Source organism: Anastrepha obliqua, chromosome 1, assembly GCF_027943255.1.
Source record: "Anastrepha obliqua isolate idAnaObli1 chromosome 1, idAnaObli1_1.0, whole genome shotgun sequence".
Classification (NCBI taxonomy): domain Eukaryota; kingdom Metazoa; phylum Arthropoda; class Insecta; order Diptera; family Tephritidae; genus Anastrepha; species Anastrepha obliqua.
The window spans coordinates 344941-489119 of NC_072892.1; the positions used below are offsets into that span (position 1 = coordinate 344941).

A 144179-nucleotide genomic window follows, 5' to 3' on the forward strand; every position below is an offset into this window, starting at 1 on the left:
CCATGCGGCAGTAAACCAAACATGACACTTCTTGGTTATTATCGAATCTTTTCTCTAATTTCACAGAAATTTCAATATACTTGTTTATTTTGCTATTGCCTTTGTTGGAGTAGAAACTTTTTGAGTAAATAGTAAATTGAGCAACGGCGTGATATCAGTTTCGGTATTTATTATACTTCAGGGTTTTAGCAATGCTATAACAACCGCAGTTAATGTGTTTAGTGCATTAGTATTCCGACAGTTGAATTCATTTTTTGTTAATAATGGTGCAGTAATACTAAAAATCTTTTGCGCAAATAGCATTTACGAGTAGTTGCAGTTTGCTGTAGGACGAGTGCAAACGTGATCTCAATAACGTTCGGTCGTGTTCGATATAAAAGCAGAAAAAATATAAAAAGTTATTTTTTGGCTTGTAAAATTTAAAGCTTGCGGCTCACACCTCGATTTTAGTCAATTGTTTCCGTTCCCCCTATACCCTTTTGACCACCCTGTGTTTTTATAAATTTCCTTGAATTCCAGGAGTGTTCTTGCCAGTGTTTTATTTGGTTCATTCGTGGAACGGCTTTGCGGAATTTGCTTTTTGTTGTTCATTCGTCGGGCATGCAGCAGAGAACGTTCTCTGCGAAGTGTAAATGACAGTTCTATTTCTGGCAAAGTTTTTCATACGAGAACAAAGAATTACTTTAAACGTGGAAAAGTACAAGTTACAAAATAACAAATCGCTAACAAAAGTCTGTGATTGAGAAGAATGTTGGAATAGCTGCAGATTAAAGACGGCAGAAACAAAGAATAAGGGCGGAAAATAAATTGTCTTCCTGTTTTGCGTTGCCTGTGGGTTTTGTTGTTTTTCTCCGTGGTTCTCTGCAAGCGCCAACGTCTACGTCAGCGGGAAACTGCAAAAGTTTTTCATTAGTGCTTGAAAATAAAAAGAAAAATCGTGAAAAAATTGTGCAATTGTGACAAAAACAATTTGAAACGCTTTCAATTAGCCCTAGAATAATTAGGCGATAAAAGATAAAGTACCAAAAGAAACGACATAAATACGAACAAGTAAGAAGATAAATAGAAGTTTCTGATCGGGGTTGTAGCTTTCAACAAATTTCGAAAGCCGTGCAAAACAATTCTTGAATTTGATTTGTTTGATTAAAGGGGTTTTATGTCTGAGTTCTACGTTGGCTATGGATTGTAAATTTATTGTTTATAATGCGGCTCGAGACAACAACTTAGCGCAATTGAAGGTAAGTGGACGGAGTTTACCTCAAAGAGATCTTGCTATTGATTTTAATACACATATGAATAACTAATGAAAACATATACATATATTTTGTACACCTTTGTTTAATTTTAAAGGATATTTGGCGAATAATGTATACTCGAAACGAAGTTACACCTCTCTTGTATAACCGATAAGTCCACAGCCCCGGTCGAATTATTACTAAAAAGTTCAAAATTCCCAAGCCTATGCAAGTGGCCGCGGTCCTAATAACAATGAGACTGCAGCCGATATGAGCCGGAAGTTATTGTTCATCCCTAGCAGAATCGATTTCTTTTGTTTTTAGTATGATCCTGAATTTCTTTTCAAATTTAGTGACCTTAGTGATATCATCCCTGGGTAGCTTGGCAAGTGGAAGCTGCAGGTTGAAATATTCCATTTTCTTGGAAGAGGTAATTTTTCCTTTACCAAAACCTTCCCTAGTCGAGCGCCACGTCCGCAGCTGTAGAGCAGCTGTAGCTCAACTCTAAGCGAGAGTCCAAATCATTAATTTTGCAGAAATTATTCTAAAATAATGATAAGAGTATTTAAAATCATAGTCCTAACCGTTAAGCATATTAAGTCTTTAACTGGATGAATTTCATAGGCACTAATTCCGAGATGTAGTAGGAGCTGCACCACAGCACTCCTAAAAGTGTCTGATGACATAAGGCTCAACATTGACAAAAAGCATGTGACCTTTCTAACTCTACTTGACCATTCAAAGGCATTTGACTCCGTAGACCATAAGCTCTTAATTTTGAAGCTTTAAAACTTATTTAGCTTTTCAACGTCGGCCTTGACTCTTATAGAAACGTATCTTAGTGACCGATCACAAGCCGAATGTAGTTATAATACCATGTCAAACTTTCTCCCTGCAACCAGAGGTGTACCTCAAGGCTCTATCCTTGGCCCTCTTTTATTTGTCTTGTACATTAACGATTTGCTCGGTGTGATTAAATATAGTGATGTCCATGTATATGCTGATGACGTTCAATTATATGTTAGTTGTCCCATTAGCTGTATTGATATTTGCATAAGGGGGGAAGCTGGTCTAGAATTTTGAAAAAATCGAAAAATTTTTTTTTGTCTTAAAAGGTGCTTTAGGGTCTTAGAAATAATATACCAAATGAGGGATGCCAGCAAAAATGTCTAAATGCCCAAATTTTTCATTCGACGGCAGTGCCTCGCAGGTATGCCCCGAACGCTACTTACAACTTTAAACGCGTTTTTCTCGAAATCACTTTTTTTAAACTGGCCGAAGACATAACTCGAACAAATCTTTACCGATTCTTACGAAATTTTGACAATACATTCGAAATACCTTTCTCCGGAGACGTACGTAGGATTTTTTATTTATATTACATAGTTTTTTTTTTAATCAACAATTTTATGTCGTTCTTTATAGTGAAAATTGTAACTTTTTGTTCAAACGTGCACCATTTCGCGAAAAAACAAAATATCGAAAAAATCCTACGTACGTCTCTTTCTGTTGTTATATAGAAACTAAAAAAATTTTATTTTTTGATCCAGGACAAAAATTAAGGAGTTTACGTCTTCGGCAATGGACCCACTAGAAAAAAAGGCGCCTTAGGAGAACTGCTGGACAGCGGCCATTTTGAAATTAATTCAGACGAAAAATTTTGTATTTGTACCATGAAAGCTATATTATTAAACCTATTTCACAGATTTTCGATTGATTCCTTTGTTGAGTCAAAATAAATTCATAAAATATGCCCATTTTTTGCGCTCTAGACCAGCTTCCCCCCATAAGTAATATGAATTCTGACTTGAGCCTCACAAGCAAGTGGGCTTCTGAAAATGGGTTAATTCTTAATCCTGATAAGTCCCAATGTATCGTTATTTACAAAAAATATATCAAGCTCGATGGCTATACACAAGTCAAACTAAATGGCGCTGTGATTAAATATGTGGACAATGTTAAAAATCTAGGGTTTACATTTAATAGAACTTTGACATGGAGCAACCACATCTTTACTGTCATAGGCAAAGTTTATGGTATGCTAAGAAATGTATGGACAACTCAATATTTTACACCAGTAAACACTCGACTACTACTAGCTAAAACGTATTTGTTACCAACGTTACTGTATGGTTGTGAGTTATATACTCCTTGTGATAGTGTGTGTCGTAGTCAGCTTAATGTTTTGTATAACAACATTGCAAGATACGTGTACTGTAAAAAACGTTATGACCATATTTCAGTATTTGCGAAAAAAATTGCTTCCGTATCCTTTTACGACTTGCTTAGGTTTAAATGTTTAGTTTTACTCCACAAGATCATAAACACTCAGAAACCCAGATACTTCAAAGATCGACTTATGCCTTCAAAGTCCTGCCGTTCGTTAAACTTAGTCCCAAAGAAATACAGTTGTTTGGTGACTGAACGTCAATACTTTGTGTTCTCTGTCCGTCTTTGGAATACCTTACCTTACAAAATTAAACGTATAAAAGAAAGCTCGTGTTTCAAAAATAAATTGCTTCGCTATCTTGCCGAAAATTGCTGAATGTACTTTAAATCTCTTCCTATTAATCGCTACTCCTACTGCTACTATTTTTACCTTACTTTCCTTTTAATACTTTCTCCAACTTATACTTCTTTACTACTATCTGTAATTTTAATTTTAATTTTGATTTTACTGTTAATCCTTTTATGTAAACTATTCTTAAGGTCAATCATTGTAAAAATAACCTATGGTTGTATGTTTTGACTTTAATAATAAATAATAAAATAATAAATAATATAATTGGCGCTTACATATGTACATATATTAGTCTATGAAAATTGCACCAAAGTATATGTATGTATGCATGTTTATATATGTATGTACATATATTAGTATACAACATAACTTATAAGGTATCTGGTAAATATTATATTACCATTCATTTTTTCCTTCATATACATATATATTCCGTTTTGTGGTCTAACGTTCGGCCTTCGGTCAAATTTTTAAGTACTTTTGCGGTCTTTTGTTCCCTTTGTTTACTAAGTATACAATTTTTATAAATTTACAAAGGTAATTGAGTGTTACTTTTGTAGTCCTGCAACCATATCCCATATAATTAAATGTAAATTTATTCTGGATGTGGAATGCCAAATCCAAATATTGTTTCTTATTTCTTTATTATTTGTAAAAACACGATTTTAGGTAAATTCATGTATTTCTGTAAAAATATGTGCGAATTTGACATCTTTGATATTGTGACGTAGATGACTAGAACACTAATATTTGGTATTCATCATCATTCTTGTATGTAGATACCTAATACCTTTCAGGTTTTTGTTTCCATGATAACCACGCCAACGTTGCCAATACGACTCGGAATTATATTCAACTTAGGACTCCTTCCAGTGGCATTTCTCGAAAATGTATGTTGTTAAAACAACAGCAAATGATATTAAAATTAAATTGCATTTAGTTACCTTGAGAATGAGCAAGTCAATATGAGCTGTAATATCTTTATTATTTTCAAAAGATTTTTAGCGGGATAATTTCTCTGTACCGAAGTAATATTCAGATACATATGCATACTCAAAAAGATCTGAATGAATGCAACGAATACATATAAACTAATATTTTTTAATATTTTTAGTTTTCGTATCTTTCTTCTTTCGTATAGCATTGGATTGATTTTCCGTAAATATTTTTTTAAGTTTTGCTGCCGCTTCCATTCGTAAAGGTCAGCATCTGGTTGTGTATCTGGTTTGCTTTGACTCCAATTCTCCGATAAGATCTTTCTGTTAGTTTCTGTGAATTGCCAACAAGTACGTGAACGAGGAAGGGCAAATTGACAGTCAAAAGAACATCAGTCACTGACTCAAATGCTAAACGAATCAGAAATGAAAAGCAATAACCGTACGGTCAAAAAACTCAGACCACTCTTGAGTTTCTGAACGGTTAAATTTCTTGTTTTGGTTTATGCTGATATTTTTGTTTTTCTTTTTTTCAACAACGCTCTAGCTCAATCAACTATTGCAGCTTCATGGTGTTTCAAGCTTTGGTTTATACAGATTGATGGTGCTTGTAGCCAATATCTTAAACCAGAAGGCTAATGTTCGCCAGTTTGCTATTATATGTATATACAAATGTGTATAATCAGACTAGTTTGTGTTCATGTGTGAATGCAGGTAACTAAGCGGAGTTAAAACTAGCTTTACAATCGAGTAATCGAATAAGATCAATGCGATTATTTCCATTCCAAAGAGTAGGAGGCAGCACTTTCGCAAATAAAAATAATGTATTCGCAATCAATAGTTTCGATTCCGATCACATTTGTCAAAAACTTGTAATAGGGGTTTCATGCAACTGGCAATACAAAATTCAATTTTAATACACATAAAAACTGATTCTATTTGGCTCTCAATATCTAATGGAAACTGGAAAGTTTTGGTGTAGGCGACACTAATATTTTCTAAATAAGGCAGATCAGATATGGAATTTCTGGGAAGATAATGCCTGTAACGATTGGATCAAGTACATAACTAGTATCTATACCACGAAAAACTGCACAAATCGAATAATTGCAAGATGTTTTTCTAAATCGTACACGTGTTTTTGTGCATATAAACAATGACTCATGCCGAAAGTGCAATTCCGTAATTGTTTCTTGTTTTTAAGACTCTCATCATAGATGTTTTGTGTATACAATGAAAAAAATAGACTTATGATGTTTGAACAAACGGAATATAATATTTTGAAAAAAAATGAAGCAATTTTCATTATTATTTTACTGTGCTTTCATTATTGTGTTTTCAGTAAGTTTAAAAGGCTACCTTCGTATTATGATTATTTCTATTAAAACTTGATGCGCGACTACCATTCGGAAGAACATAGATTCGAATCTCCTGCTCGACAGACAATGGCAAGCGTGCGAGTGCATTTCTGTCATGAAAAATCTCGTCATAAAAAACCATTTGCCGTTCAGAGGCGGCGTAAAACATTGGGCCCCTCTATTTTGTGGAAAACATCAATACTATATTTTACAAATAAATTTGCAAAATACTGTAAGTAGATGGTGCCGGGCGCCGATGCTATTTTGTACCGATGTTGGTTAGTTGTGGTCATGTATTGAGTAACATTTCGTGGAAAATTCTCATGATTTCTATTATGTTTTTAGCGTAATCTGGAGTTTCTTGTATTTGTTGCTCCTCTTGGAGATGGGGCAGTGCAACACAATGTTCAATGTCAATGTCGTCGAGTAGAATGAACAGGATAGCGGTTCGTGTTTAGTGTACAGATGTTTGTTAGAAAAGAGTGTTGTTTCCAGTCTCACTCTGAGGAATGATATGCAGTCCTACCGATAATGTACAATACGATGTTGTATTTTGGTCTAATGGATGGATTGTTGTGTAAGGAATAAGCTTGAGCAATTCCAAGACTTCAATTTAATTTCGGAATATACTCTGAGAATTAAGATGTGATTAGTGAGTCAAAGCATGGGTAATCATATGCTAGCGGCAGAGTGAGAGCACTTTTTGCTGCTCTGTTGTTGTTGTTTTTGTAGCAGTAACTCTGCCCTGTCAGTGCAGTGTAATCACCAGTCGTCTTCATCTAGCTCATCTAACGGTAGGCCCAGGAAACTTGCTGTTTCGACAGGTTGGGCCAGATGGAGAGGGGTGTTAGGTGGGTGGGTTTGAGAGGGCATGTGAATAGGTGGTTAGTATCGCGTGGTGTGCCTTCACATGCCGGAAATATATTGAGTATAATGGTGTCTATTCTGGTTAGGAAGAAGTTTAACCTACTTCAATATACAGAACGTATATTCATTCCCATGGCAGCTGGTTCTACGTTACCGGAATGACTCGAGTTTTTCCCGATCAAGGGCTGCTACCCCAGTAAACTAGCCCTGTCTAGTGTACCGTATCCTACCCCCAATCTTTCGCCACAGGAGCAACTCATTGCAGCAAGTTTGCTCCAAATACTTCTCTTCCGGGTTGGCGTCGAACCCAACCCCGGACCAGAAGTATTTTACTGCTGCATTTGTCACAAACGGCTCCACCCGAACTCCACCTCGGTTAGGTGTAGTAAGTGCAACGGATGGTGACATCTTAAGACCTGCTCAGGCTTTAAGACTCACAGGGAGTGGTCCACAAGGTTTGTGGCCACGTGTTGCTCCCGCCCACAGGCGGCCCCTGCCTCAACGGCGATACTGCCCTCAGTGACGGCACGTCACTCTGCTGCCACCAACAACACCTCAACGGTAAGGAGCCCCCACGAGCAACACAACTCCCTCTCTGACCCACAACCCTCCAGCTCCTACCCCAGTGCGGGGACAAACCAGCAGCTCTTGGTCCCCCGCACAGTCTGCTCCGTGTGTCAGACCGTAGTTCCTCGGAACTTGACAACTGTCCAATGCAATTCTTGCAGTGGCTAGTGCCATTTTCGACTTCGTTGCCCCCTGCTGCAGAGCTCTGCACCCGCAACCGCCCCCAGTGGCTAGGCCGCCAGTCAACATCAGACCACTACCAATTTTGCGGAACGCACAGCAGGACCAACGTAAACAACATCACGCATCCCTCACCCCCGAGTTACGACCATACTCCCGCGAAGCTTCAAGCTATTGCAACTGAACTGCAACAGACTCACGAGCAAGATTGACGAAATAGTGGACTTCATGAGCCGGTATGATATCAAGATAGCTTCGGTCCAGATTACCAGGGACGGCTACAACGTGCATAGAAAGGACCACGAGCGAGACAACGGTGGTGGCCTAGCGTTTATAGTCCACCATTCAGTGCAGTATCGTCTCATCGATGAAGGCATCGACCGCAGGGAAAGCACCTTAGAATGTCAAGGTATAGCTGTCCGGTCAGGCGATGCCGAGCTCGAAATTTATAATATCTATATACCCCCTGTCACCTGCTGCCCGGCAAGATATCTCCCTGATATTGGTGCGCTCATCAGGGGAGAAAACCGATTGGTAGTAGGTGACTTTAACGCGCATCACGATCTTTGGCATTCAAGCCTGCCAAATGATCGTAGGGGACAGCTATTGACAGATTCGCGGAATTTACTGAGGACATCTTCGCAGCCCTATACATTCCCACCGATGTGCGCGCAGGCGAATGCGCATTCCGCAAGGTGATCACAGCCGCCGCGGCCCGCCTCATACCCGCTGAACGGATCCGGACAGCCGAAGCAGCCGTTCTGGCGAATGAGCATGATCGCCTACGCCAGGCCGATCCCGGGGATCCTCGAAAAAAGGATCTCAATTCAGAGATCCGGCAACTGGTAACCCGACATAAGCGGACCAAATGCGTAGAGCATCTGAAGTCCTGCAACTTCATCTCTGGTGTGAGCAAGCTCTGATCCACCGTAAGGTCCCTGTGGATCCCGATGAAGCAGAACGACAAGGTGGATATCACCTTCAAAGGTCGTACTTCGTCGGATCCGCAGAGATGCGCGAGCTACTTTAGCCGGCAATTTATACTGTATCCTCCGGTCGACAGATCCAAACGTTGTGCACAAACTGACATACAACAGTGCACCGCTTGCTTTTTCCAGCGACGAGGTTCAGGGGGCCATCAAACATATGAAACCATCTAAAGCCATTGGCCCTGACGGACTAAACATGCTGATGTTGAAAAAGCTAGGTCCACTGGGAGTAGAATTTCTCACCAAGGTCTTCAACCTGCCTATGGCCACTCTCGTCATTCCTGATAAGTGGAAATTAGGGAGAGTGGTCCCACTACTGAAGCCACGGAAACCCGCCAGGGGAGTCCTATCGTCCGATAACTCTCCTTTCCCCAGTACTGAAGACGCTTGAAGCCCTTCTACTCCCACTCCTTACAGAACACCTGACTCCAGCCTCACACCAGCATGGTTTCCGAAGAGTGCACAGCACCACCACGGCACTCACCGTCATAAACACCCAGGTAAACCGCGGACTAAACCAAAACCGCCCTGCGAGAGGACTGTCCTAGTAGCGTTGGATTTCCAAAAGGCTTTCGATGCAGTCAGCCACGCCACGCTACTAGATGATATTTTACAGTCGACACTCCCGACAGGGCTGAAGAGGTGGACCGCGAACTACCTGAGTGGTCGTCACGTCGGTGATATTTCGAGACCAAACGTCAAAACAGAGAAAAATAAACCAGGGAGTACCGCAGGGTGGTGTCCTTTCACCCTTGCTTTTTAATTTCTACATTTCGAAACTCCCCTAGCCACCAGAGGGAGTCTCACTGGTCTCATACGCCGACGACTGCACGATAATTGCGTCGGGCAATGACATTGATGGCCTATGCACAAAAGTAAATGACTACCTCCCCGCCTTTCTCGCTTCTTCACTGCGAGAAACCTAAAAATTTCTCCCACTAAATCCACGGCGACCCTTTTTACCACCTGGACAAAGGAGGTCAAGCTGCAACTTCAGATACACGTCGATGATACCCCAATACCGACGGTAAACAACCCCAGAATATTGGGAGTCACCTTTGACAGCTTGCTCTCCTTCTCAGCGCACACAACCGCTATTGCAACGAGAGTACAAAATCGCAACAAGGTCCTCAAGTCGCTTGCCGGTAGCACTTGTGGCAAAGACAAAGAAATGTTGCTGTCGACTTTCAAAGCAATAGGCCGACCGGTTCTTAACTATGCTGCGCCTGTCTGGTCGCCCGGAACCAGTGATACGCAGTGGACGAAGCTCCAGACCTGCCAAAATACTGCAATTAGGACCGCGACAGGATGTCTTCTGATGACCCCAATACAACACCTGCATGACGAGGCTGACATGCTTCCTGTGAAGGAGCATAACAAACTGCTCAGCAAGCAGTTTCTGCTAGGGTGTCACCGTAGGCCTCACCCATGCAGACACCTGCTTGAGCCTGAACCACCTCCCAGGCACATCAGGAGGCACTTTCTCAACTACGTGGACGAGATCCTGGACAAAACAGACAGACCACTCCAGGATCAGACAGTGTACAGACAGGCCATAAACGACATTCATCGGGAAACCCTTACCACCTTCTTAAGCTCCCGACCGCCGAATGCCGTTATAGGAGACCAACCACCACCTATTGCAGACGAAGAGCTCCAGCTTCCCCGAGAGTTCCGCGTAACCTTGGCACAATTACGTCCTGGATACTGTAGCAGGTTAAACTCCTACTTATCCAGAATCGACCCCGACATACTAAACATATGTCCGGCATGTGAAGGCACCCCGCACGACACTAAGCACCTTTTCACATGCCCCATCAAACCCACTCATCTAACATCTCTCTCCCTCTGGACCCAACCCGTCGAAACAGCTAGTTTCCTGGGCCTACCGTTAGATGAGCTAGACGAAGACGACCGGTGATTACACTACACTGACAGGACGAAGATACTGCTACAACAACAACAGAACTTACTTGAGTCAATGTCCAATAATTTAGTCCAATAACGGCATTTGAGGATTGGGAGAAGGTGGTAAGGGTCTCCCGATGAATGTCGTTTGACATCTGCCTGTATACTGTCCGGTCCAGTAGTTGTAGTTGTGTTTTCTCCTGGACCTTGCTTGGGAGTCGGCTCAGGCTCTAGCATGTGTCCGCAGTTATAATTCCCTTGGCTGTCCTGATTCCAGTGTTTTCACAGGTCTGGAGCTTTTTCAGAAGAAGGTGGTGCATATGAAAGTTATCTACATCCAATCGGTTTTCACCTCTATGAGCACACACAGGGTGATATACAGCCGGACAGCAGGAGACAGGGGTATGTAGACGTTAATTATTTCGATCTCGGCATCACCTGGCCGGATAGCTTGACATTCTGAGGTGCTGTCCCTGCGGTCGATGCCTTCGTTATTGAGACTATACTGCACAGTGTGGTGGACTATAAACGCTAAGTTTTGGAATGCAGCTATTAAGATTCTATATCGACTCACAAAGTCGATTATCTCATCAATCTTTACTCGTGAGTCCGTTGCAGTTCAGTTGTAGGAGCTTAAAACTCCTCGGGATGAGAGTCGCGAATCGAGGTGTGAGTGGCGCGTGGGGTTGCATACGGTAGCCCTGCTGTGCATTCCTCTGTTGTTGTTGTGGCCTAAGGGTAATAGTCGGTCGCGCCACAATGGGTGGTGCTGTTACTCGGATGAACTTCGTGGAAACGTTTGGATCCTAGTTGGGGTGCTGGCCGATTGCACCAACACATTGCGTCAGGTAGCGCCCGTGGGGGCTAAGGGCACCAGATGGCGGGATCGACATGTGGCCACATACCGTGTGGTCCACGAATGGGTAGCTTTAGATCGTGCAAAATCTTGAAATATATTTCTTATACTTCAGGTTGCAGCTTGTAATTTCGTTTTAGAGAGATTGATATGTTTCTAAAATACTCATGAAGGCTTGCTTGTGTTGAGGTTATTGATTTGGCTCTTAGTTTGACGGAGCTCTCATTGCACGTGTCTGTGAAGTCCTGGTAACGTGCTTCAACTCTCAGTGTATCCAATGGGGTGGAAGGAAGAGCGCCAATAGTTGAACTGAAGCATTTGTTAAGACGATGTTGATTTTTCTTAAATTTGTTGCTTATGTCCATCCGTAGGATCTATGTTGTAGGATGCCATTTGATAGTGTTCACAACATGTTTTGTATGTTCATTCCATAGTAGCATTATCGTAAATATTGGACTTAGTATTCTAATAATCTTTCGAATCATCGCTGCGCATTTATGCTTACCACACACATATAGGGTTTGAATTTTATCAATAGGAACATTTGGTCGTCTGCTGTTCGCCCAAAGGTTGATTTGCTCTCTTCGATACGGTCAAAGGTCTACTTGCAAAAAAAATTAAAGAATGAAATACCAAAACAATTTTTTTTGCTCCATTTCAACAGCGCCATTATCGCGAACTAGATCATAGATCGTAAAGTTAGCTTAAAAAGCTTTCACATCTTATTTGAAAGAAACATATGTAGAAATACTAAAAGAGAAGAAAACAAGCGGAAACTTTCTAGTTTCGCAGACAACTGATATTTTATTTAAATTTGAAATACGAAAAATTGGACCTAGTGTGTTCTCCAGACACATGAGTAAGGTCCAAAGTAGATTTATTTTCTTCATTCCTATCTGTATTCTTTATATTTCCTACGCTAAATTTAATTTTGTGATTTGCACAAATTGTAAGTAGCCGTGTTGGATCAGCTGTTTTTCCCTGCTGGTGAAAATGTTTCCAAAAATGAAATATCGCATTCTTCTAAATTTTCCCTATAAAATAAAATATGATCTTCGCGAACACAATCTACAGAAAGTATTGTCTATGTAACAGTGATGCTAAACGCATGCTGCTATAACGGAGTTTTGTGTCCCACGGCACACCTCTAGACAATTCGTACATAGTTCGATAGGATGAGGTTAGATTCCAACTACGTTAAGTGAATGTAATGAAATAAACTGCCGAATTTGACATTGAGGAATCTAACATTTAACGGAAATCATAGTTGTATAAACTTCTAAATCAAGCAGGTGTAACGCGTTATTCATACTTGAATGTTTTCATTAATACTGAACACGCGGTAGAGTTATTTATACATAAAAACAAGTTCTTTGCAAGTGTGCACGCCAATATTAATAGTCTTATTTGGCAGAACCAGTATAACATTGCTTTATATTTTTACTCTTTCCATTGCTCGAACTCAAAATTATTAAATTTTCCGCAGAAAATTAACTTTTACTTTAGTTTACTTGAAGCTTATCCAGTTCGCTACTACTCGAAATGGAAAATCTTAATGTATGGAAATTAAAAACCACTTTTGCGTTTGCACGTACAAATAAATTTAATTGCGGAAAAATGAATTTTAGTGTTCCTGTGATTCTTTGTGGTTTTCTTCTTCAGAATTAAGAATTCACTTTGAAATGAAAGAAACACCAATTCTGGTCCAGTTGCTCTACTTTATCTAAACTTAATATTCCTTTATGGCTTCGACACCAATCTTGCTTTCGTTGCTGTCCCATAAATTCGTTTTTTATGAACGTGCGAGCACGTGTAACTCAGCCGCTTTATTTTAGCGCCAGTGCTGTGGTAAATAAATATTCACGTGAGTTGTTTTTTGTTAATTTATAAATTTAAATAGCTTTTACTTAGCTTAAAGATGTCATTCATTGATAATTTTATTTTTATGTTGATTTCGGAACCTTTTTCTTGCCATTAGTCTCACCTAATTATCTTACAACAATCCCATTTTACATAAAAACGTATTCTCCCACTAATAAGTGTTACTATTAATTAGTATCGCAGTCATAAACGTATTGTAATATTTTTTAACCCTCTGTTGGGCACCCGGGACTTTTTCGGCTTTGGACGTAAATTTAAAATATTTCTGTTATAGCTAACGACTTGAGTTTCGAAGTAGCTTCCTAAAATTTAATTTTCTATCGATTTACGGACGTAAACTTTTAAAAAGGATCTTTGAAAAGGACGAAAAAAGGTCAAATCCGGGTGCTCAACCGGTTTTAAAAAAGGAGGGTTAACAGAATTGCTTTAGTTTTGGAAGTTAAATTTTGTGGTGGGAAATGCTGTTTTGTCAATTGTCTAAACAAATGTTTGGAAAAGTGAAAATAGCCCATTATATAGTTATAGTATCGAATTCGCAAACAAATTTACAAAGTTTATGAAAAAAAAAATGTTAAGTGAGTGCCAAAGTTTTAGCCAATACTGTAAGTGCTGCATTTTGGATATTGCATTGATATTAATCGTAATCCAGCTCATATCCGTATGTAATAATGTATCAGATACCTCCTTTGTTTCTACGCATAAATTATTTTTATTTGACATTGAACTCACACAATGTCGGTGCATTACGAGTTTGAGATACCACTACACCAGCATGATCTTGCAAAGATCACTGCTAAGCTAATCGAAGGCATGCACACGCACACACATTTATGTACCTATGCACGAATGAACTATTTGTTTTTATACATCGAAAATTCGTGTGGTATAATATTATATATGTGTGTATGTAAATACACTTAATGTAGGCGGAACACAATGGTGGCAATGACTGCAGCGACAGTAAAAGCAACGGCGTATGCGAAAAATATATTCATACACAACATGCCAATGCATAGTGGGACCCTGACTTGGGGATACATCTCCATAGGCAAAACTTCAGATTTTTGGCGAACTTGCGCCTGTTGCGACTGCTCAAAGATCAGCTGTTCTTTTGTGTTTATGAATCTGTTTTTTGTACTTTTGTGCTGTTTTTTACTAAGTTTCAGCAGGGGAATTTGTGAGAATTTGACAGTTTACGCTCTCAAAACCACGTTCATACAAGGAAACATTTACTTCAAGCGTCATCAATTTACTTATTTTTATATTTTCAACTTTAATTTGATTTTCGCATTAATCTAAATTGAAACTCAGCAGGGTTTAAATACTGCTGTAATGGTTTTTACTGAAATGCTCCCAATAATAATTTTGTTTTAATCAATTTAAATTTTTTTGTTTATTCTTATTCTGTAGCATACTCTTGCCAACAGATCAGAGTCGGAAGTGATGATGCTTATATCTGCGAAAGTAAATGGTGCCACACCGTTGGTGATTGCCTGCCGAAATGGCCATTACAATATAGTAGAGTATTTGCTAAAGCGACATGCCAATGTTGAGCAAGTAGGATCAGTGAGTTTCGATGGAGAACCAATTGAAGACGCGCCACCGCTATGGTGTGCCGCAGCTGCGGGTCATTATGGTATCGTGAAACTGCTGGTACATCATGGGGCTAATGTAAATAGCACGACACGCACAAAATCAACGCCACTGCGAGCAGCTTGTTTCGATGGGCACTTCGACATCGTCAAGTTTCTTGTGAACAACGGTGCAGGTGTGTTTTTTGTTTTGTGAGAAGGAAGATTATTTTATATACTTTAAACTGGGTTTTTATACTTTTCAGATTTTGAAGTGGCCAACCGACACGGACATACATGTCTAATGATAGCTTGCTACAAGGGCCACTATAAGATCGCGCAGTATCTACTATCACTGAATGCCGATGTGAATCGGTGCAGTATAAAGGGGAATACGGCCTTGCATGACTGCGCGGAATCTGGTTCGCTGGAGATTTTGCAACTGTTGCTGAAGCATGGTGCAACAATGGATGTCGATTATTATGGTATGACACCTCTGTTGGCTGCCAGCGTGACTGGGCATTTGCCAATTGTGGAACACCTTATTACTTTACGCTGTGTCAGTCGAAAAAGTAGAATCGATGCCTTGGAACTTTTAGGTGCAACTTATGTGGATAAAAAACGTGATATGATCAGTGCTTTGTCACTGTGGCGGCGCGCAATGGAAGACCGAAATCAGGAACCAAAAATTCCAAAAGTTATCGGTGAACCCATTGCTGCTTACGAATATGTATCGGAAGTGGCAACAATAGAAGCGCTGGAAGAGTTGGTTTTGGATCCCGATGAAATGCGAATGCAAGCTTTGGTTATACGACAAAGGATCTTGGGGCCAACTCATCCTGACACCAGCTACTACATACGATTCAGGTACCTTAGGAATATTCTATTTATTACCATGATGATTTATTTACATATTTTCGTGTCATGTAGAGGTGCGCATTATGCGGATGCCGGACGTTTTGATCGTTGCATTGAATTATGGACTTATGCGCTGACGATGCAGCAGAAAATTCTTCAACCTCTTAGTCCAATGACTCAATCGTCTTTGCTATCATTTGCTGAGCTGTTTAGTTTTATGTTAGTCGAAGCTGGGCGTTTGTTACCCCGTGGCCGCATTGTACCACCAATCGAAGCTGCAGATATGTTGATGATATTTAATAAGGCTGTTTTAGAAGTCGAACGAGGTAATCAAATTGCTTGAATAAAATAGGTTTATTTTCGTGTGAAGTATTTAGACTTAGCACTTTCAGGCCTTGAATGGAGCCTAGAACACGAAAAAAATCCCGTTGCACCACCAACTATGCATGATTGCAATCACGATCCGAATGCTTTAAGCCGCGCCTTAGTAAGCGCTTTACATATTGGATGTTTATTGGCATCACTTGAGGAAGACGAAAACTTCTGCCCAAATATGCGCAAACAAATTTTATATTCTTTATATAAGTTGAATCGGCTTAAAGTGTCTGTTCGATCAGGACGAACTGCCTTGCACTACGCCTGTTATCGAGAAGGCACCCTTGTTGGTCGCTATCCTGCTTGCCAGTTTCCTTCACCAGCACTAGCGAAAGCTCTACTCGAAGTCGGAGCCAACCCGAATGCTAGAGATGACGCTGGAAACACGCCATTACATTTGGCTGCAACAGCGCAACCATGTCCACGAGCATTAACGAAAGTGCTTTTAAAATATGGGGTACATCTGGTAAGTTAAGATTATTCACAGATTAATCATTTAACAATAATAATATTTTTATTCCAGGATGCTAAAAACGATGCTGGTGAAACCTTCGAGTCACTGTTGAATCCTACGAAAATACATGAAATTGTAAATCCACTGAAATTCACTACTCTGGCATGTTTAGCTGCGCGAACAATACAAAAACATCGAATTAAGTATGTTAATATCGTCCCTCCATCGCTGTACACATTTATTGAAATTCACTAAATGCTGAGTGAGAGCTGTCAAATATGCCAGAATGCTCATAACGTGTTCAACTGTTCAGCGCAGGGCAGAGCAGAGTAAATGATCGCAGTTGTAAATACTTTTGTGATCGACGCGTGTTTTAATATTCTATTGAATTTTATTTTTACGTGTATATTACTTATCAAAACCTGTACGCGGAGATATTGAAGTTATTAATGCTAATATTGATGCCCTTTCTTCCTGTTTGGCATTTGCACTGATATATGTAATGTAAAACAATAGCCTGCAACTCATCCAATGTCAAGCTTTAGTAAACCAGAAATGAATGAAATTTAATATACAATATTGTACTGATATTCTATGACAAACAGAACAAATTCTGTGCATTGACCAGATTTTTCGTTTTACCTAGAGGCGTTTGAGTAAAACAGTGATGCAAAAAGTAAGACATTCAGCTTTAGTGAATGAAATAAAGATGTTTGAGGATAAAAGTAAGCATATATACCATACATAGGCATATAGTAAATAAAAGAAAAGGAAACGACTAAGCAAATAAGTGTAACAAAATAAAATGCATAATCAGTAATACAATTCTTGATATACATGTATAGTAGCTTAGTTCATTCGTATATATTTTCAATGCACTCATAAATACCAAACAGCTGCAAAATAATTAATTTTATATTAATCGCTCAGAGTGTATGTACATCAAATCGAAAATTTCAGTGAATGTAGAACTCTACAATTACATACATACATATATCCTATAGATTATCGATCTTAAAAAATATACTTTTGTTTAACGACTAATAAGAAGCGGGTTCTTTGTCGACTGTCTTTGCTGGCAACATAGACGAAAATGAATTGAAAATCATTTGCAATTCTTATTAGTTATAAATGTTGGAGACTCAAACGTGTGAATAGCTTGGCCCATAAATGTCATGCTAACAAAAATAAATCAGAATTAAGCAATGCGATAAATAAATATGTAGCATAAAATATAAGTAAGTTTGTAAAAAAGTCGACTTTGGCTCCTTAAAGGGAGAGCAGGCTTTTGTAAGACGCGTGGAGAAATACTTAAAAGTTGATATAAATACCTTAAATACAAATATTAAGTAGAGTAATTTAATACAAACACAAACATTTTAAAATCATGAATTGTGTGTTTTACTTAATTAACCAAGCCGTATTTCACTTACGTAGTGTAGTGGATAAGTAAAAAGAACTTGCAAGTATTCCATCTATCGCTTGTAATTAGCATTGAATTCCGGCGTTGTGATAAAGTAGTTGTATGCTAATGAAACGGGACGGTATATAAAGGAATATCGCTGTGCAAAGTAAGTTTCATAAATTCTAGCAATTTGAGGGAATGCATCGTCGTAAGTATTGTATCCTCGTTAGTACACAAATTTTATTGCTAACTGTGCAATGGGCTTCCACGAAACCGATGCCTTATGGAAAACGCGCCATAGAAAACTTCGAGAACTATTTCAATGAAATAAATGTAGATGATGAAGAAGCAGAAGACAGAACTCGCAACGCGGTAAATTCTCCATTACAACGATGGCCAAGCAACTTACTGCTCTACAAAATCTCACCTGATTACAGCAAGGTGGAAGAGGAAAATGTTCACGTGGCACTGAAGGTATTCAATGAGAGCACTTGTTTAAAATTCAAGGAATATGACGAACGTCGAGATGGGAACTTGAGGTATATTAACTACAAGAAATCTTCGAATATGTGTGGTACAAGAGTTGGGTTTAATGCACTAACACCGACTGGGCCACACGATGTGGTATTAAATCCGTATTGCTTAAGCGAACGCGGCGTAATACAGCATGAGACGATGCATGTGCTCGGTCTCTATCATGAACAGAGTCGCCCCGACCGCAATAAGTACGTGCAAATCGAATATACGAACATTCCACAAAAGTACTGGCCGCAATTCATTGCATATCCCGAAATTTATACCACCACATATAACGTGGAGTATGACTACGAGAGCCTTATGCACTACTCACAGTTTGCTTTCGCAAAGGATCAGACCAAACCATCCATGCGTGCAAAGATTGGAAACACGGTGATGGATCGTGACATGGGCCAAATTGTCGGACCTTCGAAAGGAGACCTGATGAAAATCAAAATGATGTACAAATGTGGACTAACGAAATAAACAGTAACTGGTGCAAAAAAGAGAATTTTTCATGTATTGACTCGTCATTTAATAAGTAAATAATAAAAGTTGCACGCCTTTTCTGATTATTTGATTGTTTTGTTTAGATATGGAGTTACCCGTTTGCTTTGTCCGAGGAAGAGAAGGAAAACACAGTTTAAATATTGGTATTGTTTTAACTTAAGTTTTAACCTGTCATACTAGCGACCACATTCCTCGACAAAGTTTTATACTCGTCTATTTACATGTAAGCAGTGTCTAATAAAACTCTTAACACGCGTTATGCATTCCAGGGCTCGCGAACAAAACTTAGTACATACAAAAATACGTATTAAGATGCGCTTTGCGGTATATTCGCAAGTCGTGTGCATTAATATTTTAGAACTGAGCTATTTCTTCTACCTGAGAATTGAAAGCTTCTCACGGAAGTGATGATGCTTATATCTGCGAAAGTAAATGGTGCCACACCGTTGGTGATTGCCTGCCGAAATGGCCATTACAATATAGTAGAGTATTTGCTAAAGCAGCATGCCAATGTTGAGCAAGTAGGATCAGTGAGTTTCGATGGAGAACCAATTGAAGACGCGCCACCGCTATGGTGTGCCGCAGCTGCGGGTCATTATGGTATCGTGAAACTGCTGGTACATCATGGGGCTAATGTAAATAGCACGACACGCACAAAATCAACGCCACTGCGAGCAGCTTGTTTCGATGGGCACTTCGACATCGTCAAGTTTCTTGTGAACAACGGTGCAGGTGTGTTTTTTGTTTTGTGAGAAGGAAGATTATTTTATATACTTTAAACTGGGTTTTTATACTTTTCAGATTTTGAAGTGGCCAACCGACACGGACATACATGTCTAATGATAGCTTGCTACAAGGGCCACTATAAGATCGCGCAGTATCTACTATCACTGAATGCCGATGTGAATCGGTGCAGTATAAAGGGGAATACGGCCTTGCATGACTGCGCGGAATCTGGTTCGCTGGAGATTTTGCAACTGTTGCTGAAGCATGGTGCAACAATGGATGTCGATTATTATGGTATGACACCTCTGTTGGCTGCCAGCGTGACTGGGCATTTGCCAATTGTGGAACACCTTATTACTTTACGCTGTGTCAGTCGAAAAAGTAGAATCGATGCCTTGGAACTTTTAGGTGCAACTTATGTGGATAAAAAACGTGATATGATCAGTGCTTTGTCACTGTGGCGGCGCGCAATGGAAGACCGAAATCAGGAACCAAAAATTCCAAAAGTTATCGGTGAACCCATTGCTGCTTACGAATATGTATCGGAAGTGGCAACAATAGAAGCGCTGGAAGAGTTGGTTTTGGATCCCGATGAAATGCGAATGCAAGCTTTGGTTATACGACAAAGGATCTTGGGGCCAACTCATCCTGACACCAGCTACTACATACGATTCAGGTACCTTAGGAATATTCTATTTATTACCATGATGATTTATTTACATATTTTCGTGTCATGTAGAGGTGCGCATTATGCGGATGCCGGACGTTTTGATCGTTGCATTGAATTATGGACTTATGCGCTGACGATGCAGCAGAAAATTCTTCAACCTCTTAGTCCAATGACTCAATCGTCTTTGCTATCATTTGCTGAGCTGTTTAGTTTTATGTTAGTCGAAGCGGGCGTTTGTTACCCCGTGGCCGCATTGTACCACCAATCGAAGCTGCAGATATGTTGATGATATTTAATAAGGCTGTTTTAGAAGTCGAACGAGGTAATCAAATTGCTTGAATAAAATAGGTTTATTTTCGTGTGAAGTATTTAGACTTAGCACTTTCAGGCCTTGAATGGAGCCTAGAACACGAAAAAAATCCCGTTGCACCACCAACTATGCATGATTGCAATCACGATCCGAATGCTTTAAGCCGCGCCTTAGTAAGCGCTTTACATATTGGATGTTTATTGGCATCACTTGAGGAAGACGAAAACTTCTGCCCAAATATGCGCAAACAAATTTTATATTCTTTATATAAGTTGAATCGGCTTAAAGTGTCTGTTCGATCAGGACGAACTGCCTTGCACTACGCCTGTTATCGAGAAGGCACCCTTGTTGGTCGCTATCCTGCTTGCCAGTTTCCTTCACCAGCACTAGCGAAAGCTCTACTCGAAGTCGGAGCCAACCCGAATGCTAGAGATGACGCTGGAAACACGCCATTACATTTGGCTGCAACAGCGCAACCATGTCCACGAGCATTAACGAAAGTGCTTTTAAAATATGGGGTACATCTGGTAAGTTAAGATTATTCACAGATTAATCATTTAACAATAATAATATTTTTATTCCAGGATGCAAAAAACGATGCTGGTGAAACCTTCGAGTCACTGTTGAATCCTACGAAAATACATGAAATTGTAAATCCACTGAAATTCACTACTCTGGCATGTTTAGCTGCGCGAACAATACAAAAACATCGAATTAAGTATGTTAATATCGTCCCTCCATCGCTGTACACATTTATTGAAATTCACTAAATGCTGAGTGAGAGCTGTCAAATATGCCAGAATGCTCATAACGTGTTCAACTGTTCAGCGCAGGGCAGAGCAGAGTAAATGATCGCAGTTGTAAATACTTTTGTGATCGACGCGTGTTTTAATATTCTATTGAATTTTATTTTTACGTGTATATTACTTATCAAAACCTGTACGCGGAGATATTGAAGTTATTAATGCTAATATTGATGCCCTTTCTTCCTGTTTGGCATTTGCACTGATATATGTAATGTAAAACAATAGCCTGCAACTCATCCAATGTCAAGCTTTAGTAAACCAGAAATGAATGAAATTTAATATACAATATTGTACTGATATTCTATGACAAACAGAACAAATTCTGTGCATTGACCAGATTTTTCGTTTTACCTAGAGGCGTTTGAGTAAAACAGTGATGCAAAAAGTAAGACATTCAGCTTTAGTGAATGAAATAAAGATGTTTGAGGATAAAAGCAAGCATATATACCATACATAGGCATATAGTAAATAAAAGAAAAGGAAACGACTAAGCAAATAAGTGTAACAAAATAAAATGCATAATCAGTAATACAATTCTTGATATACATGTATAGTAGCTTAGTTCATTCGTATATATTTTCAATGCACTCATAAATACCAAACAGCTGCAAAATAATTAATTTTATATTAATCGCTCAGAGTGTATGTACATCAAATCGAAAATTTCAGTGAATGTAGAACTCTACAATTACATACATACATATATCCTATAGATTATCGATCTTAAAAAATATACTTTTGTTTAACGACTAATAAGAAGCGGGTTCTTTGTCGACTGTCTTTGCTGGCAACATAGACGAAAATGAATTGAAAATCATTTGCAATTCTTATTAGTTATAAATGTTGGAGACTCAAACGTGTGAATAGCTTGGCCCATAAATGTCATGCTAACAAAAATAAATCAGAATTAAGCAATGCGATAAATAAATATGTAGCATAAAATATAAGTAAGTTTGTAAAAAAGTCGACTTTGGCTCCTTTTTTAGTATAAAGGGAGAGCAGGCTTTTGTAAGACGCGTGGAGAAATACTTAAAAGTTGATATAAATACCTTAAATACAAATATTAAGTAGAGTAATTTAATACAAACACAAACATTTTAAAATCATGAATTGTGTGTTTTACTTAATTAACCAAGCCGTACTTCACTTAGGTAGTGTAGTGGATAAGTAAAAAGAACTTGCAAGTATTCCATCTATCGCTTGTAATTAGCATTGAATTCCGGCGTTGTGATAAAGTAGTTGTATGCTAATGAAACGGGACGGTATATAAAGGAATATCGCTGTGCAAAGTAAGTTTCATAAATTCTAATATAGCAATTTGAGGGAATGCATCGTCGTAAGTATTGTATCCTCGTTAGTACACAAATTTTATTGCTAACTGTGCAATGGGCTTCCACGAAACCGATGCCTTATGGAAAACGCGCCATAGAAAACTTCGAGAACTATTTCAATGAAATAAATGTAGATGATGAAGAAGCAGAAGACAAAACTCGCAACGCGGTAAATTCTCCATTACAACGATGGCCAAGCAACTTACTGCTCTACAAAATCTCACCTGATTACAGCAAGGTGGAAGAGGAAAATGTTCACGTGGCACTGAAGGTATTCAATGAGAGCACTTGTTTAAAATTCAAGGAATATGACGAACGTCGAGATGGGAACTTGAGGTATATTAACTACAAGAAATCTTCGAATATGTGTGGTACAAGAGTTGGGTTTAATCCACTAACACCGACTGGGCCACACGATGTGGTATTAAATCCGTATTGCTTAAGCGAACGCGGCGTAATACAGCATGAGACGATGCATGTGCTCGGTCTCTATCATGAACAGAGTCGCCCCGACCGCAATAAGTACGTGCAAATCGAATATACGAACATTCCACAAAAGTACTGGCCGCAATTCATTGCATATCCCGAAATTTATACCACCACATATAACGTGGAGTATGACTACGAGAGCCTTATGCACTACTCACAGTTTGCTTTCGCAAAGGATCAGACCAAACCATCCATGCGTGCAAAGATTGGAAACACGGTGATGGATCGTGACATGGGCCAAATTGTCGGACCTTCGAAAGGAGACCTGATGAAAATCAAAATGATGTACAAATGTGGACTAACGAAATAAACAGTAACTGGTGCAAAAAAGAGAATTTTTCATGTATTGACTCGTCATTTAATAAGTAAATAATAAAAGTTGCACGCCTTTTCTGATTATTTGATTGTTTTGTTTAGATATGGAGTTACCCGTTTGCTTTGTCCGAGGAAGAGAAGGAAAACACAGTTTAAATATTGGTATTGTTTTAACTTAAGTTTTAACCTGTCATACTAGCGACCACATTCCTCGACAAAGTTTTATACTCGTCTATTTACATGTAAGCAGTGTCTAATAAAACTCTTAACACGCGTTATGCATTCCAGGGCTCGCGAACAAAACTTAGTACATACAAAAATACGTATTAAGATGCGCTTTGCGGTATATTCGCAAGTCGTGTGCATTAATATTTTAGAACTGAGCTATTTCTTCTACCTGAGAATTGAAAGCTTCTCACGGAAGTGATGATGCTTATATCTGCGAAAGTAAATGGTGCCACACCGTTGGTGATTGCCTGCCGAAATGGCCATTACAATATAGTAGAGTATTTGCTAAAGCGACATGCCAATGTTGAGCAAGTAGGATCAGTGAGTTTCGATGGAGAACCAATTGAAGACGCGCCACCGCTATGGTGTGCCGCAGCTGCGGGTCATTATGGTATCGTGAAACTGCTGGTACATCATGGGGCTAATGTAAATAGCACGACACGCACAAAATCAACGCCACTGCGAGCAGCTTGTTTCGATGGGCACTTCGACATCGTCAAGTTTCTTGTGAACAACGGTGCAGGTGTGTTTTTTGTTTTGTGAGAAGGAAGATTATTTTATATACTTTAAACTGGGTTTTTATACTTTTCAGATTTTGAAGTGGCCAACCGACACGGACATACATGTCTAATGATAGCTTGCTACAAGGGCCACTATAAGATCGCGCAGTATCTACTATCACTGAATGCCGATGTGAATCGGTGCAGTATAAAGGGGAATACGGCCTTGCATGACTGCGTGGAATCTGGTTCGCTGGAGATTTTGCAACTGTTGCTGAAGCATGGTGCAACAATGGATGTCGATTATTATGGTATGACACCTCTGTTGGCTGCCAGCGTGACTGGGCATTTGCCAATTGTGGAACACCTTATTACTTTACGCTGTGTCAGTCGAAAAAGTAGAATCGATGCCTTGGAACTTTTAGGTGCAACTTATGTGGATAAAAAACGTGATATGATCAGTGCTTTGTCACTGTGGCGGCGCGCAATGGAAGACCGAAATCAGGAACCAAAAATTCCAAAAGTTATCGGTGAACCCATTGCTGCTTACGAATATGTATCGGAAGTGGCAACAATAGAAGCGCTGGAAGAGTTGGTTTTGGATCCCGATGAAATGCGAATGCAAGCTTTGGTTATACGACAAAGGATCTTGGGGCCAACTCATCCTGACACCAGCTACTACATACGATTCAGGTACCTTAGGAATATTCTATTTATTACCATGATGATTTATTTACATATTTTCGTGTCATGTAGAGGTGCGCATTATGCGGATGCCGGACGTTTTGATCGTTGCATTGAATTATGGACTTATGCGCTGACGATGCAGCAGAAAATTCTTCAACCTCTTAGTCCAATGACTCAATCGTCTTTGCTATCATTTGCTGAGCTGTTTAGTTTTATGTTAGTCGAAGCTGGGCGTTTGTTACCCCGTGGCCGCATTGTACCACCAATCGAAGCTGCAGATATGTTGATGATATTTAATAAGGCTGTTTTAGAAGTCGAACGAGGTAATTAAATTGCTTGAATAAAATAGGTTTATTTTCGTGTGAAGTATTTAGACTTAGCACTTTCAGGCCTTGAATGGAGCCTAGAACACGAAAAAAATCCCGTTGCACCACCAACTATGCATGATTGCAATCACGATCCGAATGCTTTAAGCCGCGCCTTAGTAAGCGCTTTACATATTGGATGTTTATTGGCATCACTTGAGGAAGACGAAAACTTCTGCCCAAATATGCGCAAACAAATTTTATATTCTTTATATAAGTTGAATCGGCTTAAAGTGTCTGTTCGATCAGGACGAACTGCCTTGCACTACGCCTGTTATCGAGAAGGCACCCTTGTTGGTCGCTATCCTGCTTGCCAGTTTCCTTCACCAGCACTAGCGAAAGCTCTACTCGAAGTCGGAGCCAACCCGAATGCTAGAGATGACGCTGGAAACACGCCATTACATTTGGCTGCAACAGCGCAACCATGTCCACGAGCATTAACGAAAGTGCTTTTAAAATATGGGGTACATCTGGTAAGTTAAGATTATTCACAGATTAGTCATTTAACAATAATAATATTTTTATTCCAGGATGCTAAAAACGATGCTGGTGAAACCTTCGAGTCACTGTTGAATCCTACGAAAATACATGAAATTGTAAATCCACTGAAATTCACTACTCTGGCATGTTTAGCTGCGCGAACAATACAAAAACATCGAATTAAGTATGTTAATATCGTCCCTCCATCGCTGTACACATTTATTGAAATTCACTAAATGCTGAGTGAGAGCTGTCAAATATGCCAGAATGCTCATAACGTGTTCAACTGTTCAGCGCAGGGCAGAGCAGAGTAAATGATCGCAGTTGTAAATACTTTTGTGATCGACGCGTGTTTTAATATTCTATTGAATTTTATTTTTACGTGTATATTACTTATCAAAACCTGTACGCGGAGATATTGAAGTTATTAATGCTAATATTGATGCCCTTTCTTCCTGTTTGGCATTTGCACTGATATATGTAATGTAAAACAATAGCCTGCAACTCATCCAATGTCAAGCTTTAGTAAACCAGAAATGAATGAAATTTAATATACAATATTGTACTGATATTCTATGACAAACAGAACAAATTCTGTGCATTGACCAGATTTTTCGTTTTACCTAGAGGCGTTTGAGTAAAACAGTGATGCAAAAAGTAAGACATTCAGCTTTAGTGAATGAAATAAAGATGTTTGAGGATAAAAGTAAGCATATATACCATACATAGGCATATAGTAAATAAAAGAAAAGGAAACACCTAAGCAAATAAGTGTAACAAAATAAAATGCATAATCAGTAATACAATTCTTGATATACATGTATAGTAGCTTAGTTCATTCGTATATATTTTCAATGCACTCATAAATACCAAACAGCTGCAAAATAATTAATTTTATATTAATCGCTCAGAGTGTATGTACATCAAATCGAAAATTTCAGTGAATGTAGAACTCTACAATTACATACATATATCCTATAGATTATCGATCTTAAAAAATATACTTTTGTTTAACGACTAATAAGAAGCGGGTTCTTTGTCGACTGTCTTTGCTGGCAACATAGACGAAAATGAATTGAAAATCATTTGCAATTCTTATTAGTTATAAATGTTGGAGACTCAAACGTGTGAATAGCTTGGCCCATAAATGTCATGCTAACAAAAATAAATCAGAATTAAGCAATGCGATAAATAAATATGTAGCATAAAATATAAGTAAGTTTGTAAAAAAGTCGACTTTGGCTCCTTTTTTAGTATAAAGGGAGAGCAGGCTTTTGTAAGACGCGTGGAGAAATACTTAAAAGTTGATATAAATACCTTAAATACAAATATTAAGTAGAGTAATTTAATACAAACACAAACATTTTAAAATCATGAATTGTGTGTTTTACTTAATTAACCAAGCCGTACTTCACTTACGTAGTGTAGTGGATAAGTAAAAAGAACTTGCAAGTATTCCATCTATCGCTTGTAATTAGCATTGAATTCCGGCGTTGTGATAAAGTAGTTGTATGCTAATGAAACGGGACGGTATATAAAGGAATATCGCTGTGCAAAGTAAGTTTCATAAATTCTAGCAATTTGAGGGAATGCATCGTCGTAAGTATTGTATCCTCGTTAGTACACAAATTTTATTGCTAACTGTGCAATGGGCTTCCACGAAACCGATGCCTTATGGAAAACGCGCCATAGAAAACTTCGAGAACTATTTCAATGAAATAAATGTAGATGATGAAGAAGCAGAAGACAAAACTCGCAACGCGGTAAATTCTCCATTACAACGATGGCCAAGCAACTTACTGCTCTACAAAATCTCACCTGATTACAGCAAGGTGGAAGAGGAAAATGTTCACGTGGCACTGAAGGTATTCAATGAGAGCACTTGTTTAAAATTCAAGGAATATGACGAACGTCGAGATGGGAACTTGAGGTATATTAACTACAAGAAATCTTCGAATATGTGTGGTACAAGAGTTGGGTTTAATCCACTAACACCGACTGGGCCACACGATGTGGTATTAAATCCGTATTGCTTAAGCGAACGCGGCGTAATACAGCATGAGACGATGCATGTGCTCGGTCTCTATCATGAACAGAGTCGCCCCGACCGCAATAAGTATGTGCAAATCGAATATACGAACATTCCACAAAAGTACTGGCCGCAATTCATTGCATATCCCGAAATTTATACCACCACATATAACGTGGAGTATGACTACGAGAGCCTTATGCACTACTCACAGTTTGCTTTCGCAAAGGATCAGACCAAACCATCCATGCGTGCAAAGATTGGAAACACGGTGATGGATCGTGACATGGGCCAAATTGTCGGACCTTCGAAAGGAGACCTGATGAAAATCAAAATGATGTACAAATGTGGACTAACGAAATAAACAGTAACTGGTGCAAAAAAGAGAATTTTTCATGTATTGACTCGTCATTTAATAAGTAAATAATAAAAGTTGCACGCCTTTTCTGATTATTTGATTGTTTTGTTTAGATATGGAGTTACCCGTTTGCTTTGTCCGAGGAAGAGAAGGAAAACACAGTTTAAATATTGGTATTGTTTTAACTTAAGTTTTAACCTGTCATACTAGCGACCACATTCCTCGACAAAGTTTTATACACGTCTACTTTCATGTAATATAAGCAGTGTCTAATAAAACTCTTAACACGCGTTATGCATTCCAGGGCTCGCGAACAAAACTTAGTACATACAAAAATACGTATTAAGATGCGCTTTGCGGTATATTCGCAAGTCGTGTGCATTAATATAAGGTTGGCCAAAAAGTCTTGCGGTATTTCCGCAAGCTTGTCTTTGCAAGCGCGTAGATCTAGTTGTATTCGTCGAAAGCTTTTTTCACGTGCTAACACGTGTTTGATTAATTGTTGTTTGCTTTTAGTCGTTCGTGAGTTATAGCGTCGCAAACATGGAGCAAAATAAAGAGAAAATACGGCATATTTTAGAGTACTACTACGATAAAGGCAAAAATGCATCTCATGCCGCCAATAAAATTTGTGCAGTTTATGGACCCGATACAGTTTCCATTTCCACCGCACAACGATGGTTTCAATGTTTTCGTTCTGGTGCAGAGGTGATCGAAGATGCGCCACGGTCCGGAAGGCCTGTCGTCGAAAATTGCGATAAAATCGCTGAATTGATCGAAAGAGACCGGCATAGTAGCATCCGTAGCATCGGCCAAGAGCTGGGCATGAGTCATCAAACCGTTATAAACCATTTGAAGAAGCTGGGATTCAAAAAGAAGCTTGATGTATGGGTGCCACACGACTTGACGCAAAAAAACATTTTTGCCCGTATGGATGCATGAGAATCGCTTCTGAATCGCAACAAAATCGACCCGTTTTTGAATCGGATGGTGACTGGCGATGAAAAGTGGGTCACTTACGACAACGTGAAGCGCAAGCGGTCGTGGTCGAAAAGCGGTGAAGCTGCCCAGATGGTGGCCAAGCCTGGATTGACGGCCAGGAAGGTTCTTCTGTGTGTTTGGTGGGATTGGCAGGGAATCATCCACTATGAGCTGTTCCCCTATAGCCAAACGCTCAATTCGGACCTGTACTGCCAACAACTGGACCGCTTAAATGCAGCACTCATGCAGAAGAGGCCATCTTTGATCAACAGAGGCCGAATTGTCTTCCATCAGGACAACGCCGGGCCACACACATCTTTGGTGACGCGCTAGAAGCTCCGGGAGCTCGGATGGGAGGTTTTTTTGCATCCACCGTAATGTCCGGATCTCGCACCAAGTGATTACCACCTATTTCTGTCCATGGCGAACGAGCTTGGTAGTCGGAAGTTGTCCACAAGAGAGTCCTGTGAAAATTGGCTCTCCGAGTTTTTTGACAATAGGGAAGCGAGCTTCTATAAGAGGGGCATTATGAAGTTGGCATCTCCTTGGGAACTCGTCATCGAACAAAACGGCGCATATTTGACTTAAATCGCATTATTCTAACCAATTTATGAACAATTGAAAATTCAATAAAAATACCGCAAGACTTTTTTGACAACCTTATATTTTAGAACTGAGCTATTTCTTCTACCTGAGAATTGAAAGCTTCTCACGGCATGTAAGTATTCTGTTTCTGTTGTCTCTTTGTCTCTCATTGCTCTGTGCATATGTATATGTATACATAAGCATGTATGACATGCCTACGCATAATATTTGCTTGAGTGTTTGTGTCCGACAATGATTTATTTGTTGGTAAGTAGTGTAAGACCATTAAATTGAGAAATTACTAATTTTCTTATAGTTTAGTGTTCACGTTTTATTCATAAGCAATTTACAGTTTGTATGTATTTAAAAACATCTACATAAACTCTTTGATTAACGTAAAAAATTTGAGGCATTGTTGAAGTCTCTAGGTTTTGATATTAATGTTATGTTGGACATACATAAATATGTTTATACTTTCGACAATAACAGCAGTGTCTTCGTCATTCACACGTGTTGAAATTATTAAAAAACAATAACGAATTTCATGCTCCGATCGATTCTTGAGGTACTGCCAGCGCATGAATGTAGTTTCAAAAAAATGATAAAATCAATTTGATATCTCACACCGTTGTACCATTTAAAATTCCTATCTTTCTTATCTCGTCCCCCTAATATAATACTATATTCTTACTTTTTATTTGTATTCAGCGTAACTTTAATTATTATTATTACCATCTTGAAATGCGTCTTTATTCGGATGCATGCGTACCGTCGAGATCGAGTGGGCTGATTCGTGACTTACACTCGGTTGGTCCGGGCGGCATATAATTGAGGGCATTCCATTTTTAGGACATCATCGTCTAGCTACAGACAGATCTTTTTTTAATCGAACTTTTAAGAAGGTATTAAAGTATAAAAGCTGAAAAGAAAAAGTCTAATGTAAGTCGTATTTTAATGTAAGGCTTATGGCTTTTGTCTTCGAATCGGTGAAGGTTTTTTTCCTTTTGAAATTGAAAAACGTCTAAAATAATAAATATTATGTTTGCAGTTTGGAAAATGTGAAGTGTTAATGAATCAGCAAAAAATTCCCTGTTAATTTGTGGGAATCCTGCTAAATGGCAAATTTTGTGGGTCGTTCTAGTAACGTAAAATGTTGAAATGCTATCTTAACACTTTGGTTTTTGCAGAAAACTGCAAAAAAAACCAAAAAAAAAAACTTTTTTTATCTACCAATTTTATTTAAAAATTTTATTTTTTATTTTATTATCATGTGAATGCCTTCCTATGAGTATAAAATTTCAGCATCGTATAGTATTTCTAATACACACTGAAGCAAAATAAAAATTAATATGATTGCTATTAAATGGGCGCTCGAGTTTGACTCTCCTTTCCTTCTTTTCGTTATGGAACGATACACAGAATGCAAGCTTAAAGCCTTTGAGATTGGTAGTAAAACCCCCTGTATAAATATGTTAGCCAACACAAAATTAAAAAAAAAAACTTGAGCAGTTACTGACGCCTTTGCTTAGCCAAATACATTTTTACTCATCCTAAGCACATTGCATATATTCGATATGTGTATATGTATGAATGTACGTAAATGTAAGTGCATGCATAAAGAAGTTGTATTGACGTTGCTTGAACTTTGGATGATTATTTCGGATACAATCCACAAATAGCGCCAGTATCGTCCAAGCTGATAAAGTTGAATTAGAAGAGAAAGACCAACTGAGATTGTGAGCAGTAATGAGTAGATAATATCGCGTATGCGCAATGTTGGAGCTGTTAAGGCCCAGAATGTATAACATTAAATGCACTTCCATTGAACTGGAGAGGCTTTGAGGAAATTGGTAGCAAACTTAGTTGGAATTAGCAAAATTCCACTGGAATGAACTCATTTACGAGCGTTACGCTCCCACATTTCTCAGGTTATTTCGCATTTGTAGCTTTATGACTCCGTGTAACTGCTAGCCAAAACACGCAGTCGTATCGCGTGCAGGAATATTTCATTTTGTGCGCCTCAAAGTCGGCACTTTTTTCATCTCTCTTAGCAGTTCTCTCTGTGCAATCGTAGTGTAAGGACGTTCGACCGGGCAAAACTACGAAAACGGTGCGGACGGCAGATTTCATATCTAATAGTGTAGTACAAGTCTCAGCTGTAGGTGGCATTAGCCTTGATGATGTGTATAGTGTAAGTGCTATTGCAAGTGTTGGTGTTAATATTGGGCGTTTTAGTCCCCGATGTATGCACTCAGTAATAAATAAACCACCGGAATCTGTTAATAATGCGACACCAACGCCACGATGTGTTTTTTGTAGGTCCCTCAGTTCGCTTTATATCCGCATATCGCTGACAACGGACTTATTGCAAAAACACGATTGGGGACCCTGTGAGTGCAAAACAACGGCTGGCAAAAGGGGAAACGCAATACGGGATGTTTCGGATAGCCGAAAACGAGCAAACACTTGCAACGGAACGCGACCGACGTAAAACGTAGAACACATTCCCCCCAGCCGTGCAAATATAAATGTTAATAAATAATTCAAAATATGCGAAAGTGTGTGTTGGCCTTTCGGTATGCAGAGGTGTTTGTCAAAGTCCCCACCACACCCCGATACAGTCCTCTCATACGTATGCCTGGCTGATCTACTGGCTTTGGCCTAGGAGAATAAAGTTGTGAAGTGATTGTGTGAAGAGCTAAGGAATTTACATGAGTCAAGGACGGTTCATTCGTTTTCGTGCCACTGCCTCTCCGTCTCTGTGCGCATCTTTCGTCATGGAAAGCAACGAGTAAATGAGCCATTTCAGCTTATGCTTGAATAGAAAACACAGTTCGAAATTATATCTGTATATGCCAAATAAGAAGTGGAAAACAACAAATAAATAAAATTTAGTTGGTGCAGTGGCCAAAACTTAAAAGTTATTACTGCGCACGAAAGAATTTTTTTTTTGTGAAATTACTGGCAAATAGCCATTAAATGAGTGCACATTTTGCTACCGAAAATACGGACACACACATCTTCTCATATAAGCGCACATATGTATGTACACACACACATACATATATATAAAATGTTAAAATTTATCCGCTCATCCGTTTACTTTGGACTATCAGAAAGCCAAAAGAAAAGCTAAACTGATCGTGAAAGTGATTTGTTGATGTGAGCAATTTTGAATTTCATATCATCCGGCTGTCGAATATCTGCGTTCATGCATAAACAAGCATGCATAAGTGTGCATGATCGAAGTGAATACAGTGGATTTGTGCATGCAGGACTAATTTGGGCAAAATTATTACGAGTTGGCACAAATGAAGTTTACAATAATAATTTTTATGCCCCTTAAGTTTTTCGCTGCCGACGGCAATAGCAACCCATTCACCCACATAATAACGTACAAGGCTGATTTTTATTTTTTAGCGAAAATATATATGTATGTATATGTTTCGTGGATGCTGGGATCGAGGAGGACGTTGAGCAAGGATAAATATGAATGAACTGAGCTAAATGAAATTAGATATCATCCTTGTCGTCTCTAGTGTCGTTGCTTAGGTGCTCATTATTTAACTGGTCGGCATAATATTGTATAATTAGTTTTTATTCGTACCAAAACACACACGCTCACATTATCTCGTTTTCTTGGCAGTTTCTATTTAACTTTTTTTTATTATCAGACCCAACAAAATAAACACCGCCATTTGGATGTGCATATGTAGGCGAGTGGCAAATGAAAATGTTTTAATTTACATCGAAGCAGCTCATGAGGACGGACAACGAAGTTGAATTTTGATACTTCTTCACCTACCAGGGGTATATGTAAATAAAACGTTCTCTATCCCAAAAGCTGAAACTTTTTACAAATGGAAACGGGCAGTGTGTGTTTTTGGCAAATATTTCTTGTTAATCAATATATTTGAATTGTGCTTCGACATGCAATTTTGCACACTTTTCTAAGTTATCAAATTATGCTTTTTAAACAACATGATGGTGGTTACAGTGACTTGAATGGATTCAATCGATTCTTGATGCTTTTCTTTCTTCGCCAAATGCAGTTTCGAAAATAGTCAAATTAAGTGAATGCGGTGAATGGTGAGAAGTAGTTTGTCTTTTTGCCTGGGATTCGCTCACAACTCTTGACTGATCGATCAATTTTTTGGCCCTTCGTCAGCTAGAGGTGCACTAATCTTATATTGAGATGAGAGAGTTCTAAAGACTCGACAAAAATGCGGTACACCGTTGTCTGAGGATCCTCTAATTCTATTTCGCAAGCTCGAAGTTTTTGAAGACCAGAAACTGGTTTTTGCCTGCGGGATAAATAATAATCAACATTTGCTTTTGGCGCGTTTCGCTTTAAAAAATATATTCGCACTAACAAAGATGACATAAAAACTAAAGATATTTAAGTGTAAATACATCCGCGTGTTATTCTTGATGGAATACCAATGCTTGTTTTTCGGTTTTCTTGCAACCCGTGCTTTATTTAAGAGAAAATACAGGTGCTCAGTGTACATAAAATAAGTATCGAGGGGCATTAATCGCCTATAAAATGAGGCGTACATAAAATAAAGCTTCTGTGATATGATATGAGATATGCTTTAAAAGAAAATATTAAAAGTATTACTAAAATAAAATTTTATGTTTTTAGTGATTAAAAATTGTTATTACAAAACTGTATATTTACATACGTGTGCATGCATACATGTGTATAATTGAAATCTACTTTTGTGAACGAACGTATTTGTAGTTTTAGTTTATGTAAATTTGTGTGACGATAAACTTCAAAGTGCTCATAACGTTAAAACTCCGCCGTCGCTGAGGACCTGAACATCTGATTGTAACCAAGGTACATTCTTGAAACCACCAAACGTGTATTGAGAATATGTATGTGTGTACGTATGGATGCATGAATATATATACTATATTTGAAACATATTTATTATTTAAGGAATCGCCAGATGGTGCTGTGAAGTAAGGGATATGTAATATTTTAATAATTTAATTTAATTTTGGTTTTTAAACTTGCCGTGTAAGTGATTGCACAGGATTATTGTAAAGGACCCATTTTTCATCACCAGTAACGATACGGTTCAAAACACTTTCATTTTCAAGCCGTTGCAGTAGCTAAGAACACATGGCGATGGAAAGTCTATGCGGAACCCATTTTCCCAGCTTTGAAACCTTTCCCAACTGAACTGATCATATCGACTGTCAAATTTGGCTCAGCTTCCACGAGTTCGAGCAAGGCGTCGGAGTTAAAGACTTCAGGACGACCAGCGCGTGGGGTATCCTCAGCGTCGCAGTTACCACTTCGGAATTTTGAAAACCACTTTTGCGCAGTCCTTACACTCACGGTAAACTCTCGGTGAACAGTGTTCATTTCTGCAGCAGCAGTTGTTGCATTTGTACCAATTTTATAAAAAAAATTGCCTCTTATACGCGTTCGAAGATTCCATTTTATTTTTTAACAACACGTGCTTCTATCCGCGATTAAAATCACTTGTTGAATGCACAATATATCAAAGAGTGGACTGACCTGATATTAACTAAAGATAGCTTCTTTCAAAATTCTGGGTACTCGAAATTGACTTTAGAGCCATGCTCTAGTAGATTTTAAATGAGTGAGTTATTGTGCTAGAGTGACGTTACTTTCGTTATTTTCAAAACAATGGATCAAAAAGAACTTCGTGTTTACATTTTGCAATGCCTCTTGATGGGAAAAATACCGTTCAAAAGAAGCAATGGCTTGAAAAGTGTTATGGGGACTCCGCTCCATCAGAAACAAGAATAAAACGATGCTTTGCTGAATTCAAACGTGGTCGTGAGACACCGATGATGCACAACGCAGTGGACATCCAAATGAGATGGTAACACCAGAAAACATCAAAAAAATCCACATAATCGTTGTGAATGGTCGAAAAGTGAAGTTGCGTGAGTCAGCTGACATCGTGAAGATATCAAAAGAATCTGTTGGCTATGAGAAAGCTCTGTTCAAATTGGGTGCCGCGTTTGCTCATTGTTTTGTTTCATCAAGACAACGCACCGTGTCATGCTCCCACATCCACCGTATTCGTCAGATTTGGCTCCCAGTGACTACTGGCTCTTCGCACACCTAAAAAAAAGCTCGCAGGTAAGAAATTTCGCTCGCTTTGAGAGGTTATCGCTGAAACTGAGGCTTATTTTGAGGCAAAAGATAAATCGTTCTATAAAAGTGGTATTGAAATGTTAGAGCGGTGCTGAAATTATTGCGTTGTTTTTGATGGAAATTGTGCTGATGAATAAAGCTAATTTTTAACAAAAAAAAAACTTGTTTTCTTTGTTAGGCCCGGGACTTTTCAGCTTGTACATATGTACATATGTATTATACATATTCAACTGATATTTCTGAAAGTCACTTTGCACGAAAGTATAAACTGTGAAAGATGTAGCAATGTGAGATATATATATGTTAGCCTTTAAATAGCGATAATGATTTCACATTTTTACTTTTTAAAATCTTTAATATACATTAAACGTACCACTTTACAAGGAAACAAGTTTGCTGTGTACCCTTGATTTTAAAGAATTTTTGCAAGTCAATGCACTTTGAAACAAAAAATGTTGCCTCCCTGAGACGAACATCGACCACAAAGGCCAAAAACATCGACATATCGTACTTTAAGATTAGACTGTAAGTGCCGAAAATAAAAGGAAAAATTTAAAGAGGGGGACTCCTACGTTCAGCAAAAAAAAAAAAGGAAATTTTTCGAAATTACTTTGCGAAAATACTACAGCCTCAGAGGTGAACTTCTTTTTGGGTACGGTCTAATTTACACCCCTACATTACTTCTACAATGTTATTTAAGAATCCTCCATTGCTTAAACAGGATTGGAAGTCTTCAACTTTGACTTATACTACAGAAATACTAGAATGCTGCGTTTGGTAGTCAACGCGAAATGAATCGACACATTGTCTTGGTGGAACGCATAACTTCTTCTTAACAGTTCCTTGGTAATAATTTTGCCCTTCAGAAACGCGGGTGTGAATCATTCTTAAAGTCTTAATTCAACGCATGTACATTTGTTGTTTGTATTTGTTACCATACACTTCTTTGAATATATTGTGTGAAAAACCTCAAAGCCCTAGTTTCTTGTAAGATTGCACAACAATTCGTTCCTCTTTGTCGCAGTTAACATTTCTTGGGCGAAATAAAAAACAACTTCAACCCTCTAGCGAGTCGATTAAAAATAATGGTTGAAATGTAACTAAAATATTAAATCCAAGTACTTCTCAACGAATCGGAAGTATTTTCAAAAATTGTTTTTTTTTCAATTCCCTCATTAAAATTTAAAATAGAAAAGACCGTCTATAAGCATTTCGGTTAAAGCGTAAAAATAAAGTACTACAGTGCGTATACTAAATTTCCCTATTGTGAACGAAGTCTGTTTCGTTATTTCTGCTGGTAACGTACCCACTGCATTAGTTATTATTATTATTATTGACATGTTCAGGTATTACAATACATATAGGTATATGTACTAAGAACTTAGTCTATCTACAAAAGATTTCCACATATTCCGATTGCTGGCTAGGAATTTTAATTCATTGAATGACTTTTTGGATTCCTGGTTAACGCATCTACGCCAAGTCATTTTGGGACGCCCTCTGTTTCTAGTGCCTTGCGGGTTCCATTGTAAGGCTGAGTAGACTATTTTCTCGGGTTGTTTTCGGAGGGTGTGCCCGATCCATTTGTACTTTCTGTGCATTATTTCCTTTTCAATAGGTTTTTGGTTCGTCAGTTGCCACAGGCGAGGGTTAGATATAGTACGTGGCCACCAGGTACCGATAATGCGTCGCAAGCATCTGTTTACGAATGCCTGTAGTTTTCTCGTTGAGTCTTGTTTCATGTGCCACGTTTCGCTACCATACAGTAACACAGATTTTACGCAAGCATTAAATATAAAATCGGTATATTTAATGCTTGCGTAAAATCTGTGTTACTGTATGGTAGCGAAACCTGGCACATGAAACAAGACTGCATTAGTTGGGCATTGGTAAACTTATCTTCAGATTTTGTCCACGAAAGATAATATAATATTTATATGCCCTTTTCAAAGACATAACTAGCATATAGTAAAATGTTCTTAGCATAATATGTAAGTAGCTTACATGCCTGTAAGCGTATGCCTAGCGTATGTCATTGTCTGTGTACTCACCAGTCAGCTTGGTACCGAGTCTCGCTAGTTCGTCGATGTCGCAATGGCCAGGAACCCATGTTACCTTTAGGTGAAACGACTCAACCATCTCTTTGAGAGATTTCATGGCGTCCTTAGATGTTGTCGATTATTTTTGAGGGATTTTATCGCCATCTAAGTATCTGCGAAAATGTAGAAAACATCTCCAGGTATCGCATCAAAGTGTACCAATGTCACGGCTTCCATTTTTGCCATCAGTTCAGCGTGAAAAGTATGACAGTAGAACAGCCATGTTTATGTTTACGCAGTCAACAGCCATGTATTTCCTTTGCTTACGATCGAGCTACTGAGTTGGCACTCGAAGTAGTATTGGTCGGACAATTAATGTGTCCTTCTGCAATACATTTGCCATCTCAGGCCCGTACATTCTTCATATTCTTCAATATTTCTTCGTTGAGACTTTACTAATTCTTTATCTGATATAATATACAAGTAATAGTCTAAGATCCGGCTGCAGATTTGGTGTAGTCATCGAGTACATGCTGAAATCCACATTTTTACCCACATTCATGATTAGGAGAATAAAAATTCACCAAGTTGCCAGTAGAAATGTGGCCGAAAGTATTTTTAATTAAATTATTGTTAATTGATTTTGCGGGAAAAATTTCATTAACCAAGTTTTGAGATAAAATATCGTTCGGTTTACTGCAATAGGTGTAAAGACTTAAAAAAACCGTAGTTGCCGTTGCGCGCTTGGCCGCACCTCTCCGCAGCCAGGTATAAACAGGTATGATTTCGATATATTTATACATCCATAACGTATATTGATCTGTTATAGATCAAAATATAGCTAATTTTTTTCTCATTATTATGATATATGGCAACCTAATTAAATCTGGCCGCAAGTTAGGGTTGCCAGCAGTTAAAGATGGGAAAAATTGAAGGTTGAGTGAGAGGAAGCTAGCGCGTAACATCACTAGTCTAAAAAGGATAGCGACATTTTAAGGCTATTGCTCATGCGTCAGATGTTGGTGTTCTCAACTAAGCAGCTGCGACATTTTTATCCTAACCTACAAACCACGTTGTTTTGGAGTTCGTAATATATAACGTCTCATATATTTCCTGTTTATTCCCTTTGTGTGTCTAAAACTATCAAATAAATTAATCTAAATTAAATTTGATAAAGATGAAGTCGTGTATTCTGTGCAAAGAAAAAGGCAATGTACTGGATTTTGAAGATGCCTCATTCAAAAAGTGCTTACAAATGTTATTGTTTCGTCATAAGAAAAACTATAAGTATCACGACACTTTATTAACAATTGAATCTACCGAGGATTTTGGATATCATACAGAGTGCCTTAAAAAAATTACAGTTTTAAAAAAAAAATATAAAGAAGAATTTGAAATTTTTTGCAAAACACTTACAGTAAGTAAAATTTCAATTTAATACAAAAAAATACAGGTTATAGTTATAATATAAATTATACAGTGCTAATTTCGAAGTATTTTTCGTTAAAAACTATTATTCTTATTTTCTTATTCTTAGCCTTAAAATGTCGTACAGCTGGCAATCGCTATCCTTTTTAGACTAGTGATGTTACGCGCTAGCTTCCTCTCACTCAACCTTCAATTTTTCCCATCTTTAACTGCTGGCAACCCTAACTTGCGGCCAGATTTAATTAGGTTGCCATATATCATAATAATGAGAAAAAAATTAGCTATATTTTGATCTATAACAGATCAATATGCGTTATGGATGTATAAATATATCGAAATCATACCTGTTTATACCTGGCTGCGGAGAGGTGCGGCCAAGCGCGCAACGGCAACTACGGTTTTTTTAAGTCTTTACACCTATTGCAGTAAACCGAACGATATTTTATCTCAAAACTTGGTTAATGAAATTTTTCCCGCAAAATCAATTAACAATAATTTAATTAAAAATACTTTCGGCCACATTTCTACTGGCAACTTGGTGAATTTTTATTCTCCTAATCATAAATGTGGGTAAAAATGTGGATTTCAGCATGTACTCGATGACTACACCAAATCTGCAGCCGGATCCCGTACTATAAGAGAATGGCTGTGTATAAATTTTTAAATATAAGATGAGGTTCTTAAAATTTCGAACCGTTTGAGATAGTTTGGCGACCCCATATGAATCGCATAGAACTAAATATGATACTATATAATTTAAATATGTGGCTTGTCTGGAGACGGAGATAACGGAGCTGATTACACGTTTTATTCAAACACATCAGTTTATGCCTTCACAAACAAGAATTTTTTGCAACAGAGCCAAATGGCTCGTGAAGTTTCTCTGAGAGGTTTCTGACTCTGTACAAGGGGTCATATCCATGTTGTCCTGTTTTAATGCGTTCCCCTTCGTTTACGAAGCATAACTATTGTTTATGTTCTTAAAATGCTTGTTTGACATGGAGCATCGCATAGACTGAAAGGCCTTCTTGCTTCAATAACTTTCTAAAGGAGGATACCGGTAAACCGACACATAAAATAAAATACCAATGTTTCACGAATTTGTTTTGAAGACTTTTATGTTTTCTCGTAAAGCTAATCTATTGATATTTTAAACTATGTAGTGAGTTGAATACATTTGGAAGATTGTTATCTTCAGGAAAGGCAATTTCATTTATACCGGGTTGCACTTACTTCCTTTCGTCTAGACCATTGCATTGAAATTTTTCCATTTCGGATCGATGATTTGCCTTAAGCCTTTTGTCTTTTTTGAAAACTAATATTCTGCACGTTTTATGGTGTTAATGCTCACCAGAACGCACGTGTTGCCAATATTTTTGCAGGCCTACAGTAAAATAATTAATTATTAAAAATTAAAGAAAAAAGAAAAAAGAAAATGCCAATGGAAACAGATTTGCTTACTTATTATAAATCATAGTTTCCATTTTGTGCTTCTATGCCTCATCTACGTCACACAATGCTTAAAAACTTATTAATGAGGAAGTAGCAGATGTTTCGGTTGAAATTTGTAATTGAGCATCTCGAGTGGAACGTGTGCATGCATATGGATCCTCTTTGCTTAAATACGAACATTTATTCATGGAGCCACTTACACGCATTGCACACCCCTTTTTTAATTTCAGGAAATTACTCAGCAGCGATGAAAAGTTTAATGAGGCTCTTTTTTGGTTTGTCATGCGCTGTATCGTTGTACCTGAAAGACCCGCTGCTCGCACTGAACACATCCTCGCAACCTTTGGTAGCTCACAAGGTGTGTTTTCGCGCCGCTCTGTTCTATTTTTTATGATAATTTCATTGCAAACGGAGAAAGCATAATTATTAATTTAAGCGCATGTATGTATAAGCTAACGACACATCTATAACGTAAGCTTGTAATCACACATCTACTGCGACATTTAATTATATAAAAATATATGCACATACATATGTAAGGAGATATACTTTGCGACATTCACATCTCCCTGATCTACTGCCCGTTAAAACGACAGCATTAACCAGCCATAGTTGTGGCATGGTAATGATATTATATACACCTGATTAATATTTATAACACAATTTATATTGCGCTTTAAATTCGGTTAAGGATAAAAGTAAAAATACCCAAGCACATAAAGTCATATTTTGAATTCGAATTTGACATTTTTTCCACGCAGGGAAGATACGATACCATAAAAAAATGTTAGAAGTTCAAGCAAAACCAAAAATGTGACACGGAGAACAGTTTGTTGTACTAAAAGAGTATATTGCAAAAAAATATATCACTTTAGATCAGACAGATTTAACTATACTATACAACACAGCGCAATAACCGTTTACGCGATTTTGGCCGAATTTAACGAAGCGCGCCAGTCGTTTCTTTCTCGTGCTAACCGGCACCAGTTGGACACACCTAGTGAAGCCAAGTCCTTCTCCACCTGATCTTTCCAACGCAGAGGAGGCCTTCCTCTTCCTTTGCTACCACCAGCGTTTGTATTCATTTGGACAACATGACCCAGCCAACGTAGCCGCTGGATCTTTATTATGCGCTGTGTCTATGGCATAGTAAAGCTCATACAGGTCTTCGTTCCATCGCCTGCAATATTCCCCGTTGCCAACGTGCCCAAAGGTCCAAAAATCTTCCGCAGAATCTTTCTCTCAAACACGTCCACGCTTCTGCGCCATACGTTAGGACGGGCATGATGAGAGTCTTGTAGAGTGTTAGTTTTGTTCGTCAATTGCCTACTTAGTCCAAAGTAGCACTTGTTGGCAAGAGAAATTTACGTTGGATTTCTAGGCTGACATTGCTATAGGTGTTAATGCTGGTTCCTAAATAAACGAAGTCTTTTACAATCCCGAAATCAGAACTGTCAACAGTGACGTGGGTGCCGATACGCGAGTGCTCGACTGTTTTTTGTTTGAAGTACTTCGTTTTATCCTCGTTCACTACCAGATCCATTCGCTTTGCCTTTTTATCGAGTTTGGAGAAGGCAGAACTAACACGGCTCACGTTGGCACGCTCTCGAACGGGTGTTCGGAAGCTATCCAGAGGATATTTGGGCTAATCCCGAAAGTTGTGAGCTGCTTGTGTAGAAGTATCGTCCTGGCCACTCCCAAGTGAATGGCGATTAGTAACTTCCCCACTTTCGTGGGGTTGTTCAATGGGATATTAGGTTGTTCATGTTATGTTATGGTTTAAAATACACTTCATTATTCAGTATATGTAGTTCTCCTGAACATCAATGCGCTTGTTCTAACGAGATTCCAATTTATAAATTCCATTACTGAAGTGAGAATATGGAAGGGCTGCAAAATACGCTTCCGCAGCTGTTATGACCTCATCATTTGATGGAAAACGCTTTACATGCGTGCAGTTTTTAGGTCTGGAAGCAGATGGAAGTCGCTAGGGGCTTAATCCTGTGCATTGTCCTGAAAATAACTGTTTTTTTTTGTAAACTGGGTCTGTTCTCACGAATTTTTTTCTTGAGTTGGTCTAAAAGGTTCTACTAATATTCAAAGTTTATTGTTTTACCAGTTTGGAAGTAATCCACAATCAAAATTCCTTTCGCATCCTAAAAAAACTGACGCTACCACCTTTTTCGCCGATTTCTGGACACGAACTCGTTTCGGAGCTGAAGAACCAGGTTCATATTACTCTTTGGCCTTTTGTTTTGATTAAGGATCATGGTGATAGTCTTATCTATAGCCACAAATCTCTTTATCATTTCAAAATCGCTCTAAATGTTCCTGAGAAAGTCACATTCGAATTTGTTTTTGTTCAATTGTTAGCGAATGCGGCACCCATTGTGCACACTGGCTTTCTGAAACCCAATATTTCAGTCAAAATATTGCTTGCACTGCTCAATGAAATGCCTTGGAATGCTTCTACTAAATCTCTTTCAGCCACTAGATAATTTTGGAATACGATATCTTTTAATTTTTCTACGATTTCTGGTGTTGCAGCTGTTTTCAGACGTCCTTGACGTGGATTGTCTTTAAGGCCTGTACGACCACGTTTAAGTTCAGCCATCCATTTTGTACTGGGCTAATTGACGACGAAAAGTCTTTATACACTTTCAACATTCGTTCATAAATTTCCGTTGTTTTTAAACCTTCCAAAAATAAAATTCAGTCACCGCACGATACTTGATTTTTTCCATTGCAGAAAATACTGTGACACGTCGATACTACATAAATGTCTTGTGAGCAGAAAATGAATTGACAGCTTTAAATAAAACTTCACTTATGTTCATATGAAGACTGTGCCAATGTAATAAAAAAATAGGCTAGTAGCAACGCCCTCTCTTATCGAACCGCAAAACTTATTGAATAACCTAGTAGAAGGTGAAGTCCAAAATAATAAAGACTGGCGTCATAAAAATGTTTTTGATGGTAATCACCGAAAACTCTATCAAAATTGTTCGTAAATTTATCAAAAATTAAACGAAATCATCGTTGAAAATCATGGAATCGTAGTAGAATATCTCCAAAACGTCGATTTATCGCTGATAACTTTACTGATCATTTGGGCTTACAAAGTTCTGTGACGTTTCATTCCCCACTAGTTAACTGAGGACCAAAAATTGCTCAGAATTCAACAATCCAAAGACGCGAGGCGAGAAAAGACGAGAACTTCCTTTACAATGCTCATTGCATGATAATTAACCATCCCATCGATTCACTCTTGTGACTAATTTCTTGACTAGAAATCGCATTTTAACCATCGATCACTCACCATGTTTGCCTGATATGGCTCCCTGTGACTTCTACCTATTTAGAAAATTGCATTTGGCCATGAAAGGAAAACGCTTTGCGTCCGTAGAGGCTATCCAAAACACTTGTACCGACATCCTGAAGGTCAATGACCTGAAACACTCTTCGAAAAGCTTTTAGACCGCATAGAACAGTGTATCGAAGCCAGAGGGAACTATTTTGAATAAATAAACTCGAAGTTATCAGAATAAAGCTTCTGTCGTTTCTATTTTAGCTTAGTCTTATTTATTTTGGACTTCACCTTGTATATACGAACTCGCAATACATTTGAATGTAGCCAGTCAAATTATGAACATTTTGATTGGCACTTTTCTGATGAAGGTTCTGTTCGTAAGCGAACTGCAATCACTTCTCGTACTTGTAAAAATTCATTATGTACGAGTATACTATACAAAGCAAATATTGGTGAGATATTTCATCATAGGCGTATCCAGAAATCCGTTTATGCCTATGTACTCGTATGTTAATATCCCAGTGCACAAATGAGCGTAAAAAAACGGTAGCGAAATCAAATACACAATTGAGGGGTGTATATTTATTATGTCATATAATAGACTTCCTTCTCTAAAATATTACTTGTTACTTTATGAATTCATTGGTAACAAACCAAGGGAAGAAGTAATTGCGCGGAATGGAGAGATATTTTGCCAACCGGGAGACACCGGCGGACTGTAATAAAACTTATTATATAAACGCTTTGGCCGAGTGTCTACAAAAAATAATTTCCAAAAATGTAGACAAGACAATAGTTATTTTAGACAGTAAAATAATGTGTTGACGTTTTGAATGAACTAACATAATACTTTACAATAAATCTGCTCTGGGTACCGGGTCACAGAGACATAGAAGATAACTTTAAACCAGATTAACCAGTGAGCCTGGGTATCACATTACCGATCCAACCACATACCTATACCTCTAACAACTTATAAGCTACTAATATATTGATAAACACATCATTAAATCTGCCAACGTGCTATGGACTCAGCCCCTGACCTGTGCAACAAGTAGGATGACGTGGAATGGAATATGGGCCGCACAAACCGACAGTTGAAACTTAACAGGAAGGACGTGAGCAATCTATTTGGGATTCTAACAGGGCATTTCTAACAGGCAGGCATGTTAGCAGACTGGAAGCATCTTATAACGACTACTGCAGAAGCTGTAATGACATTGAGGAAGAAGAGACTGTAGAACACTTTCTATGCGGGTGCATGGCTCTGGGTGGAAAAGAAAACTTATTTAATGAATTTTGCGCCTTTGAAAGGTTTTTGAAATCTAGCGATGCACTTTTAGTAAAGGTGTATTTTTGTATTTGTTTCCTGCGGCTGTGCTGCTTTTGATTTCTAATAACAACGTACCTCGAAGCTAAAAAACCTTTTATTTTTAATAAAAAGAAATCGTCTCCTGAGAGTAGTTACATTTTAGGCGAACTTTCAGTTTGTAAAAAGTTAATAACTAAGAAATTGTTCTGCAGTCGCCTGGGGAATATATGAAATTAAATTTTTCCGAAAGTTTAGGTTCTATATAGAAAACTAATTTCTCAGTTTTCTTAAGTTGGCGGTTTTAAGAGTTATTTTTTTATTTTAAAGTTGGTAGTCTGTCATGAAAAAGCTCCTCATAAAAAAGATGCTCGGCCAAACACCCAAAGAGGGTGTACGCACCAATTATATATATATATTGTCGTGGAGAAGTATTTGAAAAAATTAGAATTGATTTGATTGCAAATATTTTTACACAAAAAGATGTGTCTGGGAGTTTTTGGGTACGAGGAATTTGAATCTGCAATTTATTTTTACTAAAAACGGCCACCAAAAATGAACAGTTGTTTCGGCTAAGACCACAAAAATTATATCTAATATAATGTACGAAGCACGCACTTTTTACACAATGAAAAAAAGAACATATTTGAATGTGGGTCCATATCGATCATTTGTTGCAAGAGTGTCACAAACCAAAAAAAAAAAAATTAGAAAAACGGCTCTAAAGTTTTCAATTTACTGTGCTTCCTAAGTTAAAGTAAATACACATTTTTATGCATTATACTTTTAATAAATGTGGCCATGAAGTTTTAACACAGTATAGAAGAAGATCTGGTGGTCACTTTTGCAAACTTATCTCATATTTTTTGGGTTTCGACACTCTTGCAGCAAGTGATCGATATGCGCTTTTCAATTTCATTTAATTATTAAATATACTACGGTATACGACATTAAACATATCATTAAGGACAAAGGACTAAAATAACATCAAGTACTTCTCAATTAATTATAGTCATTATTTTAGTAATATTTTTAAAATGTTCGACATTCCAAACAATAAATAAACAACTGCTTGCAATATATACAAGTAATTTCTTAATAATTTCGACGTAATATTCTTATTCTATAAGTTATCTTTTGTAAATTAACACCCTTAAGAGCCACGTTCCGAGCTAAATACGAAAGTATTTCGTTATCGCATTGCCATCACAAAGAAAGTAGATGGCCAGTCGCATTTGCCATTGCCGTCTCTCCCACTATCCCGATGACGATGGTACACCAAAATGGTATCTTTTGTTCTGAACGTGCATCTAAATAGAATTTCGAAGTCATATTTCGCTTTGTTTTGGCTCTAGGACTATTGTTCGTCCCTAAGACAATGGCAAAATGGAAAATTCGCTTTGCTTGGTGCTATGGTTGCCGCTGAGCTCATTCACTATACTTTCAAGCCTTTGCGAGAGTCTCATATTACGAGAATTATATATGTATGTATGTGTGCACGTACATATATAATGGGCTGATACATCCTTTGTTAGGTTTGTTAGGTGTTTGGCCTAGCTGCTTCTCCAAGTTGTGGCGTGCACCTAAATGTTGTTCTACGAGAATTTCTATGGCCATAAACATGGTGAAGAGTATGTGGCCGGGAACGTGTGCAATATTGTATTTTCAGTGGAGGGCTACTAGTGCTCTACTTGCTGTAGTTGTAGTTGCTTACGTTGTGTTCAGAAAATATTTCATTGTTTTCGCAATAAATTGTAGTGGTGAGTTTCAGAAGGTCAAGTCGAATGGAGTACCACTCGGATGAACAAAGCGGCTGAACTTTTTTACGTTAACGAGCCTATACTTGGGCATATACTTCTACTATATTTATGTGCGTTTATTTATGTTTATATTTGTGTGAATGGTTTGATTTGTGTTGGCTGAAACTTAAAGAATATTAAGCTAAGCGAAAATTTAAGGCTAATTTGTCCTAAAGTTTTAACATAAACTTTTTAACTTTTTGCAGAGATAAATGACAATCATCCTTCTACTAGGGCGAATAATGGTACAAGAACACGTGTCCAACATATGCGCCAAATTGCATAAAAAATGAAGTGATTCGAAGTGATTGATTGATTCAAATCACCAACCTCATTGCCATAAAGTAGTTTCACAAAAAATAGCTATGTTCTTACATTTGTTTAAAAACTGTTCCAACAGTTTGCCAGAAACAAGCCACTCTGGGCACTCTCCTCCAATGTACTCAATGCGATAAATTTCTAAACAAACTGAGGAACGGATATAACGACATTACGATCCTACGACCTGTACTAAGGCCGCATAAAACTCTCTTCCCGTGGGACGGATGAGATTTTGAGGACATCGTGTTAAACCAACCATGAGTTCTATAGCTCTAACATACGAACCCAAGGCACGTCAAACACAATACAAACAGCAAACACAGCGAAGATTATCAGCTCTATTGCCATTAAATAACGAGTACAGGAGGAAGAATCTAGTGGAGCTGGCGGCTAAAGGTTGTCCTGCCAAACGCTTGGCAGCGTGTACTGAAGATCAATACTCCCAGCGGCGACAAAGGCAGAAATGTACAACAAAGACAGCCAGAAACAGGTCAGTTAGTTTCGTGGATGAGGCGAAAGCGACAGCGTCGAATTGCAGGCTGTCTTTCTGGAGATATGGCGCTAATTATAACTTGCGGACAGACTCGATGCTTATGATGATAATTATATTTGCTGTTGTAATGGCTGTTGTGATATCGGAAAAAACTGGTAAGTCATAATGTGTATTTTCATTAAAAAAATCAACATATTTTCAATTTTTTTTTTTATTATTTTTTGAAATATTTCGAGTATTCACAGTTATAGCCCACTGAATAATATTATAATTAGCAATTTTTTTTTGCTGGTGGTCTTGTGTATTTTTTCCATATATGGAATGCTGGATATGTCTTTCAGATGGTTTATAAAACGAAAATGAAGCAAAATACATAGGTTACTTTAAGTTTTTCCAAAAATTTGCTGCATTTTTTTATTTCCACAAAGTTTGAGGCTTGAATTTATCTTTAGTTTTTTATACTATTTCATAAAGAAACTATTAAAATAAAATATGAAATAAGTTTTAATCTAGAAGAACTTGCAGACATTATGCAAAACGGTGCCGAAAATCTAAAGGAAGGATTGCGCCTAGTACTCGTTCTTGCATCGAGTGGGGCACGAAAAACATCCCGATTAGATATTCGATTACACCCATAAGGTAAAATCTCTAGCAACAGTGATAAAACCAGAATTCTAAGGTTCATAATATCGAGGTAGAGCACCTGCTAATTGAAAAGCGTAGAGGTGGCTGATTGTACCTCTAGATATGTTTGACAAAATGAGTGATGCCATGACTTATGTTTTTTAGAGACACTTAAACTTCTATCACACAAAATTAATTTTGGGGAAAAACGGCATGCCTATTATTCTGTTGCAAATTTTGCTAAAGTAACTTTTCTCGACCGTAGCACCATAAAACTATACATTTGACCGGAAGTAGCAAAGCTGATCGAGTTTTTCCATTCCAAATTCCGCTTATTCAAAGCACTTCCCATCTCGCTTTGCACATATAACTGCTTACTGTCAGTTACTTTTTGCACAACCTACAACTAGAGTTGGGTATTTCCCGAGAAAATCCCAATCTCGAGAATCGGGATTTCCCGAAATAACGAAAATTTCAATTCTCGAGATGCGGGATTTCCCGAAAATAATTTTTGAGATTTCTCGAGAATTCTCGAAAATTCGGGAAAAATTCCAAAAAATTAAAAAAAAAATCTAAAACCAGTGTAAGAGCAATGAATTTCATAAAATATTATTTTTATTTATTTTTATTAAAGTATAAATTACATAAAAAAATATTTGAAAATATTACTATTTTAATTATTGCAAACAAAAAAGTGAAGCAAAAATAATTACAAAAAAATTCAAAACAAAAATAATTCAAGATTATACTTATTAAAATAGGGGGAAAAAGTGATTGTAAACATTATTTCCCAAAATGGTGTTTTAAAAAACACAGACTGTCAATGACTTCGTCTGACAATCGCGTATGCTTTTTGGACACAAAATTACCCGCTGTAGAAAAATTCCTCTCATTTTGAGTCGATGTTGGCTTAACAGTGTTAAAAGGCCCGATCAGTCTTTCAACATTTTGTGTTTTCTCTCCAGTTTTTTCATATAGTTTTAGCTCGTTTCTAAGCGACGAAAACATCTGGTTCGCCGCATGTTGAGCAATGTCTGCTTTCGGTTTTGAGCATTGCTGAACGTATTTTTCAAGCTGTTTCGCCATATCTTCTTCATCGACGTTGTTGGTTGCAAATACGTCATCATCGTCAGAACTAGACACTGCTTGGCCTTCTTGAATGCTCGTAGAAAATAGACGAACCAAGTAGTTTTCGTTTTTTAGGCTGGATAAGAATTCATTGCCCAATTCGGTGTGCTGATTCTCCAATTTTGTGAACAAAAATTTGAGAATAGAATCCGCAGCAAGTAAGTTCACATTTTGGCGACTAAGTGCTTCTACAGCAACACGTATAGGTTTAAGAGCATTTATGATATCCTCGCAATACTTTTCTTCTGCGTCAGTAGTGGCCATAAAATTTAAATTAAGAGTGTCGAGCGGTTTACGAACATGCTTGCTGATGCAAATGTATCTGGCCAGCATAGTTTCCAGGCTATTCCAACGTGTTTTGCAATCCAACAGCAAGAAAAGCTCTTTCTTCTCGACCTCTTTAACATAATTCTGCAAGATGGCATTCCGTACAGGCGAGTTCTTGAATTTCAAAACTATCTTGCGAACCTTTTTTACGATTTCAAATGCGGACTTTATAGTGACCGTCTTGTCAGCAACAAATACGATATTGTCGTCCTCGTCATCGGAAGCGTTTTCCGCATTAATGTCGGAAAATGACATCGCTTACGTCACTATCGTATATCCTGTTTGCGACTTTTCGTTTCTGGTACATTACCTCCATGACCGCCAAATGTATGCCGTGATTGTAGCAAACCTGTTGATGCGCTGGTGATAGTCTCCCAAATTTGATCATGACACTGGCACCATCACTTGTAATAGCCACGATGTCGAACTGTAGTTTTATATTGAAGTCTGAAAGCTTTGCATTTACGAGCTCATATACTTTTTCAGCGGGACATGATTCCTGAATGCGAACCAGGCCAAGGTTGTCAGATTGTCCATCGTCGTAATATATATGGATGTTCATGTAACGTCGGTTTCGCACGCTTGTCCACTCGTCGATGCTCAAGCTGAACTTACGCTGTGCAGATTTAAAATTTTCAATTTTGATCTTCAAATCGCTTTTCATTTTCGTGCAGTACTTCATAACCAAACCCAGAACAGCTTAGTGACACTTTGGAAGATGAAATCCTAAGCGGCTGATACTATTACGAATGAACTCACTTTTTGTTATCGCGTTTATTGGAATTCCATCTTTTGCAGCCAATTTTGCAACAATTTGTTCAAGCGATTCAGGCGAGGAAGAAGTATTGAAAAAGTTGTGAAGAGTTCGGGTCTTCTTGGCTGGTGGCTGTTCTTTTGGAGCCTCATGTTCCCTTCGCATCATGTTGTGTATCCTCTCCATGTGACGGTGAAGTCCAGATGTTGACGATGACTTGCATTTAATGATTTTATTGCATTTCAAACATGTTGCTTCGTCGTCAAATCGCTTGAAAAGCTGCCACACTTGGTCGTATTCGTATTCTGAACTCATGATTTTTAATGCTAAAAATTCAAAATTTGTTTTAAATTTTGTTTTTTAAAGGAAGTAAATAACCGGTACTCACAGTCAACGATACGTCGATTCAAAACTTAAAAATAAGTAATATTTGGACCACAAAATATTTTATTATACGGTGTATAATTTATTTATACACAAAATGAAATGCACCCGCGCACTACAAAAAATAAATTTACAAACGTCGTCTGTGCAGACTGCGAACAAATTGAAATTGCTTGACTATTTTCAAAGCATTTCTAATTGCTTAACTGCTGCTACATATAAGAAACACATGAAACTAAACTTCATTAGCTTGATGTTACAGTGCTTTCCTTCGACATAGCATAGCAACGCATCTAGCATTTACTCTGTAGTCATCCTAAAACAAAATTGAAACTATGGTGTGAATTGTATGTGATTCTGCGAAGCAGTATGTAGTGTGCGATTCTTTGTAACATAATGGCCGTTACATTTTGGTGTTTCCAGGTATTAATCATATGTATGTGTATTCTTTTACTTTTGAAAGAATTGTTTTTTCTCTTAATATTTGACAACAAAAATTAAAAAAAAAAATGGATTTCTCGAGAAATCTTGAAACATTCTCGAGATTCGGGATTTCCCGAAATGCCTAAAATTTCAATTCTCGAGATTCGGGATGGAAAAATATCGAGAATTTCTCGAGAATTCCCGTCGGTAAATTCCCGAAACCCAACTCTACCTACAACTCCAAGCGCTTTGTTCTGCTTCCAAATAATAATATATCAGACGTTGTATAAAAAGGCTACATAAATAAATCTTTTTACTATAATAAAAATGAATAATGTCGTGTATATATCTTCTTTGTTTACACTATAGAGGGCGTGGTACTTACAATGGTAATAAGCTATTCTAGTGAAAATGTATATGCATATACATATGTATGTATATGTATATAACAAGATCGATTACAGTGGTGGAGGATTAATTAATAAATTTACAGCCGAAAATTTGAGGCACTAAATTGCGTAAGATTCGGCCTAAATTGGCTAAAAATTTCCATCTCAGTAAAATGCGTTTGAGCAAACATTTTCAGCGTATATTTAGTTTTTCTTGTTTTATGCAAAGTAGTTTACTTTTCCTTGTTTTTTATTTATACAAATGTATGCTATTTATTAAGAACTGTTGAAAAATTTGCACACAAATTTGGTATTATGAGGCAGTCGGAAAAAGGGGATACAACCACTCACATTTAAATGAATGTGAGGTTATTTAAAACTATTTTGTTAAATTAATTAAAATAATTAGCGGTCGCCGTAGCCGAATGGGTCGGTGCGTGACTCCCATTTGCGCGCTTTGTTGCGATTTCGTAGAAAATTTGAAGCATCACTTCTGTTAAAATACCCACTGGATTCGGATTCGGCTGGCTGTACTGTGTTTTTAGTTTCTGACGATAATAGCCTGAACTACCAATATATTTCTGCTAATCTATTTCAACGATCAACAGAAAATCTACCGTAAGTGCCAAGGTAGCAATTTACAATGTAATTTTGTAATTTACTTTTGATGGTTCTGTAAGTAATATTACAACTTATGCTAATTTCAATACTAAACGTTTATGTTCTTCATGCAATGCATACCGCGAAGGTCTTCGTCTATATGCTTACGATGATTGCTAAAAGCGCGACGTATTTCTATTGCTGATAAGATAATTAATTACTTCCTTAACGCTACCTTAAGTGGACTCAAATGCTGCTAAAAATTTACAATCCCAATTTACGACCAATGCCTGGGCGTACTGCTTTGACCTCATCTAAATCAGCGTTTTTACAACCGCTAATGTTCTGCCAATTCAACCGATCGTTCGTCCGTATTTTTTCATATTTGTCCATTACATCCATTGAAAACAAATCTGGAGGAATCATCGGCCCTTATTTCTTCAAAGAGTCCTCCAGCAAGTCATTTAAAATTGGTGTTTACAGATGGCCGAATTACGGCGCGATTGCAGCCAACATTTGGAAGGGATTAGATTAGATTAGATTTGTGGGGGGTTGGACAAGTCCAAGCACTAAGTCAGAAGACCATTGTACTGCACCCGGATAAATTTCAGTAGAAAGAATAGAGATAGGAAAGATAAGACGGTGGTAAGACGGATAAATTAGTTTGAGGTCACTCATCCACAAATCTCTTGGATTCATTGATGAATCTTAAGAGATCCTGGATGCAACAAACCAATCACGTCTGCTGGTAATTATATTGACATGATCATATTGATCGATAGAGCTTTGACGAACAACATTCTTGGAGCCAGGGAAATGTGCTGAAAAGAGAACATCGTACGCTTCTGATTTTGAGTCCGTATAAGTTCCATCCGGTTTAAGCATTGAGTCCAGCCTAGCCGTCCAGTCTCTTTGGAGGGCTTTGCATAGCCTCGCTGAACTCTTGGGTTCCTCCAGTTCACTGCAGAAGGTTCTATTAGAGTCCAATTTAGATGATCTAATTTTCGTTTTTTATTCCTTGCTCAGCTTACGGTAGGCAGTCCAATCTCCTTCCAACTGAGTTTTAAGAGCTCTATTAAGAAGAGTCCTGGAAGTTTCCCGGAGATTCGAGAGTTCAGCGTTCGACCAATCGACTTTCTTACCCTCTTTTCTCCTACCTTCCGGGCACACCTTATAATAACACTCGATTAAAGTTCGCCCCAATGAGTTTGTGGCTTCTTCAATCGCAGTTATTGTTCGGGGTTTGGGAACATCAGGGATTTTCTCTTTAGTGAGATCCTCATATCGTGTCCAATCCGTTTTTCGAGGATTCCGGCCGGCTGGGGTCGAGGTTGTCTCGGCCGCAAGCCTGAACTCTATATAATGATGGTCCGACAGGAAATCTTTATCGAGTACTTTCCAACCAGTCATATGATCTGATATTTTATGTTAGATAATGTCATATCAATCACTTCCTGCCTTCTGTTGGACACAAAAGTCGGGCTGGTGCCAACATTCTGTATAACCAAGCAAGATGACAGAATGAAGTCCATGAGTTTATCCCCCTGAAGTTACATTTCGTGCTACCCCAGAGTGTGTTCTGTAAATTTGCGGCACACCCACAATTAGACCTAATCCCATGGATTCAGCATAGGAACAGACTATATTTTAATCCGCTAGGTGGCGCCGGAATCTTGTTATTTGTAAAATCCGAATTTATAGTCCGATTTTTAGGAAGTTACGAAAACTGGATCCGCTAACGGGTGCCGGAGTCGAAATATTACAAAATTTGTATTTAACTTCCGATTTTGAAAAATTTAAGACGCGTGATGCAGGTGCGATTATAAATACTTTTACGAAAAACTAGTCCAGCAGATGGCGCTGGAGTTTCGTCATTCGGAAAATCCGCATTTATAGTCCGGTTTTTATGAAGTTAAAACATATGCTGCAACTGAAATTAGAAATACTTATTACTTTAAATTAGAAAAGGGAAGATACCCTGAGAATATAAGATAAGATAAGATAAGAGTTTATTAAGTAGAAAACGTTACAATATTTATGTTATCGCACAATTTACAGAATATGATATAAATCTTAATTCTAGATCATTATATTTGTATATTTATCACAGGTTTGGTTTTTTAAACGATTTTTTCTTTTTTTTCGAAGGAAAAAACTACTATGAAAAACCTCCGCTATACATCTTACAAGCTAGGGTTAATCTGTACACATTTAAGTACCAGGGCGTAATTGAACATTAAGAAAGTTCAGTTATTAGTAGATTGTCCGAAAAACTGGAACGAATTTTGAATCTTTTAGTCAAATTTTGTATTTGATCTGACAAAATCTTAGTTTTTGATTCATCATGAAGCTTTCTGGTGGAGAAATGCCATGGGAGTCGTAGCATCATTTTGAGTACCTTATTTTGGCAGATTTGCAGTTTCTTAACATGTGACTTTGCGATATTACTCCAGGCTGGACAGGCATATAATATTATTGGCTGAAATATAGACTTATAAATTATTAGCTTATTTTCATCACTTAAGCCTGAGCGTCTATTTATTAGGGGATATAACATTTTAATCGCCAAATTTACTTTCTCCTGTATGTACTTTACATGATCGCAAAAAGATACTTTTTTATCAAAAACCACCCCCAGATATCGTACGGTATTGGCCCACGGGATATCATAACTACCTAATTTCAAACCTGTACTTGGTATAAAACAATGACTTCTTTTTCTAGTGAAAAAGATAGCTTGCGTCTTACCAATGTTTAATTTTATTTGCCAAGTACACAAGTAGTCTGCCATGTTTTGTAGTGCATCTTGAAGTTTGGTTACGATTTGGTTACCAAACGTATGCGAATAAAATATGCCAATGTCGTCTGCGTACATGGCATATGAACAGTTGGCTAATTTGGGAAAATCAGAGCAATAAATAATGTACAGTAAAGGACCAAGTACCGATCCCTGGGGAACTCCAGCGGGTAATTCGATCATGTCAGAGTATTCGTCATTCAGAGACACGCAAAAGTAACGATTTTTTAAAAAGCAATTTATGATTTTTACTAGTGGTAACGGAAATTTTAAATTTATTAATTTGTAAATAAGACCATCATGCCATATCGAATCAAAAGCTTTCTCAACGTCAAGAAGCATTAAACCGGTTGATTTCTTGTGATCGAAGTTAGATTTGACGTGATTATAGATTCGTTTAATCTGATGAGTCGTACTATGATGTTGTCTAAATCCAAATTGCTCGTTTGGTATAATCTTATGGGTGTCTAGGAACACGGATATTTTATTTTTGATAATTTTTTCAAAAACCTTGCTTAAGCTGCTTAGAAGACTAATAGGGCGGTAGCTATCAGCTGCGTTTGCTGGCTTGCCCGGCTTGCGAATTGGAATTATTTTAGCAGTTTTCCACGCATTAGGGAAATATTGCAATTTGATGCAAGAGTTTATCAAAAAAGTAAAATAAATCACGGCCTCTTTGGGTAGGTGTCTGAGCATAATATTTTTTATTTCATCATGAGAATATAAACACTTGTGGAAGTGCTATAATTATTGAACGCAGTGCATATAAAATATTGTATTCGTTTTTCATATGTAGCAATAAAATTCTCTTCCTTTTTGGAAAGAGAAATCGATGTAAATAGCCGTGTAATGAAGAGTTAGCAACGCAAGATTAAGGATAACAGTTTCGTATTCAAATAATTACCTTAAACCGCACTATCAGCGTAGCGCCAAATGAAGTCATTTGGAAGCAATTGTTAAATGTTTTAATATTTTGTAGGAAGTGTTTCGAACCACTTCCTATCGCAGATATCAAGGTTGGCAAAGGCTCTGTTTGGGTCGTCTATGAAAATTTCTTCAAATTTTTTTGAATTTTGTATAAAGTGTGGAATTTGGATATTTGTTGAATGATGGTTTTTTGTTAGAGGTATTATTTTTTTCGAGGACTATATTATAAGTATATATTTCATTTCGTCATATCATTTCGCTGAACTAACATACAAACATCATACAGAAAATTTCTTTGTAGCAACATTTGAAATATATAAAACACAATTTGCGGGAAACGCAACTGTTTTGTCTTTTAACAAGAAAAAAAGTAGGGCTCATGGATCGATTACTACGTAAAGCATAGAGTTGACCACGCTTCATCAATAAAAGCATGTGAAAACGCATGTTCGGGGCTTTAAAAGTGGTAATTTCGGCAACGGAGACAAGGAAGGAGGTCAGTAACAATTACAGATACTGAGTTGGCGGTGGAGCTACTCCAGCCTACTGAAACCAGCACTCGGGAATGCTACTAGCATCAATTGATGCAAAAGTATTTCACCTTGAATTTCTCTTAATCAAAACTCGAAGTTCCAAAAAACTCTTAAAACTTATTTATACATCCAATATATTGCCACTTGGAAATCTGAAAAGTGAAATTGTGTATCGAAGCAGGGAGTAATAAATCTATTCTAATATTATAAAGAGGAAAACTTTGTTTGTTTGGTTGTAATGAATAGGCTCAAAAACTACTGGACCGATTTTAAAAATTCTTTCACCATTCGAAAGCTACATCATCCACGAGTAACATGGATTATATTTTATTTTGGAAATAGGGCTCGAGATATAGGTCAAAACGTGGACCCGGGTAATCTTCGGATGTGTATGTACAATATGGGTATCAAATGGAAGCTGTTGGTGAATGCTTTAGTCCAGAGTATTTTTCATGCCGCTCCGTGACTAGGGTCTCGAGATAGAGACCAAAACGTGGACCCTAGAATGTGTTTGTATAATATGGATATCAAATTGAAGCTGTTGGTGAATGCTTTAGTACAGAGTATTTTTCATGCCGCTCCGTGACTGGGGTCTCGAGATATAGGTCAAAACGTGGACCCGGGTAACCGTTGGTTGTGTATGTACAATATGGGTATCAAATGAAAGCTGTTGATAAGTGCTTTAATATGGGGTAATTTTCATACCTATTGATGACTAGGGTCTCGAAATATATGCCAAAACGGGGACCCGCCGTGTCTTTGCACCGAATTAAACCAAACTTATGCACATTGTTAAGTAAGTATTGAAAATAGGTTTCGTAAAGTTTGGTTGTAATTCGGAGCACTGGCAACGGGTACAACGTTCTTTTGAACCAGCCATAATGTCGTTTACTTTTTTAACGCTTGGGGCGGAACTGAACTGTCAAATTGACAGTGTGAGTTACAATGTGTCAATATTTCTTTCTGATTTGGATGCCATAAGGAAAAAACGTAAGTGCAACATGTAAAAATTGTTTTTGAATTTTTTTGGAGTGGATTTTGGAACAGTGAATAATTTCTTACGAAATTTGAGAATTTAATGTGGAATCCGAATGAAATTATGTGTTCGTGGAAAAACAATTTTTTTTCGTTTTTTTTTTTTTGAAAAATATAAATGGAAAATGGTTAAAAAAGCTCCAATGCTTAATAAAACATATAAATTGAAACGAAAAATTCATGGATGATCAGGAAAAAAGACGATTGTTTATTCACATGCGTTGATTTGAAATTTAAAAACAATCTTCTTTTTTCCTGATTTTCAATTTATATTTTATATTTACTCAAAAACAAATAGAAAACCAAAAAATATTGTTTATGCCAAAGCGCTTGAATAAAGAATAAAGAAATAAATAATATGAAAATCATATATTTTCTGTTCTAAACCATATCTATTCTATTTTAGTGTGCCCAGCGAAGGGGACCGGGTTTGCTAGTTGATTAATAAAAATACACATACATACTTGTCCTAAAGTATCCCTTGGTTTGTACTATTTGTCAAAGTTCAGTTTTTTAATAGAGAGTTTGTATGTGGCACGGTTCAAGCCCAAAACAGTCGTGTCTCACAAAAGTTTGTTGTATTTTGGAATGCTCGATTTAGTGCTTATGTGAGATAGGTAGATTTTTATGGTTTATGGTTATGGATTTTAGGTATGTGATTAAGTTAATAAAAACGAATTAAAACGGCCGAAAATTAATTAATTTATTGCTTTCAAAAAAATACATTACCATTCAACGCTACCACCTCGTCTTTTTTTAGTTTACTATATTTATGAAGGGTATTGCTTGAAGCTTTTCAACGCAATATATTTGCATTACATACATATTTAACTATATTTATTGAACACACATGTTTATATACTGAGTTATACTTGTATTATAACGATGCTCGTATGTTTACTTTCAGTTCTGGCAGCGCAGCGCGACTCAGTAAAACAGAAGAATCCCAATAACCTTAGTAGTAATGCAAATGTAATACCAACGGGAAGCGGAGGCGTCGCCAGTAGCGGCACCAGTGCTGTCAACGGAAATGGGAACGGAAATGCCATCGGCGGTGGCAATACCAATCCCAACAGGCACAACAATGATATTACCAACGGAAATCCGAACAACAATGCGTCGGCCGCAAGTAATGGTAACTCAGCGACGGTCGATGCCGCGGTTAATTACGTCACCATAGCAACGAGCACCACTGTCGCGATTGAGACAGTATTAAGCAGCAGCAGCAGTCCAGTCTCTAGCAGCAATATGCAGAAGAACGGCGGCAGCGGCGCCTTCCCTTCAGGCACATCCGTGGTAAATCGCAATACGATTGAAGTGACGGAGGATGCTCGCAATGGCCCGTATTTCGACAAAGCCGCTTCAAAAAATGTGACAGCGCTGCTTGGAAAAACGGCATATTTAAACTGTCGGGTAAAAAACCTGGGCAACAAAACGGTGAGTTTTAATTTGAGTACTATATTTAATTTCAATTCAAATCCTTTAAAAAAGCCATCAAAGGAAAAGAAAGAAAAAAGTTTAAATAAAAAAGAGGAAAAAAACTTCCAGTTTTTTTGAATTCAGACCGACACGACTGTTGGGCTGCCTTGTGGCTACTGGCAACCTAAATGTGTCCGCAGTAACAGAAGCAACAGACGTGCTGCCATAAAACTTGGACTCTCAGTTTAAAAACCCAAATGATTAATTAGCTGGCAACCGGAAAAGGCAGTTGAGTGGTTCCAATTGCTGGCGATGCTCGTTGTTGCACTGTTGTTGCAAATATTTCGCTCAATGGGCTTTATGCCTTTATTACACATCCAGTTTTACTGTCGTGGAGAATTTATATTTTCGATAATGCCAGGTAATGAGTATGTAGGTAGGTGAAATGGTTGAAGTGCCGGTCTGGCACTCCTCAAGTAGCACTAAAGCGCCATTTTGATACCATTATGAGACCTCCGACAGGCAGATATCTACAGCCAGCCAGAGCTGTTGATATAATGGAGGAGATGGATTGGATTTAGGTTGGCGCACTGCCCCAGGCTGTCGAAGAAAGGAGCGCTCAATGAGCTTAGTCGCCTAACTGCCAAACCCGGATATTTACAGAGAAAATGCTCTAAAGTCTCCTTCTCTGAAAGGTCCCCACAGCTTCTTCAATGGGGGTTAAATGGTAACCCTAGCTTTTTCGCGTGTGTGCCGATCATCCAATGAACGGTAAACACAGCTACTAGTTTTGAAATTGAATGGCGAGGAGTCTAAAGGACTTTCTGAGTCCTTCGTATATCGTATAATTTGCCGATGACCGGGTAGGAGGTCTCTGAGGCCAATTCAGTCCCCTTCCTGGCAAGCTCATCAGCAATTTCATTTCCGTCTATGTTCCTATGTCCTGGAACCCAGATCAGAGAAATGTTACCTGCACACTCAATAGATTTGATATCCTCCTTACAGGAGTTTACTAATTTCGTTCTGCCCCATGGCGTCGTTAGAGCCTTATTTACGGCTTGACTATCGGAGAAAAGCCTTTTGCATGCCTGCAGGATCGCAAAGACTTTTGCTTGAAAAACACTAGCAGTATTCGGCAGTTTAAAGGAGATAGATAAATTAGTTGATGTAGAGAAAACCCCTGCTCCGACTCCCGATTCCACCTTGGAACCGTCAGTGAAGATAGGGGTGCTAGCTTCGGTGCAGATTTTCTCCTCGATCCAATCCTGCCTATTTAGAAAGATTGCCCTAGCACGACTCTCAAACTCTAGTTTGCGGATAGAGAGTTCTGTTCGAAGTTCGAAGAAATACGGTGTTAACTGCCCGAAAATGCTACCATGTCCCTTGAGAGATTGCCTCTAGAGGCCAATCTCCTTTAACTAATTGTACTTTGAGCTGCGACGGAAATGACGGAATAGTCGATGGGAAGTAAGTGCAAAAAGGACAGTCAGGGCAGCACTGGGGCAAGTTTTACATGATCCGGTGATGCCAAAGCATGCAGTCCTTTGCACCATCCCCAGTTTAGTGTTATTATAGCCCTTTCGAAGAGCTTCTCCCCAACTTGGCATTTGTTAAAATTGGCAAAACCACTGCGTTGCACATCCACAGCACGGCCTATGGCTTGAGTCCCCATTTTTTACCGAACATAGATTTGCAGGAGTAGAAGGATGTACTGGCCTTCTTGACCTGATTTTGAATGTCTAGCTTCCAATGGAGTTTGGACTCAAGTATCACTCCAAGATACCTAACTTCCGATGTGAGCGGGAGAACGTGGTTGTTTGATTTGGGAAGTCGAAAGGGTGGAGGTTTATATTTTCTGGTAAATAGTACCAGCTCCGTTTTGTCAGAGTTGACTCGGAGGCCGCAAGTGGCAGCCCTTTCCAAAATCTCAGCCATGACTGAGGGAAATGGTTCCGATACCATCAGAACCAAGTCATCGGCGTATGCTACTACCATAACCCCACCCTTATTTATCATTATCAGAACTTCATCAATAGCAACTAGCCAAAGTAGGGGCGAAGGGACACCACCCTGCGGTGTTCTTCTGTGAACGAACTTGTGACTTTAGCCCCTCTTGCGCCCGCATTAACTTCAAGAGACAGATTGCTTTTTCCACCTCTGGTCTATCTAACGCAGGGATAATTGACTCCGCTCTGATGTTATTAAAAGCATCTTCTATATCTATGAAGCCCCCCAAAGTGAATTGTTTGCCTTCCAGAGATTTTTCTACAGATCTTACGACCTCGTGTAAGGCTGATTCCGTGGATTTCCCTTTCAGGTAAGCGTGTTGCGCTGGAGATAATTTGGATTCGATGTGCTCTCAGATATGATAATCAATTTTTCAAACACTTTTATTCTTGCAGGACAGGAACCACCGAAGTAATTGTTTTCTGAAGCATCACAGGCAAGATATCGTCAGAACCAGGGATTTAAAAAGAGAAAAACTATTTATTGCCCACGTTATTCTGTCAACTAACAGGATAGATTCCAGGGAAACATCGAGTATCCCTACCTGTCGGCTCGTGTCGACAATGTCACGTGGGGTAGTAGAATTTTCCGGGAAGTGATTATTCACCACACATAGTTCAAGATTCTTCTACAGATTCAGCTCACTCCCCATCCTCCCTTTTTACAAGAGTTATGCAAGAGTGGTCTCTCGAAAGGATCTTGCTTAGCCCTACAGAATCCTTCACGGATTCAATGGACTCGCAGTACTTCTTCCAGGAGTTGCATTTCGCATATTTAATGGCTTTTTTGTATTCATTCAAAATTACACAGTAATTTTTAAAGTTTTTAGTTTGGTAGCATTCGTTAAAAACCCTCCTAACCTTATTTTTCAAGTCGGTCAGCGTCTTTATCCACCAGGGAGGAAATTCTTTCTTGCTAAAAGATACTGGGCAAGCCACTTTGAAGGCCGTTTGATAGGATAGCTGCAAGTGTTCCACCTGCTTGTCCAGTTGATCAGTGGATGAGTAGGAAAAAGTTTGCCTGTTCAATTTATTATTGAAAACCCTATTGAACAGAGGCCATTCGGTTCTTTTAGGGTTCCTGTGGGGAGAAATTGTTTCCCGTACGAAATTGATTTTGAAGGGGATCAACCTGTGATTCGAAAAGGAATTTATCTGAGAAACCTTCCAATTATCAACCCTAATGGCACGCGAATTAGTCAAGGGAGTGATATCAAGAACCTTTTCCCAACCGTTTGATGTTTTCGATGCTGGAAATACAAACGTGGGGGTGTTGCCCTTATTCCAAATAAGGAGATTTCGACTTATAATGAAATCAAAAAGAGGCTCACCTCGATCATTTATCTCGCTGCTTCACCAAATGGTATCAGCGGTCACTAGATGCTTCTACACGGACTACTGTTATGTCTGGTGAGCTGAAATGAGAAGCCAGAAAGGCGTTAATAGTATTCCTAACGAGGATACAAGCCCTAGGCTTACCTTCTGACTGGACATATAAAATATCATAGTGTCTGTTCTCGCCCAGGGTTCTTGGATCAGACAGATATCTATGTCTTCCTCTCTGAGGATGATACAGAGGTTAGCGAAGGTTAATTTGAGCTACCCTTAATATTTTTTTGTTAAAGGATGCTCACCTAAGTATATTTTATGGCCGAGCTCCGAGGATTCCATGGAGCTCTTGGCTTCGGGTACTACGTCTAGCGCAGATGGCTGAAGTTCGCCTAGCTGATTTGCTACTTCCCCTATTCCGTCCAGTTCGCCATTCGGAGCACCAGATTTGGGGAAGATCTTAAGTTTGGCCGTTCTGATGCCAAAACACAGTTTGTGCTTCTTTTCCTCGAGTACCTTCAAGGACTCTTCAGAAATTAGCAGCAGTGCCATGGAGCTGTTTTTCTGAGGTTCCTCCAACTTGATCATAGACCAGTTGTCATAGGAACCTCAGGGTTGTGAAGCTCGAGGCCGTGGAGGATCTTCGGATCCTCCAGATTGACCTTCGGGATCTCCGAAGCTGGGATGAGCTTAAGTGAGATCCCCCCCGCCCCCAGGCATTGCTGACCTTAGCAACGCACTTCTCCAGAAAACCCCTAGGGAATTCATCGGCGCACTTAATTACAGCCACGGCAGATGTCTCCCGAGTCGAAAAACGGTGCTTGTCCTTGGTTTGCCATGAGGTATTCGACGATCATTTCTGATAGCCGTCCCTCAATGGCACCCCGATTCGCTACCACCTCCCTACCAATATGGGATTTTGCGTCTACGTGGGTAACTTGGAGGTGATCCCTGGCCACCTCACTATAAGCAACCCTCACAGCCCCAACCACCGTTCTTGTTGTAGGGCCCACAGCTCCCTGAGTCGAGACATTTTGTTTATTTTCTTGGCAGCGCGCCCGCTCACATCTTGTGATCGATTACGCTTAGCCGCTAGTTGGTTCTGAGGATTTTTATGTGATTGGATGTCGGAAGTTTTCTTGGTGGCCATGGTTTCGTACTCCGAAACTACGGCTTCATATCTGATCTTGTCCCCTGCGTCGCGATCATGTGGTCTACCAGCCAATTCATTCTTAGCTATCTTAGCCAGGTAGCGCGCTTTGAGCATCGACCCAGAGGATTTTTTAATGAGTACTCGGTGATGAAATGCCCGCTTCTCAAGACTATTTATAGTGAGCTATTTCCAATTTTTTTTTCAGATCTTTTCCGCAGTGAACCCGTTAAATGGCTTTAGTTACTGCTGTAAAGCTTATATTGTTATTCGCATTACCGATGGAAGTCCACAAAACACCTATAAGTATTTTTGGTGCACCTTTCGTGATAGCCTAAGGATATCTGGATATCTATTTAAATTATTGATATGAATTCAAATTAGAGTCATTGCAATAGTGATTCTAGTGTTCTTCGCGGAACTACTCTTTCATGCACAGTCAGTTTCTTCCTTTGATTTTGTCCGTTCATGTTTCGCTGTCCTAAGTTTATAGCTACTGAATTTATTATTCAGCTGACGTGTCTGGTTTTTAATGGATTACATAAACAAAAGTAAAATTTGTTTGCGTGAACACTTACACAATCCCAAGGCGTAGCTACATATATCTATACAAGATGATTAGAGCAGCTGATTCTTCTTCCGTTCGCTTTAAATTTAGGATGCCAGTAAAAGCGAATGCTAAGAAGTTTTATTTACACTCAATTGGTTACAAAGCGGACACGGTGGTGCACCGCTTCATTATACATAATTTTATTGCAATGAGTTTTGGCTGCGAGAAAATCGGTCGACATTCAGTTGTCTGAAAGTGAACAAAAAACACTGGCCCGTGCTTCTATCCAACAACCACTGAGTCTGGCATTAAACTAACGAGTAACTGTAAAGACAGTATGCTCATTAGGGCGGGTCGATTTGAAAATCGCTCATTGCTCTGTGAAAATCGTATTCAAGAGATCAAAATAAGAAACTTTGCCGATGGAACCATACCTCTAAAACGAATTTTGATGCCCCCAAAATTTGGGTCGAACGAAAAATCCCACTTTGACCCATTTAGAGTGCTCCAATCGAGTCCAACCGACCCCCACTAACTTTGGACGGCCGATCCACCCATGCCAGTGGCACACCCCCGGGAACTCCCCTGGGGGGTTCCCCATACAATCATTTCAAAATATCACCATTTTTGGCCTTTACATGAGAAAAGAAACTAAAAAGTTCGACCCAAATTGGGGGACATCAGAATTCGTTTTAGAGGTATGGTTCCTTCGGCAAAGTTTCTTATTTTGATCCCTATAATATGATTTTCACAGAGCAATGGGCGATTTTTTTGCCTCCCCACAAATCGACCCGGCCTAATGCTCATCTCATTGGGCAAGAAGCAGTATTTTAGGCTTTATAGAGCAAACCTTAGCCGATATTCAGGTAAAAGAAAGCGCTATCTGGGATGTTATATAAACTTGTACTGATACTTCCAGTATAAGTAATTTAAAGTTTACCGCAAAGAGATTGTGTTATGAACACGCGACAAACTATTTTTATCGATTTGGCATTCATTCATTACTATGTTCTCTTTCTCATGACATCCCAAATTTCGAAAATGTTGTTGTAGCTCTTCACTTGTATATTTGTTTGATCATGAAGAATTGAGGAAATACTAAAAACATTTATTAAAAGCTATTTTTAAAACCACTTTTTATTAGAAAATGAAGTTTTCAATTAATTATTTTAACTGTATACATACATATTTTTAGCGTTATAAACTAATTAATGCAATATTTTAGTTTAATAGCCTTGCCTGTTTCAAAAGATCTGTAAGTAATTTCTGTGAGCAACGTTTTCATTACTTTGCCATCTAAAGTCTGCTTTAAATTATAAATAATAAAGGGTGATCAGACTGGAGGTATTTTTTCCAATAGGGATTTTTTACAGATCACACGTGACTACTGTTAAATTAAATACATAATTTTTGTAAGTATTCATTGACATTTCATCATGGAAAGACTTACGCGCCAACAACGTTTACAAATCGTACAATTGTATTGTATAACGAAAATTGACTTACTAAACGACTTTTTGATGCCGAAAATTGAAGCCCGTGATCTCTGCAACATGTGGTTCCAGCTTTGTGAATGAATCATCTTGGATTGAGGCATTACTATAGTTATTCACGAGATACCGAGATACGATACGAGATAATACACAAAAATAATAAAGATTGCCCAATCAATTTGAACTTTCGTTGTTTTATTTCAATTTAAAATCCGATACCTCTAAATTGATCACCCTTTTTAATACTTCAATTTGTTTGCCAATGTTATTTTATTAACTCATTTGTGATAAAAGACGGCATTGTTATTTTAACAGCGTAGATTAACGTATATTTCCCTATCATTCAAAGATGGGCAATCATGGCATTTGCTTGTTTCTGTGAATTTCATCAATACAAATTCTCATTAATAGCAAGCTACTCTAGAAATTCTATTACGTAAAGTACCCCACATACGCTTAAGGTATTCTTCTTGAGTGTCTACCAAATCGCTTCTATGAGAATATTTGAATTGAGAAATTTTTAGCAGAAATCGATACGCTTGATTTTGTGGAATAAGACGGCCGCCGTAGCCACGTGGTTTCTGCGTGACAGCCATTCGGGCGTGTTCGTGTTCGAATCCCATTGTGGGCATTAGACACGAACGAAAATTTTCTTCAACTCTGGGAAGTCATAAAACCACATATAAGTAGGTCTGACCATTTGTAGAACAGCATCAAAACGCACACCACATATTGGCGGAGAAGCTTGGTCCACTTGCAAGCGCTATTTGTATGTACATATATTATACATATATACGATTATATAAGTTAAGAGCACTCGCAAACATCAAAATTCGAATAAATTTATCCTCTAGAGTCTAGACTCATGGATTTTACGATTATATAAGCACGCGTTTTATTATTGATAACTTTTTGGTATTTCACTCTACGTAGCAGTGTGGCGTAACTTCCTTTACACGTCGCTCGTCAGGTTGACGTAAAATGAAATCAATTCATTTCGCAATGCCGCCGCCACAAGCATTCCACTGCCATTTTTGCGGCACTGAGCAGTTTAGCGATTCAGTGCTAATACTACATTATGACTTTTTTGGGGGCCTCGGCAGATCCTTAGAAATCTTATGGAAGACAAATATCCTCCACACGTATTATTCTTTCTTGCTCATGCAAGAACGTACAAAGAGTAGCGTCAGGTATGACTACACGAACACCGGCGACAGGTGATAATTATTCGTTTGGAAAAGTTTTCAGTTTGCAATTGTTTCCTTCTGCTCGTCTGTTATGTTGGTGGACCCCTATTGCTTTCCACCCCTGTTCGCTCTTTAATGACAAGCTGTTGCACGCACGGATGACAAATTTGAAAAGTGATTGTGCGTCGATTTTTTGTGATGAGTATCACTTGGTGGGAGTGAGTGGGGTCGTCGCTTTGATGGCGACATGACACAACACGAATACAATCGATTTGTGAAAATATTCCAAAATTGTGCAAGTCGGCTCAGCACAGATGGTGAAAGACAAGTGTTGAATATCAACACCTATTCTTGTTGGTAAATCTCCTACATTGTAGACCTCTTACCGTAAAAATATACCTAAAATATTGGACTGCCGTTGCCCGAATTTCTTGTATTATTGTTATTGTGAATACCAGGTAAATCGCTGGTTTTTCATTAACTAGGCAAGGCAAAATGTGCGATTTGTCCTTTGTGCATAAAATTAGCCCCAGAATGAGGGCTCCAAGGCCCGACAATTGTAGCTCAGGAATGCGGTACGGTGTATGTAGAGAGCGCATTTGTCAATGTCATCGTTGCAGATGGAAGGTAGTAGGGGGGCTGGTAATGGCTCATAGAATGCGGGCTTTATGGACGCTGAGATTCAGTTTGCAAAGTTGGAAATTTACTACGCAGTTCCAAATAAAATTTCCATGGAATGCGCAACATCAACTGTAAAATGGGAAAATAGAAGAAGAATGTAAAACGAGCTATACGCAGCACAAATAAGCAGTTTTAATGAAAGGGCGGGCAACTAAGTGAGTACTATGGAAACAAGCTTTGTGCTTTAGAGGAAAGCAAAAAACTAAAATTCGATGTAAATCCATAAAATTCGACTAAAGATTCTCTAACTAGACTTGCTGACTGGACAAAGGACCAGTTGGATATGACCATATAATTACAGAAGAGGTTTAGATAAGAAATGTGCTAGCAGATTTCATATTTTTTAGCGATAATTATCAGAAAATTGTTGATGATAAAATTTCGCTTCCGTATTCCTTCGTTGTGCTGGGCTTATGGTAAAGTCAAGTTGTGTCAGGCTCGTTGTTGAAAAACAGCAACCGGAGTACTTTCGAAACGACCCATTGGCCTTTGCAGCTCCCTCTTATTTTAATCAATATTCATTTAAAACAAAATCTTTGTTTACTGCTTAATAATTTTGACGCATTTCATCGACGATTTCTTTAAGGCTTTCTTCTTGCATGCAAACATACAACCATAGCTGCTTGCGTGAACTTTGCTGACTCGCGAAAATACCTCTTGCTTCTTGTTCCAAGCCTAAACTTCTGTACGATAATGTATTTTTATTGCCTTGCGCGATGTTTATCCGCGATCCTAATCCTTACAACTCGCAGTATCACCTGTGTTTTTTTTGTGTACTTCTGTCAGAATCATCTTTATGCATTTACCGTATATGTAATTTTGAAATATTTCGACTGAATCGGCTACAGCAAGAGCTTCGTGTTGATAGCTGTGATAATTTTTCTCATTAACTAAAAATGAATACCTGTTTAAACGCCGATTTACACGCAAAGCAACAACACAAGTCGTATATTTTATCACAGTAGAATCTAACTCCTATACAGTTATACGGCTTGATGTGAGTTCAATTATGGCACTTTTGTGATTGATAATGAAAGAACTTGGGAAATTTGCATTCAAACGTCATTTCGTCTAATGAATAAGAGCTTAAAGCCGTACTGCCATAGCTGAGATAACCGAGTTGCAATGTATTCAATAAAATGCGGCCATAGTTCATCATGAAATCTGGTTCAACACATCATTTTATTTTCTAGATAAAAGGCTTCGAAAATTGCAGGCGTATTTTTCAGCCTAATTATACTTGCACTGAACGCGGGAAACTGACGGTTACTTTCTTCAATAGGGGATTGTAATAACCATAGATCTGTAATGCATTCGAACCGTTCTTTGATATTTCGTGTCGGAAAAATTTCTTTCCGAATGTGCTGATTGATGCATCGGAAATTTCCACACAATCTACCTTTCTTCTTTAACAAAATTATTTGACTCGTGTACTCGGAATGAATATCGTCGTCGATTTCCTTCGTGTCGCGCCTACTGGACAAGCATTTGGGTGCTTAGCTGCTCGACTCGATCAGATTGAACCACACGAGACCTTGCAGGGACTGGTGGTTCGGCCGGAAATATCGAGGCCGTGGCTGCTGATGTCGCTGAGAACGAAGAAAGATGTTCCGTACAATGTGCAAACAGTGCATCAGTTAAGACTTCCTGCCCGTTAGCCGTGTGTGATTTGCTGGAGGACAAATTGAGGCGTATTCTTTTGGAGAATAACACGGTCACTGTAACTGGCGAACACTAAAGGGCCATGACAAACGAATTCTCACTGCCGGAATTGAATCAAGGGTGAATATGTGGTTGCAACAAGATGGTGGGCCACAATGGATAGTGTGAAGAAAGCGTTTCCTGGTAGTGTAGCCTCCCGTTTTGGCAATGTAGCCTTGAAGATCGGCCGCTTTAACCAACACAGAGTTCTTTCTTTGCGGCTACTTGAAGTCGCAGGCTTATGCCAACAAACCTCCAACAATCGCAACTCCTAAGGAAAATAGTCGACAGAAATGCGAGCAGTTATTAGACGAAATCTTGCGGAAAATCATGGAAAACGCGATAAAATGGGCACAAATGTGTGTCAACACTCGCCACAAAACGGAAATTGATTATCATTTCCACGAGCTCTGTTTGACCGATTTTGCTGATGCAACTTTCAAAAGCAACACTGTACATCACTGTTATTTGAGGCCGCATTTAGTTTGATAGCCACAAAACAAATGTAGTTTATACATTGATTCTCCGTAAATCCTCTGGCAATAGTGAATATATACACAATTCGGTCGAAGCTGTCTACATGCGAATCTAACTATTTTCGAGCAAACGTACAAACATAGCACGCATACCACTGCCAAAAAACATTATATTCAGCATACAATCGTCTCTAACATATTTAAGATAATCTGTTGGCTTTTGCCCAATCACTCAGTATAGATTGGGGCTGCAAGCAAAATTCTCGAATTTATTGTTCAATCTGGCTGCCTCATACAATGTCTTTTCGTAGTTAAATTAATTAAAGTTACTCCAATTTGGTAAAAGTTATTAGCCCAAAAACAGAAATACGATGATAGAAATATTTATATTGGAAATTGGGCGGTAAATGCGTAGGTATCGATAACGACTTTCCACCGCATTTAGATCCAACATAAATATTATATTTGTATGTTGAGACTAAATTTCCGATCCGTTTGATGTTACACGCTATAACTCTTATTGTCTAAGAGCTTGTTTGATTCCAAAAATTAATAACCAGGCAAATTTAATTTTACCACCAAAATTAACAAACCCCTGAGAAATGAGTGCCCCAGTTTCGTTCAGGTATTTAAATTTTTAATCAAGTTATTGGGTGCACAGTCAGATACACGGATGGACTCCTTTGCTTCACTAATAACTTAGCATTCAAGTTCTTAAAAAAATATACAATAAGTAGTGCCTTATATGCTCGCTGTAAACATTCTAAATTTATCCATAAAAAGTCTAATTTGCAATTCGTAAGAACCTTAATATCTAACAAATAACGCACCGATGGAAAATAATTGCAAAATTAAGTAAAATACTTCGTTTTAATTAAAAATATTTTAAAATTATTTTAAGATTCGTAGTTTATTATATTTATAAGTGTTATTTACTCATATTTCAGATGCTTTTGCAAGTCTCCTGGGTACGTCATCGAGATATTCATTTGCTAACTGTAGGACGGTATACATACACATCGGATCAGCGATTCCGTGCAATACATCAACCACAAACCGAAGACTGGATTTTGCAAATAAAATACCCTCAGCATCGAGATTCTGGCATATATGAGTGCCAAGTATCTACCACACCGCATATGAGCCATTACATCCACTTAAATGTTGTTGGTGAGTATCATATTGTAATGTATGCATGTGTGTATGTACATATGTAATGTGTGTAATATACATAGTATTAGCTTTCCTTATTTTATATTTAACAGTTATGTAATGTCTTAAAACGGTTTTAAGTTATAGTTGACATTTTTTAATGTTTTTGCCTACTTCAATTGTAGAACCTTCCACGGAGATTATTGGAGCACCGGATCTGTACATTGAGAGTGGCTCAACTATAAATTTGACTTGCGTCATATTGAATTCGCCCGAACCACCTGCTTACATATTTTGGAATCACAACAATGCTGTAAGTATATTATTTCCACGCTCTGTTCATACCTACATTAGATCGCCCTAGCTTACGGGAAAAAATTCACCATACACCCTTGAGTTTAAAGTATTTTTGCAAGGTAATTTCGAAAACAATTTCTTTTGTACGAACGTAGTAGATTACAACATATAGACATTTTTTTCTGGGAAATACACATTTTTTTGTTTCAAAGTTATTTTGTTCAAGTACTTCGTTCTAGTACTTGAATTTAAAAAATAAAAGTAAAATCAAATATGGATTAATTTATAGTGTAATTTTTAATCGATCAAATTGTTCATCGGCCACTTCCATTGTTGAACTACCAGATTCATGAACTACACCAACCAAGTATTCGGTGTTTTAAAAAGTACATGAATAAGCTGTGAAAATAATTTAGTTTAGCAAAAGAAACTACCAAATTTTATTGAATATTCTAGAGCTTCCTGCTGGTCTTGTGTGAAGAATTGCAAATATGGCGGCTCAGTTAATTCGAATTTGGTCCAATCGATTATATTGTAGTACGGGTCACACTCAGAGTTTATGAAATCATCTACTTGTGGATCGAACATTTCACGAACGTGTCCAGTTGATCTCTGCGGCCTGCAATAGTCTTTGTAGTTATAACCATCATTTTTAGGCGAGCTTCTCCTCCTATTGGTGGCGTACGCCTTGCTGTTGTTCCACAAATGGAAGCGAAGAGAGTAGGAATGGTATTATTTTAGAATCTTTTAGTCCGTTATACCTTTGGATGTTAGGTGATAAGAATCGGTGTACATGAACTTTGACAAAAACATCGATATGTATTATGTTTAGATCCGACTATATGTAAATGCCGAGGACATGACGAAAAATGTAAAACTTACTTTGGGCAAATACTTTAAACTGAACTGTGGACAGTGAACTTCGTTTTTCCGGCACGGTCTGATGTACATTTAATATTATAATTTCTTTAATTATCTGGCTTAGTTTGCCTCCATACCACAATAACTCTACTGCTTTAGTAATAAGATCCCTCCCATATTACGCTTTCAGATAATCAACTATGACTCTCCGCGTGGTGGTGTATCCGTTGTAACAAATAAAGGCGAGACAACAACCTCCTTTTTGCTCATAAAAACTGCTCGGCCCTCTGATTCGGGGCACTATCAGTGCAATCCATCGAACGCGAAACCAAAAAGTGTAACAGTTCATGTATTAAATGGTAAGTATAAAAAACGAATATTTATCATATGTGCAAGAATTTTATAGTTTATGTGAATAAAACCAAAAATAAAAAATAAAATATAAAATTCCAAAGATATCTGTAATAATGCACGCGGGTATCTTTGGAACTTATTATATTTTTTGTCACTCATGGTTTTTAAGAATTTGTTTACGATTTGATAGGTACACAAATTTTAGTAAAAAGTATGTTAGTGTGCGTGAATTGACTTTTATCTAGGGAAGCACATCTAGTGGATGATTCTTATCGCTAATACCTTTTCGTTGAAAATTAATGATGGTGTTAAAGGACAGCAAAAAAGATGTAAATTAAACAGGTGTTTCTCATTCCGTTTCCAGGGGAGTTCCCAGCAGCAATGCAGCGCGCGGGACCAGCGCATCATCGAATGTCCCAAAGTCACTATCTCCTAGTGTACCTGTCTATGTACTTGTGCACCTTAGCGTATGTCAGGTGGTATATGCAGCCATTGGCAGCAGCTGGCACCAAGGAAGCAGAAATGTGAGGCATTTAGTTGCGAAGCTTCTGAGCGTACTCGCGTTGCTGGCAACCGAGCTGCTTAACAAGCGACAAGCGAATCGAAGAAAGTGCGGAATTTCTAACAACAACTGTGGCTGCTCCTGCATCGACGTACAGCTCAAAGGAAATGCGCAGCTGCAACAACAACAATCTGTATTCACAAAATTCAAAGTTGCCTGTAGCGAAGTCATTCACCGAAAAATAATTTCCAAAACAAGAAAATATTACATTTCGATAAGAGGCATACTACGCTACCAACTGCTACAGTCAAGTTTTTACAATACTATTAATAAAAGCTGCGGAAGTAATAATTATGCCAATACATCTGTGTTGTTCGATAGACACAAGTCCGAACCAGACATCAGGTGAGTGTACTTTATTTGAAATCCTGTTCACAGGTTCCATGGGCTAATACTGAACATGGACTCGGTGAACGGATATTTGAGGAAAAATCCAATTCAAACTCAACAAATCCGACTAAACTAAACTATAGGTATGTTATGATAATGAATTCAGAATTGTTTTCGTATTGTATGTATTGTATATTTTTGGTATTCGTTTGATTTGAATTTTTCTACTTGAGGTGAAATAGCTGTTTTGTGTAACCGAAGGAAAGCACTTAGAAAAATTGGAGTACATGTAAATTTACTCATAAGTAAAGTTGTAAATAATTATAAAATAATATAATATAAATTAAAAGAAAAAACAGAAAAAATCATAATTAAGCGATACAGGAAATTCGCTTTGATGTAGATTACAAGTGAGTAAAATTCTAAATTGCAAAAAAATAAATAAAGTTAGTGAGAACCACTGTACTTAAAAACGTAATTAAAGAAAGTTCAACCAAACCAGTGACTCTAAAACTATACTATGTAAACCGCATACAAGTAATTCATTATTAAACGAGTACGTAAATCTGCCTGCCACACGATTCTTAAATGCTATGAAATGTTCTGTATTTTCCAGTTGACTAGATACATTTTTGAGTAAAGAAATATTGCAACAGTAAAGGACATTAATATTAAATTCGTTGTTAATTTGGAAAACTGCCATAAGGGTTTTTTATTATTATTTCACCCAATCGCTCAGTTTGAAAATAATTAATAAGAGATGTATACACATAATTACATTTAATTGTTATGTCATTCGATATACATATATGACTTTTAGATGATTAGAGAGTATTTCCAACCTCTTTCGTTTTCATGCAACTGCTTCTAATTTGCAATGTTCTGAAACTTCTACATTTTTTTAGCCCGCAGTCCACTTGAGATGAGGCTTGAATTATTTTATATGCCACTACACTATCCGCTAAAAGTAGAAATGACTTTTGTAAGGCAATTTTCTGCAGTAGACACTCATACATGCGTAATTATACATGTACATACATATTTAAGTAATACAAAGTACTGATCAAACAAAAAAACTGTACATTTGACATAAGGTACCTTAAATGAAAGTTATGAAATTTAATTAAAATGAAATTCTTAAATTAATATAATATAATATACCAGTCAGTCATACCAATAAGCTAAAAATTGTTACATATAACGGTTAGCTTAAAGTAAAATGTTTTCAAGGTAAACCTCTAAGTGTAGCCTTTGAGATAACTCATACTGTTTTTTATAATTAAGCAATTTGTTTTCTGTTTTCATTCACACGAGTGCTGTAAGTTTAAGTCTTAAGTTCCGATAATGGCATGGTAAACCGAAAACGTTAAATAAGAAACCTAAAGAACACAACGCAAAATAAAAACTGCAATTTCGTTTGTTGTTGAAATTTTAGCATAGTACTACATCACAAAGACATACCGTAGATAATAAAATAATAAATAAATGATTATAAAGAAAACGAAAAGTGGGCAAGGTTAAAAAACGAAATGAGACCAATAACAAAAAAAAAAAAACACAAAAATAACAAAAAACCAAAAAGTTAAATGTTTAGATTAAACAACAATACTAAAATTCAAGTTAAATAAGCAAATCATAATAAAATCCTTGAACCGAACAAAATAAAGTCTGCGGCAGAAAATAAAAGTGAGATAAAACCGAAACTGTTAAGCATGGAAATTAAGGGAAATACAGTGAATGTAATGATTTGGCAATCGCCAATTTCATCAGAACGTGCATGCATGAATATCGAAAATCAGCTACATAAGTAATACATATACTCACATAAAATTGAATAGATTATTATAAGGATGTTTTAACATTTCATTAAAATCGGTTCTGTTTCGTCAGGCGGTCATAAGAAAGGGTTTGAATATATATTACTTTGTGATGAATATTTAGAATAGTGATTTGCAACAAGCGTTTGTGCTTCTTGGTTTATGCGTTTTCTTTTTATTTTGAAATTCAATAAAATTTCGCCTATATTTTATATTAAATGTCCAGCATTTGTGTAAACTACAGAACACATTAATGCAGTGTGCACACATACATATATAAGTGTATATTTATATATTTAAATTAAATTTAATTTAATTGAATAACAAAATTATTCTTATGTAATAATTTCAAAGTGTTTAATAAATGATAAAAAAATAAATAAATGAACGTAAAACAATTTCAAACGATTTGATTTTAACTGCTCATGCGGGTATGCTTAGCAACCCCCAACATAGGATGTGAATATTTATCAAAACTCAACTCTGCTATTCTACTTGTATTCCTTTTCGGGATACGGAGGGTGTGAGCTGTTAGATGCTAGGAATTGTATTTGTTGTACTGTTGTACTTTGAATTGAATTTGTAGTACTGCTGTACTGTTTAGTTTGTTTTTGTTTTGAAAATCAATAACTCCGCGTCAAGTGGACTCGATACATCTCAAGTTAGTTGCCAGAAACGTAGCGATGAAGCTATGGAGTAACAAATCATAACAATCGGTTGAACTTTAAACAGATCAAAGTGTGTGATTTACACAGAGTGAAAGTTAAAAACAGTTTTTTTTTGCGAGTGTGTGACGAAGTTGACGATGTTTGTCATGCTGTTTGAGATTTCGAAGTGCACGCAAAATGGCAACATTCATAATAAAAACAATGCATGGCAATTATTTTCTTTCTGCGTTCTGTGCTTACTTGGCAGCGAACAATGTGATATGAGAATCGTCAACCGATCCACAGAGCGTGGCGAAACGAATTCCAAACGATTCTGATGATTTGTTAGACGTTTGCGATGCGCTTTACCCAGGCGTTGCATCAACATTGGTTGGTAGAAATATGTGCATGTATGTACGAATATAAACAAAAAATTCACAAACCTTGCAAATACCCTGCAGGAAAAACCTGTACTTCTATGCTTCGCTATCCACATCGCAATAGCTTCAAAGTAACAGAATTTGAAAGCCTAGGAGTGAACGCAAATAATCGTGATTAAATATTACTCTGCTGTTAAGAAGTTTTTATATACCCTTTCTCATTTATCCCTTATATTTATAGATGTGTTTAGCTTTAAAATATTTAGTTGTGGTTACACGGAGCTTATCTGCTGTCTCAATACCGGCATTAGTAAGTTGCTGGTTCATGTTGGGATGAAAGATGGCGTGTAAGTTATTGTGCCACATTTCTGTTTTAAAAAATTTTAAACTATCAAATTTTTAAATCGAAGAACTAATGCCATAAAAATATTTTAAAAAGTGCGTACAAAGTTTGGTAGAGTTTCATTAAGATGTTTTATAGATATACCAACGTATTTGTTCAAAAGTGGGTGTTACAGGGGAGGCATTTTAAATTATTTAAAAGGAAATCATACATTTACGTCAATGCTGATTGCTGAAATATCATATTTTTTGCATTTTGAAAATTACTGCATATTCCTCATATTGATAGGCGAAGCAAAGGGTTCTGAATACTTTGCGCATGGTCATTCCATATATGTATAAATGGCGATGTAGAGGTGGCATTACGCTAAAAAGTGTTCGTTAACAGTGTTACAGTGTCCACATTCTTTTGGAACTGACCTGCAAGCGAACAAAATATCGTACTTACGTTAGTATAACCGTTTTGATCTGAAGACGTATAACTATTTGCGGTTTTATTATGAGGTTGTAAAGAAAAACAAAGAGAAGGGAAGAAAGATCAAACTGCTGGAAGCACACATTAAATCGAGGCACATCTATACCTGGTGAGAGCAGTGAAATAGCTGATCTGTATTTTTCTTGCGATTTGGTGGTTTCAATGACAAAGTGAAATGCTTATTTGTTGTTGTTACGATTGTTTATTTGCATTTTGACTGACGGTTTGCAACTGTAAGTAAATGTAAAATGTAATGGACTTCGGGTGTTCTTTTTGCTGGTCGGATGCAAACGAAACCATCAAGCGCTCCACAATAAAGCTGTCTACGGACAAAAGGCTACTCGAGCTAAGTTTGTCTATATTGGGAAGAAAAGCAAGGCATGGTTCTAAATCCATTAAAAGCACACTGGTTTGATACTAATAGATTTCCCTGCAGGGAAATGTGGCAGCAAGGTGTAGATGTATGTATGTACATATATGGACTTATACGTACATATTTGAATATGTGTACGTCTGCACTAAAAGCAAATAGTGAAAGTGGCAAAGTGTATTGAACACCATTTTGGAAACTTCGAGCAAGATTAGAGAATGGTAATTTCTTATTACTCCCATTTGGATAGTCTGGCTAGTGGCTGGCGATTTCCCTCTGTGGCTGACTAAAACAGCAATTAGATATGGTGGCAACTACTCTGGCTCTGCTTAGCAACACATCTGCCTTGCTGGAAGGTTAGCTGGATTAAGTGGAATTTCTGGCTCTTCATTTGACTGCCTTTGCAATCCTCTTTCGCTAGTCATAACGTACACGGTACGTGTCATAACTTTCATGCGGCTTTCGGTTGCGAACACATCGCTTATGGTTGCTCATTTGCCCACACATCCAAGTTAACAACTTACAGCTCACTGTGCTTTGCTCACCATTTGCTATTTGCTGCTCACTGTTCATCGCTCAGTACTAGCCGGACTGACTGGACAGTGATAAAACTTTTTCAATAAAAATATGATTGACTGCAACTGAATCTGTTGAAGATGAAACTGAAACTACGCTTAAGTGCTGCGGTCAAAACTTTACTAATTACAGCACAGGATGACTGCACGTTTTTGTGCTCATCAGGTCATGTCGTAAACGTTTCGGAATGAGGTGGAGTGGTAAGCGCTGGTTTTATGAGAAATCCTTTTATTTGAACTTTGGAATTACGCTGCGATTTTTATTAATTTTCAAAACTAGTCTGTGGTATAGAGTTTTTGCAGAGAAGCTAGAGAATAAAACTTTTGTTTAAATAATCATAAATTACTTTTCACATGTTTGTGCATTATACGCGAATCAGTTGCAAGCACACACATAAGTAGGAATATTTACAACTAAAATTAAGGAGCATAAGTTATTGGTTAACTTTTCAAACTACCATTTTCCTAGAGTTATATTAGATCATATTTTCTAATTAAATATATTTAAATCAGTAGCAATTAAAGAAATTCAACCAAAATCAAATGCAATTCACTGACTTTCAGAACCCGATGTATTTTTTTGATACAGGTGTTCTTACTTGCTGTGCCTTCAGGTTCTTATGTTATTCACAACGAGGACATACGTACAAGCATCTGCCACGAAAGCTACCGAATTGACATGATATTTGACGTAATAGAGCGGCTTTATAGCGTCTAATGTGACAGTAATTTTAAATCACCGGTCGCAAAATTAAATTTGAATAGTAAAATGTATCAAATGAAGCAATAAGAATATGGTGATGAGAGTTTATACAGGACCTCTAATCCAAAGCGCCTGCTTTGAAGTTGGGCGCGAATTTGCGTTGCAAAGAAATACATAGGCCAAAAGTGTAATGCTCTGTTCTATTTCGCTGTTATGGAGCATTTGCTCTCGCGAAATCGTCGAGCTTGGCCAGAATATCGTTAAAATGGACGTTGTGGCTTGTTGTAGGATAATGCGTCTACTCATCATTAATCTTTAATCAATCACTCCTGGTGTTCGCCTCATTTAGCTCAGTGTGACTTCTTTCAGTTTTAAAAATTTTGGTCGGCCCTGAAAGGAAAGCTTTATGCAGGCATTGAAGGCATTTTGAAAAAGTTTTCAGAAACGAGTTATCGTAAGACGTCTGATATGATTCTTGACCGTGTAAAGCAGTATTCCGAAGAGAACGATTTTGAATAGAATAAATTTATTTTGCTAAAATATCTTTAAGTTTTTTTAACTTTGCACTATTCTGACAGAACTTTTAGTGCGTTTGAAGAAAGGATTATCGAGTAGACACCGCTAGTAGAAAAACAACTTTGCTTATCATTTGGTGTTTGAATCCTAATCACATACAAGCCTATTCGACTTCAGCGGCTGCAAGAGCAAATAATATTGTAAAAATAAAGTCAAAATATTTAAGGTAACAGAAAAGTTCTTGGAAAAAAGAGGCTATCTAGATGGCGTTATGGTCGAAATAATGCATTTATGATCCGATTTCATTATCATATGGACACGTTATATGACTTAAGAAGAGAAGGGTTGAAAATATACACTGGGAGAGCTGAATGGGGGTGTGCTGCCTCCCAAACTAGGGCGTTACAACTGTATAAAATGTCATTTGGCAGCCTGAACTACAACGTTCAGAAGTATTCGTAATTTTATTCTTTCCTTTAAAGGAACTATCGATTTCGACGAAAGTGAGCAGTTGAGGCCAAGGAAAACCATATTTAATTGACTTCCAAAGACATATTATATAAAAAGGGATGCGAGGAATATTCCTATTTAAATTTCGATTGGACCCAATTAGGTATATGCAACAAATTACTTTAATGATTTTAATGATGTTTGTGAAATTTAGCAGCGTTTACGCACAACTAAGTGAATGAAGCACTTCAGAAAATATAAGTTTCTTTGCCTGTGTTTATCTATTTCTAGGAAAAAATGTGGAAAGGCGGGGGTACGTTTTGTGACATTCTTCTTTATGGTATTCTTGTAGCATTCATTATTGAAATCCATTAACAGAAAAAGAAGACAACGCAGGTAAGGTTGTTCAAAGGAAAAGCAAGTAAGTACCGTTAATATTTTTTACATACATATGTACCTATGTCCCTCAATCAAATATAAGTAAAGCCACAATCATAATAACGAAATTACAAACATACTCGCAATTCCACTGCAGCTGCCATATCAACTAAAACTAATGAAAAAAGCAACGGAGAAGCAATCGACGCGCTAAACAGCTTTGACAATGGGCAAATAGAAAACTGAAACTAGAACAGAAATGGGGACAATAAAAAGTGACCGAATCATAATAAAATTTCACAAGTGTATAAACGTTTTATAGAATAATCAAGTTAATATTTCAAAAACGAGGTACTTTGCTGCACATGCAAACTACCAAGTCCACGCCCTCATACGTACTGATACAAATGCTTTAATTTCCGTTCTCGCTGTTGGCTATTTTATCGACACGACATCCAAACATCCAAACGTTCATGATATTCATACTTACAGCTACATATATCTACGCACAAAACCATTTACGAATGTACATATGTGACTGTAACGACATTTAGTTGTGCATGGCGCAACCAAATGGAAGCAACGAATGGTGCTTGCTGAAGGACATTTGAGTGGAGCTGAGCAACTGAGCAACTGAGTAGCTGAACAATTGAACAACAACAAGCAAACAGAACAAATAAAAAATAACAGAACACGACACAACAATCTGTGTTTCCGTTTCCTGTTTGTATTTATGACATCACTTAAGCTATTCTCTCTTTCACAGTATTGTTTTTCTGTTTGCGGCGTAAATAAATATATATGAACATTGATAGTAATACCCATTGACATATGAGTGTGTGCATACGAATGTGTTATTATACTGTTATTTTCTTTGTTTTATTCACCCCTCACCGGGGTAAGCACTTAGCTTGTGGCGAACATGTGAATGTGTGAGAGATGGAAACATGGCTTACTGGTTCAGCTGGATAGAATGTGTGCACCTGCCATGCGCTCCCGTCGCCTTATAGATGTACTCACTGGAACTTAAGTCTTGGCTGGTGACCGTTGCCACGGTCATTTTGCGTTATAAACCGTATGAGCTGGTTTGCAAGTGTGAGTGCAAGTAAAAACGTGAATTACTCTTGCACCAAGAAGTACCCAAACGCACCCGCTCGCACTCTTGAAGGTACAAAACAACAAACGGGCGAACGACCAAACGACCAAACGAACTTACATCAAGCTCGACAATCAGTTAAATGACTCATGAAATTGTAACCGGAGTTTGTTTTCAAGTGCTTCGCTAGTAGTGGCATGAAGCGGAAAGAAGATATCACCATATTTCCAAACACATGCAGTCCCATTCATCCAATTCGTTAGTGTGTGGATACAAACAACTGGCAGATTAGATTCTCAACAAGGGAAAGTTTAAGCGATTGAACGATAACTTTTTTGATTTTTATATGAGCATAAACATACATATCATATGCATACCTACATAGTTTCATGCGCATACGAACGAGGGAATACTTATGTGAGGATCTTTTCGCAGGCATGTGGGCGATTGTTTATAAAATTGCTTAGCCAACTATCTGGTAAACTTCCATATGCTAACTAATGCACACAATCATGTATGATTTTATCTAGTCAACATACATACATACTTACGTATTATACTTATATTCATACATACAGGCCACGACAAACGATACCACTTCAACATTTTGATCAGTTTTCATTATGTTACTTTCTTTTTTTAATTTGCATAATTTTTTTGCATCACAATTCCATAGCTTTTAATTCGAATTTTTAGAAATTTTTCTCGTATCGAGCTTAATAGATTATTAAATTTTAGTATAAGAAAGTATAAGTATAAGGAGTATATCCGCGGAATTGGGATAAAATGTGTGTGAAATTCTTTTAAAATTTTTTGATGTGCTCTCGTTTTGTCCCAAGGTGTATATATAGACTTGTTCCGTTATGTAGTAAATCCTAATCAATTTTGAGACTCAATAGTTTTCACTTTTACATACATACATACATATGCCAGTTAGAACTAGTAGCAGTCTAGTTTCCTTTCTTTTTATAGTCTTTTAGGGTGCGGCTGAAAATCTCCCAATAAAACCTCCTAATTATAGCTTCGCTAATTCAATAACCCATTAGCCATCATAAAGTTTTCGTTTTGCTCTGTATTGCAAATCATGGTTGTTATGAATGATCAATTCAATTACTCTACAAAAATGTGAAACATTTTCATTTATGTATTACTAGCTGACCCGGCGAACTTTGTTCCGCCCTAGAGGCAATAAAAAAGCAGATTTTTGACTTTATTAAGTTAATTTTTTATCCATCAAGTATTTCCATGAAGCTTTAATAGATTGCACTCTTCAGTTAAGCCCCTTGTAATACACGACATTTTTTGTTTTATTATCAGGTGCAAGAACAAACAACGCAGACGGTTTTCCGACCCATGAACATGCCACATATAATTTACCATGTGAGAAACATTGATTTTCTAGATTCAGGCCACAACTTTCAAGGATTGGCCTTGTGATTTGTTAATGGTCATGGCGAATGCAAGACGGATCGGAAATTGAAGTCTTTTAAACTCAAACGGAAGATCGGTTAGGATCATCGGGATCCTTGGAATGAGAACTTCTTCACCTTCGAATTTTCCTTTGAGTATCGTCGCGTAAATCACATTGTTCATCAATTTATTTACCCCCAAACGCGTATCGTTGCAAAGTTTTGGTGGGCTTATGTTTCGAAGCATGATTACTACGGAGCCAACTTTTAGGCGTAAATTGTGCGGTGGTAAGCCAGGTACATCCAAGGAGTTTAAAAATTCAATTGGATAGTTGGTGGCTTCATCTTCATTTGTTACACAGTTAATGGATTTGAATGAATGCATTGTTCCAATGATATCATTTTGAATTATGTAGTTTAGGTCATCTACATCTTTATTGTCAGCCGCTAAAATTGCTCGCTCACAACCATTCATTATTTTTGTAGTTATTAATGATGTTTGGGAATACTTTATTGATAAGTTCGTCTTTTGATGAGACAAAGTTACAGAAATTCTGAGGAAATGGAATCAATCCACTCGATTCGTCGACAGGTACTCGACCATTACCGATAGTCAGTGATTGCTCAGAGAAATCTTCAGTAGATGTATCATTAAGTAATGCAACTCTCATGTTTGTTGCCAGCTGAAGTTTCTTCACATAGCGCCATAGATTCGATGATTTGAGGCAAGCGTTTATTTCGTCAGCAGCCGTTGATCTAGGAATTACTGGCAGTGTTTGGCGGAATAATGGCAATATCACTATTCCACTAAGGCAGCACAATCCGGGCGTTTCTTCGGAAAACTTCAATGCGCCACAATACTCGCAAACAACGTTGATTGGCCCAATCCTAGCGTTGGATGCAAGCAGTAATCAGTGTTGCAATCATATCGAAACGCTGCTCGATTCAAATCAGCACTTAATAATTCTCTTCTTGTGCGTCGAAAATGATCTACTTGTTGATCTCTGTTATTCGCTAGACGACTTCGCATTGCCAACCGAGCCGTTTTACGGGCTGCCTCGCTTTGCTCTTGTGATTGAGAAGCATGAAGTCGAGCCATACTAACGCGGCGCTCTTCAGGGGGGAATTCCTTGTGCTTTTTCAGTCATTTCATTCGCAATGTTTCGTATCCTTCTTGCATTACGGCTTTGTCGGGAAAGATTCGATCGTCTTGGTCGCGGCATTGATAATGATGATTGAAAGAGAATACAAATTACTGTGATTATATATTTCTGACAAAATTTATATTATCAAATTTTCTACTTAACCATAGACTAAATTACGTTTAGCTGTCATTTGCGTTTTGTTATTCCATATCAGATGCGTTTTTGTTATACCACATTTTATAGTGACTTCACGGAAACGCGTTCGAATGGCATAAAAAGTATCCTATGCCCGTCTCCTGGTTCTAAGCTACCTCTCCACCAATTTTCAGCCACATCTGTTCAGCCGTTCTCGAGTTATAAATAGTGTAACTAACATGACTTTCTTTTATATATTATATATAGATTTTTCATGACTTCCCTTAAAACTTCCAAGCATATTTGTTTATTATGAAAGGGAAATCGTAACGCAATGGAAACTTGTGTACCCAGTCGATGATATTTACTTATGTATATTAAAATGGATGACAAAAGCGATTTTTTAAATTCACTTTGAAGTAAATAAATTTAGGCCACAATGCCTTCTGGCCACAAAATAAAAATACGACAACTAAACTGAAGAAAAGCCCAGAAAGAAAGATTGATTTCATTGTGTATTTAAGATGCCGTTTCTACCGCGAGTTTAGCAGTGACAGAACTCAGTTTACGTAATACATGCGAAAAAAAGATTGCGTAAAGGTAAGGATTCCAATTTTGTGTGATCGCTAAATTCAAGATATTAAAGGCAGTTGCATCTTTTTGTTGAAATTGAAATCGGACTTTTTTTCTTAGCTTAAATAGTTTTCAACCATATTTACACGTATTTATATGTATATACACCAAACGCGTGTACGTATGTTGCATATTTATGAATGTAATACTGAAAAAACTTAAGTTCTTTGTCGATTTCGGAGAAAATTTTGGCAGCTTGTAGTAACTTTTTTCTGCGCATTTTAAATAATTTGGATAGGAGTGTTTTTTCGAGTAGAAAAGCCTTGTAATTTTTCAGCATCGAAAGTAATACCGGGACATTTAACCTGAAGATCACGTTTCCTCATTTATAGAGAAAAAATATTAGAGAATACTTATAAAGAATTCATTTAGTAACAATTTGAATGAGTACTTCGGGGTGAAAAAATCTAGGAAAATATTTATTTATTAATCATGCTTACAGACTATAAGATAGATAGATAGATACAAAGACCTTATGACAAGGGTCTTATAAGCAACTTCTTAAAAGTAGACCTAGAGTAAGAAAAATCATAGTCTAAGGAAGAAGAATAACCATTAAATTGAGCTGGCATCCTTCTAAAATGAGCATTCATTCCATGCAATATCCACAAAAACAATTCGTAATAACAGAAAATGAGTGAGGGAACATTAAAATGAATTTTATTGAGCAGATACGGACTAACCGCTCTACTAACCTGTAAATAAGACGGAAAGGGATCAATAAATTTCATGGAATAAAACGAATACCTCGTATTCTAACATGGACTGAACTAAGGATAAGTACAACAGTTGAGAGTATAGGGATCAGAAAACGGAGAACTATTTCGGCGAACATTGCGAACGATTTAGAAAGAATGTATCTTTAAAAGGGTTTAGAGAATCGTAGAAGGTGACAGGGATGGATTTTGGCGTATCGTTTGGCGCAAAAGTTTAGGCGATGCCAACATCCGATGAGATGTCTTTTGGAGTGAGCTGTATGAGCTTTACGACGACATAGACATTGCGTAACGAATAAAGATCCAGCGACTTCGACTGAGTCACGTCGTCCTAATGGATACAAACGCTCCGGAAGAGGAAGGTCACCTCTGCGTTGTAAAGATAACGTGGAAAATGTCTTGGCTCCAGTTGGTGTGCTCAACTGGCCCGGGTTAGCATGGGTTTATGGTATTCGATTAAACGTCGTTAGAAAAGACACGCATATGAAAGAATAGGCAAAACACCTTTAAAACCCTCGCTTTAAATAGTTCGTGTCACATTTAACAGTTCGCTCTTCATGCACCTGACAAGAAAAATTAATTCACCAAATCTTTAGTTTAACGCCAAAAGAATCCTAGAGAATGTTTCCAATTCCTACACAGCCATTAGCAGGGGTGCAACCGCGGAGTTCTTGCAGCCGACAAATATACGAGTACAAGTGTGTGTGTAAAGGCAACCAACGACAAATGATTTATTATCAGGATTTCGGAAAGCATTAAAAAAGAGAAAAATAAAAGCTGTGATTTTGTAGTCTGAAGGAATTTTTAGTTAATTTATGAACTGTTTTCACATTTGCTAACCGAATATGAACAATATAAATCGTCTGACGTCAACGTTTGTAGTTGTAAAGTACTATACATTCTACGTGAAGGTGGTTTAATGCTTTGTTTTTATGCGTACATATGCTACAAATGTCTCATAAAAATGTCACCCACTCGTGTATATACATATACACGATATACTGCCACACGATAAAAAAAATATTTTTTATGCTAATGCCATGTTTATAGCTGCGCTGGACAAATTAACTACCAGACTTTGTTGTTCCATAAATAAAATTCATCCATACCTTGCGTACAATTTGGACGTATGTATTTATGCGTCATGTACTTCTATTGTTTTGCGTGACAGGGCTGTTCTGTTTTTAAAAGCTTTAATGTGGGCAGGGCAAAACGCAACAAATATTTAGTAATACGAGTATGTACAGCAGAACTTGCATATTGAAACACAAACAGGAATGTTCACAAAAGCCATGACGAATTTAATTTATAATATACATATTTTGCATAAAACTTGCACTCTTACGCGTGCAGTTAGCTACATATATACTTATATACAAAAATAAATACAAGTTGGCTGCATCTACATACATACATAATAGCACGCACACACTATTTGGACTTTAAATGAATATATGTATGTGTTTGTGTACTCGTTTATTTATGCATTGAATTATATTATTGAATAAAATGACTGATTCATTTAGATAGAAATGGGAACCTTACCAAATCAGAAACCTAAATTGAATATGCAAATTCAAAACCACCATCATTTTATTCCGGAAATATGGTAATATTGGCATTCATAGTGCAAATACCGTCCTTAAGAAGACATTGAGTATTCCGTAACAAAGAGTGCTATTAATTTAGCCATGTACACTAGAATTGCGGTGATTGTTAACCCTTCAAAAAAATATTATGGTGGATGACGACCGCTCTAACTGATGAAAGAGGTGAGAGCCAAGATGCCTAAATCTTAGCTCCAAGAGAACAAGACAGCTAAGGAGAAGGGGCTGAGTTGATTCTATCTCATCCTCCAAACAGCTGGCGCAAAACAGACTCGAACTAATGCTGAGTATCACAGCAAGCGCACCTCGCCGACAATGTCCTGTAAGGGTACCCACAAAATTCGAGAGTGCAGGCTTTGTTAGAAGCTCTTCGAGCACCTCCGATCTTCCAAAATAGTAAGTAAATTGAAAATATATCAAAATGATGAAACAAGCCACAAGCTGCTAAGCTGGGCAAATCTCCGAACCGAAACTTTTTACTTATTTCGCTTTCTTATTAAAAACCAAGTCTCGTTTCTTCCTTAAAGCTTGTCCTTAGTAAGTTTCTAAGGGTGTAGCAATTAATAAAAATTAAAATTATTCTTAATTAAAAAGAGATTTGGCTCATACTCACAAATTGTTGAAACTTTTTGAAGTGAAAACTTCTTTAGAATCGCTGGGAGTGATTTGAGACTCGATGAAACGAAAAAGCGATGCTAAAAAGAGACATACCTATAGATCTTATAGTATATAGCCTGCGAGAGAATGAGATAGAACACAGTTATACAGCGTTCCCTATTTTCCGTCTCCTCTTTGTGCGGTGCTTCGTAGCCTCCCCACTCTTGTCTACGAAGAGTTATATGTTGATATACGTACAGTGAGTCACAGTCAAAGTGAGCCACCAATTCCTTGAAGATATTTGATTAAACAACTTTTGTAAATACTTACTAACACCCATTATTTTTTGTCAACTTTATCAAGTGAGCATGCTTGTGTAATCTAATTGTATTTTTTCTGTTTGTTTGCTGCCGAAGTAAGAGTAATAATGAAGAACAAAAACAAACGCACAAACTAACGTCACACTCAAAGTGAGCCACCTAACATTGTTTCTTTTAAAATAACGGGATATGTATTTTTGGATATTAATTTTCGCTTGCATCTTATTCTTAGTGTTTAAGTTGTTTATTATCAAGCGGGTTATAAAGATGGGTCGACAAACAAGTGTTGAAATTAGACAGTTAGTAATTGATCTTTTTAAAAAAGGAAAATCCCAAAGAAAAATTGCGGAATATGTAAATAAAAGTCGAGGAACTGTCCAGCACATCATACATTGCTTTACTAGAGGAGGAAGCGTAGGAAACAAGCAGAAAGAAAGCAAAAAAAAGGCGTTTTCAGAAAGGGACGAGGCATTAATTTTGCGGGAAGTGAAGAAAAATCCTCATCTTTGTGCTCCGAAATTGACGAAGATGGTTGAGGAGCAGCTAAATATCCACGTTAACCCCGAAACTGTAAGAAGAGTTCTCAGAAAGCATGGTTATAATGGTCGTACGGCCAGAAACAAGCCATTTATTAGCAGCAAAAATCGAAAAAAGGTTGCAGTTTGCGCTGAAATATGTCTACAAGGATATGAGTTTCTGGCAAAAGGTTTATAACGGTATAATGCAACGTAGAGGCTATAATAATATTTTTGTAGGTTCTCTTTACAGACGAAAGTAAATTTAACTTATTTGGCTCTGGCGGTAAGAAGATGGTAAGGCGACAAAAAAACACTGAGTTTCAGCCGAAATACCTAACTCCCAGTATGAAGCACGGCGGTGGCTCCGTCATGGTTTGGGGCTGCATGGCAGGTGGTGGAACTGGAAATCTTCAACATATTCCAGGCATAATAGATAAATACGTTTATATAGACGTTTTGAAGCAAAATCTTAAGCCAAGTGTCGAAAAACTAGGGATCGAAGGCGACTTCTATTTTTACCAGGACAATGATCCTAAGCACAAGTCGTTTGTTGCGCGGGAATATCTATTATATAACTGCTCCCACGTATTGGAAGTACCACCGCAGTCTCCAGATATAAATATAATTGAAAACGTATGGTTCCGTCTTGACCAAAACCTGCGGAAACATAGCATTTCTTCAAAACAAAGTCTTTTAGATGCCTTACAAGACGAGTGGCGTGCAATTGCTTCCACATATACCTGTAAGTCAATGCCCCGACGTCTAAAAGCCGTTATTTCCGCCAAAGGTGGCCCAACAAAGTATTTTATTTATTTATTTATTTATTAGAATTAATATATAATACTAAAACTAATACAAGAACGAGTACTAGCTGCCAGGGCCTACAACTCGATAGATAGATAGAACAGTCTGTGTTATTATTAGCAAGTCATATTAAATCATAGTAGTTAAGTTACAATCTTTCAAAAAATTATTTAAAGCGGTTATATTGGTGGTAGAAACCGTAGCCAGAAGAGCAGAAGGTTTGGTAGATCCGAAGTGTTTTTTTTCTGAAACTTTCTAAGGTACGACAATCGTTTAAAAGATGGTCAGCTGATGCGTTATTATTACAAAATGGACATTGTTGTTGGGCACCTCCTTTGAGGAGGTGTTGGTGTGTGAGTTTAGTATGTCCGATTCTGAGTCTGGTGAACTGGCTTGATAAATATCGAGGTGTATTGCTTGGGTATAGAGCTGGTTTGCGCCTGTCGTTGAATTCAGTATACCGATGCCTAAACGTATACCATTCTGCCAGCTTAATCGAATCAATATGTTTTTTTATATGCCTATGTAAATCATTCTCTGAATAAACTGGAAACAATGAGCTTGTTGCTGGCATAAGTCGAGCTGTTTCGTCGGCTCGCTCGTTGCCTCGGATGCCTTTATGGCCTGGTACCCACATAATGTTGATCTTTTTTAAGTTCCGAATACAAAGGTCTCTTATTTTGTCAACCAATTTGCTACTACTATAAATGTTTTGTATGGCTTTAATAGTCGACATGCTATCCGTACAAATGAGGAATTTTCCTTTATTACTCTGCGCGAAATCAGCTGCTTTGTATATGGCCATTGCTTCCGCTGTGAACACCGAGCAGTGTTTAGCTAACTGGCCTCCAGAAATGAGCAATCCTTGTTGATTAACTACAGCGAACGTGGTGTTTGTGCTGGTTTTTGATCCATCCGTATATAAAAAATTCCAATTGTTGTTCCGGTAGTTTCTTTCCTGTTCTGCAAAGAGTTGTTGATAGGTCGAACTACTTGTCGTAGATTTATTAAGTGCGTGAAGCACGGTGTTGAAATTCGATTTATATATAAACCACGATGGTTGGCAGTTTAATTTGGTGCAGCTCCTAGGTGGAGTCAAATCAATCTCTAAGCCATACGAAATACAGCGGCGAATTGTGGACTTGAGCCTATATCTACGTTTGTGTCGAAACGCCGATATGTAATCCTTGTGCAAAATATGATTAGTAGTAGAAAAGAGTTTCGGAATTAGTAGCCATGTCGCTTCGATTACACGTTCCTTTATAGTAGGGAGACCAGCTTCTGCCAAAACGCATTTTACGGGGGATGTTGGGAACGCGTTTATACTACGACGAACAGCAGTATGGTATGGAGCATCAAGTAGCTTAATATTAGTATTGGCAGTCCATCCGTACACAGGTAGACCGTAGTCTATCTTAGAAAGTATCATTGCTCTAGTGATATTGACTAAGGTGTTTGTATGGATTAAAGAGTGTTTGGATGACAAATACTTGAGTATATTGAGTCTGGCAGCTAGATTTTTTCTTAAACCTAAACAATGTTGCTTAAATGTAAATCTTTTATCAAATGTTATGCCTAAAATTCTTAAGAAGTGTACATTTTCTATATTCAAGTTATTAATTGTCAAAGTAGGGTATAAACAGTTACGTTTTTTACAAATATGCAATATTTTACATTTTCCAATTGATAGGTTTGCTCCGGAAAGCTCACCCCACGTATTTATGTCTGTAATTATGTTTTTAAATGTGTTGTTTACTTTAGTTAAATTCTTTTCTTTTGTGAAAATTACTGCGTCATCTGCTTAAACAGATAGACCTATGTTTCTATATTTTAAAATAATTTTATTAAATTGTTCAAATGCTATGACAAATAGTACAACTGACAAAGGGGACCCTTGAGGGATCCCATTGTTGAGTGGGTGACAATTGGAAAGGTTGCCATTTATTCTAACCTGAAACTTGCGCCCAGTCATAAAGTTCTTAACGAGATTAAAAACCCTAGGACCGACTCTCCATGCCTCAAGTTGCGATAACACCACATGAATCCCCACGCGATCGAATGCCCTTTCGAAGTCCGTCGCTAGTACAGAGACGTGACTTTTGGTTGAAAGTGCATTAGACACGTAATGTTGGAGATGAAGCAGTGCGTCGGTTGTGTTATGTTTGTTCTTAAAAGCTACTTGATTATGGCTAATTAGTTTGCACTTCGTTATGTACCACATAAGCCGTTTGGCCAACATTTTGTCCAAAGTCTTACTAATGCACGAAATTAAAGAGATTGGTCGGTAACTATTGACGTCAAGTAGAGCTTTATTAGGCTTTAGTATAGGTATAACAACGGCCGACCTCCACACATGGGGGTAAACTCCGTTTAGCAAGATATTGTTATATAGATACAATAATCTATTTTTTGCAAATATCGGGAGATACTTCAACATGGAATACGAAATTCGGTCAGCACCAGGGGTTTTGCCTTTCGCATGAGTTAATGCAAACTCTAGTTCAATTAATGTAAATTCAGTTTCCAAGTGCCTTGCTTCGCGGGATACATGGCTTTGTCTATATATACTTGAAATAATTTCGTCTTTTTTTGAGCAATATTCACTTGAAAAATTGTTGTCTGCCGAATTTGTAGACCAGGTGTTGGCGAAAGCTTCAGCTATAATATTTGGGGATGTTAGAAAGGAATCATTGTGTTTTATGGCTTTAATAGGGATATGCGGGTTGCCGGTTAATGTTTTTATATCAGCCCATATCTTGCTAGGAGTGGAGGCGGGTGTAATTTTCGACGTAAATTCTTCTAGGCTTTTTCTTTTGGCTTCTTTCACCGATTTTTTAAAAATTGCGTTCGCTTTTTTATATTCTATCAAATTCGCGATGGTCATACAGAGTTTGTAGCTGTGCCAAAGTCGTTGTTTCTTTTGTCTCAACCTATTTAATTCGCTGTTCCACCAGTGGATGAAACGCTTGCCAGAGCTTGGCTTGCTCTGAGGTATGGCTATATTAGCAGCTGTTCTCATGGCCTTGGTAATTTTCGCAACTTCTTGGTTAACATTGGTGGTCGACCAACTTTGAAAGCATTTACTACATTCACTTTGATATAGGTCCCAGTTAGCATGATCAAGCTTGAATTTAGGAACATGTTTTTTAATTATGAAGGTGCTTTGCAGTGTTAATGTAGTGAAGACTGGGTAGTGATCACTTCCGTATAGCGAGTCACTGACATTCCAACTACAGCTTGGACTAATCTGGGATGAAACTAAGGTTAGGTCGATGTGCGTAAATGTATTGTGCGTAGTGAAGTGCGTAGCCGATCCATCATTGAGGACAACTAAGTCTTCACAGAAAACTAGGTTTTCAATTTTAGTCCCCCTTCTATTGGTAGTACTGGAGCCCCAGAGAGGGCTCCAAGCGTTGAAATCCCCAGTTATTATTAACTGAGAGTTAACTTGGGATATGTATGATATCAATTCTTCACTCGAAAAGTCTTGAATCGGGGGTATATAAATATTTATTACTGTGAGGATTGAGTTTAAGTAGATTTCTAATGCTATAGATGCAATGTTAGAATTTATGGTGATTAGTTTGTGGGGGATGTGAGGCTTTATAAGGATGCCAACTCCTTGCTTTGACGACTGATTATTGGGTAAATTGGAGAAGTAACCAATATATGTTCTTGGGGTAACTATATGTGAGTTGGACGTGAGAAAAGGAATATGCGTTTCTTGTATGCATACAACATCTGGATTTTGGTCATTCAAAAGCAAACATAGCTCATTAAAATTATTGTAATAGCCTTTCATATTCCATTGAACTATTTTAAGAGACATACCAAGGTAAAAAAAAAACGAGGAAGAAAAAAGAGCGGTAAATAGGTGTTCATGTTGGTTAATTATTTAAGAGCGCTACTCTCATCAGATATGCTCGATTGATGCGTAAATGAATTTTTGGGTTTAACTGTTTCCGGAGAGTGTAATCGTGCAAGATTAGGGAGAGAAGTTAATGGTGTCATATTTGTTGCTTCGCTGGGAAGATTAGCGAGTGAATGAGGGAAATTTGATATGTTTGGCGTAGTGCAAAGAGTGTGAGAGGTAACTGGCGATAGGTGGGAATTTATTGCAGTGTTGTTTTTTGCGTGTGAGTTGAGATTTGAATGCAAATTCAGTGAATGATGCGTAGGCGCTTGAATTTCGTGGTGAGTTTCTGGTTTTTGTTTTATATTTTCTGTTTGATTGTGATTTTTTTCATAGGTTTTATTCTTCTCTTTTTCATTGATTTCATTCGTTCTTGCTGTGATTGCCGAGTAGCTTATTGGGGAGAGTTCATTTGTTGTTGTTTGCTTTCTGTATATGTTAAATGCTTCACGCAACGTGCATTTATTGTTTATTTTGATACGTAATATATCTCTTTGCTGCTGAAATTTTTTGCATTGTGGAGAGGAGGAGGGATGTTCCTCGGCGCAATTGGCGCATTTAACGCGTGAACAGTTTTGTGGGGAGTGTGGTGGGAGACTGCAGTTTACACAGCTCGGTGGGTTCTTGCAATGTTTTATCGTATGGCCAAACATTTGACAAGATTTGCACCTCATCGGGTTGGGAATATATTCACGTATTTTTACGTTATGCCAGGATATATCTATTTTGCTTGGCAAGTTGTAAAGGTCGAAAGTCAGGAGGACAACTCCCGTTGGTTTGATTACTCCATCCACGGTTTTTGTAAATTTGTAAGCTGACACCACATGGTGAGATTTGAGTTCTTCGACGATTTCGTTTTCAGGAATATTATTGAGGCAGGGGGCGAAAATGGTACCCTTCACATAGTTAAGCTGCTCATGTAATTTGCAAGTAATTTGGCAAATACCTGCTAGATTATTGGTCTTTATAAATCTTTCTGCTATAGACTTCGTTTTTACCAATAAGAGGAGATTACCGTCTCTTAAATTAGATATTGATATAATTTCTTTACTGATAGCATTAAGCCCTCTGTGTACTGCGAAACACGAGTATGCGGAAAGAGGCTTGCCAGCGTCGGTTGATGCAACAACTACAAATTTCGGTTCTGATTTGTGGATAGTTGGTAGTTCAGGAAAGTCACTTTGAAGTTTTAAAATAGATCTTTTCTTTTTCGCTTTCGGGCTTTCAGATAGTAGTGAGAAACGATTTTCCCCTAAATCGGGGGGCCCGGGGGCCATCACTGCGACACTTGTGAACTATATAGAGAATTAATATAGCAAAGTCAAATGAACACGTGTATGAATGTACGAAGCAGAGACTAAAAGGAAGAATGAAAATTCGCTGTTTAACCGAACTACTAGCGCAAATAGCAAAACTAACGTCCGAACGTTGCGAGTGATAGTCGGAGACTGCCAACAAAGTATTAATTTGTTATTTAAGTTCAGTTCAGCTAAGGTGGCTCACTTTCACTGTGAGATAGATTTGTGAATTATTTTAGTTTTTGTTCATTTTTTTATAATAAACAAAGAAAGTTCTTCATGTAAGCGATGAATTATTGAAGCTAATATTCAAACAATAAAAACACATAAACCTTTTTTCCAATCTGTGGTATTTTTAAACAAATTTCTACTAAATCTGATGACTAGGAAGTGTGGCTCACTTTGACTGTGACTCACTGTATATAGGTGTGGCTGCGTACTGCTGAGCCACGCTAGTATAGTGAGTATTGTAGTATGTATACTACACTATTAAGCCTATTACTTGCTTTGGTGTTTAGTTCAAGCGTCATACGTATGTATGTTTATATGTATGCTAGTACGTATGTGTGTGCGCCTGCGTATTACGGAGCCACGGTGAGCGAGAAGGCATTATGTATACCTATACTACACTACCTATTACTTGCTTAGACCAAGCCTCCTACGAATGTTTGAGTGTATGTTAGTACGTCTGTGTAATATACGCGTTACGACGCTCATAATAGCAACCGCGTGTGCTGTATTGCGACCGTATTTTTATATTCGTAAATATTTTCATTTTTAAATATTTACCGCAATTATGCCGAAAAATAATGCAGAAAAGTATCGTGAATATCGACAGAAGAAAACACAAAAAGAAAATTAAACTAAAAAACCGCAAAGACTTCAACAGAACGTGTACGTGAATTTCGTGCACGCCGAAAAACATTACGAAATGCGCAACTTAGTGTTTCTATTGTGCATAACAATGCATCCACTGTGCAAAACAGTGAAAACGGTCATCGTAAGTACTTTATATATTTTCTAATCAACAAATTTTTGTGTTTATGCTCATAGATTAAATGCATAACTTACATGCACCATGTGTAGAACTTAGGGGGCGTCCATAAATTACGTGAGGTATTTTTTTCAATTTTCTGTACCTCCCTCCCCCCCTGATGAGATGTCGTGAGATTTTATTCAACCCCCCTCCCACATCCCCCAATCTCACGTGAGATTTTTCAAAATGTGGGTTTCTTATGTAAACCTGTTGGATTGTTATTGTAAAAAGAGAAAAAAAAAATTTAAAATATAAGTGTAATAAAAATTTAACAATAGAAGACTTAAATCGTAACTACTGCGATTAAAAAAAGAATATCTACTCTAATTCAGTCCATAGAGAATCATGCGCGGTTTCAAGAGAGTCTATTGGTACCAACATGTCCATATGATTTTCAGTAAAATTATCGCTAATAAAGGCATTCAGCGGTTGAATCGGTAGGCGTATTAGAAATGGAGCAAATAACTTTCCGTCATGTTTTTTAAAGTACGGAACTATCAAACGTCAATCAGCCTAAGTGATGGGGTATGGAGGTGGCAGAAAACGGTCGTGAAGAACCATATGCAGATCACTCCGGCGTGGGCTGCAGTAGTTCTGATCATCGCATTTTACAACCTAAAAAAAAATTAAAAACAATTTCCCTTTGTAACTCTTAATAAAAATTTGTTGACATTCGCGCTCGTTAAAAAACTAAAAAAAAAAAATTTAATAGGCACGCATAAAAATTTGATATGAATCAACTGCAATGTACCTGGAGTAAATATTGGCTCTCTCTAAGCAAAGAAGGTTGGAACCTGTCTGTGTGTCGCTGCCACTCAGCTCGTACGCTCTTGTTCATCGAGTCGCGCGTTCCGCTGATAGTGGCGCGAAAACAAACAGTACGGGCTACACTGTACCGTAAATTCAGATTAAATTGAGCTATTTGGTATAAAACAAATATGTTGGTTTGACAGCAGTAATATATAACGTCGAAATATGAATGAAATTATTTTCTTTCGAACGAATTAGTGAATGATCTTAAACATACTACGATTACGCTTAAGATTAAATCTTAAGCATGTACAATCTGGATAATGGACCAAAATAGTATAATTTTTTTTTGTTTCAATCAGAAAAAAAATTGCGTGATATTTGCCGAGACCGCCCCCTCTCTCCAACGTAAGATTAGATGAGATTTGACTCGACCTCCTCCCCCCTTAAATATCTCACGTAATTTATGGACGCCCCCTTATTTGTCATTGTCTTTTCAGACGATTTCCAAGTGGATGTATCACATGTGCAAGGCAATGCTCCAAATGAACAAAAATGTGTAACAATCGCACTGAATCGACAACACGATCAAAAACAACAATTGACGCGGTATTTCAAAGATAAGTTGACAACATCGAAACCAAAGCATTTGTATCATATTTTAGCTATCATAAGCCACTCGTATCATTTGTTGAAATTGAAAACATTGAGGATGAATAATAATAAAATGAAGAAAATAAAATATGAACTTTATAGCAATATTATAATGAACCTATAATTATCCCGCTCCTAATGTTGCTTTCGTCTCATTCTCTCTCAGTTTATTTTACGGAAGATTTCACTTCTATCGCGTCTAACCGTTAGACTGGTATTTTTTTTTTATCAAAACAGGTGCTCCTTTTGTGCCACATACTGCCATCTAGATTGGGCGTGCATGTGTCTGTATAAGCTGGAGATATGATGATTGGAAGCATATTGAGCACTATCGCCCGGATTAGAAGAATACAATTAATTGTAGACAAAAGCAGCAATCGAAATGCTTTGAATTGTTTGAAATAAAGTGTCACAGTGGATCAAGTCACTCTGCACAGTGGGTAAAGCAAAAAAGATCGATAAAGGAACCCAAAAATACACATATATGTATATATTAATTGCGCTTACACCATTTCTGGGTATTTTGCCGAGCTCCTTCTCCTATTTGTGGCGTGCGTCTTGATGTGGTTCCACAAATCGAGGGACCTACAGTTTCAAGCCGATTCCGAACGGCAGATATTTTTTTGAGGTGCTTTTTCATGGCAGAAATACACTCGGAGGTTTGCCATTGCCTGCTTTTTCTTCATTTGTTTCACCGAGATTCGAACCTACTTTCTCTCTGAATTCCGAATGGTAGTCGAGGATGCTTATGCGATGTAATATGGCGAAATAAGCATCTAAGCTTAAAAGGCAAAGTCCCAATCTATAAAAAATGCGTTCGACCAGTACTATGCCGTTGAAACCCAAGCAGATACAACTGCAACACAACAAGCAAAGACACGAGGTGGCAACATTGCGATCAATCACAGGACACTCTCGAAGAGATCTTATGCGAAATGAAGAGGTTGGAGGTATATGCGACACACAAGACATTGTTAGGTGGAGCCGAAGACGAGGAAGGGGTGGAAAAATCACGTGCTATGCATGACCGACAATAGGTTGGCTAAAATGGTAATGAAGGGAAAGCCGATGACTACGAGGTCATCCAAACGCCCATCCAAACGCTGGAATGAGTGTTGGACATTGAACTCTATCGATAATTGAAATATTTTTACATGCAAACTAATCTAAACAAAAGGCATCTCTTGTACAAAAATTGTTGAAGACCAGCATTTAATCCTATAATAAAGAAGAAGAAGTGACCTATGCATGGGCCTCGCGTAACTAATTTCAATTCCTACAGGTATACAATCATAAATTTTTAATTAATCAATATATCATTGTATAGGATTAAGAACCAACGTGAGGTTAGAATAAAGAATTTTGTGGGTATCTTGTGTTATATGAAATTTTTGATTCAAGCAATTCCTTAAATTTATATTCACCTTGTCGAGATATTTGTAATATTATACTTAGTGGTAAACGTTGTAGAGACTTTATTAAATTTGAAATGGAAGGACAGAATAATTCTTGTTGTGTCACTGTGTTAATAACTGCGTCCGTCTGCGGTAATGTGAGTTTCTGTGTAGAGGCCAGTTCACATTTCTTCCGCTTGCGTTTCGTTCGCTTTTTCTCTTTATACATATGTATGTATATCTATGTATCTCCCCATCCGGGTTTTATTTGTCTGTTTGCTCATTCTTGTCTCTCCTTATTACTTGCACAACAATGTTGTGTGCTTGTGTGCATAGTGCAAAAGCCAAAGTATACCAATTTTCCAAATAAAATCAAATCCGTGAATAATCCAACTTTTTGGCCTAATCGAGAATTGTTGTATTGAATTGAATGCAACAAAAAGTCAAACAAAAACAAAACATCCTTGAGTGGAAATATAATAATATATATTTAGAAAATTGCTGCGGCGAGTAGAGTGAGATCAAAGAGAATATTGCGTGTCGTGAAAGTTTTCATTAATTTTATGTAACGTTGATCTTTGGGACTTTTTATTTGTTGATATTTTACATAATTAAGTTCCATTTGCAGATATGTAAGTTTATTTGAGCAGCCCCTTGACATGTAATGTTATTATTGCAGTTTTTGTATGTTGAAAGCTTTTTGCGATCGTATTGCAGCCAAATTAAATAAATTATTTTCTCTTAAGCCACGCAATCCAGCATCCTAAAGCAAGAATGCCTCTTGGGATTGCATTTTTTAAGTTATTATAATACTTCTGTGCTGAGGCCAGCTTCTATCCACTTCTTCGTACTGCTATTGATCTTCTTTACCTCATTCAAGCTTTGCTTTGGTTCTTCATTCCTTGTCGGCTGACTTGTCATGGTTGGAAGTTGTCTAACACTACTCCGCGTACTTGTTAGTCCGGATTTACACACAGAGACATCTGGAAGGGAGCCAGTGGAAATTATCTTTTTATATTTCATTCGCGGTCACCCGGAAAAATTGTTTTCGGCAACATTTGTTGCTTTTGACGTTTACATGTTTAGCATCTTTTGGTTCTACAATCCGCGAAAAGGTAAAGCGCAGAAAATTCGTCAACAGTTTCTAAAATATTTCAATGAAGAAGGCAAATTGGATTGGTTAAATAATAAATAATTTTTTTTTGTGTTTTTATTTACATACCTATATATAAATTTTTGTGCTCGAAAAAAAAAAATTAATTAAAAATACTTCATATATAAATACTTAAATTAACTTCAGCGCTTAGAAATAGAAAAAAAGGATTCAACATAAGCTTGTGCCATAAGTTTTTTAAATCATACCTACTTCATTAGGAAAAGTGGTTATATCGTCCCCTTAGTATAACAATAGCCTATGTGCTCATAGGCTATTATTTTTTTATTGAATTTTTGGATTCTCCATCGCCGATTTTATATGTGGTCAAAATTTTGTCAAATTCTAGTTCCACAAAGTGGGTCAAAATGTCAGTCAAAAAATAATAAATATTTACAGACATAACGAGATTTGAGTGAGAGCTACTTTCGACAAAAAGTTTGAAATTCATTTTCTCAAAACATCAAAAAATTTATAGGCTATTTTAATACTAAGGGGACGATATATTTCCCAAGTAGCGTTCTGTAATTTGCCATCGTCAATTTCTTCCATTTGATTGGAAACCAACGCAGAACTTTCTCACACAAAAGAAGAAAACGAACGAAGCAACTGTCAAAAATCGTTTTGCGGTCAACTTTAAGTTTGACAATACGAACAAATACGTCAATACTCGCAAAGCGTGTCGCCAGCACGCGAGAGAAAAAACTCTCTCTCTTCTCTCACTAACAAAATGTTTCTTTGTGTATATCGGGACTTTCCACAGTTTGATATTTATTTCATTAGCGCATAATTGACAATGTACGAGAATAAAAGTAATTTAGAATAGTAATTTGATAATACTCGTAATGTTCCAAGTAACTGGGCACATGAAAGCGAACTCTATGGAGCCAACAACAGAATACACACACTTGCATTTAACCAAATGGAAGTAATGAAAAGATAATTCATTATGTTTTTAACACACTTTTATTAGGTCGGGTATGTATGTATGTATGTATGTATGTAACGGAATCTTTGAGCTTAATTTTCACTGGCTTCTAAAAATCTGATCGACTTGAAATTTTGCACACGTATCAAGGACCGATGACAATGCAATAATTTGATAAAAGTTTTCCATTATCCTTATTAGGATTGCCAGGATTAATATTTTTTTTTACTGTGGGCAAACGGTAAGGTGAATTTGGTTGTAAAATGAAAAATCTTTATTTATTCTTGTAAATCAGTTTCTCAGGCTCCCTCCACGAAATAAGTTCTTCATCCCGATTACTTCTTTATCACGGCCGATAACTGCATAGCTTTAGACTCACAGTCGATAAGAAAGGAATTAAATGTAACATGAATATATCGAATCATTAATTCACTGACTGCAATGATAACAATAATTTTCATTCATAATAAAAAATAGTTTAAAAAAAATAACTAAAAAACACGCTGTTTTGCTAATCGAACTAAAAAGTAAAAAATAAAAAATAGTTTAAGAAAACTAAAAAACACGCTTTTATTGCTAATCGAACTAAAAAGTAGAAAATAAATTTTAATGACAAAGGGACCTATAATGAAGTAATAGCAAATCGAGCGATCAGTCAAAGTCAACTACCTCAGAACAGAATTATAACAAAAATTAAGATACAAATAGAGTAATTCAAATTAGAGTTAAAAGCGTGGGATGCTTGATATAGTAAATATTACAATCATTCTATTGGCAACTACCTATGTACAGAGGGTTATGAAAGTGAAGCAAAATGCATCCCACTCTTTTAACTCTAATTTGAATTACCCTATTTGTATCTTAATTTTTGTTATAATTCTGTTCTGAGGTAGTTGACTTTGACTACTGATCGTTCGATTTGCTATTACTTCATTATAGGTCCCTTTGTAATTAAAATTTATTTTCTACTTTTTAGTTCGATTAGCAATAAAAGCGTGTTTTTTAGTTTTTTTAAACTATTTTTTATTTCACTCTAAGAGTCCCTTCTGGGCAAATGCACCGAAGACCACCAATGGTTCCACAAACAACTACTAGGTTGTTTAATAAGTTTTTCGGTTCGATAAGAGAGAGCGGTTCTACTAGCCTAAATTTTTTTTATTACGTTAGCGCACTTTTCATATGAACGTAAGTGAAGCTTCATTGTAATCACAGTATTTCCTACAATGGAAAAAATCAAGTATCGAGTAGTGATTGAATTTTTATCTTTGGAAGGCTTAAAAGCTAAGGAAATTTTTGAACGAATGCTGAAAGTGTATAAAGAATTTTCGCCATAAATCAGTACAGTAGAAAGATTGGTAGCTGAATTTAAACGTGGCCATACAAGTCTTGAAGATGACCCAAATCAAGGACGTCCAAACAACAGCAACAGCAACAACACCAGAAATCGTAGAAAAAATACAAGATATCGTATTCCAAAATTTTCTAGTGGCTGAAAGAGATTTCGTAGAATCATCTAAAGGCATCTCATTGGGCAGTCCAACTAATATTTTGACGGAAGTATAGGGTTTCAGAAAGCTGTGTGCTCGATGGGTGCCGCATTCACTTACGATGGAACAAAAACACATTCCAATGTGACTTTCTCAACAACATTTAAAGCATTTTCAAAAGATAAAGTGATTCATGATTTCAGATAAGACTATCACCATGATTTTAAATCAACACAAGAGTATAAAGAGTGGTGTGAACTTGGTTCTCCGACCCCGAAATGAGTTCATGTACAGAAATCGGCCAAGAAGGTGTTAACATCAGGTTTTTGGGATGCGCAAGGAATTTCGTTTGTTGACTATTTGCAAACTGGTAAAAAATAAGTTCTGAATAATATTGTAATATTTTAGACAAGGAAAAATTTGAAAAAAGGACAGTTTGCAATAGAAAAAAATTCGTTTTCATCAGCACAATGCAAAGTGCCAGAAGAGCTTTTTGACAATGGTCAAAATCCATGAATTAAAGTTCGAATTGTTGGAGCATCCTCCGTATTCACCAGATTTGACCCCTAGTGGCTTCCACCTGTTTCCAGAGCTGAAAAATGCATGCGTGGAAAGCGTTTTTTATCAAATGATGAGGTGGAAGCGTATTTTGCAACCCTTCCAGATTCTCACTTTGGGGATGGAATTCATAAATTGGAATCTCGCTGAAACAAGTGTATTGAGGTTCAGGGAGACTATACTGAAATTGAGTTTTTCTTATCGAAACGCAAAACTTATTGAACAACCTAGAAAATAGGCCGTTGAAAGTTCTAAGGATTATTTATTTAATATATTTGTTAGATTTATGATATTAATTAGGTTTTTCAACTTATGACTTTCATATCTATATATATTTTCTTGCATTTTTATTTGGGTGTTTTATTGTAAACTAATTAAGCACCGAAGGTAAAGTGCAAATATGTAAACGAAGTATAAATTTACGTAAATTAATTTTTTTGCTTTTGCTCCAGCTGCCGCAGCAATCAATATACATATTAAGAGCAATATGTACAAAAAGCGGCCATAAATGCCGGCGTAAGTAAACATCAACGCACACATACACATAGGCAATGCAAACAAACACAAATCACGGCCTGTCAAGCGCAATTGAACGATTATTTCTTGAGCTTGTGCGTGTAGTTGTTGATTGAATCAGTAACCATTTGTTTTCTGGGTTCTTGTTATTTTATTTTTATCGGTGATTGGCTGAATTTTCAGCTAATTAAGTTGTTTTTCCTTGTGCACCAGCGGAGGATTATGGAAGTCAAGGGAAGAGGTGTGTGGCATGTGGGTGTAAACAAATAAATAAGGCTCGTTATTGTTGACTTAAGAAATTCGTGAATATTGTGTAGCTAAGCAGTTATGTGATGTTTATGGCATTGGCTTTTAGCTTAGACAATATTTGCGTAAATACGCAGCGGGATCAGGTCAGCGTGGTAGCACTTTAGCTATAATAAACTCGCAGGAAGCCACAGTCTACGGTGTGAGGGTATGCTGGCATGAGCGATGGTCGCCAGCGCGTGCACAGTTGTTTTGATTAGGAGTAACGACTATACGATACTCACCTACACTGCTTCCCGTTTCTGCTACTCGCGCTCTCTCTTTGCGTTCCTTGAAAGCGCCAAGCTCTGGGAATCCATGTCGCCGCGTGCATCTTATCAAATCCATTGACATTTTTCCTTCTGTTTTGGTTTATTTGCTTGTTTTATGTTTGTTCGCTTGTTTGGCTTCTTTCATCACTTATGCATGTTCCTTAGCCAAGCGTTAGCTTGCTGATGTCGGCCATGCGAGTTCGTGAAACTTTGCACAGCAAAATATGTGTATGTATTTGCTTTTCACATAAATAAAAGTTTATATCATCGTGATTTGGATGGCGGTACCACGCCACACGTACGTAAATATGTGAGTATGTGTGTTGAGCGCATAGCTTGAAACAGCAAATATCGAGCAAAGAACAGCTTGTGGGTATTTGCGGTAGCGTACATGGGAATATATGTATTTACATACTTGTGTTTACTTATACGAGTATGTGCGTGCACACATACACAACGGCCCCATATTTGGGCACTTTGATACATACTGTGTGTGTGGGTGTGAGATCGTGCTCGCATATTTGTGTTCGTATGAGTTAAATAGTCTTCCAGAGTAGCAGTTTAGTTTATGTTTAACTTAATATTGTGCTCAGATTTAGTTGTCTACAGTTTTGTTTCTTGTTTTTGTTTTGTTTACGACAAAATTTAGCGACAACAAATTCAGCAGTCATCATGAATTGTCGCACCACCTGCTTTGCCCTTGTGGTCCTCTTGTTTTTGGTGTCTAAGTTGTTATTTCGTTTATCACATATTTAGATATTAACACACTCGTTGGCTTTTCAGTGGAGTTTCTGCCTTTTGTATAATACACTTTTGACATAATGAGTTGTCTTTCATTTTTTGTTTTAATTTGTATTTCCTACTTGAGAAATTCATCATTTTTATTAGATGAAGTGGTTAATCACTGGTATGGAAATCGCGCAATCAGCTTATGAAGCTTCGCCAACACAGTTATGCACACACAAACATTTGTTTATTCAGTAATATGATCTGTCCTCCAACGAACGCACACAGTAATTTGGGAAAATTTAATTGTAATTTCTCTCGCCACATGTCTTACCAATACACAGGAAGCAGTAACAACAACTGTACACACTGTTAGTACGTAGATGCTTGAGCTCGGAAAATATTGGCAAATATTTAGTAAGTTTGCGTCTGTGCGTGCATGCGCGGCATATTTCCCCTTCCCACTTCCTATTAATTTCTGAGCAGATAATTACTCATACGCCACCTTGGCTCACTGCGCAACTGCTTACATACAAACGTATGCATGCACACTTCTCTACAACCTGAATTAATCTATATTATCTAGAACATCTCAAGCTCACCTGCATGTTTGGTGTGGCTACTCTTACAAACATACAAATTAACACAACTTAATTGGTAGCCGAATGTGTTAACTAGCATATTGAATGCGAAGTACCGGCGTTCTATGCAGATTACCTCCATATTTACTGAATCCATATTTTAAATAATAGCAATTAAAGCAACAAGGGAAATACTTGGTTTACGGAGGCCAGAAGATGAAGTTTCCTTAGTACTAAAATGCAAATTTTCATCCTATCAGTAAGTCGACAGACTCTGAATTCAATTGCCAAGGATAGACTAATAATAACAATGAAGAAGTGGTTCAAGTAGGAGTGAATCTGCATAGGCACCATCATGCACATTTACATATAGTACATATGAACTTATTATTATTATTATTTATGTAAAATTTGTATACTAAAAAGTTATACAAAATCAAGAAGCAGCAGCACTAGCGGCACGTTTCATGGGCTGTCTGATAACAAAATAAATGTCGTTTAATTAAGATCTAGCCTTAGTAAATATTTAAATAATTAATGCTTATAGCTTTATAGTTGGTTGGTAGAGGCGCTGTCTGAGTGACACGTCCCAGACTCAATTAGCACAAAAGGTACAACTTTAGTACACCACTAGTAGAACCCCGGCCGTTATTTAGTCAAACCATTATGATTTGACTATAAATCTGCATATGCCATATATTTTCTTTGCTGAAATTTCTACCAAGTTGTTCATTGAGAATTTCTTCACCATTCTATGATGTAGAGGACTTGGGAACTCACACAGATAGTGGAAGACGATCTGCTTAGATTCTTCTTGATTGCAGCTTCTATATCTATCATACTGAGGCCACCCCATCTTCGTAGTATGGTCTCCGATAGTTCAATGTGAAAATGTCTGTTCTTGGCTTTCTTAACAGCTCTTTAGTTCTGAACTTATTGTAATCTGGCCATGTTTCCTTTACTATTTTGCAGGTATCGCTGTTGGTCCATTTGTCAACAGCCTGCTTCTGGAATTGCAAAAAGATCTCTCTTTTGTAGACGCTTCGGGGGCAGCCCACTGCTCGGTTACTCTAGAGGAAGACCCTGTCTTGCCAGCTCATCAGCTTTCTCATTTCCTTGTACATATGTTCTTTTAGCCAGGTATCCAAATGAAAGTGATGTATGTTGTGCGTGCTAAGGAATTTAGTTCTTCGATGTATTGTCTGAAAAATTTTGAATTGGTTGTTGATGGCTTTACAGCTAAACGGCTGCTTGACTATCTGAAAACATACGTGTTTTTGGTAGTTGTTGCGGATGATTTGTGATTATTCTGCAAGCTTCCCTTATCCCAAGAAACTTTATTCCAAGCGAAAGTACTTGGCAGTTTCGAGGTCTTTCGAATACACTCCCGCGCCGATGCTGCTATTCACCTTGGATCCATCGGTGTAAAATCCGGTGGTATCTTCCTTGACTACTATATTTAACTCCCATTCCTTTGGCGTGGCAAACATTACTTTAAATTCTAATCTGAAGTATAGGGTAGTCTGATGGATTGCCGTTTAGCTTTCGACTATCAAGAATTGTACTATGACCAAACATCCTAGCAGTCCAGCTAAGCAGCGGTAAATATAAATTAAAAGCTTTTAGAAATTATTAGACTGTAAAGATAGGCTCTTTAAGAAAATCGATTACGTGAGAGGATTCAAAGAATTGTGGTCTGGATTGTACACAAGACAAGATTGTAAAATGTAATCCAACTTTACGGTTTCGTCCTAAACAGGCAATCAGCTGGTTGTGTGTGTTGGGGTAGGTATGCGTGGGAGAGAATTATGTGGCCAAGACGTAGGTAGGTGCATGATTTGATCACTTTTAACCGAAGTTCAGAAGGAAGCGATATGTTTGCTCTAGGTAGTGGTTGTTGCTAGCGTAGTGGTGGCAGTCGTTTTTTCAGTTTTCTAACAGATTAAGGGGCGCCTCTTATCAGTGGCTTCAAAACAAGGTGTTTTTTCTCAATTTTTTTTTTTCGAGGTGAAGTAAATATGAAAAAATGAACACGCAATTAATTATTGAAAAAAGTGCTTTTTTCGCTATTTGTTTTTTTTTTTTTCAAAAAAGGTGTTAAATAACATTAAAAAATTAATGTTTTTTGTATTTTATTAGTTAATTCGTTGCGCATTTTAATCATCTTTATATAGATTATCGGTTTGAAACGATAAGTTTCGTCGGTGTTTTTAAATCTTACACGCCATTTTCAAAATCATGGTTTTGAGAAAACGTGTTTCAAAGTTTTCAGAAGTTAGACAGTATACTCACACGAGGGACGGTACACAGGCCTGTAACTCCGAAATCACTTTGAATTCCGCTATAAAATTTTGAGGGCATATTCTCCTATAATATACATATATATCGGTTGCAGTAAAAAAATCGATTTTTTCAAGCCCTTAATGCGTCGATGCTTTGTGATCTCTAGGAAGATGTCATTCTAACAGTCGCATTTTTGAAGTATTAATATTAGTTCTCCTTCTCTTTGGTAGCGTCTCTAGCTGTTTGCCGCGACATCAGCGTTTTCTTTGCCAGAAATCGTTGGGGGAAAAAATACTTAGCTTTAGTCTGCAAGGCGTCGATTTTTAATCCTGGTATGAGTTATAAGGTGGTTACATATAACATCGTGTGGCAAAAATAAGCTTTTCCCTTCGTCTTCTTCTTCATCTTTATTGTGGTGGTCTTCCTGGAGATCGCGGTATTTTAAGTTGACCTTTTATCATAATCCTTACCAACCGATCGTTTCCGCTTCTCTTTACATGCTGGTTTCATTATTTTTTCTCTTGCGGTCCCATTTACTACGTCCGTGATTTCGTAGGGATTACGTCATTTCTCGTATCTCCTCGTTTCGTTTAAGATCGCGCATTGTGTAGCCTTTTTTCTTATACGGGTAAAATTGCGCATGCCCGTGAAACTGTAGATTTCATATAGTAATGCTGCTTACTAAGTTTTAATTTTATTACTACTTAAATTTTCTTAAACACTCAATTAAACTGGGGAAATGTAAGCGGAGATAAACGAAGTTGGGGCATAACATAAATTTTTTTCAAAATAACTCATTTGGAGATTATTTAAAGATACATTTTTCAAAGGACATTTATTACAATTGTTTTTAATAACTTTAGTAGTATAAGTACCTAAACCCGTTGTAGAAAATTTAAAATCCTTCAAGAAAATTAAATTGATGAGAACCGAGAAAAACCGAGTTTGCAACATTACTGTGGAAAATATATAGTTTTACGTGTATAAGGATTTTTTCCTAGATAACTTTCACTATCGCATGATGGAATAAGTAAGTAAATTTAGAGGAATGAACTGAATTTGTGCGGTTGTCCGGAGAATTAGAAAATAGATTTTTTCGATGTCTCAATAGAAAAATTTGGTAAATATATATGGGATATGAGCAGAAAATTCAGAATAATCGAAATTGGTAAGTAAATGAGAGATAATTAGTTTTTATTCTATTCTGCTTATTTTGTACTCCATGGACATGTGCTTACTGAATTACTGATGAAATGAATGCCAATAATTGAATACACAAACTAGAAAAACACCCAAATTTAATTTCTATGTTTTCCGTACCCCTCAGGTCAAATTATTCTTCTCTATTTACTGCACATGCTCGTGATGTTCTTCACAATTTCTAAATAAAAAATACCATTTTTAACCACAAAACATTAGATTTTGAGTGGCAAGTACAGGGTGGGCCATATAGCGTTTGATTTTTGAACCACCTATGTTTTTGACAATGGTAACACAAATGACATGTCAAATGTGTTCATAATTTACTTAAAGGTTTGACATTTAAGAAAGGTTACGCTTTACGCTTGAACAAAATTGGGAAATATTGAAAACCTATTTCCAAAGTGGTGAGTCTTCTTCTTTTTCCGCGGTTACAGTAAATGGCGAGCGTTACCGTGACATGCTCAACAAGTTTTTGTTTCCAAAAATTGAAGAGGACGACATGGACGACATTAGGTTTCAACAGGACGGGGCAACTTGTCACACTGCCAAAGTTACACTCGAACTTTTGGCTACCGTTTTTGAATTCCGCCTCGGAGCTGTGATTTAAACCCGTTGGACTATTTTTTGTGGGAGCCGCTAAGGACAAATGCTATGCGAACCATCCAGAGATGATTGATGCTTTAAAACCAGAGTTCGTAAATACTTATTATTGATGAGTAAAATATCCCTCATTCAGCTGATAAAAACTCAACTCAATGCATTTTGTTTTGAGTTTTTCATTTCTGCTTAAAACCAAACAAGAGAGCATCAGTTATTCTTTGAAAGAGCGAAAAAATCATTTATTAACATTCCTCTTTCGACATTCTTTTAAAATGCGCTCTGTGAAAGCATCAACCGAATTGAGTGTTCGCTAGCTTATTCTCTCCTCTCAGATTATTTAAAAATGATAAACTCTCTTCAACAGTAGCAATCATTTTGTATGCTCAGTGAGTTTTCTTTGAAAGCATCATCTTTTACATTGACACATTTTCCTACTTGAATTTCTATCGCCGTTTGTTTTCATTAAAGCATTTTTGTGGCTAGTTTGCGTTTGCAAGTGTTTCGCGTGTGTAAAAAGTGGGCAGATTTTCTAGCTGTTTATCAAATTGAATGAAAGTTTATTCAAAAGTACAGATTTTAACTAACCGAACGACGATCAGTCTTAAATAATATATTTAATCGACTTCCATTAAATTCAATGAACCTCAACTTTAATGAATTTTCTTTTACTTTCTATCTTTGAAATTCTTTGAAATTTTTATTTTCATATAAGTTTTATTTATTATTTATATTTAAAAAAATAAATGAAATAAACTTCACTATTCTCGCAAAGTATTACTGTCATTAAATAAAGCAGAAATTGGTTAGAGTATGCTCGGAATGCATATTTATAATTGAGCAATGCAAAAAGGGACAATATTGGATATAAAATTACTTATCATTGATAAATTCATATAAACTTGAGCTCAAATAAAGAGCGTATCATTTACAAAACTCGGGGGATGAAAACAAAGCGAATGCTCACAGAACGACCAGCACTCTTTGTATACAAACAAGTGAGTAATAAAAGTGTTTGAGGAGTTTACGCAAAATAGATCCTCTCAATGATTTACTCAGAGAATATTTTGTATGAGTTTTATTGCTTTTGGTGATAGCTTGAAAGAGTAGGAGCGAATTTTGAGCGCTATACGCACTCTGTTTAAAACACAAAATCGAAGTTGCCATTCTTGAAATTGGAGCCCAAACAATCGAAAATGTGCTTAAAATTGGGTTGATCGAATGACCTACTGTAAAGCCAGTCGTGGCAGTCATTTTAACGATATTATTTTTCATTCATAAATGACAATATTCAATCTTGAAAATAAAAAAAAATTGAAAAAATATTGATTAGTTTTTTTTTTATAGCCGATTCAAAAAGCAAATTTTACATGGCCCACCCTATATTGTTTAGTATTTTTCGCCTGAGATCACATATTCCTATAATTGCTACCGCTTGAGCTAATGGACTTTTAGCATCAGGTCACGGCCATGCAATGCAGTAAAGAACTTGTCGTTGCGGTGGATTCAATCATAAAAACCACAATCACAATTCGTAAATTAGCACTTAATTTTACGTAGAGAGCGATTGGGCATGGACAGTGCAACAGTGCGCAGTGCTGCTGTATACCGTCTGCTCTCTGATTGGTAAGTGTTCTACACGACAGCAAATTCGCAATTTCCACGCTAATTTCCGTTTATGCAGCAAATGTTGTAACAACTCCTGCAAACGGCCGGACAAATGCTTTCCACGCACAGCAAAACTCGCTGCAGTTGTATCCTGGCGCAATTGCATCGTGCCGAAGCAATTTTCACCGCAGTTTACAATTTCATTCCAATTTGAAGCCAAAGATTTTTGCCGCGTTAATTAGCAAATTTCTATGTGTCGTTATTGTATGAGTCTCGTACAAACAAGCATTGTGCAAAAATACTTATAAACCATATGCGCATGTACATTCATGTAAAACAATGCGTGTCTATACAAATTTGCTACTAACATATTCAAGCACCCTCTTATATATGCAGATACATAAATAGCAATTGGGTAGATGAGTTTTAGGGTGTTGGGTTGACGTCATTCGGTTTTTTATCGTCTTCGTCCATAATTTGGGCAGCAACTACAGGCCGTGCGTATGAGTCTATTGAGCGATTTGGGTCAAATCGAGTCAGTCGTAAATAAGAACCATTTCATACCTCCACAAAAATATGTGTCCAAAACATGGTTAATTTTCGCAAACCGTGATCATTTTTTATAAAAATAATGTTAAAGTTGGGTGCAACTTATAATCTAGATTAAAGCTGCATAAACCTTTTTCTTAAATTGGCTGAGGTATTCAGGTATTTTTCCACTGGTTTTTTTTCACTGCGACTTATCTTCACATCTGGTACCCAGTGACTAGGAAGTGCACAGATCTGTAAAGGTGGCAATATGGTGCAGCAAGAAGAAATTCCCAATCGGCCCAGATCTAGTGCCTGGATATCGGAATGCCACACCAAAATGGCGTAGTTTCGAACCATGTTAAGGGCGACAACACTGAGCTCTATTCTTCCTATTGGAAGTTCGTTGAATGGAAAGATTCAACAGGAGAACAACGGAAGGTTTTTGACTAATAATGACTGCAGACGACTGTACGTTATATATTATGTAAAGGGTGATCAGATTGGAGACACTTTTTAAAATAGAGGTTTTTTGATCATGCGTTGACAGTAGTTACATTGGTAAATACATAAATTTTTTAATTTAAGAAATTGAGATTTCTTCATGGAAAGACTTACGCCTCAATAACGTTTACAAATCGTGCAATTGCATTACGAAAATCGAATTTGTGAAAAGAGTTCATCGCGCGCTCAGCCGAACTTATAGTGTACAGCGATGGGGCCCATTTTTGACTGAATGGCTACGTCAATAAGTAAAGTAGCCATATTTGGGTTGAAGAGCAAGCCGAAGCCATTCAAGAACAGCTATTACATCCATTGGAAACAACCGATTAGTAGGCGGAATCGTCGGCCCATATTTCTTCAAAGGCGAGATTGGCGCCGATGTAGCAGTGATCTGCGAGCGCTATTGCGCCATGATAAACGACCTTTTTATCCCGGAAATTGAAGCCCGTAGTCTCCACAAATTTGGTTCCAATAAAACGGCAAGACGGCGCTACTTGCCTTACAGCCCATGAAACAATGGATTTACTCCGTCATCGTTTCGTCGAGCAATGTATTTTTCGTCTCGAACCAGTGGACTGGTTACCAAGAGCGTGTGATTTTACACCTTTTCACTTTTATTTGTGGTGGTATGGGAAGTCTAAATGCTTTGTGGATAAACTAGCTTCGGTTCAGTCATTGGCCAAGCCGACATTACTAAAGATATTCACGAGATACCGAATCCAGCGAGTCATTCGCAATTGGTGTTCTACACGAGTAGTTTAATTAATTTATGAGTTTCTAGAGGAGGAATTTTTTTCTCCAGCTCATTTAGTTTAACATTTCATAAGCCCTTTGGGAGACGCATGAAAAGCTCGGCAAAATTACAGCATGCAGCATACTTTCAGGTGGGAAGGAAGTCATGCGGAGGTCACTTAAATAGTTCCCAATATCTGGGTTTATTTAGCATGAGTGACAATATCATGTAATGCAAAAATCTTGTGTATATACATAGTATATAGTATAGTATAGTATAGTATAGTATAGTATAGTATAGTATAGTATAGTATAGTATAGTATAGTATAGTATAGTATAGTATAGTATAGTATAGTATAGTATAGTATAGTATAGTATAGTATAGTATAGTATAGTATAGTATAGTATAGTATAGTATAGTATAGTATAGTATAGTATAGTATAGTATAGTATAGTATAGTATAGTATTGTATAGTATAGTATAGTATAGTATAGTATAGTATAGTATAGTATAGTATAGTATAGTATAGTATAGTATAGTATAGTATAGTATAGTATAGTATAGTATAGTAAGTATAGTATAGTATAGTATAGTATAGTATAGTATAGTATAGTATAGTATAGTATAGGTTAGTTCAATTCAGATAAATATGCAAAAATACGATAAAACTCCCATTGCAGACCGCAAAGTTACAAATGAAATGCTAAAATTCATAACCTGAAAGTACACAAGGGTTTTGATGATATTGCAAACATATTTTCGCAAGCATTTTGTTCTTGAATCATTGCACGGATAAAAAAGTTTGGAAATCGAGTAATCTGGTAGGACAAATATACGAAAAACACAGCAAGTAATTAAGGATCAAACAGGTCACATTTAACTAAAAAAATTGAGAAAAAAAGTACTATAGACGCATTCCAAAACTCAATGAAGCAATGAGCAGTAATCGCCATTCATATTAGATAAAATTAAAATTTGCTAAGTAATGAAAGGTTTGGCTATGTTTTATTATTTACTTTGCTTTTTGGAGCCTCATCCATCTGAGATCTCTAAGGTATCAAAAATTTGATCAAACGTGGTCAATTTTCAACGGTTGTACGACCGGTTTAAACGAAGCAATGGTTGGGTGATGTTTATTTCCGCGGTGGTCACCGAAAAAAAAGGTTTAGTTCGATAAATGACAGATAATTGTGGCTAAAACCTTGCGCATTGCTAATTTCACTAAGTACTAAGTACAGTACAGTGATACCTAATGTTTTTCTTTCTATGTACTTATGTATATATAAATATGTATGTATATGTATAGTGCATTTGCTTATTGTTACATACTGCCAGTTACTGAAGTATACAAGTAGATGCCAAACGCTTTCCACCCATCATTATACAGCTGTTTAAACGGGTCCGAAATTTAGTATGGCAGCATCAGTTAATACTGATGTTGTTGGCTATCTAATTGGTAACTTCCTCGCCACTTTTCTAGTTTTCTATTCGATCTGTAAGGTTTTGCCGAGTTACTGGGAAAGCAGGCTATCCAATTTACACATTTATAGGTGACCTTTAATGATATCAATTTTTCGACGTTGTATAAGTGGCGGCCGCCGTAGCCGAATGGGTTGGTGCGTGACTTCAGAGAGAACGTAGGTTCGAATCTCTGTGAAAGAGCAAAATGAAGAAGAAGTTTTTTCTAATAGCGGTCGCCCCTCTGCAGGCAATGGCAAACCTCCGAGAGTATGTCTGCCATGAAAAAGCTCCTCATAAAAAATATCTGCGGTTCGAAATCGGTTTGTAACCCTCCATTTGAGGAATTATACCAAGACGCACACCACAAATAGGAGGAGGAGCTCGGCCGAACACCAAAAAGGGGTGCACGCGCCAATTATATATGTATAGGAGAATGGGGAGTTGTGAGACGGGTTTTGTTTTTGGACCCGTATTACTCAAAATCTTAATATTCTGCAGATGTCAACGATGGAATCTTTAGTCAATGAATACTGGAAGCTATTGGTATGGCCTATTTAACAAAACTACAATTTTCCTTAAAATTAAAATTGTATATAATAATATAAAATATAATATATTACAAAATACAAAAATGTGGGGAGTTGTGAGACACCCTGGTTTAAATCAATAAAAATGACTTATTTTAGTTGTTAGTTCTTTATTAAGATGAAAAATAAAAAAGAAAAGACAATTGTTATAAAAAAGTGTATAAAAAATGCAATGCCATCAATCTGATGATTCGAGGTGAGAACATGTGTAATAACCAGTTCGTAAATTGCACACTTTAGGTGCACAGCTCGATCGCATACATTGCAATGAATGGAGTTGTTTCTGCTTAACTTTTCCGGCATTGCACCTTTGCAGATGATGCAAAAATCTTCTTCTTCAAATTCTGATGAACTTGAAATTATTGCTGCTGAAAGATGCGTTAAAACGTCGAAAAAACGGTGTCTCACAACTCCCCACATTTGTTGTCTTACAACTCCCCAAATCGTTGTTTTTATAAATGGCCGCTTAGTCATAAACACATCGGACGTTCATGCCCAAGTGAATGTGTAAATTCAAAGCTAATAGGACAATTAATAATTTGTATATATTAACATTTGCAATTTGCTTCAACAACTGATCGAATGTATCGCAAAACAAAATGTGAAAAAAACTTACCGAGAAATTCCGAAACACAGTAACGGAGAGACGCGTCGAATGCGTGTAAATATGACCAATGCTAGCTGAAAAGTGAGATCGCATCGAGAACACTTGTTGACACTTAAAATCGAATATAAACAAATGAATAATGCCGAAAGGTAACAATGTCTCACAACTCCCTGTGTCTCATAAATCCCCATTTTCCCCTACATATATATGGGGCATTCTTTCTGAACGTGAGACCCCCTGCCCCCAGAATAGATTTTGACGAAAAGAGGTCTATGAGGGCTTAAAATGTAGGTAATTATGTTTACTTTCGAAAGCAAAGTGGCACTTCTTGAAATTCAAAATGGCGGATCCAATATGGCGGATTCAATATGGCGCAATTTTGCAGTTCGTGCATCAGATTTATGCTATTTCGTGTTTTCTTTATTTATTTTTAAGTAAAATTGTTGCATTGGATTTAATTTTACATATTTCCAAGTTGATTATTTATTTTTATTGGTCACTGATTATTCATCACATTTTTTATCATCAGTTCATAGCATAAATCTGATGCACGAACTGCAAAATTGCGCCATATTGAATCCGCCATATTGGATCCGCCATTTTGAATTTCAAGAAGTGCCACTTTGCTTTCGAAAGTAAACATAATTACCTACATTTTAAGCCCTCATAGACCTCTTTTCGTCAAAATCTATTCTGGGGGCAGGGGGTCTCACGTTCAGAAAGAATGCCCCATATATACATACATATATATATATATTATTTAAGTTAACACCACAGTTAACTCGCTCACCTGCAGCAGAAGCACACCTGTCTATTGAAATATGCTGACAGTGCGTCTGCTTAATGCAACGTGATCCACACGCTCATCCAGCAGACAGCAACTTCACCTGAAATGCACAACATCGTGGGAATCGCTATGTCAGCAGAGTTAGGGTAGGAATAAGGCTAGCTTAAGTATAAAAGGTTCTGAGTGTGGCGCTGCGCGGGCAGTCTTGAACCAGTAGTCTACAATCGGTATTCTTCAACCATCTAATTAATAAAATATATTGTTAAATACCTAAAAAAGGAGAATTAATTCTAGGATCCCGAAAGTAAGTATAACGTAACGGGCCAAGTGGTTGGCCCGCAACTTTAATTTTTTAAACGTTGTCCTGCGGGACACGTTAACTGGCGCCCGAGCAGGGACCCCTCTTTTTTTCAAAGATGGGGTACCTAACAAGGATCTCCGCAAGGGAGTCCTTGTGGTGTAGTGGAAGTGGAAAAAAAGTGAAGGGGATAAGTGAGTGCGCCGTGTCATAAAAAAAATGTGTGATGAAATAGAATAAAATAAGTGGAAAATAAAATTAAACCTGATAAAATAAAATAAATCAAATTATAACTAAAATTAAATTAAAATTAGACAAGAAACCAAAATTGGGATCATAGCTAAATTTTTTAATGTAAATTAACACAAAATAAATTAAGTTCAAATGAAATTAAATTTAATAAATAAATTAAAAAATGGAGTTAACAAAATAAACTGAAATTAAAACTGAATTTGAAATAAATTCAAATTAAATCAAATTAAGTGTTTGAAAAAAACAAATTCTCGACGATTCACGGCGCAAAACGAAAAATCACGAACGCTTGAAAATGCCCTTCCGCAATGTGAAGCCGCACTTGTGCAAAATAACAGCCGCAATGCGAGCTTCACAAAGGATTCCCTTGTTTAGTAAGGGAATATCCGGCAAAATGGAGCGGAGTGCGACGATAATTTTGTGAGGTGCAGTGAAAGGTGAATGTTTGGTGAAAGTAGTTTTCTTTCTCTTTCGAATAAAAAAAAAAAAAATTATAAAATAAATATAAATCTCGAAGTAAATTGCTCAGCGATTCACTACCTACGGGGGGACCCTCCTGGCAATTTACTCACGAGGATGAAAGAAAATTTCTAAAATTTGTGAATTAAATAAAACATTACTTATAACTGCACTACTGCGATAAATAAATATAAAACTCGGAGTATGTTGCTCAGCGATTCACTACCTACGGGGGGACCCTCCTGGCAATTTACTCACGAGGATGAAAGATAATTGCTAAAAATTTGTCAATGAAATAAAACAAATGTTACTTTCTACTGCACCACAGCAATTTTTCGTCTGCGCTCGGTGACATTAGAATTGCCACAGGAGGCCGTATGCCTACGCCTACTAAGACGGACTCCTGCGACTGTAATGTCGGTCAGTTACAGTCTTGTGTGCCCGCAATAGTAGTCATGCTACACCTTCCACATTGGGGATTGCATGGGGCCAAGTACTGGTTAATTAATTAAATGCCTTACTTTGTAAAAAGGCTGCAAAAATAAACCAATTTAAAATAATTACGCAGAGAATCGTATTAAAATTCCTGACAAATTGGTGGGCAACATGAAACATTCATAGTGCAAGGTTCGACTCCTCGTCAGAAGGAAATAACATATATTTGTCAAAAAACAAAAAAGAATACAAAAAGATTCTTGAGAAAAATTACGTATTTTAAATCTGTGGCGAATTGGTGGGTGCCATTTGCACAAGGTTCGACTCCTTGCCCGGATTCGTAAATATCAAAAAAAAAGAGGAAAAATGTTAATTGGCTAGTGTAATTACAGCCATGTTCATAAGTAAATTGGGTAACGTCAACGATCTCGGCATGATAAAGCAGCTGCAGCCAGTGGACTGGATATGCCCTATCTGGGTGCACGTTGTCGTTCACATGGGAACACGCCAACTATTTCTGGCCTCTGGCAGCTAAATTAGAAGTTGTTTAAGCTTCCGAGAATCGTGGGAAGAAAGCGTCCTCAGTAGGTTGCCTGCAATCTGATTGTAGGACGACTATAAAGGGTCCCCGCGTCCCTTCCGTGACCTTAACCAATAAAATAAGAAAAAAAAAATTGACAAAATACTAAAACTTTCCGCATTTCTAGCTCAACATTTTGGATACTCGATGCAATCAATCAGCCTGTGAGTTGAAATAAGCAAAGCAACAAGTGCGATAGAAATAAGCGGAAGAGAATAACAAGTGACAGAAGCAGCGAAGGAGAAGGAAAAGGTTTGAAAAGGAGTGAAAATAAAAGTCGGTGAGTCAATTTACTTAATTATGGATTCCTTAGCCCAATCGGTTACTGAGTTAAATGGTTCTGTGGGTGCGCTCATGGCTGAGCTGAAAAAAGCCGAATACCGCATTCGCCAGCTTGAGGCAGCGTCCGTGGGGGGACCCGTGGCATCACCAATTGAAATTCCTCTACAGGGGCCGGTGAATGAGGACGACTTAAGGGAGATTGGTAGATTACCGGATTCAGATAGGGATCTTCAGGTGTTCGAGGGAAACCCTTCCCAATACGTGTCCTGGGTGACATCAGTGGAGGGAATCCTTGATGATTATAAAATCACCAAGGCAAGACCCCTATATAGGGCCATCCTTAAAAGCATTAGGGGGAAAGTTAGGGGAAACGCTGGATAAAAAACTGCCTGTCGCTACATTATGCAGATAAAAGGGACATACGCACCTTGGAGCACCTGTTGGGCCAGTTGACGCAAGGTGGTCTCAGATTAGACGAATTTTATGCCCGCGTAAACCATCAATTTTCTCTAATAATTAACAAATTAAAAACCGAGAATTATTCTGCGGAAACTGTGGGTGCTTTAATGGAAACGTACCGGAATCGAGCGCTGGATGTCTTCATAAGAGGGTTAAATGGCGATCTTTCTCGTATGATAATAGTTCAAAAACCGCGATCGCTGCCTGAGGCTTGTTTGGACATACAAAATTTGAATTTCAGGAATCAACCTGTGCATGGAGCGGTAAATAGAAATACGGTGACTGTTCCCATGAATACCATGAATTCTAAGCCTCACCCATCTGTTTCGAAGTTTAGCCCTTTTTAGAAAAACCTTCCGGACAAATTAACCAAATTTCCGATAACAACATTTCAACTAGGGCTCAGGAAAAACTGCAACAAATCATTAAAAATCACGAAAAACTTTTTGATCCAATAAGGGACAGGGAAATTGTCGATACTACAGTGAGGGCGGAGATTAGAACGACAACGGCAGAGGCAATTTGCACTAAGAGTTACCCATATCCTGCCTGCATGAGAGAGGAGGTTGAAAAGCAGGTCGAGGAATTGCTTGAGGAAGGCATTATTCGTCCTTCGAAAAGTCCATACAATTTTGCGAAAAAAATTTGCAAAAGTGATTCATTATTTTACGGTCTCGCGGATGATAGTTACAGATAACGAACGAGGATTCGTCACCCCTCTAGTATCCAATTATGTAAGAAGTTTGGGAATCAGGCTTTACCAGACCCCCATTCAAAAAAGTGAAGTAAATGGGCAGGTCGAGAGGCTTCATTCCACTATTATTGAAATATACCGCTGTCTGCAAAAGGAACTACCCAACACCAGCCCCAAGGAGTTACTATACATAGCCGCTGATCGGTACAACAATTCAATTCATTCCAGCATAAACCGAGCGACATATTTGTTAACAGGGTGCAGAGAATAAACTACCAGGGGATAAGAAATTTTCAGGAAAAGGTTTTCAATGAGGTAAGGGGTCAAATAAAAAAAATCAGGAATCAAGAAATTCTCGAATTAATAGAAAACGGGACAACCCTAAGGAATATTCGCAGGGCGACGTGGTGTACGTAAGGAATAGACAAATAAAAGCAAAGCAACGGCCACTGTACAAAAAGGAAGTCGTAGGAAAAGATAATAGGGTCACGGTAACAACAAATAATGGGAAAAGGATCCATAAGACTCAGGTAAAAAATATATGAAACCGATCTTTCCTTTCCTTTTTTGACGGATTTTTTCCTTCGCTGGCCCGTACAAAAATGGGGTGATAATTAAAACCCTTTAGAAAAAAAAGAAGAAAAACAAATATTTTTATATGAAACAATTTTTTATATTTAAGAAAAAAGAGAAAAAAACTGTTAAGGAAGACAGACAGAAAAAAAAACACGCCAAATATATTCAAATAATGTAAGGCGTTGTAAATTAAAAAAAAAAATATTTGTTTGCCATATCTGTAACGCTCCTCTTTTCCTAAGGTCAGAACAGATGAATTCCGCTTTCTAGTGACAAGAGCTGCGGTTCATGCAGGTATGAGGGTAGTTGCAAACTACATGAAAATGTTGGTTAGCAAGGAAGAAACGTACGGCATAATAAGTGAATGTCCTTCGATCAAAAATTCAACGATCTGCGAGCCATCTGCAAAGATTACCCGAGGATGGATGCCTGGCACGTCTAATTAAAGGGGAGACGCTGAATGCCACTTCGAACCCGAAAATGGAGGAACTATCGAATTAATTAGTGAAGGTACATTATTTCTAACCAACTTTCAGGGGACTGTTCGTAATGATAATCGCAAGAGCGTCCTTAACGGCACGTTCCTCATCCAGTTCAGCAATGAGACAATTTGGGTGAAGAACGAAACCTTTTCTAACAGAGCATCGCAGAGCTCGCAGGTATTGCCAGCAGCGGTTAACAACGTGAAAAGCCAAGGATTTAAACCAAGTCTAGAATACGTTCACGAGTTGAGCATGACGAATATCAACCATCTGGGCAAACTGGGCCAGAGATTCCATGTCTCTCTGGCTGTTGACGCCTTTTTTATTTGCATATTGGCCGTGGACTCCTACTGGATTTGGAGAAAGATAATAGCAAGCCTTGATCTCCCTCCGATACGTCAACCTACCATTTCGATGCCTGTTGCTACCTACGCGAAGGAGACGCCCGACGATTCCCGGAATACGCATGTCAATCTACGGGATGCAGATATTTAGAGGGGGGGGGGCAGTTAACACCACAGTTAACTCGCTCACCTGCAGCAGAAGCACACCTGCCTATTGAAATATGCTGACAGTGCGTCTGCTTAATGCAACGTGATCCACACGCGCATCCAGCAGACAGCAACTTTACCTGAAATGCACAACATCGTGGGAATCGCTATGTCAGCAGAGTTAGGGTAGGAATAAGGCTAGCTTAAGTATAAAAGGTTCTGAGTGTGGCGCTGCGCGGGCAGTCTTGAACCAGTAGTCTACAATCGGTATTCTTCAACCAGCTAATTAATAAAATATATTGTTAAATACCTAAAAAAGGAGAATTAATTCTAGGATCCCGAAAGTAAGTACAACGTAACTTTAATTTTTTAAACGATGTCCTGCGGGACACGTTAACTTATGTACTATACATATATATGTTTTTTGTTTTGTAAGTGGTTGGATATTGGGAAGGCTGTACGCAATTTTATGAAATTTTCTCATCAAGTGCGCCACTAAGAGGAGAAAACTTACCTCAGCCTTGTGAAAATACAATATAAGATATTGCCATACTTATTGTGGCTTTGCAGCTATTTTCGATAACCGAGTAGTGACTAAGTATTTGCCTCGCACAGGGCGGTTCAAAGTCAAGTATGTTTATGAAAATGAAATAAAATGAAGTAACATTTCCATATTTTATGGGATGTGATGACTTAGATGGAGATAGGCTGCTGAGTAATAGTCAATACTTTAGGCGTGTGAAAACTTTTAGTGCTAGTAGCAAATAATTCAAAAAGAAATCTGTACTTGGACCACCCTGTTTGCACACATATCCATAAACGGAAGAAGTGTTCAGAGTGATGATGGTATAATACTTTACAAAATAGGCGTAAAATGAAACTTTTAAGCACTTTATGGCCATCACTACAAAATGCAAAACATCTGGTCTCATAGCAACGAGCAGTCCAAACAAAATAAGAACCAAAACTGTAAGAAAAACAAAAATAAGAACAGCAATATCAACATGAACGTCAACAACAGGCGTACCAACAACTGCAAAAACAACACCAGCCGAGGTAACGGCATAGCCAACAGTAATAATAATAACAAAAAGCCACAACGAAACGCCAGCAGAAACTACGGTGCCAGTCCGAGCCAATTTATGTATACGCAGGGGTGGTGTAGGAAAAATGCATGCAAAGAATGGGTTATGAGTTATATTGCAACGGTCGGTCGACTGTGTGGTCCTCAAGTGCTGAGCGGCACAAATTGCAAACAGCACGGAAACATTTATGGAAGGAAAAATTCACTATCCAACTAAAGAACAACAGCAACAGTAGCAGCAAAAACAACGGCAATATCCACAATAATAATGCAAAACTAACTGTAGCAATAACAAAAGCATTAAGCAAAAACTATGTGAAAAGGGTCAGGCCGACGTTGAACTATCACAAATGCGCAGTTCTATGCGATTCTGCCAGTCGCCGCTGTTGTTTACTTAGGTTTAAAAATTGTAATAACTGACCGGAGTCTGGAAAAGGAAAACAGGGTGGGTCGCGGGAGGTAGATAAACGTGGTTGGTGTTCGCGGAACGTAGTGAGCACGGTTTCTAGTTTTGTAATATTTATTGACATTAAAGCAGCTAATAAACGACAAATAGCAACAATGGAACCGCAAAACAACGAAATATTCGAAATATTAACAAAAGTAACAAGATCGATACTAAAACTTGCGCAACCAATGAGATGGCGGTATTCTCTATACTCTACGCATAGATACGTACGTATGTACATATGTATATAAGAACTACTGCAATATAGAAATTTTCGAAAACTCGAACCCAATATAAGTTAGAAAAGTCTTGCTGATAATAAAGCTATGCTGTGAAAACTATATGGCTGAGAGAGGAGTTCCATTTTTTAATATACACACCACTTAAAATAGTACTGAGATCTTACATGTCATCCTTGCCCATTTGTTTTTAGTAATCTATGCTGCAGTGTTTGTCAATATTATGGGGCAGAAAATTCCAGGTCCAATTTTTATGAATGACTCAGAAGAAAAGCTTTAATTTTGCACAGCATTGCAGTAAGTACAAAAGTCTGACATGGTTTGTCCATTATTTAATTGGATGCAAAAAGTAAGGTAGCAAGTTTATAAACTAAAAATCCGGCTAAAGCTGGTTTGATTTAATCAAACTCCCTCAGTAATCCTTTCTTTATTAGTTTGTATCTTTTTGCGTTATTTTTAGCAAATATTGTAATTAAACTTTCCATTATAAGGAGAAATGGGCGCGTCACCACATTGCATTTATGCCCTCCAAATGCTGTCACATTTCCATCGTAACTTCACATTAACGGGTGTCAGGGTGAGATACGCGCCCCATGACGGTACGAATACAACGATATTATACCGCTCATGTTCAGAAATTAACAAACTTTCGCAGTTTGTAAAGTTCAGTCAATTTTTGTTGTTGTGTTGTTTCTTGTTATGTTGTGTTGTTCTTTGTTCCTAGCGTTACCGAGCTTTATGTGAGTATTGCGCGCACTTGTGTGGCGATGCGTTGCGTAGCACAAAGTCAAAAATGTTAATTTCTATCCTGTTTTGACGTATAACTTTTCGCAACACAAACATTTGGTGAGGGTAAATTTTGCGTTGTAAAACATTTTAAACATTCCACCTCCACCTCAGTAACTTCAATGGCAGTTTTGACGTTTGTCGTTGTCCGGGTGGGCCAAAATGCGCCTTAACTAATATGCCTAGGCATACGTATGAGTATTGCATTCGAAGCTAACTGCTGTGTTTGGTATAAACTTAATTTCCGAGTAGAGTTGCTTTGACTCTTAAATACAAGCGCTCCCCGGGTGGCATTAATGACAAGGCCTCGCTACGGTGTATCAACAACGCGTCCCACGCCAGAGTTTTGGTAAATACTAGTACAACCTAGCGAAGGAAGAAGCATCCGCAGACAATGTGCAACTCAAACAACAGCAGTAACAACAACAATACACAAAATGAAGAGCTGTAATGAAACAAAAACCACAGCAGATATAAAAGCATAGACGAAAGTTACAATTGAAATTGCAACGGAAAGAATAAGTAGGACTGAGTGGCACAGAAGGCGAGGGAGGAGAATAGTGAGAAATAACAGCAGAAATAACGTTTCACAGTCATATTCAAACAATGGATGAAATTAAAAAACATGCGGAAATAATAAATTTCATGATGTTAACTTCCAAACGCATGACTAAAAGACAAAAGCAATATTAACATAACAACTACTAAAGTGCGTGTAAAGTGCGTCAAAGGCAGGCAAGGTACAATGCAAGCATGCAGCAGGAATTTGACAGTGAGGCTTCAGTGCAAAATGGAACGACACCAGTGACGCAGTGTCTCATCTCGCTAACGCACATTGACAAAGCAGCTCGACTATAATGCTGCAATGTGCAGCCGACAATGTAGCCGTGAAGACAAGTGTCGCGGAGGTAGCGAGGTGGATAATGTTAACCTTAATTGAATTTCGGCAAACATTTAAAATCGTCATGGTTATGCCGTGTGGCCGCAGACTATGGGGTGCCTCGTAGCAGTGCCACAGTTGAAGCCAGTTCGATGCGTATATTTTATACTTAACGATTTTTGACGTAACTATGAGGAAACTTAATCTGTTTCTTACCAACGCAGCTCATAGAAAAAAGGGAGGCTGCAATTTTTTAAATGTCTTGTCAGACTTAACAGTTATATGGCATTCTACGAAAGGCTAGTCAAGTAAATCTTAAAACTACGTTCGTAATTTGTGTAATGCACTAAAGTCCGCAACTAATTTTTAATAAACAATTTCAGGTAGCTTCAATCTAAGTGGTTTTACAAAATATATGTACATGCACTTACTACAAGAACGTATACAAATTATAAATCTATTAGTATACAAATATTCATATTAGTACTTGTACGAGTACTTCAACCATTTGATCGAACTGGCATTTATATTCGTATTCGCATTCGTACTGATTCTCCTTGTCATCTGGCCGCCCTATATTTTATAGTTTACCTTTTGAGTTGAGTTGTTTGAATATCGGTTTAACTTGTTGGCAGCGGAATATGTTTTTAATTTAGAATGTATTGCTAACATTTATTTTGATTCGATTGGTCTAACTAGTGTCTTACCTTTTAAAATGATTAACATTGAAACGAAATAACAAATGTTTCTACTCTTACATGCTCCAAAAATAAAAAAAAGATAAATAAGTGGCCCGCTCACGTCTGTTAGGTGTTTGGCTAAACTCCTCCTATTATTTGTGGTGTGCGTCTTGATGTTTTTCCACAAATCAGCGTCCAGTTTTAATCCGACGCTGAACCATATATATTTTTATGAGGAGCTTTTACATGGCAGAAATACACTCGGGACATGCCAATGCTTGCACCCGCTATTAGACAATTTTTTTTATCATTTTGGCGTTTCATACATAGAAATTCGAGCCTACGTACTCCGAGTGGTAGTCACGCACCAACCCATTCGCCTACGGCGGCCGCCTAGTATTCTCAGTAAAGACTTGTTCTTATATACATACACACGTGCACGTAATGATGGGACTACATTTTCACATCTGCAAGTTGTAATGTAGTCATGTATGTACATATTATATATGTATAAATAATACTGTATCATTTATTGCTGTATTTTTAGTAATGTTAATATGTATTACTCAGCAGCAGTAGGAAATTAAAATAATATCTCATGATGTCTGTCCTTCTTTGCCAATGTTTGCTTATTTTATATTATATAATCAGCGAGTCTTGAAAACTATAAACTCGCTCCGTCTACCACATTTGTACACATTTTCGAGTAATGCAATTTCGAAGTTGTTGTTAAACATACATACATACATACATACACACATTTGTATTTTGCACTTAATTTGCTTATTCACTTTATTTGCTTTGTTCACATTATTCACGGCGTTAGTGCGCCACGGGAATTATTGCACTCTTCAATTTCGCTGCAGTATAATTTTACAACTACTTCAGTTAATTGTGAGGCACCACGGCATTAATGTGGCATCACAGCGGTGGTGGCGGTGGTAGTTGCTGTGGTGTACAATGCAAATGGAATTCATCGCCATGTGCGCCTTCAGCGCCAGCATGCGAATGCGAATCGAAATCAGAACTGAAGTGGAAATGAAAATGAAAATGGAAATGAAAGTGCATTCTAGTGATTCCCCGGAGTGGAACAGCAGTTTAATAGCAAAGGAAAGCAATAAAATATCACAAAGCCGCTCCATGGTTCGGAATGAAACGGAAAGGAATGACGTGAATTGCATGAGAGTTCAAGTTAAAAGAGCTCGCTTGCCATTTACTGCTTGCCGCTTGGTATTAGCCATTTGAAATTTTCCTGTGCGCTCGTCATTCAACATTTGCATTTCTACGCGTGACCGCTTTCGTCTTCGATTTGCGTTTGGCTTCGCCTGCGTGTGCAGAGAAATCACGAATAATAGCCAGTTTGTGGGCAGTTTGTGTTGCAATTTTTACGGAGCTAAAGCCGTGCAAAGCTTTTTCCAGTCTCCTTTTCTTCAGCCTACTGCGAATGTTTGCGGGTTTGTACGTCCAAGTGTCCATTGACTTGTGACTTTCTGAAAGGTAGCAGCGTATTCGTCAAAAAAGTCCAATCGATTTGAGTGAATGTCACTTGATGCACGTGTGAGAATGCTATATGTAAATATGTATATGTAAATATACAATACATGAAGAAGACTTTCAACTGTCGTTGTAACAGACGTTTGCTCCACACGCTTTGATATATCCGTATGTGTGTATGTGTAAGACATTAATACATGTCTGCATGAGGGATAACACCCTGCAGAGAAAACATGAACCAGTGACTCGTCTGGTTAGCGAATTAAGAAAAATATATTAAAACCTATTTAATTAACTTACAGCTTATTAGCTTTAAAGCTTAACTTAGATATTCAGAAAACAAAAAATAAATATTTGTTCGCGGGTAATATGGCCCACTAGCACGATGGAGAGAATAAGGAGTCAGCAAATTTGACAATATCTGTGACGTCACACTAGCCCAATTGGTGATCAGTGTGACCAGATTACCGTTATGTAACTTGATTTAGCACTTTTTTGTTCACTAGCTTCTTTTAATTAAAATGTAATTCTTACAATTATTGTATTATATAATTATTTTTTTTAATAATTAGTTCAATAATTCTCTCATTTCTATTTAGCTTAACGTTTTTTATCATCTGGTCATACTACCGGCGATTGCGATTATTGTTGGTGTTAGTGAATATTCGTGTGTGATTTGAGCGTCCGTTAACCAGGTCACAGACGGGAAACAAATCGAAACAATTGCTTGAAACTTTGGGGGCTTTTGATAATGCCACTTTCCGCTCAATATGGTCCCTATTGTGAGTTGAATTCGATCTTCGATATTCGTTGGTTGTCGAAGATCGAAAATCGAATGTCAATTTGGTATTATGAGCGGTGCAGCCCCGTCGAAATTCTCGTTGTGTACCGAATTTAGAGGCGAATGCAATTTTGTTTTCGATTGTGTAGCGTATTGTGCGAAAACTTGTTAAAATGTAAGTTGTTTGCGATTATTTATGGTTTTATAGTAACCAAAATATATACTAATTTTGTTAGTTTTATGCAGGTCGAAAGTAGTGAGTACCAAACAGCAATTAGAAAGGCTAGTTTCATTAATGGAAGAGAATCCACACTTCGCAAAAGGGATTTGCACCAAAGTTCAAGCAGCAAAAAAAGGGAGGAATTTACAACGGAGCTGAATTGCTTGGGACCACCAGTTAGAACGGCAGCAAAATGGATTAAGGTTAATAATGGGTTTTTTTTGTGATGTTTATAGAAATACATTTTTATTTTCCCTTGGCAGGTATGGGCTGAAATACGTAGAGGAACTGAAATACATATTTTTTTCGAATGGCGAATAATTTAATAAAGAAAATTTATAACAAAAATAAAACAGAAACTGTGGCGTAAAGGTTTCTATTTAATACTTTTTAGATTTTTCTATAATATTCTAAGAATTTCATTTCTTATGCTGTATTTGCTATAAAAATGTGCTTTTCTTTGTTGCAGATCAGCCTCTGTACTACTAAATTGTATCCATCTTTGGCAAATATAAATTTCCAGGACATCTATTATTTCCGATAGCACAACAGTGGGTTGAGCAAGTCCTATCATACCTTCATTAACAATACTCAATTGGTACGATCCCTGAGCATAAAATCGCAGAACTGTGCCTGGCTTTAAAATATTTGGAATGGATTTGGCTCGTTTGCACTGCTGTAACTGGTTTTCTGTACTGGACAGTAGGTTCATAAACGCCTCTTTAGATAATCTAAAGTTCTTTAAAAATCTGTAAGGAAATTTCTGTAATATTAAGTACGTCAACATTTTGAAAATTCTAAACGTACTCAGTGGAAGCCATTTCTAGGGGGTTGGATGCGCCCCTCAACTGTTTTCTACTTCTAGCTAGTTCCACTAATCTTTCATCGTCCGATAAATCGTCGAACCACAACTCCGTTGTACTCATTTTCACAAAAAAATACTTTTTTTAACTTTTGAAAATGTTTTTAGCAAAGAATTTCAACACAATCGGTTTTTCTTTAATTTTGATTTGCTGTATCAGCTGAGAAAAAATTATCTATTGTAAACGCGTCGAGCGATCGAAATTCACAATAGTCTTGTTCTTCAACGAATGAGCACCATAATACCAAATGAAAATTCGTTCGATCAGCACTTTCGACTACAGTCGAAGATCAAATGTTGCTCATAATAAGGGCATATGTTCTTCTGCCAAATGACACGGAGTTAATCAAACCATTGTATAATGGATATATTCCATGCTCTCTGAAAGGTTGTTAACCGCTGGTGAAAACAGTGGAGAACTAATCACAGTCAGGGCAAAGCAAGGATGTCCCCAAGGGGGTGTTCTTTCGCCGCTGCTGTGGTGCTTGATCGTAGACTCTCTACTAGCGGAGATGCAGGAACTCGATGACTGGTGCATGAGACAAGGTCTTTCCGTTAATCCGAACAAAACCACCATAGTCTAATTTACGAGAAAACGGAAATTGGATGGACTCAGTCTTCCAACACTGAAAGGTGTGACACTTGGTCTTTCCGATGAAGCTAAATATTTAGGAGTAATCTTGGATAAGAAGCTGACTTGAGAGGCACACGTTGCACTGAAGTTGAATCGCTCATTAAAGATGTTTCAGTAATGCCGCAGAGCCTTTGATAAAACCTGGTGTCTAAAACCTGCTGTGGTCCTAAGGATATACACATCACTTATCAGACCAATCATCACTTACGCCTCTGTGGTCTGGTGGCGACGGAGCATGGTTAAGTCCACAATCCGGGAACTATACAGGCTGCAAAGAAGTGGAGGTTTATGCATTACGGGTGCCATGAGTACAACCTCTGGTGATGCCCTAAATGCTATGCTTGATTTGCTCCCCTTGGATCTTAAGATACAGCAGCAAGCAATAAAAGCAATGTGTAGACTTCATACATATGGTTTCTGGCCCGAAGACGGAACTTCGGTACACAGAGAAATCTTGAAGTTGCTATCTGAGCAGTATCCACTGATTTTGGCACCTAAAGACGACCTGATACCCACAGTTTCATTTGAAAGGAAATCTGATTTCAAATTTCCATTGAGGAGCAATCCAGAATGCATTCAGGGACGTTTAACGGATATTTTTTTTACCGATGGGCCCAAGAATGAAATAGGGTCTGTAGCCGGATGGTAGTTAAATAATAATAATCAGTTCCGCAGGAATTGGATCAGCGATCAATAAAATCTCCAACAATCTACATAAATCTCCTTGACTATTTACCCTTTTTCCAGAGCTCTAAATACAATGGGCTTTTAGCCTGAGTGTTTTAGGGGCCACCAAATCTCCTGGTGCTCCTTAGCTCGACCTTTTCAAATTTCAAAGTGTTGGCAACACTGCACAACTAGGCTAGTGTAACATCACGCACTCTCTGATGACCGTAATCTTGTTTCTGTCGTTCTTGGACCACTAGTACATGCTAACTTCTAACTCTTCAAGTGCAGGTGAATTAATTAATTAACATTTAATCCATTAACATCACTTTGCCGTACATCACGTACCCAAAAATAATTCTGATGTGTGCAGTAATATTTTTTTCAAAATTGGGGTTGCTCAATTAAAAAAAAAATATTACTGCACACATCATAATTATTTTTGGGTACGTGACACAAACATCCTCATTTACTGAACGCTATATAAGAAAACTAAGCTTGAACAGCAGAAGATCCAACGAACTCTTTGAATTTGAAATAACCGGGTGGTCTAATATATTTCCCGCATAGTCCATTATACCCACATTTAAACATTTACTCCAAGGCGAATTGAATACTTAAGGGGGCCTCTTCCAAAAACTTATTGATCGAATTCAAAACATACTCCAATACTGATCGAAAATGCATTTTTGGACTCAGCGACTAAATGTAATTAGCCGAATTTAGGATTAGTTCCGATCAATTACCTTTTCATAGTCCATGTCACAACTGAATTCATCACTTGCTTATTGGAATAAGCGAGACAAGCTTGCTAGTCGTGGTTCCAAATTCACATAAATGTTACTAGTTTAGTGCCTGTGCAATGTCCTGCAAGCCACTCATATGTGTCCCTCGCTCGTTGTTTATGTCAGCTCTTTTCAGTGAATGAATACCAAAGGGAACCCGACAAGTTGGCGAGTACTTATAATTTAAAAAGAGTTAAGGGTAAAAAATGTTGTTCATTTAGAGAGTTTGAAAACGCTTTTGTTTGTTGATTCAGCTACTTGTGTGTCTGCGCCATTGCATTGCTTTATGTGAGTTTTAATTTCAATGCATCACAATTTTTTTTGTACATTCATATGTACATAAGTTTTTCCATGAGTATAATGGGCACTCATCTTTCTCGTGTTTTTGAAGCTTTTGAAAGAACGGACTTGGGTTGCATACAAGAAGCGATATAAATATTTATAGAATTTAAATTAGCTGCGAGTTCACCTTTAATAGGATCTGCATTAACGCATAATAACTATATGTTTCATTTGACATACATATATCAGTTTAGGTTTTGGGTTATGTGTTTACCTCCTTAATTACTTACTCCAGACGAGCTATTGAAAGCCAAACATACGACATCTACGAAAATGAGAGAGATGTGCGGAATGTTTAATTCATTCCCTATGGTTAGGCTACTTTGGAGTGGTTGTCCACTACGACAGACACTCAGGCTCATAGCCAATTGTTGACCTGTCCTTATCTGTGCTAAAACCAATGTGAACTTTTCAAAATTTTAGAAAGATCTTCCCAGTCATTAAAAAATTGTCTACCTAAAGTGTTGAATCTACGTATGGACAGGGCAGGACAATGGGCGAGATCATTTCCACCTCTTCCTCATTTAGACAGCTTCTACAGAAGTTACTTGGCTGCATGCCCCACCTGTGGGCGAGTCTGCATACTAGGCAGTGCACCGTTACAACAGAAATCTCGATAAGAGATGTGCAGTATTTAATTATTTTATTGTCCAGCTATCACTGAAAATGAAGATATTATCTCCAGGTATCGCATCTCGCTGTACTGATGTCACGAATTTTATTGTTCAGTGTGAAAAACACTGCCGTAATCGATGAGCCGAAAGCTAAAAATGTGTGACCCCAATTTAGCCAGCACAAGTACTAGATATTTAGCGTTTCCGTCCTCTAAGTGTTTTCCCCTAGTGATATTTGTTTAAGAACATGTGTCTTAGGTCTTCTGCTAAAAAAGTATCGGGGATTTATGGATTTACTCCTAGGCCCCAATTATTAAATCTTTATTGAAGATCACTCAATTTCGGAGGATCAATTTCGCGAGATTGCTATTACAATATCATCGGCGTATACAATATTTTTTTTTCCTTCAAGCGAGACTAGTGCACTGCTTACTCCCAACTCTGTGAGCCATGGTGTATTTGCTTTCGGATATATGTTACTGAATGCACCCTCGATGTCCAAAAAGACAGCGGGGATATATTCCTTATAGTTGAAGTGATTTCTCAATTGGGTCAACCAGCGAGTGAAACGCTGTCTCCACTAATTTGCTTTACTGTATGCATGCTGAGAAGGTGGTAGCTTGTTGCTAATTGTTCCCTTATATGCACATGCAGCAATTAAGTCATACCTATAGTATAATATGTTATGTTCGAGATCAGCAGGGATGATTCCCTCTGACACCGGTGATTTGTGGGGTTGAAACTGCCAATGCAGAGTTGAAATTTATTGGGGAATTTCAATCGTGAACTATAAGATAAGTTCTGGTATCTTCGTTACAAAGAGAAAATGGAAAGTAGGTCTGAATTAGGGTTATAGGTTTTCTCCACTGTTAATTTTCCAATTGCAATCTTCTTTCATGATGATGAAATTTTCCGGAGTCTTCAAGGCTCCGAAGAGCTGCCCATCTTTTGACAGAAGACGCTCTATGTTGCCCATATGGCATTATTAAATCTGCCATGGCAGTCTTTATATCCGGCCCAAGAGTTGAACCTCCTTACTTTGTTATATTTAACCGAAGTTATAATAATAAAACTAGGTTCAACCACGATTTTGACAAATCTACGAAAACAAATTAACTTCCCCAATAATTTCTAAAAGGAAAGGCGCTAAACTTCATGACCTTAGGTAAACTAGAGTGAATTGTGTTAAACTCATAAACTGAATCGTTTCGTTCACAATGAAATTATGTAATGCAGACACACCACCACACATACTTATACGAGTGCTAATGTACATACGAGTATATGCGCATACATATGCATGCAAATTAAAGTGTATGATTTTGCGTTTCGTGTCGTGACCAGTCTTGGCGTGGTTAATACCACTGTAAAAATAACGAAATTATAAAAAGTACTGCAATTTACTCACTTCTACCACCGAAATAAACAACCAATAACCCACAACTGCTCCACGGAGACTCCTCAAGCGAAACCGGCAAGAAGTGGGGAATGTCTATGGGGGCACAACAATTACACGCACACATACTCGTACTCTTGAACATACAACATTGTCGGGGGCAACATGGGACGCCTTTAATGGCTCAAATGCCAACTACTCAGTGTGTGTCGCTAACTTCACAAGGTTCTTATTTTGCCACCTTGCACTTATGGTAATTCTTTTTTTTATTTATGGCACGTCTGTGCTGCCAAAACAATTACAAAAGTTACGAAACCACACGATACCACATGGCCGAGGACGGCGAGAATAGAAAAGAAGGAACATTGTACATTGGAACAGAAGTAGATTCAGCGGTGTTTTAGCCAATAGAGAACGTTACCTTTTCTGCATTGTTATTTCTCTTGAATGATTGCGCTAGAGCAGCTATTCACCCACTGCCCCACAAATGCTGTAATATCCCTTATAAGTTTCAGGTGGCTGTTGTTGGTTCACATATTCCGGAGAAATGGGCTGTAAATTAAAAAAATATATAGTAGTCCTATACTGCGTATTTCAGGATTTTCTTCAACATTACAAATTTTACAAATGACTCCAGGAGCCTTGCAGGCCTTGATGTTTTTTGTTTTAAGGCAAAAAGTGTGAGTTGCATCGCAAATACTGTTAACAAAATGGTTACATTTCCATTCGGGCTTATATATATATACATACATACATATGTATGTATATATATATATGTATATATGTATAGTATATATATATATATGTACTATCGTGGCAACTGCGACGGCGGCCCAGCGCCTTTAGCTTTCGGAAACAAAGAACAGTTTTATCTTTGCAATTTTAGTCGCTGAAAAGCACCCTTACTTTACTTACACAATCAAACATACGCCACATTTCGGAGCGGTTTTAAACATTCTGAAAAGAAAAAACCGGATTTAGTGTGGGATAAATGCTGACGGAAGCAGTATAAGTACATATTCGAATTTTTTGAATAAAACTGGTTATAGACCGATTATATGCGCGTGCACAGTCGGTATGAAGGTCAGCTTTGAGCACGGCTTTACTATAATAATACTAATAATTTGATATGCAGTCGAGCTCCTCCTCCTATTTGTGGTGTGCGTTTAGAAGTTTTTCTACAAATGGAGGGACCTACTATATACTTATTGTTTTATGCAGCCTCTGAAGGGCAGATGGTTTTTATTAGGCAGAAATACATTCGGAAGTTTATCATTGCCTGCCGAGGGGCGACGGCTATCAAAAAAAAAACTTTCTCTATCATTTGCCATTTCATGCGTGGTGTTTCGGACCCGGGTACAACCGAATGGTAGTCACGAATCCGCCCATTCGGCTTCAGCGGCTTTGCCAAAGATACGAAAAAATCGTGGTTATGGCATAACCCTGTTTCTTACACGATGGTTCAGAGTGCGGTATTGTATTCGCATGCCTACGTCGTACAAATAACTTAACTACAGTTATAGTATATTAAAAATTATTGGGTCTACTTGGACCTACACTTCGGTTTCAGAATCAGAGTGTTTGCTTTTGAAACTCCTTTGAGGCTAACGACTCTTGACTGGTTCAGAATTGCTTTAAAACCAATGAAATAAAATTTACTTAAAATTATAAAATTTGTTGCTGTCATATGACGCTCCATGACTGTTGCACATAAAATCCTCCCCACTGGCGCACATAAATGTATGTAAGAGCATATTTATCCATACACACATTCACGAAAAAAAATGTTAAAAGTATTGCAGTGGCAACGTCATCTGCAACTACTGTGAGGCAATTCAGCTCCAAAATTCAAGTACCTCCTAAAAATAAAATGGTGCATAAAGTGAAGTGGTGGGTTTTAGGTACTCAAAATGGATACTGTTGAATGTCGAGATGCTCAGAAATTTCAAACTTTATTCGTACGTCTATTCACATGTCAGCACATTGAAGCGAGTTGGGTTGAGCGGGTCGAGTGAAGTGCAGACTGCGTAGGGAGCGAAACCATTTTCATTCTGGTCTTGTACCGTTGACTTGCGTTACCCCATCTATATATTTGTAAGTTCAAGTACGTCTCTGTGAATATTTCACACCATTGTGCAACAGAAAATCTTCGACTTTCTCTTAAAAGGAGTTGTAAAAATGAGGATGCAGAGCACCATTGAGTTTGGAGGAATGTTTTTATTTTTGTACGAAAATGCTTCCGTAATATGTTTTTTATACAAAGGATGACAATGTAGGTATGCAATTGAAAAGTTTATTTGTTCAGTAGAAAACTGCTATTCTTATCTACGTAAATATGCTAAAATAAGTAAAAAATAGTCGTTGGAGGAAGTGAAATGAGTGATCTTCGAGTATGAACAAACTGATAACTTTGAACGGAAGTTGCGATTAAGATTCGGAGCGCAACACCATCAACAATTAGAAATTTATTTAAAAAAATTGAACTGTTTAATACATAAAATAGCTCATGGCGTCATCATTTGGGATACTTTTAATTCGGTATATTTTTTCGTTAATGCTCTCATAATATGCTGACGTCATGTATTGATAAATTGATTCAATTTAATTTAATACGATTTGTTGCGACTGAACTTGGAGGTGACTGAGACATGAAATATTCATCAAAAATTCTTTTTAAATAATCAGATTTTGCGTGCATCATATATGGCTGTCCCCGGAGTCTATTAGAAATTATACATTTATTAAACCATTAGATCTGCGGGTCACCCTTCATAAACATACCAGTGCCAAAAATGGCGAATTTCATGCATACTGCCTTGATACAATAAATTTAAAACAATCAGCAGTTAAAGCCATCCAAGTGTGAATGAGGATATTTCGAAATAATTTAATTTTTGTGCGTTTTCTGACAATTTAAATGCCATTGGCACAATATTCAGCGGCACTGCCACCGACTGTGCAGACACAACGGGGGTCTTTGCAATGAAACGAGCCACTGAAATGCTAGGACACAGAATATTTGAGCATATGAGGGCAGAAGGGCTGCCTATAAGTATTGAGTGAGTTCATCTTGCAACTGCCACGATGCCATGCGGTAATATTGTATGCTGCCAACGTCGCAAGAGATAGGGATCTGATGAATCAGCAGCAATTGATGCTACATTGCCAACAGAAGCCTGAGCATTAAGAACAACACCAACGCTAGTAACAGTTCACAAATCCATTTGGGCGCAATTGCCGAGTGGAGCCACCGACGGAGGAAAACCTTCACTATTCACCATTCACGATTTGCCATTATTGCTAACTGCTGCTGGAATGAAGCACGGCGGCACGATATTCTTGCAACGCTGCAGGAGTGGAAAAGCAAAGAGATAGCGGTATAAATGTGTATATATGTATGTGCGTGTGTATACCTGCATACATATGTATGTACATGGGTACTTGTATATGCAGCGAAAGGCGAACGAAAAAGCCAGTGCACACTGGGCTGGAATGAATGCGCTGGATATGGGTCATGTTTGCAATTGTAATGTGGAATGATTACATCTTTGACAACAAAAACAACTAGCCCCAGCACAAGCACCGCCAACAGCATCTGAGTAAACATACAACAAAAACATTGTCGTTGCTGCTTGCAGCTTGATTCGTTGGTTTAGCCGGAGTGGGAGCATTCTTTCCACACCCGTCACATTTGCTTCATTGCAAACACATCAACGTGCCACACAAAGTTACAACACTATTCAAAGTAATCATGTCCTTACACATACATATACTTGTATATACATTTTTTAGTTGCATATGAATGTGTACATACACATACATACATATTTACACAGCTCCCCTTATATGGAGATGGTCTATATACTAAAAATATCTACATTCACACATACATACGTAGCTGGCGCTTGTATCAGCACTTGGAAGCAAATGAGGCAAATCGGTCGGTTACTTCGCAATTGTTTAAGAATATGGCAAACACGTGCAGTTGTACAGTGGTTCACAGAAGTATTTTGCATAGCCCCTTGTATTTAAAAATTACAAATTTCTTATGCTTTAAGTAGTCTAATTTAGAGTTTGAAATGCGTTATCTAATTGTTTTGCGTTTTCGAAAGAAATTGTGTAGTCTGCAAGAAAAAATATTCTATCGTTGAGTGTTATAACAAAAGACGTGCGTGGAAATGAGATTCTGTGCTCATAGAAGTATTGTTTATTGCGCGCCTAGCCATGATTCAATGATAATATGTTTGCTCAGTAAGTAGCTTTCTCGTTCTCTCTTGACAAATCGGCTCCCTTAGCAAGAAACTGGGTTGCTAGCTCTAGAAATTTTCAGTAAAAGTGGTCTGCTTACGAGCAACAACTCGTTAAAGAGTTTTCATCGGTATGTTCAGGACTATGGTAGTATGACATGAAATACATACCGCTTAAGTCAGGACATGATAGAGTAATTGAGGCAATCCGTGATCGATGAGTGGAGAATTTATAAAGCTTTATTTCTTATGATGAAGTGATTTAGACCGAATTCATGTTTTGCAAACTAGCCAGCATTTTCCAAAGTGTTGCTGGGAGAATAATTGGATAGTCCCGATGCGATCGATAACATTTCAGACCTCATTATAAAAAAGTTGAGATTGACGAAACTTGTTTCCAATGAGCCCACCTTCCCATGGATAGATGGAGTGTCCGGAGGAGGCTTAGCAAAGCTCAATACCAGCACGAAAAAGCTCCAGATAAAACTGTAGGGCCTTCCATTTATGGAATAACATCAAGACGCGCGCTACAAATAGGAGGAGGATCTCAGCCAAACCCCTAACAGAATTCTATATTACGTACCAATTATTTATTTATTTTTATCAAAAAAGTTTCATATTGGCGAAACTTCATGATCGATTTTAAATTTAAGAATTAATTCACCAAATAAAATCTTGGATTAAGTGAAATAATTTCTTGTTTTAATATTAGACTTAGCAATTTCCGCTATTAACTTCTATTTGTACCATTCTTTACTTTCAAATATTAATTAAAAATTTTTTTTTAAACCGTTCGCAGTTTCTTTCCATTTACCAAAAAGGATTTAATATTTTCCACTTTATTCACCTCCTTAAATTCAAGCTTTTGTAAGGGAGTGTCAAAAATCGAATGTACTAGTGAGCAAACCTTTAATAATTGAATCATGGCACCTAGCTGAATAACAAATATCGTGGTGAAAAATTAACCGTCACATTTGTTTTTGAATCATTTTTGTACTTAGTAAAGTAGAGTTATGGAAATTTTTCCTTGACTTTTACATGCTGCATTGCTTATCAGTTGCTGTCTACACAGCAGCTGCTACTTGGAAAGTGTCATAGGACGCCATTGCAAAAATTATAAATTTTCCGATAGGGCGGTTAATTTTGGGCCCACCTTGTATGAATAACTCGAGAAAACAAAAACACAATTGCTAATAGCAGACTTTGTCGCGACGAAAAAACTAGCGTAGCCGTTAACAGTTTATTTTTATTTATTTTATTTATTTATTAAATTTACTTACATAATTAAATTACATAAATAAACTGTAAAACTAGGCAACTAACAACTGTGGTCCTCGGCCTAATATAGATTGATCAGATAATTATTAAAGTTGTTTAAATTGAATAATAAATGCCACATCTTTTTAAGAGCAATATGGTATTGGTAATGTTTTCTGAGGTAACATTTTTTAACAATTTGGGAAAACATATTTCATTGAATAATTGTAGTTGCATACTCTTAATATAGCTACAGTTGTAAACTAAATGTTCGAAAGTTAGTGCGCTGGTTAGACAAAGTTGACATGTTGGCGGTGGTATTTTCTCCATAATATGTTTGTGTGTTAGTCGCGTATGGCAGAGCCTTAAGCGTGTATATTTTATAAGTTCATTTCTGGAAAAATTATATGGATACTTAATGGCTAATCCTTCTTCGTTGAAACTTTTGTACCCGTCAATGTATCTGCTCCATTTATTTCTATTTATTTGGGAGTAGTGGTATTTTACTGATCTTATGATGTCATTTTTGTTAATAGTTTTTTGAGTGATGATAGGTGCTGTTGTAGCAAATTTTGCGGTTTCGTCAGCTAGTTCGTTTCCACGGATGCCAACATGACTTGGAATCCACATTATTTTTATCTTAGTAGGGTATTGGATTAATGCATTTCTGATCTTTTGAATAGTCTCGTTTTTGTGTTGAATGTTAAGCAGTGCTTTTATGGCAGATAATGAGTCAGAGCAAATCAGATGTTTTCCTTGGATTACTTTACACGTATTAACGGCTCCTAGCAATGCGTGAGTCTCAGCGGTAAAGATAGAGCTGTTTTCATCAAGACCAAAGAGTTTTTCAAGTCGGAGGTCACTACTAATAATTGAAAACGAGGTAGCATGCTCCGTTTTTGAACCGTCTGTATAAATTAGATTCCAGTTTTGCAGCCTGAATTTGGAAACCACTTCCTTAAACGTTGTTATAAAGACTTGTGGATTCGTTGTTGATTTTGGTAGCTGCATTAGGTCCGTGACTATAGAGTTTGTACTGAAATGCCAAGGAGGTTTTTGAGGCGAGTATAGCTTGTATGCCCTAATACTAATGCCAATCTTATACCCATTTTTAATGATAGCACATATTGCTGGGGGGAATCGTAGGTCTCGTTTCCTTGTGGCCAATTGATTTATATTAGTGACCAACTGCTTATCCGTGTACAAAATAACTTTTGGGATTTGTTTAGATGTGATCTCTTCGTATCTACTGATGATATCTGGGATGCCAGTCTCGGCATATATATTTTTTATAGGTGTAATGCTAAAAGCTCCTATGCTGTGTCTTGCTGCTGCATTTATTGAGTTGTCTTTGCGAAGTGTTGCCGTATATAGCGAGACCGTAATCAACTTTCGAAAGCACCAACGCCTTTGTAATATATTATTAATGACGCTATTAGGATGAGCGCTACTGTGGTATGATGTTAGACATTTAATGAGATTTAATCGATTAAATAATGATATTCTTAAGGCTTCTATGTGTGCCGACCACGTATACTTATTATTAAAGACTAATCCTAGTATCTTTAGTGACTTAACATATTCTATTCGCTTATTATCTTTAACGAGATCGCTTAATCTACAGCTAGTCTTCATACATACATGTAATAATTTTGTTTTGGGAAAAGATATCTGCGAACCAGAGTAATGGCACCAGTCCAAGATTTCTTGGAAAAGCGCCCTTAATCTGTTCTTGAATTCTTCCTCGCTCTTCATTTTTGCTAGCAGGTAAAAGTCATCTGCATAAATACAATAGTTGAAGCATGGGTACCCAAGCATTATTTTGTTGATATGTTCTGTGCCAATTTGAAATAGTATGACTGACAATGGTGAGCCTTGAGGTATACCGTTTTCAAGTGGATAGGTTTTTGTATATATACCGTTAATTCTAATACGAAACTTTCTGTTTGATAAGAATGAGTGAATATATCTGAGTAATTTTGGTCCTACTTTCCATTCCATCAGTTGATTGAGGATTGCATGCTTCCCAACACGGTCATATGCCCTTTGAAAATCGACTGATAAAATGGATATGTGGTGCCGCCTGGATATGGATTGTGCAATCTGGTTATCAATATGCAGTAGTGCATCTAACGTACTTTTCCCTGACTTAAATGCCATTTGATGCGGGCTTATCAGCTTTCTCCTAGATAAAAACCACGTCAGTCTTTTAGCTACAATCTTTTCGAGAATTTTTGCGGGGAACGACAGAAGGGAAATCGGTCTGTATCCATTAACCTCTGTTTTAGGTTTGCCTGGCTTTAGAATGGGTAGAACTGTCGCTGTTTTCCATTCTTGTGGGATATGTCCTATCTGGAAAATCTCATTATAAAGTTGGATGTACCTCTGTTTTATGCCATATGGAAGGTGTTTTAGCATTGAGTAAGATATTTTATCGAAGCCAGCGGACTTACCTTTGGCAGTGTTGAGAGCAGAATCAAATTCTATCAGAGTTATTGGTTCTTCTAAGAAGTTGGCAATGGTATCTACTATATAACTTCTGGAAAGATTTATATTTGATTTGTTGGAGATAAAGGAGCTAGCGAAATTAGAGTCTTTTGATTGCTCTGACCATGTACTGGCAAAACTTTGAGCTATGTTGTGTGGGTCTGTCACTGTTCCCCCCTCTTCCGTCTCCAATACATGTACATGTAGCGGCGTTGCCTTCCCGTATAGCTTGTTAACTTTGTCCCATAAAAACTTAACAGATGTTTGTGGATTAATTGATTCAGTGAATTTGGTGAAGGAAATTCTTTTAGCGGCTTTACATTCTCTCTTAAAAATTGCATTCGCTTTTTTGTATGCTATTCTGTTAACTACTGTTGGTTGTTTCTTAAACTCTCTCCAAGCTGAAGTTTTTAGGTTGCGTAAGTTGGATAAATCCTCACTCCACCAGTATGTAGTGCGTTTGCTAAACTGTTTTGTAGCACGTGGTATCGATTCATTTGCTGCTACAGTAATAAGCCTGTGGAACACCGCTGCAGTTTTATTTATATTAGAGGATACTAAAAATTGTTCACGAAGAGTCTCGAGTTTAGTTTGGAACTTGGCCCAGTCTGCTTGGTCGGTGTTAAAACGTGTAAGTTTGTTAATCACTCTGTTTGAGTTATATGTATCTCCCATCTTAGAAAGTTCAATAAAGATTGGGAAGTGATCACTACCGTGGAGGTGTGAGTCAATTTCCCAAGTGAAGAAAGGGCGAAGATGTGTGGTAACCACAGACAGATCTATGTGTGTGAAAGTTGACCTAGTCGAAAAGTGGGTTGGGGATCCATCATTTAGTGTACACATATTTGAATTTAATAGAAAGTTTTCTATGACAGTTCCTCTTCTATCTGTTTGAGGCGATCCCCACAATTTGCTATGAGCGTTAAAATCACCTAAAATCATTGTGCCACACTGGTTATTATCGCAAAACGCACGTAAATCACTAAATGGTATATTTTCCCCAGGAGTTATATAGATAGAACAAATTGCAAATGTAATTTTGGCTTTTATTATTGCAGTCACCGCGCACATATTCGGGTTTGATGGTAGAAACTTATGTTGTAGCGATTTCTTTACAAATAAGGCAGTACTACCTTTTGCATTTGCTTGCGTTGGCGTGTTACATAAAGAATATGTATAATTATTTAAGTTAATTGAATGAGTAGTTAGGTGTGTTTCTTGGAGAGCAATGATGTCGGGAGAATATTTATCGATTATTAGTTGAAGCTCATGTAGATTATTATAGTAACCTTTCAGATTCCACTGCAGAATCTTTAGGACCATAAGAGGGATAGAGAGAAAAATAAGCCCCATCAAGTATATATTAATTATATATACTTGAGACAGACTTATGACGGGCTCAGGACAGAAGCAACAACCACCAATAGCCGTAGCTAGTGGTACTTGTCGCTCCCGCCCTGAGCCCGCCACATCAGCTTTTTACTCCATCGACATATCCAAATTAGGAGGGCTATTGCCAAGGTTGGGAGGGGTGTTATATTGTAAGTATTGTTGTATGACTGAAGAGTCGGATTGCTTTGAGAAAGAATAAAATTTGTTATTAGTGGTACAATTGTTGTTGTTTATTTCATTTGGTGTTGATATTTTTGTAAAAATTGTTGTTGAGTTTTTGTTAGTGTTTTCGTTTTCTTTTGTGTGATTTCCGTGAGTGGGAAGTGAGTGAATTGTCTCATTATTCGAATTAGGTGCGTTATTGGATTGGTTGTTTTGAATAGTTTTTGATTGAGAAGAGAGACGTTTTTTTCTCAGTTCTGTAGCTTTTTCAAGTGTTTCTGTTAGAATGTCGTAAACTTTGGCTTGGGATTTGACTTTTTCTATAGCTGTTTTGTATGTACATTTTGTTATGGGTTTTATTTTAATTGTTTCTGCTCTTGCTTGTATAACGGGACAGTTTCTGTTGTTGGCTCTATGAGCATGACCGCAGTTAATGCATTTAACCTCTTTGAACGTGGTAGGCTCGTGAACATTTGCGCTGCATACCTCGCACTTTTCATCGCTTCTACAATATTTTTTGGTATGCCCTAATTTGAAGCAGTTCTTGCATTGGATAGGTGCTTGTATATATGGTTCGACCTTACAGATTAGAAAACCAATTTTTATTTCCTTAGGAATTTCATATTTCTGGAATGAGATGATGTGCAGTGAGGTGTTCACAAGCTCCCCATCAACAAATTTTTTAATCTTTTGACAGTCTGTTACTGCTTGATCTCTAAGGCCTTCTACAATTTCTTTATCGGATAGTTGCCTTAGTGAAGGTGCAAAAATGACACCTTTGACAGTGTTTAAGGTTGGATGTAATTCTGATATTATCGGACAGACGTTAGCTAAGTTTTTTGCTTTAAGGAATTTATTTGTTTGCATATCGTTTTTTGTAAGCACTAACAAATTCCCGTCACGAGTAAAGGAGATTTGTTGTGGCGGTTCAGCACAAATATTTTCAAGTGCTTTCGACACAAGAAATATATTGAAGTTGTTAATTGGCTTTCCCGGCACTGTACTTTTAATTATTACAAATTTTGGGCACTGCACTTTAAATTGGGGGGGTTTATGTCCTAATAGTGGGAAAGAAGTAGTGCTGTTGATATTCACTTCACTTTTTTTCCGTTTCTGATTAGGAGATTTCCGAGCGCTGTCTCCTGGATCAAGCAGCTCGTAGTAGTTCCCCTTCCCCCCCCTAGTAGGACGCCATCTTACACCAAAGAAAAACACGTGTAGGTTAAGTATTACGAGAATACAGAAAGAAGATAACAACAGTTAATCTGTTAATGCGCAAACGATCGACAATGACTGTTCTCAATGAGCACCGTTTATCGACTGCCGTTAACAGTTTAAATAAGCCCGATAGATGGGCTGGACATATGGTATCTGACATTAGGTATCTAGTTTTTTTTTTTTTTTTTTTTTTTTTTTTTTTTTTTTTTTTTTTTTTTTTTATTGAAACGTTATAAAATTTGTATACATTTCATGGTATTACGCCTAGCATAAGCTAACAAGTAACATTATTCTATCCTTAACATTGAAATTTAAAAACAATTATAAATATTTTACAAACAATTATACAGCGTTGGCGACTAAATCTCGTGGCTTAGTTCTTCGAAGTCTTCTTGTGCAGACTGTTTTGGTAAGCTCTGCGGCCTCCGGGTTTATGTGCTCTTTCAGCCTGGTTTCATGGTTACTTGCAAGAATTTGGATTATATCAGCGACTTTTTTCACCGACAGATCCTTGTGCAGGTCGTGATTTCGCACATACCAAGGTGCGTTGACCATGTCTCTGAGAATCTTATTCTGCAGGCGTTGTACAGCTTCAATGTTTGATTTAGTGGTACATCCCCATAATTGAATGCCGTATGTCCATACCGGCTTAACTACTTGGTTGTATATTAATAATTTATTCTGTATTGACAATGTAGACTTTCTGCCAATTAACCATTTCATTTTTTTAATTTTTAAGTTGATTTCAGTTGCTTTAATTTTGACATGTTCTTTTCATTTGAGCTTTGCATCCAAAGTCATACCCA

At 37.5% G+C, this 144179-nt stretch overlaps 7 protein-coding genes across 12 annotated transcripts; all 7 read left to right on the forward strand.

The window, feature by feature from the left end:
* The first annotated feature begins 254 nt into the window (after nt 1-254).
* On the forward strand, nt 255-17120 carry LOC129236155 (protein fem-1 homolog CG6966). Of its 2 annotated transcripts, none has more exons than XM_054870384.1 (6): nt 255-1238; nt 14708-15065; nt 15135-15735; nt 15799-16052; nt 16110-16567; nt 16625-17120. In XM_054870384.1, the coding sequence occupies exons 1-6, from the start codon at nt 1179-1181 to the stop codon at nt 16808-16810; spliced, it is 1917 nt and encodes a 638-aa protein (XP_054726359.1). In that variant the 5' UTR covers nt 255-1178; the 3' UTR covers nt 16811-17120. The 2 variants fall into 2 exon arrangements, with proteins under 2 accessions (XP_054726359.1, XP_054726360.1); XM_054870385.1 differs by having other exon boundaries at nt 256-1238; nt 16119-16567.
* A 927-nt stretch (nt 17121-18047) lies between these two features.
* On the forward strand, nt 18048-19080 carry LOC129236160 (zinc metalloproteinase nas-13-like). The gene has a single exon (XM_054870390.1). The coding sequence runs from the start codon at nt 18159-18161 to the stop codon at nt 18960-18962; it is 804 nt and encodes a 267-aa protein (XP_054726365.1). The 5' UTR covers nt 18048-18158; the 3' UTR covers nt 18963-19080.
* Nucleotides 19081-19391: 311 nt separating this feature from the next.
* On the forward strand, nt 19392-22608 carry LOC129236158 (protein fem-1 homolog CG6966-like). Its single transcript, XM_054870387.1, is given in 6 exon segments — nt 19392-19718; nt 19788-20388; nt 20452-20606; nt 20609-20704; nt 20771-21219; nt 21277-22608. Coding segments are annotated over 6 exon segments (1812 nt in total). The 5' UTR covers nt 19392-19393; the 3' UTR covers nt 21463-22608.
* A 216-nt stretch (nt 22609-22824) lies between these two features.
* LOC129253441 (zinc metalloproteinase nas-13-like) lies at nt 22825-23700 on the forward strand. Its single transcript, XM_054891813.1, has one exon. The coding sequence runs from the start codon at nt 22825-22827 to the stop codon at nt 23626-23628; it is 804 nt and encodes a 267-aa protein (XP_054747788.1). The 3' UTR covers nt 23629-23700.
* Nucleotides 23701-24057: 357 nt separating this feature from the next.
* On the forward strand, nt 24058-27271 carry LOC129236157 (protein fem-1 homolog CG6966-like). Its single transcript, XM_054870386.1, has 5 exons — nt 24058-24384; nt 24454-25054; nt 25118-25371; nt 25438-25886; nt 25944-27271. The coding sequence occupies exons 1-5, from the start codon at nt 24060-24062 to the stop codon at nt 26127-26129; spliced, it is 1815 nt and encodes a 604-aa protein (XP_054726361.1). The 5' UTR covers nt 24058-24059; the 3' UTR covers nt 26130-27271.
* A 92-nt stretch (nt 27272-27363) lies between these two features.
* LOC129236159 (zinc metalloproteinase nas-13-like) lies at nt 27364-28358 on the forward strand. Its single transcript, XM_054870389.1, has one exon. It carries the CDS (start codon nt 27483-27485, stop codon nt 28284-28286), a length of 804 nt encoding a protein of 267 aa, XP_054726364.1. The 5' UTR covers nt 27364-27482; the 3' UTR covers nt 28287-28358.
* Nucleotides 28359-31909: 3551 nt separating this feature from the next.
* On the forward strand, nt 31910-75778 carry LOC129251465 (uncharacterized). 5 transcript variants are annotated; one of them, XM_054890815.1, is made up of 8 exons: nt 31910-32004; nt 34492-34689; nt 47532-48294; nt 58968-59497; nt 71000-71222; nt 71390-71517; nt 72553-72721; nt 73059-75778. In XM_054890815.1, the coding sequence occupies exons 3-8, from the start codon at nt 47904-47906 to the stop codon at nt 73625-73627; spliced, it is 2010 nt and encodes a 669-aa protein (XP_054746790.1). In that variant the 5' UTR covers nt 31910-32004; nt 34492-34689; nt 47532-47903; the 3' UTR covers nt 73628-75778. The 5 variants fall into 5 exon arrangements, with proteins under 5 accessions (XP_054746790.1, XP_054746785.1, XP_054746794.1 ...); XM_054890810.1 differs by having other exon boundaries at nt 31915-32037; XM_054890819.1 differs by having other exon boundaries at nt 31915-32037; nt 34591-34689.
* The last annotated feature ends 68401 nt before the right edge of the window (nt 75779-144179 follow it).

What these genes read in the sequence shown, in the direction of transcription:
- LOC129236159 (XM_054870389.1), top strand. Translation starts at nt 27,483, where the DNA reads ATGCATCGTCGTAAGTATTGTATCCTCGTTAGTACACAAATTTTATTG.
- LOC129236157 (XM_054870386.1), top strand. Translation starts at nt 24,060, where the DNA reads ATGATGCTTATATCTGCGAAAGTAAATGGTGCCACACCGTTGGTGATT. An exon ending in AGCTACTACATACGATTCAG is followed by an intron (nt 25,055 to 25,117) that starts GTACCTTAGGAA and finishes CGTGTCATGTAG; the next exon opens with AGGTGCGCATTATGCGGATG. An exon ending in TGTTTTAGAAGTCGAACGAG is followed by an intron (nt 25,372 to 25,437) that starts GTAATTAAATTG and finishes TAGCACTTTCAG; the next exon opens with GCCTTGAATGGAGCCTAGAA.
- LOC129236155 (XM_054870384.1), top strand. Translation starts at nt 1,179, where the DNA reads ATGGATTGTAAATTTATTGTTTATAATGCGGCTCGAGACAACAACTTA. An exon ending in TCTTGTGAACAACGGTGCAG is followed by an intron (nt 15,066 to 15,134) that starts GTGTGTTTTTTG and finishes TATACTTTTCAG; the next exon opens with ATTTTGAAGTGGCCAACCGA. An exon ending in TAAAATATGGGGTACATCTG is followed by an intron (nt 16,568 to 16,624) that starts GTAAGTTAAGAT and finishes TTTTTATTCCAG; the next exon opens with GATGCTAAAAACGATGCTGG.
- LOC129236160 (XM_054870390.1), top strand. Translation starts at nt 18,159, where the DNA reads ATGCATCGTCGTAAGTATTGTATCCTCGTTAGTACACAAATTTTATTG.
- LOC129251465 (XM_054890815.1), top strand. Translation starts at nt 47,904, where the DNA reads ATGAGTTCTATAGCTCTAACATACGAACCCAAGGCACGTCAAACACAA. An exon ending in TTTGGAATCACAACAATGCT is followed by an intron (nt 71,518 to 72,552) that starts GTAAGTATATTA and finishes TTACGCTTTCAG; the next exon opens with ATAATCAACTATGACTCTCC. An exon ending in AACAGTTCATGTATTAAATG is followed by an intron (nt 72,722 to 73,058) that starts GTAAGTATAAAA and finishes TAAATTAAACAG; the next exon opens with GTGTTTCTCATTCCGTTTCC.
- LOC129253441 (XM_054891813.1), top strand. Translation starts at nt 22,825, where the DNA reads ATGCATCGTCGTAAGTATTGTATCCTCGTTAGTACACAAATTTTATTG.